Below are 138,803 nucleotides of genomic sequence, written 5' to 3'. Positions count from 1 at the left end.
TAAATCCAAGAGGTTAATAATGACTATAAGATATTAGCCTTACTATTTGCAAAAAGAAATAAAGAAGTCCTGGATGCAATCATTGATGAAACACAGTCTGGCTTTATGAGGAACAGACATATTTCTAACAATATCAGACTAGTGTAAGACATACGTGACTACTCAGACCTAATAACCGAGAATAGCTTAATATTATTTTTAGATTTTTATAAAGCATTTGACACAGTAGAGCACAAGTTCCACTACCTTGAGAAATGTGGCTTTGGGGATTTTTTCTGTTAGGCTCTCTATACGAATGGTTATAGCTAGATTTCAGTTAAAGAGAGGAATTAGGCAAGGTTGTCCTATCTCTCCGTATCTGTTTTTATTAATCACCCAACTTCTTACAAATTCTTTAAATAATAGTCCTGTACAAGGTATTTCCATAGCTGGTAAAGAAATTATTATTGGCTGACGATACTACACTTTTTCTGAAAAGACACTAACCAAATTCCCATACCGATCAATGTGATTACAATCCTTTTCCAAAGCATCTGGTCTATATTTTAACATTAATAAATGTGAACCCATGGCTGTCAAAGATTGTGTGACACCGTCATATTATGGTATTCCAGTAAAAGAAGTATTTACATATTCTTACTAAATTTTAACCCTCTTATTAAAAAACCCAGGAGAAGCTAAATCAATGGCTACAGAGGGACTTATCTTTAAAAAGAAGAGTCCTAATAACCAAGGCTGAAGGTACCTCTAGACTAACATATGGAGCTCTATCTTTATATCTTGATGGTAAAATAAGCAAGGAGATAGACCAGATGCTTTACAACGTTCTATGGAGAAACCGTACCCATTACATTAGGAAAACTGTTGTAATGAACACTGGGCTGAATTTTCTGGACTTTACTACCTTAAATAATAATTTTAAGATCAATTGGATAAAACAATTGTTAAGAAGACCTACTTCTATGTGGAATTTTATTCCTCATCATGTTTTCTCTACTTTGGTGGCCTTAACTTCATGTTGGTTTGCAATTATAATATTGACAAAGTTCCAGTGAAACTTTCTGCTTTTCATCGGCAGGTTTTCTTGTCATGGTCCTTAATTTATAAGCATAATTTTTCTCCACACAGATATTATATATGGAATAATCGGAACATATTGTATACAAATATTTCTTTGTTTTTAGAATATTGGTTCCGAAATAATATCCTATTGGTGAGCCAACTGGTAAATGCTGAGGGTCTTTCACTTATCACCTTACAAGGTCCCTGTAACACCTAAAGATTTTGCAATTGTTTTAGATGTCATTCCCTCAGGTATTGCTTTATTATTCAGGAACGTGTCAAGACCTGACCCTCAGAGCCTACCTTCAATTGACCCTGTTGACTCATCAGTAGGAAAGATGTGTTTCTCTTTTGGTCCATTCAAAATCAGAGCGATACGAACCTTGTTCAATCACCAATTACAATCCCCAATGCTCTGGATAACATGAAAAAAAGCATAACCAGCTCTGCTAGGGCAAGGAAAATGGTCAGAGTGGGGTGTTCTTTCATTATGTGTCTCGAAGTAGCTAGCCAGTTAGCTTGAGTGCTTGACTGTAGTTGTGTGGTCAGAGCTTTCGGAACAACCCTACTTATTGGCCAGAGCATCCTGGGTGCGCTCTGAACACGAAACAATAGAACGAGTAATGTTCAGTGAGCTGTTCTCTCTCTCTTAGATGTCTGGAAGTAGCTGGCAAGTTAGTACAGAATGGTTGGATCAACCGCTAATGCTTAAGAGGGTGTGAACAATGCTGAATGGGTGTAGACAAATAAGGGCTCTCCAATAGTAGTACCAAAACATTGAAAGACGGTTTTCTTGATCAACTATCAAAGCAGAATTACTTTCCAATTGTTTCCTCAAATGCTGTGTGTGATATACCATTTTGTAACTCTGAGTCTCTACTTTTATCCAATGTAAAAAACAGAAATTCAAATGTTGCTTCATAAGACCGAATCTAGGTGGTGAGTCACCTAATTATTATTAATATTAGCTCTCTGTGTAAATCCAACAGCCAGCCATGCTGACCTGTACTGAGCCAATTGCAATTTATCTACGTCCCTTTTTGTGGCACCTGACCACACAACTGAACATTAGTCCAGGTGCAACATAACTAGGTCCTGTAGGACCTGCCTTGTTGATAATGCTTTATAAGGCAGAGCAGCGCTTTCTTATGGATACACGGTACCAGTCAAAAGTTTGGGCACACCTACTCATTCAAGTGTTTTTCTTTATTATTACTATTTTCTACATTGTAGAATAATAGTGAAGACATCAACACTATGAAATAACACACATGCAGTCATGTAGTTACCAAATAAGTGTTAAACAAATATTTGAGATTTGAGATTTGATATATATTTGAGATTCTTCAAAGTAACCACCCTTTGTCTTGATGACAGCTTTGCACACTCTTGGCATTCTCTCAACCAGCTATTTTTATTTAACATTTATTTAACTAGGAAAGTCAGTTAAGAATACATTCTTATTTACAATGACGGCTAACCAAAAGGCAAAAGGCCTCCTGTCTGGATGGGGGCCTAGGATCAAAAATAAATAAAAAATACAATATAAATATAGAACGAAACATACATGACAAAATTAGAGACAACACAACACTAGATAGAGACCTAAGACAGCAAGGCAGCAACACATGACAACACAGCATGGTAGCAACACAACATGGTAGCAGCACAAAACATAGTACAAATATTACTAGGCACAGTCAACAGCACAAAGGTCAAGAAGGTAGATAAAACAATACATCACACAAAGCAGCCACAACTGTCAGTAAGAGTGTCCATGATTGAGTCCTAGAATGAAGAGGCCGAGATAAAACTGTCCAGTTTGAGTGTTTGTTGCAGCTCGTCCAGGCCACTAGCTGCAGCGAACTGAAAAGAGGAGCGACCCAGAGATGTGTGCTTTAGGGACCTTTAACAGAATGTGACTGGCAGAACGGGTGTTGTATGTGGAGGGTGAGGGCTGCAGTAGATATCTCATATAAGGGGAGTGAGGCCTAAGAGGGTTTTATAAATAAGCATCAACCAGTGGGTCTTGTGACAGGTATACAGAGATGACCCGTTTACAGAGTAGTAGAGAGTACAGTGATGTGTCCTATAAGGAGCATTGGTGGCAAATCTGATGGCCGAATGGTAAAGAACGTCTAGCCGCTCGAGAGCACCCTTACCTGCCGATCTATAAATGATGTCTCCGTAATCTAGCATGGGTAGGGTGGTCATCTGAATCAGGGTTAGTTTGGCAGCTGGGGTGAAAGAGGAGCAATTACGATAGAGGAAACCAGGCCTGGATTTAACTTTAGCCTGCAGCTTTGATATGTGCTGAGAGAAGGACAGTGCACCGTCTAGCCATACTCCCAAGTACTTGTATGAGGTGACTACCTCAACCTCTAAACCCTCAGAGGTAGTAATCACACCTGTGGGAAGATGGGCATTCTTCTTACCAAACCACATGACCTTTTTGTTTTGGAGGTGTTCATAACAAGTGTAGAGAAAGCTTGTTGTAGAGCATTTAGCACAGAATCCAGGGAGGGGCCAGCTGAGTACAAGACTGTGTCATCTGCATATAAATGGATGAGAGAGCTTCCTACTCCCTGAGCTATGTTGTTTATGTAAATTGAGTAGAGCGTGGGGCCTATGATATAGCCTTGGGGTACTCCCTGGTGACAGGTAGTGGCTGAGACAGCAGATTTTCCGAATTTATACACTGCACTCATTGAGAGAGGTAGTCAGAGACACCAATACTCCTTAGCCGGACCACAATAATTGAATGGTCTACCGTATCCAAAGCTTTGGCAAGTCAATAATAATAGTAACACAATATTGCTTAGAATCAATGGAAATTGTGACATCATTGAGGACCTTTAAGATTGCAGTAACACATCCATAACCTGAGCGGAAACCAGATTGCATACCCGGGAGAATACTATAGACATCAAGAAAGCCAATCAGTTGATTATTGACAAGTTTTTCCAACACTTTTGATAAACAGGGCAAAATAGAAATAGGCCTATAACAGTTACGATCAGCTTGACCTCCCTCTTTAAATAACAGATGAACTGTGGCTGCCTTCAAAGCAATGGGAACCTCCCTTGAAAGGAGTGACAGATTAAAAATGTTTTAGATAGGCTTGGTGACTATAGGGGAAGCAACCTTAAAGAAGAAAGGGTCAAAACCATCTGACCCAGATGTTTTTGGGGGATCAAGTTTAAGGAGCTCCTTTAGCACCTTGGACTCAGTGCCTGCCTGCAGGGAGAAACTTGCAGGGGGAAAAGAGGGAGAAGCATTGGGGATAGTCGCATTAGTAAGGGGTGGGAGATGAGGAAATGTTGGACAGGAAAGGAGGCATGGCTGAGTCAAATAGGAATCCTGACTTAATGAAGTGGTGATTAACCTCTCTAGCGTCCCACCTGGCCAACATCCAGTGAGATTGCAGAGCACCAAATTCAAATACAGAAATACTCAGTATAATAATTCAGAAAAGATACAACTATTTTACATAGGTTTAAAGATTAACTTCTTGTGAATCCAACCACGGTGTCAGATTTTAAAAATGCTTTACGGTGAAAGCATACTGTACGATTATTTGAGAACAAAGCCCAGCAGACAAATCATTACAAACAGTAACCAGCCAAGTAGAAGAGTTACACAAGTCAGAAATAGAGATCAAATTAATCACTTACATTTGATGGTCTTCATATGGTTGCACTCAGAAGACATTTGTTTATTCAATACATGTTCCTTTTGTTCGATAAAGTCTCTTTATATCCAAAAACCTCTGTTTTGCGCATTTTCTTCAGTAATCACAGGCTCAAACGCAGTCACAACAGGCAGGCAAAAAAATCCAAATAGTATCCGTAAAGTTCGTAGAAACATTTCAAACAATGTTCATAATCAATCCTCAGGTTGTTTTTAGCCTAAATAATCGATAATATTTCAACCGGACAATAACGTCAATATAAAAGGTAAACAAGAAAGGCACTCTCTCGGTCGCGCGCATGAAAAGCTCTGTGACACGGCAGGGTCCACTCATTCCGACTGCTCTTACTCCCTCATTTTTCAGATTACAAGCCTGAAACAATTTCTAAAGACTGTTGACATCTAGTGGAAGGCATAGGAACTGCAATTTGTGTCGTAAGTCAATCGATACTGTAATGGCATTGCATAGAAAACTACAACAACAAAAACAATCCTACTTCCTGAATGGATTTTTCTTAGGTTTTCACCTGCCGATTCAGTTCTGTTATACTCACAGACATTATTTTAACTGTTTTGGAAACATTAGAGTGTTTTGTATCCAAATCTAATTATATGCACATCCTATCTTCTGGGCCTGAGTAGAAGGCAGTTTAATTTGGGCACGCTTTTCATCCAAAATTCCAAATGCTGCCCCCTACCCTAGATAAGTTAAAGAGCTCAGCCATGTGCTTCTTGTCAGTAACAACCACATCATCAACATTAAGGAACATGGGCAGCTGTGAGGAGGAAGGTTTATTCTCCAGGTCTTTAACTGTTTTCCAGAACCTCTTGGGGTTAGACCCACAGAGAGAGAACTGCTTGTGTAAAAGACCAAGTTCATATTATGGCAAGAACAGCTCAAATAAGCAAAGAGAAACAACAATCTATCATTACTACATGATTACATATGTGTTATTTTATAGTTTTGATGTCTTCACTATTATTCTACAATTGAGAAAATAGTACAAATAAAGAAAAAACCTTTTAAACTTTCGACAGGTACTGTACTTCTCCCCATCTTATCAATATATAAATCAATATATATAACCATATATATGACCATGACAGTTTACAATCCAGGATGACTCCAAGCAGGTTAGTCACCTCAACTTGCACAATATCAAATACAGAAATACTCAGAATAATAATTCAGAAAAGATACAACTATTTTACATAGGTTTAAAGATTAACTTCTTGTGAATCCAACCACGGTGTCAAATTTAAAAAGAAAAGAAAACCAGCCCCGTCACGGACCAGGATGTCTTGCTCCCAGGCAGACTAAATAACCTTTTTGCCCGCTTTGAGGACAATACAGCGCCACTGACACGGCCTGCAAACAAAACATGCAGCCGAGGTGAGTAAAACATTTAAACGTGTTAACCCTCGCAAGGCCGCACCCTCAGAGCATGCGCAGACCAGCTGGCTGGTGTGTTTACGGACATATTCAATCAATCCCTAACCCAGTCTGCTGTTCCCACATGCTTCAAGAGGGCCACCATTGTTCCTGTTCCCAAGAAAGCTATGGTAACTGAGCTAAATGACTACCGCCCCGTAGCACTCACTTCCGTCATCATGAAGTGCTTTGAGAGACTAGTCAAGGACCATATCACCTCCACCCTACCTGACACCCTAGACCCACTCCAATTTGCTTACCGCCCAAATAGGTCCACAGACGATGCAATCTCAACCACACTGCACGCTGCCCTAACACATCTGGACAAGAGGAATACCTATGTGAGAATGCTGTTCATCGACTACTGCTCGGCATTTAACACCATAGTACCCTCCAAGCTCGTCATCAAGCTCGAGACCCTGGGTCTCGACCCCGCTCTGTGCAACTGGGTACTGGACTTCCTGACGGGCCACCCCCAGGTGGTGAGGGTAGGCAACAACATCTCCACCCCGCTGATCCTCAACACTGGGGCCCCACAAGGGTGCGTTCTGAGCCCTCTCCTGTACTCCCTGTTCACCCACGACTGCGTGGCCACGCACGCCTCCAACTCAATCATCAAGTTTGCGGACGACACAACAGTGGTAGGCTTGATTACCAACAACGACGAGACGGCCTACAGGGAGGAGGTGAGGGCCCTCGGAGTGTGGTGTCAGGAAAATAACCTCACACTCAACGTCAACAAAACTAAGGAGATGATTGTGGACTTCAGGAAACAGCAGAGGGAACACCCCTATCCACATCGATGGAACAGTAGTGGAGAGGGTAGCAAGTTTTAAGTTCCTCGGCATACACATCACAGACAAACTGAATTGGTCCACCCACACAGGCAGCATCGTGAAGAAGGCGCAGCAGCGCCTCTTCAACCTCAGGAGGCTGAAGAAATTCGGCTTGTCACCAAAAGCACTCACAAACTTCTACAGATGCACAATCGAGAGCATCCTGGCGGGCTGTATCACCGCCTGGTACGGCAACTGCTCCGCCCACAACCGTAAGGCTCTCCAGAGGGTAGTGAGGTCTGCACAACGCATCACCGGGGCAAACTACCTGCCCTCCAGGACACCTACACCACCCGATGTTACAGGAAGGCCATAAAGATCATCAAGGACAACAACCACCCGAGCCACTGCCTGTTCACCCCGCTATCATCCAGAAGGCGAGGTCAGTACAGGTGCATCAAAGCTGGGACCGAGAGACTGAAAAACAGCTTCTATCTCAAGGCAATCAGACTGTTAAACAGCCACCACTAACATTGAGTGGCTGCTGCCAACACACTGACTCAACTCCAGCCACTTTAGTAATGGGAATTGATGGGAAATGATGTAAAATATATCACTAGCCACTTTAAACAATGCTACCTAATATAATGTTTACATACCCTACATTATTCATCTCATATGTATACGTATATACTGTACTCTATATCATCTACTGCATCTTTATGTAATACATGTATCACTAGCCACTTTAACTATGCCACTTTGTTTACATACTCATCTCATATGTATATACTGTACTCGATACCATCTACTGTATCTTGCCTATGCCGCTCTGTACCATCACTCATTCATATCTTTATGTACATATTCTTTATCCCCTTACACTTGTGTGTATAAGACAGTAGTTTTGGAATTGTTAGTTAGATTACTTGTTGGTTATTACTGCATTGTCACAACTAGAACCACAAGCATTTCGCTACACTCGCATTAACATCTACTAACCATGTGTATGTGACAAATATAATTTGATTTGATTTGATTTGATTTCCACGTTATTTATTACAATATTTAGTTGTGGTTTAGGGTGTAGTGAATGACTTGTTCCAAATACAATGTTTTTAGTTTTAGAAATATTTAGGACTAACTTATTCTGTGCCACTCACTCTGAAACTAACCTCAACTCTTTAAGTTTTTCAGTCGCTCTAGTAGCTGACATGTATAGTGTTTAGTCAACTGCATACATATACACACTGGCTTTACTCATTAGTAAAGATTGAAAAAATGTATGGGCCTAGACAGTTGCCCTGGAGAATTCCTGATTCTACCTGGATTATGTTGGAGAGGCTTCCATTCAATAACACCCTCTGAGTTCTGTTAGACAGTTAGATCTTTATCCACAATATAGCAGGGGGTGTGAAGCCATAACATATTAGATTTTCCAGCAGCAGACTATGATCGATAATGTCAAAAGCTGCACTGAAGTGTAACAAAACAGCCCCCACAATCTTTTTATCATCAATTTCTCTCAGCCAATCATCATCTGTAATTTTTGTAAGTGCTTGTTGAATGTCCTTCCCTATAAGCATTCTGAAAGTTTGTTGTCAATTTGTTTACTGTAAAATAGCATTGTATCTGGTCAAACACAATGTTTTGTGTTTTGGGTTGGTAACAGGCTGATTGGTCGGCTATTTGAGCCAGTAAAGGCGGCTTTACTGTTCTTAGGTTGAAGAATAACTTTCACTTCCCTCCAAGCATGGGGGCATACACTTTCAAGTAGCCTTAAATTGTCCCCAGTAAGTATCCTCAGTCATTTTACTTCCAAGTTGTCAGACCCCGGTGGCTTGTCATTGTTGATAGACAACAACAAAGAAATGTCACCTCTCATTACGGAATTCAAAATTGCAATGCTTGTCTTTCATAATTTGGTCAGATATGCCTGGATGTGTAATGTCAGCGTTTGTTGCTGGCATGTCATGCCTAAGTTCGCTAATCTTGCCAATGAATTTTTTTTTTAAGTAGTTGGCAATATCAGTTGTTTTTGTGATGAATGAACCATCTGATTCCAAAAATTGTATTTAAGGTGTTCCAAAGCTTTTTACTCTCTTTGTCATTTATCTTTGTTTCTTATAGTGGAGTTTCTTCTTCTTTTTATATTCAGTTTAGTCACATGATCACTCAATATACAATACTTTTTCCATTCGATTGTGCATCCAGATGTATTTGCCATTATTTTTTACCTCATCCCTCTCAACCATATAATTTTCAATTCCTCATCAATCCACGGGGATTTAACAGTTTTTAGTCATTTTCATAATTGTTGCATGCTTATTAGTAACTGGAATAAGCAATTTCATAAATGTGTCAAGTGCAGTCTCTGTTTGCTACTCAAAAGCAAAGAGAGGATTTCCCAAAAACTCAACCAAAGAAGAAAAACAACGCAACCGTCTTTTGCACTAAGTACACCAAGGGTTCCGATTAAATGAAAGCAACCCTGACAAAGCACTGGCATAGTCTGCAATCAGACAAAAACATTTTTTTTAAATAAATACATTTAAAAATTGCACACCTGTTCAAGGAACCCCCACTGGTGGTCTATAAGAATGGTCGCAGTATTGGAGGTAGCTTGGTGAGATGACATGCCCCCTGAGCCCACTCAGGCACTCTTGACACCTATACCAAATGGGAACTACAAATGTGGCTCATGCGCACAGTGCAACAGCACTATAAAAACATCCTTCTTCAAACACCCACATACAGTTTGAAAAATCCATGTTAGGGGTATCATCTCATGCAAGACCAAGGAAGTAATCTATCTCATCACCTGTTCATGTGGAAAAGCCTACTTAGGACAAATTAAAAGACAATTAAAACAATGCATAGCTGAACACCGCAGCTCCATCAGGTGTAAGAACATTGACTGTCCAGTAGCAACTCACTTTGTTTAAGCTAACCATCCAATCTCCTCCCTCAAATACACAGGCATTGAGCATGTTGCTCTCCCAAGGAGAGGAGGTAACATTGAGATCCTGCTACTACAAAGGGAGGCTTACTGGATATCCTATCTAAAAACATTAAACCTAGTGGTCTGAATATTGACTTTGATCTCAGACCCTTCTTATGAACAATTCTTTATTTTATGAACAAGTCTTATAAATTGATATATTCTCTCTACAGCTTATTAGCGTACATACTCATTATACATTAAGGTTGAACCAAAAGATGACATGTAACAAATATGAAATGAAATATGAAACAATTAAATATGTGAAATTGAATTTAAAAAACATTTATGTTGATGCTAATATGATGTACAATATTCAATTATGTTTCTATATGATAACAATAGCCTAATATATTTAATATGCCATAAACTATAGTTTCACAAATTCACTAATTCATAATTTTTCTCGGTGTGCACAAGCTCATGTTTTTTAAGCTCCTCATTACACACCAACAAACATTCTTTACATCAACAACATAAGAATCACTACAAAACTTATTGTATGACCTCTTATACACTATATTAGACCTAGCCTTTGGAACTTTGATTTTCTTAGATATGGCTACTACTGTATGTTGTGATCACTACATCCAATGGATCTGGATACTGCTTTCAAGCAAATTTCTGCAGCATTAGTAAAGACATGATTAATTAATGTTGATGATTTCATTCCTGTGCTGTTTGTAACTACCCTGATCAGTTGACTGATAACCTGAACCAGGCTGCAGGCACTGGTTACAGTTTGAAGCTTTTTCTTGAGTGGGCAGCTTGATGAAAGCCATTCAATATTTAAATCACCCAGAAAATATACCTCTAACACATGCTATCCAAATACTGACTGTTAGCACTTGGTGGTCTATAGCAGCTTCCCACCAGAATGGGCTTTAGGTTAGGCAGATGAACCTGTAGCCATATTACTTCAACAGTATTGAACATGAGATCCTCTCTAATCTTTACAGGAATGTGTTTCTGAATATTAACAACAACACCTCCACCATTGACATTTCTATATTTTCTGCAAATGTCATAACCTTGTATTGCTACCACTGTATCATAAAATGTATTTTTTATTTTATTTTTTATTTCACCTTTATTTAACCAGGTAGGCAAGTTGAGAACAAGTTCTCATTTACAATTGCGACCTGGCCAAGATAAAGCAAAGCAGTTCGACACATACAACGACACAGAGTTACACATGGAGTAAAACAAACATACAGTCAATAATACAGTATAAACAAGTCTATATACGATGTGAGCAAATGAGGTGAGATAAGGGAGGTAAAGGCAAAAAAAGGCCATGGTGGCAAAGTAAATACAATATAGCAAGTAAAACACTGGAATGGTAGATTTGCAATGGAAGAATGTGCAAAGTAGAAATAAAAATAATGGGGTGCAAAGGAGCAAAATTAATTAATTAATTAAATACAGCAGGGAAAGAGGTAATTGTTTGGGCTAAATTATAATCTAAGTGAGTTTCAGAGATAGTCAGAATATGAATGTCATCTGTTACTAGCAAATTATTTATATCACAAACCTTGTTTCTTAAGCTACATATGTTAACGTGGGCTATTTTGAGCACTTTTCTTCTGGGATGCTTACTTGTTTTTATTGCTTTACTGGGAAGCTTAGCAGAAGTAGATATGCTCATGTAATTTATATTAGTGCAGGGTGAGCTGCACACAGTGGACTTCCTCCTAGAGCACACCAGCTCAGTGCTAACAGTACAAATCTGGTTCATAGGCACATGCTTACTGCATACATTAGATGTAGGATCAGCAGTGGCATTCAGGGCAGTTAGAGGGACATACATTAGGTTACTTAGATTGTGTCTACCAACGACCCTGGTCTAATGTACATTTGCTGAAGCATTATGACAACTGTGTCACAATGGTAGAGATTAGCTGAGCTGGACTTGGGTCATTGATAAGTCATTGTCTCATGTATCTATATCATGCTGAAACAATCCACCCTTAGGATTATTCAGCATGTCAACAACCATTTAGACAGTAACATCTATTACCCCCAATAACTATTTTGCTGTATCCACTATAACCTTCAGCATTTCTGCTTTCCACAACCTGAGCCGCGTTGATAACTTTATTCACTATCGAAGTGTCCTTTGAAACAGCACATTCATGATCGCATAATTTCTGAACAGGTCTCGAAACGATGCCAGGACCAGCAGAAACTCCAGTTCTGTCTTCCAGCCTCTGCATATGATACACCATGACTGATTCTATATATCTGAGCCTCTCTCTGCATTTGGCATCCACCAAATGCTGCACTATGTCTGCCCCAAACTGTTTGCAGCATCACAAGTCCAGTCCTCTTTGGCAAGCCCCCGCGCATCTCAGTGATCTTCAGGTTGGAAAGTTGGTGCTTTAGAATGAAAGATGGAATTCCAAGTTGGATGACCATTCGAAACAAATTTTCCCAGTTTTCCCAGTCGGATCTCTCTAAAAACACTCCACTTCGATACAAAAACTTTTTTTGTAGCATGTTATGAGAACTTACGCAGCAATTTAGGAGAATTAATGTAGCAGGTTAGGATAATTAGGTTAAGGTTAGGAAAAGGGTTAGGGTTACAAAAATGCTGTCCTAACCTGCTACGAAAAGTCCCTTCTGGTCATAGCTGTATCGAAATGGCGTGTTTTAGGGAGTCCCCTCCCAATACACTCTTCTAATCTCCTCTCCTCCCCCTCTAATCAGCAGCACCTTAAAAACAGGAATGCATTAATAACAATAAGTGCAGGGCATAGGCGTTTGCCTGACAACTCTGTTGTTCACTACACATTTCAGTCTGAGACTGCCATCATTGAAGTCGTTTGTGGCGACGTCAAAATGATGAGTGTTGTACAAAACAAAGTAATCAGCGATTGGATCATCTCCAACCAATCAGAGTATCAAAGCCAATGACACATTTTCAAACTGACACTTTACCCAAGTGTTCTGGCTCTGGCCCACCCCATCGGTTTCTGGGACCAATCAGAACGACTGAGAGTTGTGCTCCTCTCTCTGCTCTGCAGATAGACAACCTCATAGGCATCAAAAACAGCCCATCTTGAGTGAGTCATGTTTATAAGATATTAATTTATCTGTTTCACACCATAAGTTCATATCAATGAGGCGAAAAAGCAATAAGTGTGTCGCATGATTTGATAAGGAAGAGCATGACAAACTGTAACCTTGTGTCGACATTTGGTTCGTACCAGATGGTAATGTAACATTTTACATGTTAACACCACACACACACATCATATTCCTCAATGCCTTGACTGACTGTACCAACTGCACAGAGACGGTTTATTATCAATATATTTTCTGAGGTTGGAGATATGGGTGTGTTAGGTTTGAGGTTCAGGTCAACCATGTGCTGTAAAGGGATCCATGGGTGGTAGTCAAGGCTGATTAGTGGAAGAGAGGTGAAATGAGAGGTGAAATTATCCCAATAGTGTCACAATAGTGTGTCTCGTGCAATAACACAATGCTCTGAGGACTGATATGCAGGCAGACAGACAGACAGACAGACCGAGAGAGAGAGACAGACCGAGAGAGAGAGACAGACCGAGAGAGAGAGACAGACCGAGAGAGAGAGACAGACAGAGAGACAGACCAAGAGAGAGAGATGTAACAGTAGTGTACACACAGGAATTGTGTTGACTCACACACACATCCTTCTCCTTTTTCTGTTTCACCCTTTATTTTGCGTTTATTGTTATTCCATCACCACTATTAAAATTTCCCTAAAGGTTAACATATTTCAATTATGCTTTGATAGTGATGAGTAGTCCATTTACTACTGATTACTGTGAAGTTGAGGGAGCAATAAGTACTCAACACATACCATGATTGAGTGAACCGTTTCACTCAGACATACCCCAACAATTAGATTCCTATGGCTAGGGAAATTGCTTGATGCGCACAACTTTTGTGGTGTTTCAACAATATAATTATATTTCTATCGTTGGTTCCAACTTCTATGATAGGAAGGGTAGGCTGGTAGCTGTTTAGGAAGATGGTAATTTTAGCTCTATGGGGATTGACTGACTCTCATGCATGTATCCCCTGACTCTGAGATTTAATTTGATCGATTTGGTCTTTGTTTTTGCTATTCAATCTATTTTGCAGTTGATTTTTATGAATAGATTTTTTCAAAAAAATAAATTGTTTCATTCCAGTCTTCCCACTGGGCACACACTGGTTGAATCAACATTGTGTCCACATCATTTCAATGAAATTACATTGAACCAACATGGAAAGTAGTTGAATTCACGTCTGTGCCTAGTAGGTTTGTCTTTGAGATGTCATTTATGTTTTATGTTTAGATTAAACAATATGGATATGGGCACATAAAGTGAACAAGAAGCAGGAGCAGCAACACCACCATTCATCATCTTCATCATCATCACTACCATAATTTGTATCGTTAACATCCTATCTTTCATCATCATCACCATACCTCAAACATTTCTGCCACAGATAGAGCTCATCGCTTATGATAAACAATAATGTTTTCTCTCTCAATTTGATAAGAATAGCTTCTACCATGTTTTGTCATCTTCAGTCGCATGAGGGATATCACGTGGTTTATTCTACCATCTCACTAGCTGCGAGCCTGGCTATTGATTCCGGTTTAACGGACTGATTATTGGTTATTTCCAACAACATTCCGTGGAAGAAAACTAGCGGTGTGGGGTAAGACTATACATTTGTTTTTATAATTAGTCTATTTATGAGCAGTACATTGCCATCATTATTATCTTAATTCTTATGAATTATAGTAGTCTGATTCCCGACAATTAAATAGGTATGCAATGTAAAATAAAGTAAGCAGGAAATAAGAAATGGCGATATAGATACAGAAATGGCTCATCTCTCATCAATGCGCACGAAAGGCACTCTACAAAAACCGTTACATCTTTCCGAATCAAGCGCGTAATATTGGTTATATATTTTGTTCGCACAGCCCTATTCAAATTCACACTTTCTATCGCTATAAGCAAACCAATTACTATATTTAATTTTCAACCAAGTTATTTGTTCACCTGACACAAGATGTGTTATAGAGAATGAAGCATCTATATCGGGCATTACATATAGTCTACTCTGGAGACAGGGAAGAGGTAGAGGGGGAGTCAGAGAAGTAGAACGTTAGAGAAAGCCAGAGAGAGCATCCTCTGTGTTGGTAGAGAGAGGCAGGGAGCGTCCTGTGTTGTTGCCTGTTCTGTTTATAACTGACCTACTTTAACCCATATGGAGCACTATAGGGAATAGGGTGCCATTTGGGATGCACAGTCGGTCGTTGTCCTTCGTTCAACATCTCAGCTGCTGTTCCTCTATCCATGCCATTGCATGGGGGGAGAGTGGACCAGTGACGTCATTTTAATATCTCTTATTTATCCTTTATACCTGTAGATGATCATTGAAATAAAAACATATATTTTAAAAGAAAGACCTACCCCAAGACAGCAACAACTTGGCATACTCAATGAAAAGGGGGGACTAGAGATGTGAGCAGGCTGTACATCAAGGCTTCATCTCAATAGTCTAAAGTGGCCTCCTCTCTGTGCCTCCATTCCTTCAACTGTGCTGATATAAAATAACTTGACAGGTGGAAGCAAAGGAAGCCACTAGACTATTGAGATTAGGATTGCAAAGGGAGGGTAATATTACTAGAAACTACCAGTAAACTACCAGTTTTTTGGTATCTTTCAAGAATTGTACGCAATCTATCACAAGACATTTAGTGGCCCTTTTTGGTGCTTCAGATTATCACATGCGGCAGTAATTATCTCTGGCCCTCTCTCTGACATTATCACATGTAATATACAAAATATGAAATAATTAAATAAGATGAGAAAAAAAGAGAATGACAAAGCTGTAAAACATGATCCTAAATATAAACCCATCATCTTAGTGAATACCAATGGTGTTTAATATTTGTGTTTCAGCATGAAATATCCTTGATATATTTTTTTACACACTTTTACTTATTTTACTCTGTCAATATGTATTTGTTGTCAATGTTTTGGCATCGAACTGGTGGCAGTTGTGAAAAAAATCCATAGTTAGACGAGTTGCAGAGGTAATTGAAAATAATGTCATTGTTGATTATACCAAAATTGCGATAGATTGCCATACATGTTCTTTAATTAACTTTAGTAAATTACCGTTAGCTTTGCAACCCTAATTCAGATAGAGGAGAGGAAGACACTGTAGACAATTGAGAAGGAGGAGTGGAGAGGAAGTTATTGTAGACTATTGAGATGGAGGATGACGAAGAGGTGAGGAAGCCACTGAAGACGAGTGAGATTAATCCACTGTAGACTATTGAGATGAAGTAAAGGACAAGAGAGAAAGCCACTGTATTGAGATGGAGGAGAGGAAGCCGCTGTATGGAGATTAACCCCATTATGTCTTGTACTGTTGTTTCCAGACAGATAGGCGTCTGGTGATGGAGCAGCGGCTGGTGGCTACGTGCTGGTTGTGTCTCCTGCTCTTTGCCTTGCTGTGTGAGCCTGTCCTGTCCAAGGGCGGCCGCGGGGGGGGCAGGGGTTCATCTCGGGGCTCGTCTCGTAGCAGTGGCCGTTTCCGAATCAGAACCCATTCAACAAAGGCCTGGTTCAAGACCATGCCTGGGCGCTCATCCCCAGTGCGTGTTGCTAGCGCGGCGGCTGCTGGTGCAGCAGTTGCATTAACAGCTGATAGGTTGTACCGCTCAGCCTACCGGTGCAGTCATGTCAACTCGGATTATGATGGGGAGGATTACAACAGGACCGTTTGCTACATGACCAGAGTGTCAGGATCCAATCAGAACCAACCGTCACTCTCATACATCTCTGTCATCATCGTCGCATCTGTATTCCCCAGATATGTTCACGTATTAGAGAATATACTTTAGATGCGTATATTTGTTAGATAATAACATTTATGACTTAATAAGGCAAAATAATCAGCATACATGTATAGGAGCCTTGTGGCTCGTTCTACAGGTCTGTTATTATGCCTTGGGAAGGCAAAGCTTGTTTAGCCTCTAGGTCAGAAGTCAGGATGGCCAGAAAATGGTGGAAACTAAAATGTATAAGTTTAAAGGAGTGTTGACAAGTCAGCATCACATTATTTGTGGGGAAAAAAATCTTTCACTTAAAGTAGCTGTCCAGTGTTCAAGATTTGTATGAAATATTACTGAATAATGAATTACAATATGAGTGAAATTAGTAATAAAGTATGTTAAAAGCAGCTTTTCTTTGTACCCATGCTTGTCCGGTTCACAAACAACAGATTGGTGTGAGTGTGGGCGTATACCTGTTCAATATACAGATTAAGCTGGAAGTTTACAAACACTTAAGTTGGAGTCATTAAAACTAGTTTTTCAAACACTCCACAAATTTCTTCTTAACAAATTATAGGTTTGGCAAATCAGTTAGGACATCTACTTCGTGCATGATACAAGTAATTGTTAAAACAATTGTTTACAGACAGATTATTTCACTTATAATTCACTGTATCACAATTCCAGTAGGTCAGAAGTTTAGATACACTAAGTTGACTGTACCTTTAAACAGCTTGGAAAATTCCAGAAAATGATGTCATGGCTTTAGAAGCTTCTGTTAGGCTAATTGATATAATTTGAGTCAATTGGCGGTGTACCTGTGGATGTATTTCAAGGCCTACTTTCAAACTAAGTGCCTCTTTGCCTGACATCATGGGAAAATCAAAAGAAATCAGCCAAGACCTCAGGAAAAACAATTGTAGACCTCCACAAGTCCGTTTCATCCTTGGGAGCAATTTACAAGCACCTGAAGGTACCACGTTCATCTGTACAAACAATTGTATGCAAGTATAAACACCATGGGACCACGCAGCTGTCATACTGCTCAGGAAGGAGACACGTTCTGTCTCCTAGAGATGAACATACTTTGGTGTGAAAAGTGCAAATCAATCCCAGAACAACCGCAAAGGACCTTGTGAAGATGCTGGAAGAAACAAGTACAAAAGTATCTATATCCACAGTAAAACGAGTCCTATATTGACATAATCTGAAAGGACGCTTAGCAAGGAAGAAGCCACTGCTTGCTCAGTCCTCTTTTTCCTGTAATCCACAATCATCTCCATTGTCTTGATCACGTTGAGAGAGAGAGGTTGGTGTCCTGGCACCACACGACCAGGACTTCCTCCCTAAAAGCTGTCTTGTCGTTGTCGGTAATCAGGCTGTGGTGTCATCTGCAAATTTAATGATGGTGTTAGTCCTGTATTGACACTTTGCCTGTTTGATGGTTCATTGGAGGGCATAGCGGAATTTCTTATATGCGGGTCCCGCTCCTTGAAAGCGGCATCTCTAGCCGTTAACTCTGCTGCCTGTAATCCATGGCTTCTGGTTGGGGTATGTACGTACAGTCACTGTGGGGACAACATCATCGATGCACGTTTTGATGAGGGCCATTGACTGATGTTGTGTACTCCTCAATGCCATCAGAGGAATCCCGGAACATTTTCCAGTCTGTGCTAGCAAAACAGTCCTGTAGCTTAGCATCTGCTTCCTCTGACCACTTCTTTATTGATCTAGTCACTGGGGCTTCCTGCTTTAATTTTAGCGTGTAAACAGGAATTAGGAGTATAGAATTATGGTCAAATTTGCCAAATGGAGGGCGAGGGAGAACTTTGTATGCGTCGCTGGGTGTGGAGTATAGATGCTTCAGAGTTCTTTTTCCTCTGGTTGCACAATCTGGTAGAAATTTGGTAAAACGGATTTAAGTTTCCCTGCATTCAAGTTCCCTGCTACTAGGGTGGGTGAGTGTTTTCTTGTATGATTATGAAAACAGCTACAAAGACTACAGATGAAAACTATCTTGGTAGGTAGTGTGGTCTACAGCTTATCATGAGATACTCTACCTCAGGCGAGCAATAGCTCAAAACTTCCTTAGATATCATGCACCAGCTGATTACAAAAATACAAAAATGTTCTATCCTGCCGGTACATCGTACAACCAGCCAGCTGTATGTTGATATTGTCATCGTTCAGCCACGACTCCGTGAAGCATAAGATGTTACAGTTGGTAGTTTAATCTTCCGCGTAACTCGCCAAATTTATTCTCCAAAGATTGCACGTTTGCTAGCAGAATGGAGGGAAGTCGGGGTTTATTCGATCGCCTATGAATTCTCAGAAGGCAGTCCGACCTTCAGCCCTTATTTCTTCTCCTCCTCTTCACGCAGATGCCGGGGATCGGGGCCTGTTCTAGAGGAAGCAGTATATCCTTTGTGTCGGGCTCGTCAGAGTCATGAAAGAGAGACCTAAAGACAACAACATAGCAAGGCAGTAACACATGACAACACAGGATTGTAGCAACACAACATAAAAACAACATGGTAGCAACACAACAAGGTAGCAGCACAAAACATGGTACAAGCATTATTGGGCACAGACAACAGCATAATGGGCAAGAAGGTAAGAAAGTCCAGTTTGAGTGTTTTGTTGCAGCTTGTTCCAGTCACTAGATGCAGCGAACTGAAAAGAGGAGCGACCCAGGGATGTGTGTGCTTTGGGGACCTTTAACAGAATGTGAATGGCAGAACAGGTGTTGTATGTGGAGGATGAGGGCTGTAGTAAATATCTCTGATAGGGGGGGTGTGAGGCCTGAGAGGGTGTTATAAATAAGCATCAACCATTGGGTCTTGCGACAGGTATACAGAGATGACCCGTTTACAGAGGAGTATAGAGTATAGTGTTACGTTCCCCAGTTTCTGTGTTTTAGTTTGTATTTGAGAGTGTTTTCAGGAGATGGCTTCCTGAATGAAGTGATGTGTCCTATAAGGAGCATTGGTGGCAAATCTGATGGCGGAATGTGGTAAAATACATCTAGCCGCTCGAGAGCACCCTCAAATAGTGATCTAAATTATGTCCCCATACTCTAGCATGGGTAGGATGTTCATCTGAATCAGGGTTAGTTTGGCAGCTGGGGTGAAAGGGGATTGATTTACGATAGAGAAGCTATGTTGTTGATGTAAATTGAGAAGAGCATGGAGCCTAGGATCGAGCCTTGGGGTACTCCCTTGGTGACAGGCAGTGGCTGACACAGCAGATTTTCAGATTTTATACACTGTACTGTTTGAGAGAGGTAGTTGGCAAACCAGCCCAAAGACACCAATACTCCTTAGCCGGCCCACAAGAATGGAATGGTCTACCGTATCAAAATCTTTGGCCAAGTCATTAGAAATAGCAGCACAATATAGCTTAGAATCAACGACAATGGTGACATCATTGAGGACCTTTAAGGTTGCAGTGCCACATCCATAACCTGAGTGGAAACCAGATTGCATACCCGAGAGAATACGATAGACATCAAGAAAGCCAGTCAGTTGATTATTGACAAAACGTTTGATAAACAGGGCAAAATAGAAATAGGCCTATAACAGTTAGGAGCAGCTTGATCTCCCCCATTTAAATAAGGACTAACCGTGGCTGCCTTCCAAGCAATGGGAACCTCCCCAGAAAGGTGAGACAGGTTAAAAAGGTTGGAGATAGGCTTGGCAATGATAGGGGCAGTAACCTTAAAGAAGAAAGGGTCTAAACCATCAGACCCAGATGTTTTTTTGGGGGTCAAGGTTAAGGAGCTCCTTTAGCACCTCGGACTCAGTCCCTGCCTGCAGGGGGAAACTTTGTAAGGCCGGGGAAAAAGAGGAAGAAGCATCGGGGGTGGGAGATGAGGAAATGTTGGACGGGCAAGGAGGCATGGCTATGTCAAATAGGAATCTGGACTTAATGAAGTGGTGATTAAAGAGCTCAGCCATGTGCTTCTTGTCAGTAACAACCACATCATCAACATTAAGAGATATGGGCAGCTGTGAGGGAGATGGTTTATTCTCCAGGTCTTTAACCGTTTTCCAGAACTTCTTGGGGTTAGAGCCACAGAGAGAGAACTGCTCCTTAAAGTAACTAACTTTGCCTTCCGGATAGCCTGAGTGCACTTACAGTATATACTTAATAAAATAAAATAAATCTGCATTGTTGGTTAAGGACTTGTAAATAAGCAGTTCACGGTAAGGTCTACACACCTGTTGTATTCGACGCATGTGATAAATGATTTGATTGACTGGATGTTGGCTGGATGTTCTTTGGGTGGTGGACTATTCTTGATACACACAGAAAATTGTTCAATGTAAAAATAAATATCAATGTTGCTGTTCTTGACACACTCAAACCTGTGCGCCTGACATGTAGTACCATACCCCGTTCAATGGCACTTCAATATTTGTCTTGCCCATTCACCATCTGAATGGCACACACAATCCATGTCTCAATTGTCTCAAGGCTCAAAAATCCTTCTTTAGTCACCTACGTCATGGAAAGAGCAGGTGTTCCTAATATTTTGTACAGTCGTGGCCAAAAGTTTTGAGAATGACACAAATATTAATTTCCATAAAGTTTGCTGCTTCAGTGTATTTAGATATTTTTGTCAGATGTTACTATGGAATACTGAAGTATAATTACAAACATTTCATAAGGGTCAAAGGCTTTAATTGACAATTACATGAAGTTGATGTCAATATTTGCAGTGTTGACACTTCTTTTTCAAGACCTCTGCAATCTGCCATGCTGTCAATTAACTTCTGGGCCACATCCTCACAGATGGCAGCCCATTCTTGCATTATCAATGCTTGGAGTTTGTCAGAATTTGTGGGTTTTTGTTTGTCCACCCGCCTCTTGAGGATTGACCACAAGTTCCCAATGAGATTAAGGTCTGGGGAGTTTCCTGGCCATGGACCCAAAATATTGATGTTTTGTTCCCTGAGCCACTTAGTTATCACTTTTGCCTTATGGCAAGGTGCTCCATCATGCTGGAAACTGCATTGTTCATCACCAAACTGTTCCTGGATGGTTGGGAGAAGTTGCTCTCTGAGGATGTGTTGGTACCATTCTTTATTCATGGCTGTGTTCTTAGGCAAAACTGTGAGTGAGCCCACTCCCCTGGCTGAGAAGCAACCCCACACGTGAATGGTCTCAGGATGCTTGTGGGACAGTGATTTGTCTTTACTTTAGCCAAACCCCTCTGACACACACACACAGGGAGGTTGGAGTAACAATCTCAAATTAGTAGATATGTCAAATTTTCCACAGATTTTCAATTATATTAAATCTGGGCCACTCAAGGACCTTCACATTCTTGTTCTGAAGCCCTTCCTGCCTTGCTTTGGCTGTATGCTTTGGTTCATTGTCCTGTTGGAACATATTTTTTACCCCAGTAAGATCGTTTGCACCCTAAAGCAGGTTCTCATCAAGAATTTGCCTGTATTTGGCTGCATTCATTGTTCCTGTGTTGTTATGTGTTAATAACATTTAGACTACGTTAATCCTCCTACTCCTATGCAGTTAACAGGCAATTTAGCTGACTATTTGAAATGTTTCAAGCAGAGATTCAATATCTACCTAGCAGCCAGTGGTGCAGGGGGAGATGATGACAAATTGAAGCTTCCATTTTTCTGCATGTTATTGGAGAGGATGCATTGGACATTTACAATAACTTTCAGCAAGACGATGCAAACATGACATTGACTGTGCTAATGGCTAAATTTGAGGAGTACTTTGTACCAAGCCAGAACGTCACGTTTGAGAGATACAACTTTTTCTCTCATGATCAGAGACAGGGAGTCAGTTTTGACCAGTATTTGGCTGAGCTGAACACACTGAGCAAAATGTGTGAATTTGAAAATCTGAAAGACTCACTAGTGAAAGACAGGATAGTCTGTGGCATACTTGATAATGGACTCAAGGAGGAGATTGCTGTGTGAGCAAGATTGTGTTGAGACGTTAGTGCATGCAATAAAAAGAGAGGAGCAATACACACAACGCCTTAAAAATCAAAAACAAGCAAAAGAGAGAAATCAAAACACTACATGTCGAAAATGTGGATTTATCCACAAGCCAAAAAAATGCCCTGCATATGGCAAATCATGTAACAACTGTGGGAAAAATAATAATTTCTCAAAAAGCTGCAAAGCTGAGGCTACAAAGAAAAAGGTTCACACAGTCAAGGAGGAGATTGAAGAATTCTTGTTGATTCTGTGGAAATATGCAATGCAGTAAAATCTGAATGGATTGTGCCATTGACTGTGAATGAAACTATAATACCATTCAAGCTTGATAATGGAGCACAGGTAAACCTGTTATCGCTGGATGACTACAAAACACTGAAGGTGAAGAGCAAAATACACCCGGTGAATATTAAGGTTTCTGGTTATACTGGGGAGAACGTACCAGTCAAAGGAAGCTGCATAGTAACTTTACAGCATAAAGATAAACAGTTCAGAGCACAGCTGCTGATTGTGGAAAAGAGTGTACATCCTATTCTAGGAATCAATGCATGTGAAAAGCTCAATTTGTTGAAAAGAGTGTATGTAGTGACATCAGACTGAAAATGACCAAGAATCAATACTGGCTGAGTATGAGGATGTGTTTGAGGGTCTTGGATGTTTACCAGGAGAACACAAAATATGTACTGATGACAAAATTACTCCAGTTGTGCATGCATGCAGAAAAGTTCCATTTGCACTGAGGAAAAAGCTCAAAGAGAAACTCGGACGCATGGAAAAGATGGACGTCATCACAAAAATGGATGAACCTACAGACTGGGTAAGCTCACTGGTTATTGTGGTGAAAAAGGACGGCAATCTCAGGATATGTCTAGACCCGTGAGATCTCAACAAAGCAATCAAAAGAGAGCATTTCAAGGTGCCAACCAGAGAAGAGATAATGTTGCAGTTTGAAGGAGCAAAATTGTTCAGTAAGCTTGATGCTTCATTAAGTTTCTGTCAAATGAAGCTAGATGATGCAAGCTCAAGGCTATGCACATTCAACACAGGCAGGTACAGATTTCTTAATTTGGGATTCTCTCAGCGCCAGAGGTCTATCACAAGACAATCCACATGATCTTCGAGCACATTCCAGGAGTAGAGATTATGATGGATGACATCATCATCTGGAGGTCCACAAAAGAAGAACACGATGCGAGAGTGAGACAAGTGCTGGACCTGACACGGAAATTCAACCTAAAGCTAAACAAGGACAAATGCTAGATTGGTGTGAAAACACTTCCCTTCGTGGGAGATGTACTTTCAGAGGACGGAGTCAAACCAGACCCGAGGAAAACATCAGCCATCAACAACATGGAGCGCCCGAAGAACAAGGACGATGTGAGACGCTTCATGGGCATGATCACCTACCTTGCAAAGTTCATACCTCAACTGTCAGGACAGTCCGCTCCACTCAGATGTCTTCTGGAACAGAAAAATGAATGGGAATGGCCCCATGAACAGGAAAACTGCTTCAAAAACCTAAAGAAGACAATCACAGAAGAGCAAGTGCTCAGGTTCTATGATCCAGAGAAAAGCACAAGGATTTCTGCAGACGCATCACAGTTTGGCCTGGGGGCAGTTCTTCTGCAACAGCATGACGACACGTGGCAACCTGTCGCATATGCGTCCAGTGCCTTGACAGGCGCAGAGACAAGGTATGCACAAATAGAGAAAGAACTACTGGCAAGCACATACGCTTGCGAAAGGTTTCACCAATGCGTCTACGGACGAGACTTCGAAGTAGAAACCGACTGCAAACCATTGGTGTCAATCATGTCTAAGCCACTGAATGATTGTCCAATGAGAATCCAGAGAATGTTGATCAGACTGCAAAAGTATGATGTGAAGATGATCTATACCCTTGGGAAAGTTCATGTTCGCCGCCGAAACTCTTTCTCGAGCAGTCGACACGAAGGAGAGCTTCGATACACAGAAAAACACTGAGATTCAGGCCTACATCAAGATGATTGTAGCATCACTTCCTGTGTCTTCAGAGAGAATGGAGCAGATCAAAAGAGAGACCGCAGCTGACCAAACAATGACAGAGTTGAGAGAAACAACACTGATTGGATGGCCTGCACAGAAAAACAACTGTCCAAGGAAAATACAGGATTACTGGATGTGCAGAGCAGAGCTCACCGTTGTGGATGACATAGTGTTCAAAGGCAACAAGATTGTCATTCCCATGACACTACGCAAAGAAATGCTACAGAAAATACACAAGGGCCACTTGGGTGAGGAAAAATGCAAACGATGAGCACGAGAGGTAATGTACTGGCCAAAAATGAACCAGGAAATCAGCCAGGCCACTGGTTCATGTGAACTGTGTTTGACCTACAGGCCAAAGCAGCAAGCAGAGCAGCTAATGCCTCATCCAGTACCCAATAGACCCTACTACAAAATTGTCAAAGGTCTGATGAAAAAGGCACACATCTGATGATCTACCGCAGCGCACCGCTGCAGAACGGACTTTCACTTGCACAAATGTTGATGGTACGTCGCATGAGAACCAACCTACCCATCCATGAGGACTTGCGAACACCTAGGTGCTCACAAAGTCAAACTCGCAAAGGAAAACAGAAAGACAAACAAAAACAGCGACACGACAAAAGTGCAAGACACTTACCTGAACTGAAACCTGGAGATCATGTACGATTCCGAGACATCACTACAGGAAACTGGATGCAGCAAGGGTGTGTGCAGAGAGAAGTTGCACCGCGATCCTATGAGATCCAAACGGAGCATGGATCACAACTGAGACGAAACAGAGTGGATCTAAGTCTTCAGCCATTCAGTCAAGGGACTGAGGATCATCAGGAGGATACTGCTGAAGCGTCAAATGCCTTTAGAAATGGACAATTCAGTCAGAACACCCTGACTGACAATAAACGCTGTCCAACTGTTTCAGGAAGCACTTCAGCAGAATGACCAAAAAGGACTGTCAGAGCCCCTGAAAGGCTTATTGAGAACTGCTAAAAAAAATACAAAAAAGGGGCACATGGACTGAATGTTTTGTTAATGTGAAAAGAAAGAGTATTGTTGGACAGACTATATTTATTTATTTTTATTTTTCAATAATTTTTGGGCGGGGAAAGAAATATTTTATTGAAAATTGCATGTTATGCAGGTTGAGTAAACAAATGTGAAAATGTGATGTGACGTGTAGTTATATAGACAAGTAATTTTCTTTTAAAAGGAAAGAAGATGTGTTGTTATGTGTTAATGACATTTAGACTAGATTACCCAGCAGGCTATGCGGATGGTTAAAGAATGCCTTGCATGGCTAAACATGGAGTTTTCTAGCTGAAGTATATGTTCCTTAAAAGTAGTTAAACCTACGCCCCAGTTTGTCATTATATAAGGAACAAACATAACAGTTCCCTCTATCCTTACCAGTCTACCTATTCCTGCCACTGAAAAGCATCCCCATAGCATGATTCTGCCACCACCTTGCTTCACGGTAGGGATTGTGTTAGAAGGGTGATGAGTTGTGCTTGGTTGTCTCCAGACATAGCACTGCATTAATGCCAAAGAGTAAAATGTTTGTCTCATAAGACAACAGAATCTTTTGGCTTATGGTCTGAGTCTTTCACGTGCCTTTTAGCAACTCCAGGCATGTTGTCATGTGTCTTTTTCAATCACATTGTGGGACTTTTAATGAATTTATTTGCAAATTATGGTGGAAAATAAGTATTTGGTCACCTACAAACAAGCAAGATGTCTGGCTCTCACAGACCTGTAACTTCTTCTTTAAGAGGCTCCTCTGTCCTCCACTCGTTACCTGTATTAATTGCACCTGTTTGAACTTGTTATCAGTATAAAAGACACCTGTCCTCAACCTCACACAGTCACACTCCAAACTCCACTATGGCCAAGACCAAAGAGCTGTCAAAGGACACCAGAAACAAAATTGTAGACCTGCACCAGGCTGGGAAGACTGAATCTGCAATAGGTAAGCAGCTTGGTTTGAAGAAATCAACTGTGGGAGCAATTATTAGGAAATGGAAGACATTCAAGACCACTGATAATCTCTCTCGATCTGGGGCTCCACGCAAGATCTCACCCCGTGGGGTCAAAATGATCACAAGAACGGTGAGCAAAAATCCCAGAACCACACGGGGGGACCTAGTGAATGACCTGCAGAGAGCTGGGACCAAAGTAACAAAGCCTACCATCAGTAACACACTACGCCGCCAGGGACTCAAATCCTGCAGTGCCAGACGTGTCCACCTGCTTAAGCCAGTACATGTCCAGGCCCGTCTGAAGTTTGCTAGAGAGCATTTGGATGATCCATAGGAAGATTGGGAGAATGTCATATGGTCAGATGAAACCAAAATATAACTTTTTGGTCAAAACTCAACTCGTCGTGCTTGGAGGACAAAGAATGCTGAGTTGCATCCAAAGAACACCATACCTACTGTGAAGCATTGGGGTGGAAACATCATGCTTTGGACCTGGACGACTGATCCGTGTAAAGGAAAAATGAATGGGGCTATGTATCGGGAGATTTTGAGTGAAAACCTCCTTCCATCAGCAAGGGCATTGAAGATGAAACGTGGCTGGGTCTTTCAGCATGACAATGATCCCAAACACACCGCCCGGGCAATGAAGGAGTGGCTTCGTAAGACACATTTCAAGGTCCTGGAGTGGCCTAGCCAGTCTCCAGATCTCAACCCCATAGAACATCTTTGGAGGGAGTTGAAAGTCCGTGTTGCCCAGCAACAGCCCCAAAACATCACTGCTCTAGAGGAGATCTGCATGGAGGAATGGGCCAAAATACCAGCAACAGTGTGTGAAAACGTTGTGAAGACTTACAGAAAACGTTTTACCTCTGTCATTGTCAACAAAGGATATAACAAAGTATTGACAAACTTTTGTTATTGACCAAATACTTATTTTCCACCATAATTTGCAAATAAATTAATAAAAAATCCTACAATGTGATTTTCTTCTCTCTCATTTGTCTGTCATAGTTGAAGTGTACCTATGATGAAAATTACAGGCCTCTCTCATCTTTTTAAGTGGGAGAACTTGCATAATTGGTGGCTGACTAAATACTTTTTAGCCCCACTGTACTAATTTGAGTGTCACAGATTTTTGTTTACAATGTTTACCTCTACCCCTGAGTCCAGGTTGCAATGTAGGACAGCAGGTATGGGTGGATCTTATTGCTTTTCTGCTCTTGAGTAATGTTATTGTGGTGGCAGGTAGCCTAGTGGTTAGAGCATTGGGCCAGTAACTAAAAGGTTGATAGATTGAATCACCGAGCTGAAAAGGTAAAAATCTGTCGTTCTGCCCCTGAACAAGGCAGTTAAACCACGGTTCCTAGGCCGTCATTATAAATAAGAAATTGTTCTTAACTGACTTGCCTAGTTAAATAAAGGTTAAATAAAACAAAATAAATTAAATTGTGTCCAGTGTGCTGGAGCATCTTTCTTATGATGACCACCTTGGAGGTGGGTCTATCCATTAAGTCAAACCAAACTAGAATAACATAAAAAATGAAAACACAATCTGAGGGTTGTACTGGATCCTTTTGCATTGTCGGAACTAGAAGCACAAGCATTTCGCTACACTCGCATTAACATCTGCTAACCATGTGTATGTGACAAATAAAAATGCCCAATTTGGGGTAAGTGGGGACCCTCAATAGCATTTCCCACAAATCGACCTACTGACATAGCACACTCTCTGAGGTGAACAACCTCCAGAATTGATGTAAGGTATATCAAAGCGAGCGCTCTCAGACTTCTCAACCAAAAACGATTGCAATGTTTTCCATTGTAATAGGTAATACATCCTAAACAATCACATTTTTTATGTTCATCAGTTACTGAGACTTCACCTACCACTCTCTCCAATAAGCTTATTCTCACAAGTGCACTTCTGAGGGGAAGACAAAGGTGATTGACAATTCATTTATTCATGATTTGAAATCCAATACCAGGGTCATGGCTAGAACCAATTCAGCATTTCTCAAACGAATGTCAAAAGGTGACTTTGTTATTGATGTTGCAAACCCTTTTCCTAAACTTAACCTAAATTCTCCTAACCTGATGCGTAAGGTTCTACATTTCTACGAAAAGTAACATCTGTCTAAAGCTGTATCCCATCTAGCATTGACCTAATAACAGATGAAACTCAAGAGACATATCAATCAACATGTCAGCTTTATTAAACAAATTGCATTCAGAAAGTATTCAGACCCCTTGACCATTTCCACATTTTGTTATGTTACAGCCTTATTCTAAAATTGATTAAATAGTTTTTCCCCCCTCATCAATACCCCATGACAAAGCAAAAACAGGTTTAGGGGGAGCAGTTTGGCCATTTAAATAAATTGTTCAGCAGTCTTATGGCTTGGGGGTAGAAACTATTAAGGAGCCTTTTGGTCCTAGACTTGGCGCTCAGTTGCGGAAGCAGAGAGAACAGTAGTCTGACCATTTTTGGGGCATTCCTCTGACACCGTCTAGTATATACAGTTGAAGTCGGAAGTTTACATACACCTTAGCCAAATACATTTAAACTCATATTTTCACAATTACTGACATTTAATCCTAGTAAAAATTCCCTGTCTTAGGTCAGTTAGGATCACCACTTTATTTTAAGAATGTGAAATGTCAGAATAATAGTAGAGAGAATTATTTATTTCAGCTTTAATTTCTTTCATCACATTCCCAGTGGGTCAGAAGTTTACATACACTCAATTAGTATTTGATAGCATTGCCATTAAATTGTTTAACATTGGTCAAATGTTTTGGGTAGCCTTCCACACACTTCCCACAATAAGTTGGGTGAATATTGGCCCATTCCTCCTGACAGAGCTGGTGTAACTGAGTCAGGTTTGTAAGGCCTCCTTGCTCGCTCATGTTTTTTTAGTTATGCCCACAAATTTTCTATAGGATTGAGGTTAGGACTTTGTAATGGTCACTCCAATACCTTGACTTTGTTGTCCTTAAGCCATTTTGCCACAACTTTGGAAGTATGCTTGGGGTCATTGTCCATTTAGAAGACCCATTTGCGACATAACTTCCTGACTGATGTCTTGAGATGTTGCTTCAATATATCCACATAATTTAGCCTCCTCATGAAGCCATCTATTTTGTGAAGTGCACCAGTCCCTCCTGCAGCAAAGCACCACCACAACATGATGCAGTTGCAAAGCGTAGTCTGGCTTTTTTATGGCGGGCTTTGAGCAGTGGCTTCTACCTTGCTGATCGGCCTTTCGGGTTGTCGATATAGGTCTAGTTTTCCTGTGAATATAGATACTTTTGTACCAGTTTCCTCCAGCATCTTCACAAGGTCCTTTGCTGTTGTTCTAGCATTGATTTGCACTTTTCGCACCAAAGTACATTCATCTCTACGGGACATGTCTCCTACCTGAGCAGTATGACGCTGCGTGGTCCAATGGTGTTTATACTTGCGTACTATTGTTTGTACAGATGAACGTGGTACCTTCAGCCGTTTGGAAATTGCTTGCAAGGATGAACCGCACTTGGGGAGGTCTACATTTTTTTCTGTGGTCTTTTGATCTTCCCATGATGTCAAGCAAAGAGGCACTGAGTTTGAAGGTAGGCCTTGAAATACATCCACAGGTACACCTCCAATTGACTCAAATGATGTCAATTAGCCTATCAGAAGCTTCTAAAGCCATGACATCATTTTCTAGAATTTTCCAAGCTGTTTAAAAGGCAGTCAACTTAGTGTATGTAAACTTCTGACCCACTGGAATTGTGATACAGTGAATTGATTGAAATAATCTGTCTGTAAACAATTGTTGGAAAAATTACTTGTGTCATGCACAAAGTAGATGTCCTAACCGACTTGCCAAAACTATAGTTTGTTAATTCGAAATTTGTGGCGTGGTTAAAAAATGATTTTTAATGACTCCAACCTATGTAAACTTCTGACTTCAATTATTGGTCCTGGATGGCAGGAAGCTTGGCTCCTGTGATGTACTGGGCTGTATGCACTACCCTCTTGTAGAGTTACGCGCCTTACGGTCGGATGCCGAGCAGTTGCCATACCAGGCGTAAAACTTTGAGGATCTGCGGACCCATGCCAAATCTTTTCAGTCTCCAGAAGGGGAAAAGGCATTGTCGTGCCCTCCAAGACTTTCTTGGTGTGTTTGGACCATGATAGTTTGTTGGTGATGTGGACTCGAAGGACCTTGAAACTCTCAATCCCCTCCACTACAGCCCTGTTGATGTGAATGGGGGAGTGTTTGGCCCTCCTTTGCCTGTAGTCCAAGATCATCTCCTTTGTCTTGCGTTGAGGGAGAGGTTTTTGTCCTGGTACCACACTGCCATGTATCTGACCACCAGGTGATACCACCAGGTCTCATTGATGTTGGTGATCAGGCCTACCACTGTTGTGTCATCAGCAAACTTAAGGTTTTGGTGTTGTGCTTGGCCACGCAGTCGTGGGTGAACAGGAAGTACAGGAGGGGACTAAGCACGCACCCCCGAGGGGCAGATGTGTTGTTGCCTACCCTTACCACCTGGGGGCGGACTGTCAGGAAGTCCAGGATCTAGTTGCAGAAGGAGGTGTTTAGTCCCAGGGTCCTTATCTTAGTGAGGAGCTTTGCGGGCACTATGGTGTTGAACACTGAGCTGTCGTTAATGAACAGCATTCTCACATAGGTGTTCCTTTTGTCCAGGTGGGAAAGGGCAGTGCGATTGAGATTGCATCATCTGTGGATCTGGGGCGGTATGCGATTTGGAGTGGGTCTTGGGTTTCCGGGATGATGGTGTTGATGTGAGCTATGACCAGCCTTTCAAAGCACTTTATGGCTACCGACATGAGTGCTACGGGGCGGTAGTCATTTAGGCAGGTTACCTTCACTTTCTTGGGCACAGGTACTATTTTCGATCGGGTTCAAGTACGGGCCACTCAGAGACTTGTCCCAAAGCCACTCCCGGTTGTTTGTTAGGGTCGTTGTCCTGTTGGAAGGTGAACCTTCGCCCCAGTCTAAGGTCCTGAGCACGTTTTCATCAAGGATCTCTCTGTACTTTACTCCATTGATCTTTACCTCGATCCTGACTGGTCTCCCAGGCCCTGCCATTAAAAAAATCCCCACAGCATGATGCTGCCACCACCATGCTTCACCGTAGGGAAGGTGCCAGGTTTCCTCTAGACGTGACGCTTGGCATTCAGGCCAAAGAGTTCATTCTTGGTTTCATCAGACCAGATAATAATTTCTCATGGTCCTTTAGGTGCCTTTTGGCAATGTCCAAGCGGGCTGTCACGTGCCTTTTACTGAGGAGTAGCTTCCGTCTGACCACTCTACCATAAAGTCCTGATTGGTGGAGTGCTGCAGAAATGGATGTCCTTTCTGGAAGGTTATCCAATCTCCACAGAGGAACTCTAGAGCTGTGTCAGACTGACCATTGGGTTCTTGGTCACCTTCCTGACTAAGGCATTTCTCCCCCGACTGCTTAGTTTGGCGGGCAGACAGCTCTAGGAAGAGTCTTGGTGGTTCCAAACTTCTTCCATTTTAAGAATAAATGGAGGCCACTGTGTTCTTGGGGACCTTCAATGCTGTAGAAATGTTTTAGTACCCTTCCCCAGATCTGTGCCTCGTCACAATCCTGTCTCGGAGCTCTACAGACAATTCCTTTGACCTCACTGCTTGTTTTTTTTCTCTGACATGCACTGTCAAATGTGGGACCTTATAGACAGGTGTGTCTTTCCAAATCATGTCCAATCAATATAATTTACCATAGGTGGACTCCAATCAAGTTGTAGAAACATCAAGGATGATCAATGGAAACAGGATGCACCTGAGCTCAATTTCGAGTCTCATAGCAAAGGGTCTGAATACGTATGTATGTAAATAAGATTTCTGTATTTTACAAACCTGTTTTTGTTTTGTCATTATGGGGTAGTGTGTGTGTAGATTGATCAGGGAAAAAAGTACTTTTATCCATTTTAGAATAAGGCTGTAACGTAACATACTTTCCAAATGCACATCATTGTTAACAACCCCTTGCCATGGGGGACATGGTAGCAGGACACAATGCAAATATACAGACTGAAAGTGTGGAGAGAGCTCGTCCATCAGCATGACTAGTTTTTGTATCTGAATGTGTAATTCTACCTAATTCGTTAGCTAGTCTGCTGAGTTTACATGTAACATGGTTTTTAGCTTGCTATCTGTCAGTCAATCACAGCTGGGTGAATTTCTTCCAAGTCCTGCGATGCTACTAGCTAGCTACTTTCTCACTTTGAATGCGGCCGGCAAACTGCTTCCCGGCCGGCCGGCGGTGGAAGTGATATGTTGACACATGAGAATTATTAGAATATGGCAAATATTAGTACATTGTTGCATCCCTAAAGCATTCTATCCCTAAAGCAAGCCTCTAATAACACTAATCGCAGACCTGACAGCACTGTCAAACTTTTTAGAGTACCAGACGCACGGGGTAAATTGGAGATTCATGTGCTTAGACATTATGGATCACACCTGGTTCAGATCAGTCCTCTGAAAAGCTATTTACAGAACATAAATAACAGATTCATACTGATGAGTACAGAACATATAAAATACATATATGTTTTGTGGAATTAACAGACTGTCTATGTTTAATCCATTACGTGTACCGTGTAGAATGGAGATAAGAAAAACATTGTAGATAATTAGCACATGCCCCCAAGTTTAGTCTCTATAGTAGAGGAACGCATTGTCACCTCTCAAACAGGGCCAACCACTAGGGCCGGTGTTGGATCCTGTGTTTTACATTATAGCCATTACCAAATATATGATTGAATATTATCTGCTGTTGGCTTGTGTGGATGTATGTATGTGTTATGCAACATAGCTGACTTGAAACATTGTTAAAAGTGTCAGGGCCATGGGCCTTTCTCATGATGGAAAAATACAGAGTAGCATGGGGTGTTGCGAGAACAAGCGGTCTTTTGTTAGATAACAGGAGCCAGGTGCGAGATAACGGTATGGAGCATGAGTGCATGGATGTTCTTCACAGCAACAGTTTTAATCTATCAACGGAAGTGCCAAGAGGCGGGGACCCACCTGAGCAAGTTTAAACCACGCCCAGTCTCTACTGTGATAGGCCAACAGACGGGTTGGAACTCTTTCACAGTATAAAGAATACTGTTTACATACATCTTGTCAGTTCCCTGTTCTGCTCTGCGTGGTATTACAGTGAGCCCGTATATACGAAAGTTGCATTTGCCATTTATTACTTAGCTAATAAAAAATACATAGTATAAAATCGGTGACTCAATTGTTATATTTATCCTGATACCAGATTCGAATTTACGCAACCCTAACACCAGCTCACAAGTATTGGCTTTTTAGACACGGTTCCTAATCAACACTAACAGCTAAATCATTTTTTGGGAAAAATAAAGAAATAATTAAAAAAGAAAATTAAACATTGCATCGACACAGACCACAAACTGGCTACACAAAGCTTAAGTAGGCTACTGCAAAGGGAATCTGAACACTGTTCACTAGAAGAGTCCGATGCTTCAGCCTATGTAAAGGTGCCTAATTGTATTTCTTTGCAGCATATACATAATTTCAGATTTTCGAAATTGATCTCAAATCTAGTGCAAAGGCATTTTAGAAGCATTGCCTCTATAGCTAACACCGGACACTCATTCATTCTTCATCGCCCAGTCTTCTAAACTCCCGACTCCATTTAATGCCATGATGTTTACATTTATTTTTGATTATACTTTGGTAATGCTTTTTGTGACGTGGATCATAGTTAGTCTATCAGGTTGCGTGATCCTCAAAATGTTACGTGGAAAATACAACTAATGGGACACAGAATTAAATGTATATCACACTCACACAAATGCGACCAGTTCTTTTTGATATTTGCATTTAATTTCTTTCACTAACAAATGTGAGTGAACTGCTGGCACTTTAGAGCCCACTGAATGTCCATCTTATGTTCGCTAACTTTAGCTTGAAGCAATTAGTGTTTACCTTTCCACAACACAGAGTCGAAAAGGGATTTGTCCATGTGTTTACGTACAGCTGACAGTCGGCAAACCTGGCATCACAACAAACAGGAGGGGCAGACACGGGGTAGCTACGTCGAGTAATGATGCATTAATCTCCATGTCCGTTGACACAAACTCCATACATGTCTGTGTGTTGCAGCTCGAGAATCGTGATGTTAGATTTACTCAGTGGATTTATTTTTTATGAATTTTGTTTTTACAAAAAGGTACACATTTAAAAAAATAATCTGACTGCATTCATTTCTGCGTACTTTTAACTTGGATCTCGTACCTGCATACATGGACAGAGAATTGCGTAGCTGGTACGCAAAATGCATGTATGTTGGCAGGTCTGTAATCGCTTTTACCTTTTCAATCTGGATTGGAATGATTTTAGTAGCTTATTTTAAATTGGTGTAGAGCTAGCTAGGGTATTACCAGTGCTATAACATTTGACACATCACCTTGAGTTAAACAAACATGATTTATTGTATTATTTTTTTAAACACACGCCAGACCAATGCAAGGGTCGCATCCTGTCTGAGACTCATCACCTTTAAAGATTCTCTAAATCCTCCTGCCATGACCTCTGAACCCTTGGACAGAACCCTGGCCGAAACACACCGTCCTAGGAACCCTGGTGGAACAGAACACAGTCCACTAAACATACACAGTCCGTTCCTGAGAAGTGCACTACCGCGTCCCACGACAGCGTTTGTGTAGATCCAGCTATACCCCTCCCATTGTCGTGGGACGTGGCTTCATTTTGCATAGTCTGCAATTTTTGTTATATTTTTTTAACTATGTAAAGGCATTGCAGTTCACCAGTCCCACTTGAAATATATTATTCTATATTCATGTATGCATTCAGGGTCATTGCACATCGACTGTAGGTCTAAGGGAAATACATTAGAATCATGTTGTGCACCATGTAGGAAATAGTGTGCCATTTGAGATTTGAAGTGAATACCGACCTGTAGGAATGTCTCTCTCTGTTGTGCTGTGGTCTCTGTTGGTTTGTGGTGGGCTGGATGGTGACAGAGAGGATTGGGGCAGTATCATGATCTGTGGACAGCTCTACTGTGTTAATTGGATTACTGGCAGGGTCCAGGATACCTGGTTCGAGAGAGTGATTTATCTCCATATATTCCTCTTCCTCTGGTTGGTCAGACAACACCTCACACACACCCTCAGGTTCACTCACACTCATGGACACCTCCATACTTGTGCCTTTCTGCAGCATATTCTTCTTCGCTCTGTAAGAAAGAGGGGAATGTTTTATCCTCTACACACACATACACAGATTTTACCCAGTCCTGAATGCTGAGAGATGACTCATTCTGACACGTTGCCACCACCTGTTGGACACAGTGAGACCAACCCTTGAATTTGTGTTTACATTTTGATATTCTTGATCCTCTTCACCTTGTCGAACATGAAGTCAGAAGGGTACTTATGGATCTTGATCATATGGTCTTTCCTCTGATCTCTGGTTCTGAACTTCGAACCACACCCCTCCACTAGACACTGGTACTTTGGGGGGGAGAGTGAGAAACAGTGTGCATAGACTGGTCCAAGTCCAGGCCACAGTGAGCAACATAGTGAGTGTGTGTGCACGTGCGTTTGTGTGCATGTATGTTAGCTACCATGTCCTGCCTTTCAGCCAGAATGCTGAAGAGCGAGTCATGCCACTCCTGGATGTGGATGTCGAGCAGGCGAGCGGAGGGCAGTGACCTCTGGCAGGAAGAACACACGTGTCTGTGGAGCGTGTTATAGTGATGCTCATAGTCCTCCACAGTACTGAACACCTGGCTACAGCCAGATATATAACACCTGAACTCACACTGCCTGAGAGAGAGAAAAAAAGGAGGGGGGGTGAAATACAGAAAAGTCAACATGAGGGCTATTCTAATGACGTCAACGCCAAATCTGGTAACCTAACTAAAAACTGTCTGAAGTACTATGTCAGTGTTTCTCCAGATATCACAGAACACAGTCTCATGATTCCCTCCACAATTTAACCTTGAACTAATTTAAACTGCTGATCTGTATTCTGGACACCATGGCACAGAAATAAAAAGTAGTTGAAGTCAAAATATTATTTTGGTTCCATGTGAGAAGGCAGAAGCTGAAGATCAGCTCTATCAATTAGGCCTAATGCCATTTAGCAGAAACTAGACACACATGTATGTTTTGTGCCAGGAAATCAAGACTGAGGAAGCCATCATATCTTGAATGTGACTTGTCTTAGCTTCTTGAATTTGTGAATGTGACTGCATGTACCCAGAACACTGTGTTAAAGCTGTTACTTCGACCGTGCCTCTTGACTTTCTTAAAACTTTTTTTAACTGACTCAAGTCTATCACCTGACTAAGTAAACTGATCTGAAAATACTGCTCTTTAACAGTCATCAGCTATTTGTAACATTATGCCACATACATCATTCTTTCCCATGCCCCACTGTATTACCATGTGAATGGGTTATACTGTAAAATCTGTTGTTGATCACCATGGTGATGATAATATTGTTACCTGGCTGTAGGTGAGTCATAAGCTGGGCAGGTAGAGAGGTTCTGGAGGTACAGGTGTCTATGTATGTCCCCATCCTAACACACACACACACACACACACACACACGTCAGTATTTTCAGTTACACTGCTGTAGCTTCTCTGCATGTGACTATAACACTGCTTGTGGTGGTAATGATGGTGTATTAACACACTGTAAAAAAATATTTGTTTTAGTTATTATAAACATACATTTTATTACCCCGAACAGCCCATCTTATATAGCATATAATACAATTACGATGGTCACATAAAACAGATTGTTACCCTTCCCCTAACCTGAACTATTTTAGAGTTTAGCCTGGCTAAAGTTAGCCAGCTAGCCACCTAACTAGAATCTGAACATATCATACGTTTAGCAAATACTTAAAATATTGAACGTTTTGAAAATTCGTAATATAATAGGAATTTGTTACATATACGAAATGACTGATGGGCATCCACAAATGAATACAATACTACGTTAAATGGACAGAATAATATGAAACGCTCTTAAGACCTGGTTGCATTTCCTTATCTGCGGTCATCAAAATGCTAAAGAGAACATTGGTGAATAACACAGAACACATAGTCTACATTCAGTTTTTCAGCAGTTATAGATTTAGCAGCAGCAGCTAGATTACCTCAAACAACTCGTGGTCCTTGTTGAGCAGTATTTGTTGTGGAATGAACGTTAACTTCGCCTCCCCGTCCTGTGATCTGGACGAACTGAAGAAACACCCCGGTCTAAAGCCCACCTGCAATTTAGGAATTGCGTCAATTCGTAAATCAACCAAATCACTCGCTGTCAAAAGCTGTATCAATTCAGGCTGCAGCATTGTAGCTAGTTTGCGAAAGAGGATTTTATGTCACCACCAAGTTCTCGGACATTACGAACTGATAAAGACAAAATTGGGTTGTTTTGAACCTCATGGCAGTGTAATGCCAAGGCACAGTTGCCGCGTTCAAAACAACTGGGAACTCGTAAAATAGGAATTCAAATAAAAAGAAAGAGGCCCAGGTTGGAATTCGGAGTTGGATGACCGTACAAAATTATTTTTCCCAGACTGAGTTGTTTTTCCCGAGCTCCCAGTTGTTTTGAACGCACTGAAGTCGGAGCTTCACGAGTACCTCGTTCCCAGTTGTTTTGAACGCGTCACAACGGCCATGACGTTCAAAACGTGCGACAGTTCAACTGTTACCTACTTAGTCTACAACAAACGTTCGTCGTTATCAGTTAGAAATTGACATAAGATATATTTAAAGGTCCGTGTACTTTTTGGCCAATTATTATTTCATATTAGACATGATACAAAACGATCGTTCTTTGTTTATTTGATTTGAATCTGAATTCAAACAACACAAACAAGTTTTTGTTTAAATTAAAGGAAATATTAAATTACGAGAAACTGAATAATAATAATTCAAATATATTGTTTTTAATTATAAGTTCTGGTTCAACCCATGCACCACACGTTTTGGCAAATTAAAAGCTACAGCAGTGTAACTAACTACACAAATTGTAAATGGGTTCTTCATGATTTTTATCTTACATATTATGTAATCGAATAAACAGGTAAAGATTATTTAGGCCTATTGATTATTTTTTGTTTTTTTGTTTCTCATTCCAATGATGTCATCATTGACAGTCATTGTTGTGGCGAACAGATATTGGAAGAAGGAAAAGATTGCGGAAGCGGACGCTGATGTGGATATTGAGTCTAATACCGGTGTAATCAAAGAGAATTGTAATATTGTCTAAAAGAATGGGAAATGGAGCAAAGTAGCGTACAATGCTGAGAATGTCCCTTCTTACCAAAATTGAAGAATCTTTGAGATATCCAAACTGGTGGAGAGTCCTGGGTAAAGTGAAGGCTATGAGGGTCACGAGAGGCGGGCTTGTTTAGATGTTTTGTACTTCTGAGGATCAGAAGGAACGTGTGTTGCATCTCACCCGATTTGAGAAGTTTGACATGTCGTGTGTGTCTCTTCAGAACAGGGCCCACTCAAGGTGGGTAATATCTGGCATCTCGAGGGAAGTCGATGTTGCAGAGATAATAAATATTCCTGGAATGATTGATGCATATAAGGTGAATATGTGGTGAATGAAGAAAAAGTGAAAAGTATCTGTTCTTTAGTTTTTTGATGTGGAGTCTCTCCCTTCTCAAGTGCAGTTGGGGTATATAAACTGCAGAGTCAGATCATTTATCCCAAAAACAATGCAGTGTGATCACTAAAGCTTTTGGACATGTTTCAAGTGTTTGCAGAAGGGAGAAGCCAAGATGTACAAGTTGTGGAAAGGATCATATGTTTTAAAAGTGATGAAAATGTGACATGTTGCAATTGTGGTGGGAACCATGAAGCCACGTCTTTGGAATACCCGACAAAGGTGAAAGAGAATGAGGTGGCCAAAGTCAGGGCTGTCCAGAGAATTTCATATGCAGCAACTGTTAAAAGGGTTGAGGGTTCGAATGGTGCTCCTGAAGAGTCCATGGTGAATAGGCCTTCACTGCAGGGGATGCCTTTCACCAGCAGGACCCAGATATTTTAAAGGTTAAGAAGGTGGACTTTGTGGCCTTTATAGCGATGGTGATTAATGGCACTGCCAAGGTGGAGAGAAAGTCCCAGAAAATAGATATCATTATGGATGCAGCTCCTGGGACTGAAAGACTTCTCAGTGGAGGAGTTAAAATGGCCATTACCACAAGCCATTACCACCCTCTCAGGCCCTGGCCTAGAGCCTGAGATATGGAGTTTTGAAGTGGGAGTTGGTTTTGTACAATTTTTACTTGAATAGATTACATTAGTTTTCCCTATCACCTATGGATTTTCTTTTTTTCAACCCCTTCCAGTTGGTGGAGGTTTTTGGGTTATAATACACCTTTACATTTTAGTCATTTAGCAGACAGTAGCAACTAGGTCAAAGTACCTTGTTCAAGGGCACATCAGTAGATTTTTCACCTATTCAGCTCTGGACATTGAACCAGTGACCTTTTGCTTACTGGCCCAACACTCAGCTACCTGCTGCCATAAAACCCACAGCATAACTTTTTGTAGTGGGTCATGTGACCAGTCCAAATTTGCCTAGGTCAGTGAGACAGCCACAACCTTAAGCACTTTAACCTGTAGTCTTGTGGATAGGCTCAATAACATGCAACTCATCACCACAAGCTTCAGTGCCTACAAGCTTAGACAACAATCAATAGATTTTACAGGAAAGCATGAATGTCATTCGATATTCAATTATAGAGGTATTATTTACCATGGGCAGGCAAGCCGGGGTCTGGTAAAATTTGTGCCAATTACCAATGATCTACACAGTGGTCATAACCAATGGTGAACAGTTTCTAGTTGTCAATTTCAGGATCTGGATATTTCTGATGAGCCTATCAACTTACATCAATAATTAGGTATGATATAAAAACTTAGCTCTTTCAACAGACCTATGAGATGATGTGTCCTTTGAAACTCTCAGATGTGCAGCTTTAGTGTTTAAGACCTGACCCGTCCGGTCTCTCCTGGACTGCATCACCTTAGGTGACATTCCCGGGGAAAAGTGCCTCACAGTTCAACAGCCAAGTTGGCAATGCTATTAAGCTATGATTTACAACGTTTATTTGTCCAAATATGTAGGCTACTATGCCTTTACAATGCAGGGGCGCAGAGCAGCTCGCCATATAGCTTGATGGGAGGCATCGGATAAATTACTTCCCAGCAATTTCACACATTGTTATTTATGCAGTATCCTAGCCTTGATTGTCAGGGAAATGTTCTGTATAAGTATAGGCTACTTTGACTGGACAATTAGCCTACGATACAAAAAAGCTACTATTGAATAGACCTAAAGTATACCCTATCCATTTAGCGAAATTAATGATTGAAGACAGGATTTATGCAGTATTCCATGGTGTCCATCTCTATACCAGTGGTGTCAGTCAAGCTTGAGGCAGGACTCAAATGCTACTTTGAAATATCACATTTACATAAGTATTCAGACCCTTTACTCAGTACTTTATTGAAGCACCTTTGGTAGCAACTACAGCCTCGAGTCCTCTTTGGTATGACGCTACAAGCTTGGCACACCTGTATTTGGGGAGTTTCTCCCATTCTTCTCTGCAGAGCTCCCCAGTTTTCCTCCAAACATAACGATGGTCATTATGGCCAAACAGTCCTATTTTTGTTTCATCAGACCAGAGGACATTTCTCCAAAAGTACAATCTTTGTCCCCATGTGCAGATGCCAACCATAGTCTGGCTTTTTATAGAGGGTTTGGAGCGGTGGCTTCTTCCATGTTGAGCGGCCTTTCAGGTTATGTCGATGTAGCACTCGTTTTACTGTGGATATAGATACTTTTGTACCTGTTTCCTCCAGCATCTTCACAAGGTCCTTTGCTGTTGTTCTGGGATTGTCTTGCACTTTTCGCACAAAAGTACGTTCATCTCTAGGAGACAGAATGAGTCTCCTTCCTGAGCGGTATGACGGCTGCGTGGTCCCATGGTGTTTATACTTGCGTACTATTGTTTGTACAGATGAACGTGTTACCTTCAGCCGTTTGGAAATTTCTCCCAAGAATGAACCACACTTGTGGAGGTCTACATTTTGTTTCTGTGGTCTTGGCTGATTTCTTTTGATTTCCCCATGATGTCAAGCAAAGAGGCACTGAGTTTGAAGGTAGGCCTTGAAATACATCCACAGTTACACCTCCAATTGACTCAAATGGTGTCAATTAGCCTATCAGAAGCTTCTAAAGCCATGACATAATTTTCTGGAATTTTCAAAGCTGTTTAAAGGCAGTCAACTTAGTGTATGTAAACTTCTGACCACTGGAATTGTGATACAGTGAATTATAAATTAAATAATCTGTCTGTAAACATTTGTTGGAAAAATTACTTGTGTCATGCACAAAGTAGATGTCCTAACCGACTTGCCAAAACTATAGTTTGTTAACAAGAAATTTGTGGCGTGGTTGAAAAACGAGTTTTAATGACTCTCCAACCTAAGTGTATGTACTTCAACTGTAGGTACAGCAGAACCCCTTATTATATGGGACACTTTTAAATGTGCCTTTAGAGGCCATGCAATTCAGTACTTATCTCTAAAACAAAAGCAATTTCGGTTAAAAGAGTCCATATTAACAAAGGAAATGGAAGGACTAACAATACAGATAGATAGCAATAAAACTGTACCATTGAGGCTCAGAATAAGTTGGAAAAAAACCAAAAAGAATTGGAGGAACTTATTCAACAAAGATCAAGTGCTATACATATAAAGTGGACTGGATGGAATATAAAAATCTTCAACATAGAAATGCTACCAAAAATAATTTACTGAACTTGTCATCCATGATTCACCAAACAATATTTTGAACGAGGAAGTACTTTAAGCATATGTTTTCATTTCAGTCTCCTCCATCTCTACTAACCGAAGCTAATTGTGTGGATTCTCAATACCTTTTCTAACCTCTCTGGATTATATTACGTTTTGGAACACACACACACATTTTTCTTTTTACATTACCATGTAGTATACCAATAAAATGGTCTGACGGTGAGGTGGACAGACTCGGTATACATATCCCAAAAAGAAAGAAATGATCTCACTCCAATACATTTTAATATAAAGTAAGCAAAAATAGATACGATCTTGCTACCATGGAAAGAAAAATACCTGTCTATTTGTGGAAAAATCACCCTGATTAACTCTTCCCAGTTTACCGATTTGCTTATGGTCTTGCCTACACCTAGCGACCTGTTTAAAAAATTGTTTTGTTAAATTAAATGAGCAAAACATATTTAATTTTGTTTGGAATGGCAAGCCAGACAAAATTAGAAGGGACTATTTTTCATAATGAATATGAATTTGAGGGCAGAAATGATTAAATATTAAAGCAATAAACCTCTCACTAAAGGCTCAGTCATACAAAAGTTATTCTTAAATCCGACCCGGTTCTCTAATAAATTAGTAAGAATGTATCACCACATGTTCAAGAATGGCATTTTCCCCTTTATTCAGGTTACAACCTCTCACTTTCAGTTATTTGAAAATGAAATAATTACAAAATATCACTATTTTTAAAACAAGCCATAGAAAGTTGGTTGCAATTTCAGTTTAATCCACTGGAAAAGTCAGAACAAATAATAACAAATATTGTGGTTACTCAAATATACTAATTGATAAAAAAATATATACATATCTTTGTAAATTATATCATTAAATAGGACTGGTGGAATTATCATACATGCAGCTAACAAAAATATATGGGATTGAAAATTGTGAAAATTGTGGTAAATAAAAAAGTATACCAGTTCAATTTAAGGACCCCAAAAATTGACAGCTGTGCTATATAGATTACAAAATAGATTACATTACAAAAAAGAGATTTTCGATGTACCTATTCCATGGCACATGGTTTTTGAACTAATACGCAAAATGTATTCAAAAAGCCGGAATCAAAATTCTTGCAATATAATGTTATATAGAATGGGGGATACAACCTTCCCAGCTCTGCCGACTTTGCTGCGAAGAGAAAAGGTAATTAGATCATTTATTTTGGAACTGTATTTGCTTGTTTTTGGTCACAGGTCCAGGAATGGCTGAAGAATTGCAACATTTACCTGGAGTTAACTCTGCAGATAGCACTACTAGGTGATTTGAGAAGTCATAGTCAACAGATCAATAATATAGTAATACTTTTAGCATTTTTTAAAATTTAATTTACAATCTGTAGAAACTATGAGAATAGAAAGGTTCAGAACTTTTGTCACAGCACAGTTGAAAAATATATGGCAAATAGAAATCCAATATGGATGGTGTTAAGAGATAGATAGAATGGAGCTGAAGGGTGGGACTAATAACAAGATAACTAATGTAAAATATACTGTGTCTGTAAAATGTATATAGGTTCAGAACTTTTGTGAAACAGCATAGTTTAAAAATATATGGCAAATATAAATCAAATTGGATGGACATAAGAAATGGGTGAGGTTGAGGGTAGAGGAAGGACAGGACTAAAAACAAAATATAGCTATTGAAAAATATATTGTGTACATAAAATGTATATAGTATGTAGAAGCCTAAATGTTGTTGTTCATTAGTTTACTCCAATTACGCGAGGGGTATATGTAAGTGTATATGTACAGTACCAGTCAAAAGTTTGGACACACCTACTCATCCAAGGGTTTATCTTTATTTTTACTAAATTGTGGAATGAGGGCATCAAAACTATGAAGAAGCCCATATAGAATCATGTAGTAACCAAAAAAGTGTTAAACAAATAAAAATATATGTTATATTTTAGTCTTCAAAGTAGCCACCCTTTGCCTTGACAGCTTTGCAGTCTTGGCATTCTCTCCTGTCAGGTGGATGGATTATCTTGGCAAAGGAGAAATGGTGACTAACAGGGATGTAAACACATTTTGTGCACAAAATTGAGAAAACATTTTTTTGTGCATATGGAACATTTTCGGGATCTTGTTGCGTTTACAGTTTTGTTCAGTGTAATTTCTTCAACGTCATTATGGTGTCAAGGGCTATTATACTATTAATAAGATGCGCCCCCTGCTGGTGAAAGACATTACTGCTTTGCTAGGGACGTGCCATCGTAAACTTCTGTGTTTACAGTGGTTGTGAGCTATCAAGCCAGAGTTCCACTGTGCTTTTTACTGTTGGCATTTATTTTCCTTCAGCTGTCATTATATGAAACCTCCACATCTGGATCGTGGCGGTAGCAACAGGAAGAAGATAGAATAATTATCTTGGTCTTCTCGTGGCAAACTTGTCCAATCAAAGAACAACATGTTCTCAATTTACATCTATTCTACAGCACGCAGTCGAGGCGGTGAGTTTTAATTTCTGTAGAACGCTGTCAAACCTCAAAGAATGGTTCAATCGGGCCCAATTTGACGTTCAATATAAATTAGCCAAGTAGCTAGTTAGCTAACTGTACTGCAGTTACACATGTAATAGCCTAGCTAATTAGCGTAGCTCTGTTAACTTTGCCAGATGTGGGCCCGTCTGCTGCTAATGTTAACAACCGATGTCCTACAAAGCCTGGCAAGCTAAAGCTTTCCCTGTTTTCCGGGCTTGTTTTTGTTCAAGCAACGCGATTGAAATTATTCACGAAAGGTGTTAGCTAGCTAGCAATAGCATGCATTCATTCATTATTTGCTATCCTAATTGTTAGAACTGTTAGCTAACTAGCTATTTAATGCTAACTAGTGGCTAGCGTTAGCATATCTGACGTGTTGATGCTGATGAACTAACGAGTTGAGCTAGCTGCCGTACGTCTATGAATAGATAGCTGATTCTGATACGTCTCTGCAATCTGGTACCAGCCTTCTGCCTTATGGGCTTCCTGTATAGCGAGAAAGGCAAAGGAATTGTTGTGATGTAGACATGTTAGTTATTCAGCTGGTCGACGTTTCCATCTGTGGTGGATTTCTCCACAACCTTGTTAATGTGACTTCACTTATCGATGTTGTCCAAACAAGATTGACAGTAGAAAATAGCTACAGATTGTTACACTAGATATGATTTAAACAAAGATTTTTGGTATCCATTATTTGGAGTTACAGGATGGGCACTGACTTTACGACCAACCTTAACGTGTCAACTTGAATTGAGAACGAAGATAGTCTTATCTTCTAAAATGTCCGTGTCTAGATGCAGATGTTGTGTTTGAATTTAGAAAATGCTCCGTTAAAATCGTCTTTTTTTTGCTCCATGAAGTAATCCAACAATATGTACACCGCAATTTTGTCTATTTCAAATGATCTCACTTTGATCGAGACAGGTGAGCGTCATTATGACTGCAGCACTTTGGGGTGGACCCACCTGTCTCCTCTTCTGTTTCTTTGTGTGGCTTTCTGGCAGACTAGACGATGTGTTGCGTATTTCTGCCTTACGCAGGTTTGCCCATTTGCACCCCCCCCCCTCCCCGCAAAAAAGGGACATGGGAAAACCATCTAACCCAGCACCTAACAATATCTCCAAAACCACCACCCCATCCCACTACTTTGTCCCTAAACGACCCTACACCAGGTCATTGGCCTGGGCGGCTGGAACCCCTTCTCTCAAAACCTCCTGTAGAAGTACTAAAATCTCTCACCCCCAAATAATTATTTGCTGCTGCAACTTTTTTTTACCATATCTATCTTCTGCAATTTCTGCTCCATCAGCGCAGTGCTGTTTATCACCATGACTATAAACGCAAGAAATCCAACCTTACTAACACGCGTCCTTTTTGGATCATCCTCTTCAGGCCTACTCACTCGGGGGCTCCCAGTTCAATCACTCACCCTTGGGCTACCCTCTGGACATTCCTGCACAGCATGCCAATTGCACGCTCCCTCAATGTGAGAAATCTGTGGCGTTGTGTGTCAAACCTTCACATTTTAGACTGGCCCTTTGTCCCCAGCACAAGGTGCACCTGTGTAAAGATCATACTGTTTAAGGTAGCCTAGTGGTTAGAGCGTTGAACTAGTAACCGAAAGGTTGCGAGATCGAATCCCCGAACTGACAAGGTAAAAATCTGTCGTTCTGCCCCTGAACAAGGCAGTTATCCCACTGTTACGAGGCTGTCATTGAAAATAAGAATTTGTTCTTAACTGACTTGCCTAGTTAAATAAAGGCTAAAAAAAACATTTTAAAAATCAGCTTCTTGATATGTAGGGCCCTATGATTTCCGCGATGTGGAAAACTCAGAAGGAATTGCAGAAATTGATAATAAAATTATCAATTGTAAAAAGTGGAATATTTCAGAATTTTCCATATTTTGACTGAAATTGATTTTTTTTTTATATAAAAAAAAAACAGAAGTAGGCCTAATGATTGTAGTAACCTAAATGATTTCAGATTTGTAAAATTACAGACGAGTAGGCCTAGAGAAATAATTCAGTTTTCGATTGAGGTGTTTTGAGGGGGGGTTGGTCGTGCGTTGGAACCCTTACGTCAACCTCACAACTTGGCTGTCACTTTGAGAAACATGTCGAAGAGGCCGTCTGAGAGGGCCAAGTCGTAAAAAAAACCAAAATAATTTGACCCTAATCCCTAAATTCAGAGCAGAGCAATACCGAAAGGACTATTATGAGTCAGGCGATGAGCTGTTTTGCAAATTCTGTCAACATACTATTGATTGGACCCGTAAAAATACGTGTGATGACGACTTAAAGTCTAAAGCCCATGTGAAGAACAAGGAAAAGCACTGTGTTAGCCAGAGCATCCCTCTTAAAAAGACCATTACTAGTGCAAGCGCTTCAGCATATTCAAGAAAATAATTTATTCAGGACTTTGTGGCTGTGTGCACCGAGTCTGACATCCCCTTAGAAAAGCTGAAGCATTGCAAACAGGGAGGAGCGTTGCCCGAAAATGAGAGACGGCCTCCGTCAAACGTATGACTGCCATTCTACAGAAGATCTGTGGGAAGAAGTTTGTGGTGGTTGTTGACAAGACAACAGATGCAAGGGATTGCAGGGTTCTAAACATGAGTCATTGGTGAGTTAACTGAACAGCCTATTAATATACCGTTGCAATAGCCTACATTTACATTCTGCAATGTGAATTGGACGCATGCAAATTGTGATATTCTATCGTGAAATATAGCAATGCGTAATTTTAGCAGCTGTCTTCCTCTCCATCAAGCTAACAATCGCTGTATCTATATTGTGTTTACACTTAACATTTAAATAACACTTTTTTTTGTTCAAATATTATTTTAGGTTAAAACATAATTGAAGTTTTTCCTTATGTTTCATTGCAGGTGTTGAAAACCAGTACTTTCTGGTGGATGCCATTTTCATGGACAGATGCATCTACTCAACGTTTTCCCAAGTAATACTAGCCTCCCTCCACAGCAACAGTCTGAACCTGAATGATGCCTGGGCAGTGGTCACAGGTAATGCCTCCTACTGCCTGAAGGCATGCATGGGGGTTCTGAAAGGAGTGATGCCCAACAGTGTCCATGTAACCTGTCTCTGCCATGTCATCAATCTAGTGGGTGAGACCTGGCAACACTACAAATATTTCACATGTGACATGGATGAGATCTGTCTTCTTCAAGAAGCCTGCCAGAAAGAGATGAGTGAACTTCCTCATTATGAAGGAATTTGTGCTGGCCAAGGATCCCCTTGGAGCAGCATCCTCCAGATGGAATAACTGGTTTGAATCAGTGAAGTACCATGCAGTTCATCTGTACAGAGTTTTTGGTGGCAGAAAAGTCATCATCCCAGGCAGTCACGAACATCCTCAGCCAGCTGGAAACAGATGAGAAGGTTGCTGCATTGTCGCCTATATTCTTGCATTACTTTTTTTCAATTTATAATGAGACGCTTAGTAGGACTCTGTATTGAAGCACTTGTCTTGATAAAAAATAGTGCAATGTTGTGTTGCATCATTACAAATTTACTGTTATATCTTATTAAATTGTTTACTTTTTATTCATTCATTTATTAGACAGTCTTTCTGATGATACAATTAGAGTAAATTGTAAAACACAGAATTCAGAAAAATGAAAATGGAATTTTGAGAAAAAAATAAATGAATTTCATAGGGCCTTAGATATGCCACCCTGTCAGGTGGATGGATTATTTTGGCAAATAAGAAATTCTCACTAACAAAGATGTTAAGAAATTTGGGCACCAAATTTGAGCAAAATTAGATTTTTGTTCTATAAGATCTTTTATTTCTGCTCATGAAACATAGGACCAACACTTTACATGTTGCCTTTAATATTTTTGTTCAGTGTATTTAGCTATTAGCATGTATTAATGTTATTGTCATTTCCGATTAGCCTAAAATAACTTTCCATCGTCACTCGTGGAAAGCAAATGGCGGACTTGCACTTCATGGGGGTGCACAGTTGAGGAAACTAATGCTGCGTACTCCAGTTTGTAAACCGTCTCAAGCACTCAAAATTGGCTAGGATTCTCCTCTTTTCAATACTAGCCATGTAATATGAAAAGTTAAAAATATATATTCTTAGAATATACTTATTGACAAACTAAAGTGCTGTCAAGATCTCCCCTGAACACAGAATTTTTTAACCTTACAGATATATACACATCTGAGTTAGTTACCTCGCCCTCTTAGCCATTTAATCCCTCGTTCATTGAATGAGTGAATTTATTTTATAACGACATGAAAAGTATTTGGTTGTAATTGTAATGCTGCAGGGTGGCCAACCATCCTCCAGGAGATTCCAGGAGCGCTTCTGGGTGTGCGGGCTTTTGCTCTAGCCCTGCTCAAACACACCACATAAAAAATCAGCTGCTCAACAGGACCTTGATAAGCTGACTAGTAATGCTTGAGCTGACTTCTGCTTTCGGATAAGTAAAAAATCAGTCAAATCAAAAATCGAATCACATTTTATTGGTCACATACACGTGATCAAAAGCCTGCACACCCAGTAGCTCTCCAGATGGAGGGTTGATGGACTGCATATGTTTTATACAGTAGCCTATCAGTGCAGTATTTTACTTTGGGGGGGTTAAGTGTTTTAATCAAGGCGATAATGTATAATATATGGGATCAGAGACCGACAGCCTTCCATTTTCTGTACCAATGATAACAATGAAAGACTGAAAAGCATTTAAACATTTTCAACAATCTTGAATCATTTGTGTTATTTGTTTCCCCGATAAGTTGTTCTGATACGACCCATACCAGCTCACTGTCTGTCAACTGATTTAACATTTCCCAAATTGACCTTCTCCTGTAACATACAGTATATATATGTAACACATGTAGCCCTTTTTTCAGATTATTCTGTGAAGTGGTTCCTTGCATTATCCAACACAATTTTCAGTCACATTTTTAAGTGACTTCTGCTTTCGGATAAGTAAAAAATCAGTCAAATCAAAAATCAAATCACATTTTATTGGTCACATAGACGTGATTAGCACATGTTATTGCGGGTGCAGCAAAAATGCTTGTGCTTCTAGCTCCGACAGTGCAGTAATATCTAACAAATTACACAACATATACACACATCCTAAGTAGGAATGAATTAAGACTATATACATACAGTGGGGCAAAAAAGTATTTAGTCAGCCACCAATTGTGGAAGTTCTCCCACTTAAAAAGAGGAGAGGCCTGTAATTTTCATCATAGGTACACTTCAACTATGACAGGCAAAATAAAATAAAGAAAATCACATTGTAGGATTTTTAATGAATGTATTTGCAAATTATGGTGGAAAATAAGTATTTGGTCACCTACAAACAAGCAAGATTTCTGGCTCTCACAGACCTGTAACTTCTTTAAGAGGCTCCTCTGTCCTCCACTCGTTACCTGTATTAATGGCACCTGTTTGAACTTGTTATCAGTATAAAAGACACCTGTCCACAACCTCAAACAGTCACACTCCAAACTCCACTATGGCCAAGACCAAAGAGCTGTCAAAGGACACCAGAAACAAAATTGTAGACCTGCACCAGGTTGGGAAGACTGAATCTGCAATAGGTAAGCAGCTTGGTTTGAAGAAATCAACTGTGGGAACAATTATTAGGTAATGGGAAGACATACAAGACCACTGATAATCTCCCTCGATCTCGGGCTCCACGCAAGATCTCACCCCGTGGGGTCAAAATGATCACAAGAACAGTGAGCAAAAGTCCCAGAACCACACGGGGGGACCTAGTGAATGACCTGCAGAGAGCTGGGACCAAAGTAACAAAGCCTACCATCAGTAACACACTACGCCGCCAGGGACTCAAATCCTGCAGTGCCAGACGTGTCCCCCTGCTTAAGCCAGTACATGTCCAGGCCCGTCTGAAGTTTGCAAGAGAGCATTTGGATGATCCAGAAGAAGATTGGGAGAATGTCAGATGAAACAAAAATATAACTTTTTGGTAAAAACTCAACTCGTCGTGTTTGGAGGACAAAGAATGCTGAGTTGCATCCCAAGAACACCATACCTACTGTGAAGCATAGGGGTGGAAACATCATGCTTTGGGGCTGTTTTTCTGCAAAGGGACCAGGACGACTGATCCGCGTAAAGGAAAGAATGAACGGGCCATGTATCGTGAGATTTTGAGTGAAAACCTCCTTCCATCAGCAAGGGCATTGAAGATGAAACGTTGCTGGGTCTTTCAGCATGACAATGATCCCAAACACACCGCCCGGGCAATGAAGGAGTGGCTTCGTAAGAAGCATTTCAAGGTCCTGGAGTGGCCTAGCCAGTCTCCAGATCTCAACCCCATAGAACATCTTTGGAGGGAGTTGAAAGTCTGTGTTGCCCAGCAACAGCCCCAAAACATCACTGCTCTAGAGGAGATCTGCATGGAGGAATGGGCCAAAATACCTGCAACAGTGTGTGAAAACCTTGTGAAGACAGAAAACGGTTGATCTCTGTCATTGCCAACAAAGGGTATATAACAAAGTATTGAGATAAACTTTTGTTATTGACCAAATACTTATTTTCCACCATAATTTCCAAATAAATTCATAAAAAATCCTACAATGTGATTTTCTGTATTTTTTGTCTCATTTTGTCTGTCATAGTTGAAGTGTACCTATGATGAAAATTACAGGCCTCTCATCTTTTTAAGTAGGAGAACTTGCACAATTGGTGGCTGACTAAATACTTTTTTGCCCCACTGTATGGACGAGCGATGTCAGAGTGGAACGAACTAAGATACAGTAGAATAGTATAGAAAACAGTATATACATATGAGATGAGTAATGCCAGATATGTAAACGTTATTAAAGTTCCATTCCTTAAAGTGGTCAGTGATTTCAAGTTTATGCCTGTAGGCAGCAGCCTCTTAATGTGCTAGTGATGGTTGTTTAGCAGTCTGATGGCCTTGAGATAAACAGCTTCTTTCAGTCTCTTTGTCCCATCTTTGATGCATCTGTACTGACCTCACCTTCTGGATGATAGTGGGGTGAATCGGCAGTGGCTCAGTTGGTTGATGTCCTTGATTATATTTTTCGTCTTCCTGTGATATCGGGTGATGTAGGTGTCCTGGAGGGCGGGTAGTTTGCCTCCGGTAATGCGTTGGGCAGACCGCACCACCCTCTGAAGAGCCTTGCGGTTGCGGGCGGTGCAGTTACCGTACCAGGTGGTGACACAGCCGACAGGATGCTTTCAATTGTGCATCTGTAAAAGTTTGAGGGTTTTAGGTTACAAGCCATATTTCTTTAGCGTCCTGAGGTTGAAGAGGCCCTGTTGCGCCTTCTTCACGACACTGTCTGTGTGGGTGGTCCATTTCAGTTTGTCGGTGATGTGTACGCCAAGGAACTTGAAGCTTTCCACCTTCTCCACTGCGTTCCCGTCGATGTAGATAGCGGGATGCACCCTCTGCTGTTTCCTGAAGTCCACAATCATCTCCTTTGTTTTGTTGATGTTGAGTGAGAGGTTGTTTTCCAGGCACCACACTCCCAGAGCCCTCATCTCTTCCCTCTAGGCTGTCTCATCGTTGGTAATCAAGCCTACTACTGTTGTATCGTCTGCAAACTTGATGATTGAGTTGGAGGCGTGCTTGGCCACACTGTCATGGGTGAACAGGGAGTACAGGAGGGGGCTGAGCAGGCACCCTTGTGGGGCCCCAGAGTTGAGGATCAGCGAAGTGGAGGTGATGTTTCCTACATACCTGGGGGCGGCCCTACTTGTCCAAGTGGCTAAAAAAAGGTAATGTCAAGCCCTGTAGCCTATCGAACTGTTATGCAAGCAACTGCATATGCCTGTCAGATAACAACAGTGTGTGCGGCACAGCTGCTTGTGCAAACGAGAGATAGGCATATCTCTGTTCTATTTACATTTTGTACATCTGCGCGGCACCTTCAGCTTTCAGATGCTTGTAAAATTGCTTTCACTATGTCAAATCATAGGCTTTATTAGTTGAGTGACAAGCAATGTAATTTATTTGTCACTCAACTAATTGTAACTCAACTAATTGTTACCAATTGCGCTGTGGAAAATGTTTTTACCGGGAGTTGTGTAGCCTACCGGAGTGGACATAACTCCCATCCAAATGCTGACTGGGGTACAGTCATTCAGATTTTATTTAGATTGTTCAGGTTAACCATAAGAAATAGTTGAACAGTGTAATTTCATAAAGGACAGCAACACATTTTTTGGAGCTGAGCATGGTTGACGTGGGATAAACTCTCAGGAATATTCCAAATGGTCTAAACCATTCGCTTTTTAGAACTCCAAAGCTGCATTATATTAATTGGCTAAATGCCATGATCATTTCTAAAGATAGATATTGTCATAGAACTAGCTCACATTTCTTTATCTGCAAAAATACGTTAATCCGTTGGTGATGGTGATTTCAGATGAAAAGTGTGGGGACAAAAAGCATACATGTACTTAATGGTGTACATGCGCACAGTCGTGAAGAAGGCTTGACCTCACACACAAAATGCACACACATTTATACTGACTCATCGTACAGTGCATTTGGGAACGTAATTCAGACCCCTTGACTTTTTCCACATTTTCTTACGTTACAGCCTTTCTGTACCAAATATTAAGTTCTGCTTTTCTGATGTATCAAATACTTAATACTTATGCCATGCAATAAAATGCAAATGTCACACACACACACACACACACACACACAGCAGCAGATATACATTTAAAATGGAAAATGTATTTGTTCATGCAGAAAAAAATTGTCCATCAATTTGTTCCCTAATCAAACTGAATTGTTTAAAACTAAAGCGTATTGTTCCTGTATCGGAGCCCTTGTATGGATGCATATCAAATCGTTCATGAAAGGAGATATGCATATCCCTAGTACCTATCCTGTAACGGCCAGTAATGAATACCAGAAATCTTTGGTTAAATCACATTATTGGGTGTAACAATCTGTAGCTAGGTAGAAAAGTGATTTATACGGTTTTTAAGACACTACAGTTGGAGGCTACAAGGAGTAGGCCTACATGTCCATTGTGCAGAGAGAGTGAAAACATCTCAAGCAGAGTACATTTTTGTGCATCTTGCCTGGACGAGAGTGCATGCTTTACACACAAACTGTCTATAGGCCTATAATAGCCCAATAATGGACTAAAGGAGTGCTAATTATGTCCTAGCTATCTGCATCTCCAAACACCTGTGTGTAAACGGAAGACGGACACCACAAACGTGTTGTCAGTCACAGAGCTCATTCTGACAGAGCTCCAGTGTTCCTCTGGAGATGGGAGAAACCTACTGTTCACTGTGTTAACCAGTTTTAACACAGTTGCAGCCAACAATATTTTTTCACTGACAACACGTTTGTGGCGTCCGTCTTCCGTTTACACTCGTTCGGTGACGCAGATAGCTAGGGCGTAATTAGCACAGCTATGACTATCTTCCGTCTGTTTTCTCTAAACAAGCGCTGGTAACATGGAAATATGGCCGTGTGAAAACCCTAACCCTTTTAACGTCCAGAACGAGCGTCGGGTCTCTTAACAAAACTCCTCCGTCCAGAAAATACTACCATCAATAGGCACTAAAGGTAGTTTGTGTGCCTGAATGGGTTAGGCCTAGAGTAGAGATGTCTAAACTAATTAAGCAAACACTGGACTTATCCCATCCTCATATCACAGTCTTGTGTGGTAAACATGCTTTTGATTGAATCTCTCCGTTTCAGGTTGCGCCTTCACTGCCCTTGCAGGAGGACTTTGTGTATCACTGGAAGGCCATCACACATTACTACATAGAGACATAGGGTAATAAACAGCACCTAATAGAAATCCAGTGAGTTTCAAATCACTGTAAACATACATGGAGAATAGATGTTATTAATTATGTATTACCTGTAATGACATTGTGCATCGAAAGCAATGTTTGCTTGTTTATTTCTACCTTGTCAGATGACAAAGACCCAGTGACAGACACCAACATCCCGTCTCATCTGGAGCTGATTGCTGGACATCCTGACGCAGGAGGAGTCAGAGAGAGAGTCTGGAGAGACTGGGCCATGCATGGAGTACCTGCTGCACCACAAGATCCTAGAGACCATCTACACCCAGGGCAAGGCAGATGTAAGGGGAACAATGCCATTTTCACACTCATGCCAACTCATACCACACTGTGCTGTCTTGGATATTTTATTTTCACATTGTCCTTTTCAGCAACTTTAGTGGATGCGTAACCAGGCTAGCACAGTACAGCAAGACTTGGCTCAGTAGTGTCAAAAGAGTAAAATACCTCACTGCGCTCTATTGGGTAGTTAGCCTATACCAAACCATGTACGAAATACCAGATCATGTATGAAAAGTACCACAATGTTTCTTCATCTTAATCTAGTGGTGTTTTGCCGCCAGCAGTGTCCTCCGGGAATGAAGCAACAGGTCCTGAGTTTCTACACCAAGCTGCTAGGATGCATTCGCCAGCCTGTTCTACCCCACATCAATGTCCATAGACCTGTACTGGTGAGATCCCAGAAGTTCTCATGTAACATGTAGATATATTTACCAGGGTTGGGTGATATTATGATAGCATACAGTGGGTCCTCAACTAAAAGTTTTGAGATTATGCTGCGGGATTTAGAGGTAATTTAGTACGGTACCCTGTGTACCTGCTTCATTGCTCCAGACCCTGGAGCAAGCGGGAGTTAGAGCACTAATTATGCTTTTGGGTCCTAAGGTGCTAATATATCACTAACTGACAATGAATGGGCGATATAAACCAAATAGAAACTGATAATTGTGCACGTCTTCAAAGTTGAATTTCAATTAACTGAATGATGAGGATGAAGAAGGTGATTGAATTTAGAACAATAATGTAAGAATTGCTATTCCTCTGTCCTGCATGTTTACACCCTTGTTTCTACTCGTCAATATTACTTACTAAAACTGTTGTTACACTAAGGTTTTTATTCTAGGCGAAACGAAAAAGGTCAATTATATTCCATGATATTCTTAAGATATGTGTTGACTGAATATAATCAAAGGATGTCTGCTAAATAATCAAGTTGATGGCGCAGTCATATAGCCCCGGCACCTACATAAAGCTGAGTGACTCAGCTTTGGATCAAAATAAATAAGTTCCAACATTCTTTCTGATACTCTTTAATAAAGACATTTTTTGGTTATTTTCATAGCCCATTATGGGTTGTTAGCAGGACAATAGACTCTTTCCAACACCTCTCTGTATTTTGATACTTTGTGCAAGGCAATTGATCAGCATTAAAAACTTTGAAATCATCTCCACAATATCACTATGGTTTTAAACAAGCCATAGAAAGTTGCTTGCAATTTCAGTTTAGTCCACCAGAAAAGACAGAACAAATAATATAACAAATATTGTGGTTAAACTCAAATAAATATACTAATTGGTTAAAACAAAACATTGGCTGTACTAGATTTTCCGTTCATCCTGAAGGCCCTAATCTCCTCACTTAAATTAATAGAGATCCTGGTCATGTTGCTACAGTATGCTGTTACAGCATAATCAAAGTGAGGACAAATCGGCGATCTGCTGTATACCGTAATTGCTGGACTATTAAGCGCACCTGAAATATAAACCGCACCCACTGAATTATTAAAAAATATGTATTTTGTACATAAATAAGCCGCACATGTCTATAAGCCGCAGGTGCCTACCGGTACATTGAAACAAATTAACTTTACACAGCCTTTAAACGAAACACGGCTTGTAAAACAAAAATAAATAGGCTTTAACGAAACACGGCTTGTAACAAAAATTAAAACAGTAGCCTACCAAGAATGTCATTGGTCACTAATCTTCCTCCTCCTGTGCACTGAAACCACTGAAGTCATCTCCTTCGGTGTCGGAGTTGAATAGCCTCAGAATTGCTTCATCCGATGTTGGATCGTTTTCATTGTCGCTCTCGTCACTTTCATCCGGAGGCAAATACCCCGCTGAGCTCATGCTACCCCTTCAACACGCAGAAGTCCAGCCTTTCGAAATCCGTTGATGATAGTGGATTTTTTGCTTTAAATGCTTTATTCAAATGTTTAAAGTGCATGTGGGCAACCTCATGCAACCGCAAAATGTCGGATAAACCATATACGGTTCTGTACGGTTCTGTATTTCTTCATCAGCATCTTTATGCTTTCGTTAATGAAAAAATACTCTTTCAAAAAGCAAATGTTTATTTCGTTATGGATCCATAACAAATTATTTGATGGGATTAAATATCACTGAATGACAGATTGGAAAAAGTAGGCTAATGAAGGTAAACAAAGTGTTGCTTACTGGAAATTTCAGTCTCTCGATGTGCAAAACTGATAGAGACATACCCCAAGCGACTTACAGCTGTAATCGCAGCAAAAGGTGTCGCTACAAAGTATTAACTTAAAGGGGCTGAATAATTTTGCACGCCCAATTTTTCAGTTTTTGATTTGTTAAAAAAGTTTGAAATAACCAATAAATGTCGTTCCACTTCATGATTGTGTCCCACTTGTTGTTGATTCTTCACAAAAAAATACAGTTTTATATCTTTATGTTTGAAGCCTGAAATGTGGCAAAAGGTCACAAAGTTCAAGGGAGCCGAATACTTTCGCAAGGCACTGTAGATAGATGTGTGTGTACATACATTCTGTTGAAGTCGGAACTTTAAATACACTTAGGTTGGAGTCATTAAAACTTGTTTTTCAACCACTCCACCAATTTGTTGTTAAACTATAGTTTTGGCAAGTCGGTTAGGACATGTATCTACTTTGCATGACACAAGTACTTTGTTTCCAACAATTGTTTACAGATAGATTATTTCACTTACTGGACTCACTGTATCACAATTGCAGTGGGTCAGAAGTTTACATACACTAAGTTGACTGTGCCTTTAAACAGCTTGGAAAATTCCAGAAAATGTCATTGCTTTAGAAGCTTCTGATAGGCTAATTGACACCATTTGAGTCAATTGGAGGTGTACCTGTGGATGTATTTCAAGGCCTACTTTCAAACTCAGCGCCTCTTTGCTTGACATCATGGGAAAATCTAAAGAAATCAGCCAAGATCTCAGAAAAAAAGTAGACCTATATATATATATATATATATATATACACATATGTATATATATGTGTGTGTGTGTGTGTGTATATATACAGTCATGGCCAAAGGTTTTGAGAATGACACAAATATTAATTTTCACAAAGTCTGCTGCCTCAGTTTGTATGATGGCAATTTGAATATACTCCAGAATGTTATGTAGAGTGATCAGGTGGATTGAAATTAATTGCAAAGTCCCTATTTGCCATGCAAATGAACTGAATCCCCCCCAAAACATTTCTACTGCATTTCAGCCATGCCACAAATGGATCAGCTGACATCATGTCAGTGATTCTCTCGTTAACACAGGTGTGAGTGTTGACGAGGACAAGGCTGGAGATCACTCTGTCATGCTGATTGAGTTTGAATAACAGACAGGAAGCTTCAAAAGGAGGGTGGCGCTTGGAATCATTGTTCTTCCTCTGTCAACCATGGTGACCTGCAAGGAAACATGTGCCTTAATCATTGCTTTGCACAAAAAGGGCTTCACAGGCAAGGATATTGCTGCCAGTAAGATTGCATCAACCATTTATCGGATCATCAAGAACTTCAAGGAGAGTGGTTCAAATGTTGTGAAGAAGGCTTCAGGGCGCCCAAGAAAGTCCAGCAAGCGCCAGGACCGTCTCCTATGTTGATTCAGCTGTGAGATCGGGGCACCACCAGTACAGAGCTTGCTCAGGAATGGCAGCAGGCAGGTGTGAGTGCATCTGCATGCACACTGAGGCAAAGACTTTTGGAGGATGGCCTGGGTGTCAAGAAGGGCAGCAAAGAAGCCACTTCTCTCCAGGAAAAACATCAGGGACAGACTGATATTCTGCAAAAGGTACAGGGATTGGACTGCTGAGGACTGGGGTAAAGTCATTTTCCCTGATGAATCCCCTTTCCGATTGTTTGGGGCATCCGGAAAAAAGCTTGTCCGGAGAAGACAAGGTGAGCGCTTACCATCGCTACTATGTCATGCCAACAGTAAAGCATCCTGAGACCATTTGTGTGTGGGGTTGCTTCTTTGCCAAGGGAGTAGGCTCACTCACAATTTTGCCTAAGAACACAGCCATGAATAAAGAATGGTACCAGCACATCCTCCGAGAGCAACTTCTCCCAACCATCCCAGAACAGTTTGGTGACGAACAATGCCGTTTCCAGCATGATGGAGCACCTTGCCATAAAGGCAAAAGTGATAACTAAGTGGCTCGGGGAACAAAACATCGATATTTTGGGTCCATGGCCAGGATACTCCCCAGACCTGAATCCCATTTGGAACTTGTGGTCAATCCTCAAGAGGCGGGTGGACAAACAAAACCCCACAAATTCTGACAAACTTCAAGCATTGATAATGCAAGAATGGGCTGGCATCAGTCAAGATGTGGCCCAGAAGTTAATTGTCAGCATGCCAGGGCAGATTGCAGAGGTCTTGAAAAAGAAGGGTCAACACTGCGAATATTGACCCTTTGCATCAAGTTCATGTAATTGTCAATAAAAGCCTTTGACCGTTATGAAATGCTTGTAATTATACTTCAGTATTCCATAGTAACATCTGACAAATATCTAAAGACACTAAAGCAGCAAACTTTATGGAAATGAATATTTGTGTCATTCTCAAAACTTTTGCCCACTTATAAAACTTTTTCTATTGAACATGCCATACAAATAAAGGCATTTTAATTAATTATATGAAGAATAGTACCTTCTGACGAAGAGTACCTTTTACCAAAGAGTACCTTCTGTCTACCAAAATGTACTATTGTGTACCATAGTAGCGCTTACCTTCCTCCTTTTTCAATTTGCTCAGCATATGTGGGAACTTCAAGACTGTTGGAAAAGCATTCCAGGTGAAGCTGGTTGAGAGAATTCCAAGTGTGTGCAAAGCTGTCATCAAGGCAAAGGGTGGGTACTTTGAAGTAAATAAAAATGTAGGTGTGTCCAATCTTTTGACTAGTACTGTTAATATGTTTTTAATAAACCAAAAAAATAATTTGGATGTACACTTATATGACCAAAAATATGTGTACAACTGCTGGGTATTAATATGGAGATCGTCCCCCATTTGCTGCTATAACAGCCTCCACTCTTCTGGGAAGGCTTTCCACTAGATGTTGGAACATTGCTGCTGGGACTTGCTTTCCATTCAGCCATAAGAGCAGTAGTAAGGTCGGGTACTGATGTTGGGCAATTGGGCCTGGCTCGCAGTCGGCGTTCCAATTCATCCCAAAGGTGTTCAATGGGGTTGAGGTCAGGGCTCTGGGCAGGCCAGTCAAATGCTGTAGCGTTAAGATTTCCATTCACTGGAACTAAGGGGTCTAGGCCGAACCATGAAAAACAGCCCCAGACATTATTCCTCCTCCACCAAACTGCATTCGGGCAGGTAACGTTGTCCTGGCGTCTGCCAAATTCCGATTCGTCCGTTGGACTGCCAGATGGTGAAGCGTGATTCACCACTCCAGAGAACGCGTTTCCACTGCTCCAGAGTCCAATGGCGGCAAGCTTTACATAACTGCAGCCGACGCTTGGCATTGTGCATGGTGATATAAGGCTTGTATGCAGTTGCTCGGCCATGGAAACCTATTTCATGACAAAGTTTTTGTGCTGACGTTGCTTCCATAGGCAGTTTGGAACTCCGTAGTGAGTGTTGCAAATGAGGACAGAGGATTTTTACGCGCTTCAGCACTCAGCAGTCCCGTTCTGTGAGCTTGTTTACCACTTACCTGCTGAGCCAATGTTGCTCCTAGACGTTTCCACTTCACAATAACAGCAATTACAGTTGACCTGGGCATCTCTAACATGGCAGAAATTTGACAAACTGGCTTTTTTGAAAGGTGGGAGCCTATGACGGTACCACTTGAAAGTCACTGAGCTCTTCAGTAAGACCATTTTACTGCCAATGTTTGTCTATGGAGATTGCATAGCTATGTGCTCGATTTTATACACCTGTCAGCAACTGGTGTGGCTGAAATGGACATATCCACATACTTTTGTGTATATTTAAACAAATGTGCATGTTTAAGACAATTTTTTCTTCTATTAAAATAGAAAGGTCACTGCTATACAGCAGTGACCTTTCTATTTTAATAGAAGAAAAAATTGTCTTAAACATGCACATTTGTTTGTCAACATTTCCAACTTTTCTGGACCTGCTGCTGGGTATAAATGCATGCATATCATTTATAGTAATGAGGAAAGCAGCCTCTTTCCTAGCATAGTCCCAGATCAGTTTGTGCGGTCTGGCTAACTCCTACGGCCATTGTCACGCAAATGACCATAGGAATTGGGAAGATGGGCTAAACAGATCTGGAACCAGGCTCTCTTCCCATCCATAATGATTTCTTAGCTGTCAGCACTGCTCCTCTTCTGAAGACACTGACAGGGAAATAAAACAATGCCTTACTTCACACTGTGGTTCTCAATGACAACATTTAAAAATAGACAATTGTTTCCCTGCTTGGGTTTGTTTGTTACACAGGATGCACTCTCTTTTGTGTTTGATTTGTGAAGGTATACAGGACTTGTAACAGCAATTACAGTTATTATAATTTGTCTGGGCAAGATTCTAGCAGTATTATTATCGCAAAATCTGATGCCAACTTATTTTGTTTCCTTTCCTGTTATGTATCACCTTAGACCTTAAAAAACATCATACCCCATTTCACTCCATGTTAAGCAGCAATGGAGTTAACGATTAAATGCAAAGATTTACTGTATATCTTTGATTAAAAAAATATTTGCTGCATTTAATCGTTAAAACCTCCATGGAGTGAAATGGGGTATGATGTTTTTTAAATTGGTTTGATGACAAGTATGATTTCTTCAGTGATTAGTGCAATGCTATTTAAATGTAAGAAATTGAATGCTCATTCCTCATCATGCCTCTCGATGCCTATGATCAGTGTCGAAGGTGACTATCTCTGATGGGTGGGTTATTTTCTACAGTTTCTCTCATGCACATCACATCTTTTTCTCGCATCTGCCATTTCTGCTTTATGCCTGCTACTTTTCGGTGTGTATTATAAATCATACAGGACATTATGGCTAACATTTTCCGTCCCCAATAAAGAGCGCTTTCATCAAGTTGTTTGGTTGTTATTGCTGAATGAAATTGTGGGATTATGGACAAAATACATTCAAAAGGTTTAATTTGGTTTTTATTACAAAAGTTTTGGACATTTAGACATTTAGATTCAAAAGTACTAAAACAAACCATTTATATTTTGCCATGACTGAGTGGACTGCACATTCCATTTATTCATAATCTCCTTTAAAATGCACTATTCTTATGTTTTTAAGAACTATTGGAGGGACCTGAGTATCTGATATAACAAGTGTCAACTTCTAAAACACACAAGAGACTTTGGACGGGATTCAATCCAAAACCACGCTATAGCACGCTTGACATTTAAATATTTTCTCCAATTGAGCCAACATCTGCGAACACAGTAAGTGCCTGTAAAATACACATGGTCTTCAAACGCGACCGGATTGGTTCCTGGTCTTTGCAACTTCAGGAAAATAAAATATAAGCATTGCATGACCCTGCTCAACAGATCTTGTCAGCCCAGTCCATACACAATAAAAAACTGACTTCATAAAGACTCCACTGACTGGTGAAACAAATTTGTAGTTTGGGAGAAAAACATGACAGTTTCAATATACAGTATAAGGTAAGGGCCAAGGCTCTTGTGATGGTTTGCAGAATAAAGATGTTTAAATTCCCTTCATGTAAACATAAACCCACACTTATGAAAGAGGCATTGTGGTATATAAAAATAAAATGGTGCTTTCACTACACCCAATCCACCATAACTTCTCCAAATAAATACTATGAAATTATGGATATAACCGCTTTCTTTAATGCTTGTTTGGGGTTGACAGTAAATGTATAACTTTATGAAGTACTCTTTAAAACATTTTTCCTCAACACAGTTAAACAAATACAAGCAAATACCAGTATAGTATGTGTACACTCCATGGACAAAAGTATGTTTGATGAGCAGGTGTCCCATCTCATTCCAACATCATGGGCATTAATATGGAGTTGGTCCCCCCTTTGCTGCTATAACAGCCTCCACTCTTCTGGGAAGGCTTTCCACTAGATGTTGGAACATTGATGCAGGGACTTACTTCCATTCAGCCATAAGAGAATTAGTGAGGTCGGGCACAGATGTTGGGTGATTATTCCCACAGTCGGCATTCAAATTCATCCCAAGGTGTTCAATTGGGGTTGAGGTCAGGGCTCTGTTCAAGCCAGTCAAGCTTTTCCACACCGATCTTGACCTTGCTTTGTCCACAAGGGGCATTGTTATGCTGAAACAGGAAAGGGCCTTCCTCGAACTGTTGCCACAATGTTGGAAGCACAGAATCGTCTAGAATGTCATTGGCTATAGCGTTAAGATTTCACTTCACTGGAATTAAGGGGCCTAGCCCGAACCATGAAAAACAGCCCCAGACTATTCCTCCTCCACCAAACTTCACAGTTGGCACTATGCAATCGGGCAGGTAGAGTTCTCTTGGCATCCGCCAAACCCAGATTAGTCTGTCGGACTGCCAGATGTTGAAACGTGATTTATCACTCCGGGGAACGTGTTTCCACTGCTCCAGAGTCCATTGGCGGCGAGCTTTACACCACGCCAGTTGATGCTCAGCATTGCACATGGTGATCCTAGGCTCGTGTGTGGCTGCGTGGCCATGGAAACCCATTTCATGACCCATTCAGCTCCCGACGAACCGATCTTGTGCTGTGGCAGTTTGGAACTCGGTAGTGAGGACAGACGATTTTTATGCGTTACACGCTTCGGCACTCGGAGGTCCCATTCTGTGAGCTTCTGTGACCTACCAATTAGCAACTGAGCCATTGTTGCTCCTAGACTTTTCCACCTCACAATAACAGCACTTACAGTTGACCGGGCAGCTCTAGCAGGGCAGATATTTGATGAATTGACTTGATGGTGCCACGTTGAAAGTTACTGAGCTATTCAATGCGGGCCATTCTACTGCCAATGTTTGTCTATGGAGATCTCATGGCTGTGTGCTCGATTTAATCCGCCTTTCAGCAATGGGTGTGTCGGAAATAGTCGAATCCACTATTTTGAAGGGATGTCCACCTACTTTTGGCTATGTAATGTAAAATGGTCCAGAGGCAATAGAATGACAGATTGATTGATTAACCATGTTACTGTATAAGCAGACCTGGGTCCAAACACTATTTGAAGTCATTTTAAATACTTAAGTTGTGCTTGAGTGAGCTTGCCTGTTGCGATGGAACCAATAGAAAAGTCCCATAAGTGCAAAGCACACCCACCTAGCACTCCAGACAGGCGAACGCAAATGCTTAAAGTATTTGAAAGATACTATGTATAATACCTGAACCCAGGTATGGTTAAAAGGACACTAACAAACCCATCATACAGTAGTGACACCTATAGAACGTGGATAGACCCTTTTTATTTCAGTTTATGAGAATAGCAGAAAACCATTGAAAATGACAGCGTTTTATCTTGGCATTATGTCTTAAACGGCACAGGAGTAGAGGTCGTCACAGGTCCGTTTGGACCCAATATACCAGAGCCCCGCCCCGGGCCCCATTGGGTTCGGGTCTGAAATTCTAACTTGTCCCTCTGGTCCTGTTTAATTGTTATCGGGCCTATGTAACTACAGCTGATAGATCCGACCACTGCTCTGCATAGCCTATAGCAGTGGTTCCCAACCAGGGGTACAAGGACTCCTGGGGGTACGTGGCCTAGCCACAGGGGGTAGTTGAAAAGACTCACGAGACCATATGCTTACTGGTAAAATGCACATGATGGGGTACTTCAGTGGTACTCCGGTCGGGTCTAGGTTGAGTTGTCCTCTGGTCCATTCGGGTTCAGTCTGATTGTTCTCGTATCCGGGTCCCCATGCATTTTTAGTTATCCATTCTGGTCGGTTCTGATTGTCCTCGGGTCCAGGTCCAACTTTTTGGACCTGTGAATACCTCTACACAGGAGCTTGCCAGTGTCCTGCTCACATCTGCCCTGTTTAGAGAACATAACAGTATCTTTCAGTAGCCTACATGGCAATACAGGCACCAGTAGATGCAATCCTTCAGCAAGGCAAGGGATCATTGTGGATCACTCTAGAAAGAATTCATCACTAGGGAAAATGCATTTCTTCACCACTATCATTGTCAGTTTGGCACAAGCTGGTTTGTATTTCAAAATGCAGGATCATTACATTATCCAACTAGCTCATTATTTAAACATTTTTATCATGCCCGTTTCAAGTTTATCCTACTCAATATTCATGTTTATACTTTAAGATTCATAAATTAATGTAAAAATAGTTATTGAAATCAAAATACTACTCATTACAGATCAAGCAGGAAGTCCAGTAAGTGGCTGTTTCAGACTATTTTATTTAGTAAGGTTTAGCCAACTCGTTAATCCTGCTTTAAGAAATACCCTCAGATGTCAAAATGGAAAACGTCAACAAATATCCAGCGTCTTTGCACTGACTTGTAAAGAATAAATTGTCCTGGATGTCAATTCCCATCCGCATATATAAATCAACATAATATGCACGAATATTACATTCATTTACATACATAGTGTGTAAATAATTTATTTATATGCAAATTAGTTGCATATACATATATATATACACACACACACACACAAAACAACTAAATAGAAAACAACTACATGCCGTCGCACAAACAGGCTAAAAATACAATTTGATTCAATTAAAAAAATTATGTACATTTCCAAATGCCTTTAACCTCACAATGTCCCGCATTCCCCACCCATTTATAAATCACACACACACACACACACACACACACACACACACATTCAGACAATTAATGTATCTTTGGCTGACGTGTGAAGCTGCAGCACCTGCATCGTGTTCACATGGCAATTACTTACAGATCTTCCTAAAAAAGATAAACAAAAAGAAAAAACACCCAATAGAAAAGGGGATGTAGTGAATACCTCAATTCCTTCCTCTGCTTTAGTGAATGAATACATATGTTTTTTCAAACATCTACTAACATACAAGGGTTAACAACACACACCCTTCCATGCTTGTGTACAGTGCATTCGGAAATTATTCAGACCCCTTGACTTTTTTCACATTTTGTTACATATTCTAAAATTAATCAAATAACCATTTTCCATCAATCTATAAACAATACCCCATGATGACAAAGCGAAAACAGGTTTTTTGATTTTTTGACTTATTTACCTAAATATGCAGACCCTTTGCTAGGAGACTCGAAATTGAGCTCAGGTGCATCCTGTTAACATTGATCATCCTTGAGATGTTTCTACAACTTGGAGACCACCTGTGGTAAATTCATTTGATTGGACATGATTTGGAAAGGCACACACCTGTCTATATAAGGTCCCACAGTTGACAGTGAATTATCAGAACAAAAACCAAGCCATGAGGTCGAAGAAATTGTCTGTAGAGCTCTGAGACAGGTCACTCTGTGGAGATGGGAGAACCTTGCAGAAGGTCTCTGCAGCACTCCACCAATCAGGCCTTTATGGTGGAATGGCCAGACTGAAGTCACTCCTCAGTAAAAGGAACATGACAGCCCACTTGGAGTTTGCCAAATGGCACCCAAAGGACTCTCAGACCATGAGAAACAAGATTCTCTGGTCTGATGAAACGAAGATTGAACTATTTGAATTGAATGAATGCCAAGTATCACCTCTGGAGGAAACCTGGCACCATCCCTACGGTGAAGCATGGTGGTGGCAGCATCTGTGGGGATGTTTTTCAGCGACAGGGACTGGGAGACTAGTCAGGATCGAGGCAAAGATAAACAGAGAAAAGTACAAAGAGATTGTTGATGAAAACCTGCTCCAGAGTGTTCAGGACATCAGACTGGGGTGAAGATTCACCTTCCAACAGGACAACGACCCAAAGCACACAGCCAAGACAACACAAGAGTGGCTTCGGGACATGTCTCTGAATGTCCTTGAGTGGCCCAGCCAGAGCCCGGACTTGAACCCGATCGAACATCTCTGGAGAGACCTGAAAATAGCTGTGCAGCGACACTCCCCATCCAACCTGACAGAGGTTGGATGAGGAGAATGGGAGGATCTTCAGAGGATCTGTGGGGAAGAATGGGAGATACTCTCCAAATACAGGTGTGCCAAGCTTGTAGTGTCATACCCAGGTAAAGGTTCTGAATACTTACACTACCATATAAAAGTTTGGGGTCACTGAGAAATGTCCTTGTTTTTGAAAGAAAAGCAAATTTGTTGTCCATTAAAATAACATACATTTGATCAGAAATACAGTGTAGAAATTGTTAATGTTGTAAATGACTATTGTAGCTGGAAACGGCTGATTTTGTACGAAATATCTACATAGCTTGTACAAAGGCCCATGATCAGCAAACATCACTCCTGTGTTCCAATGGCATATTGTGTTAGCTAATCCAAGTTTATCATTTTAAAAGGATAATTGATCATTAGAACACCCTTTTGCAATTATGTTAGCACAGCTGAAAACTGTTGTCCTGATTAAATAAGCAATAAAACTGGCCTTCTTTAGACTAGTTGAGTATCTGGACATCAGCATTTGTGGGTTCGATCACAGGCTCAAAATAGCCAGAAACAAAGAACTTTCTTCTGAAACTCGTCAGTCTGTTCTTGTTCTGAGAAATGAAGGCTAAATTTCCAAGAAACTGAAGATCTCGTACAACGCTGTGTACTACTCCCTTCAGAGTACAGTGCCAACTGTCTCTAACCAGAATAGAAAGAGTGGGAGGCCCCAGTGCACAACTGAGCAAGAGGACAAATATATTAGAGTGTCTAGTTTGAGAAACAGACACCTCACAAGTCCTCAACTGGCAGATTTATTAAATAGTACACGCAAAACACCAGTCTCAATGTCAACAATGAAGAGGCGACTTCGGGATGCTGGCCTTCTAGGCAAAGTTGCAAAGAAAAAGCAATCTCTCAGACTGGCCAATAAAAAGAAAAGATTAAGATGGGCAAAATAACACAGACACTGGACAGAGGAAGATTGGAAAAAAGTGTTATAGACAGACAAATATAAGTTTGAGGTGCTTGGATCACAAAGAACATTCGTGAGATGCAGAAAAAATGAAAAGATGCTGGAGGACTGCTTGACGCCATCTGTCAAGAATGGTGGAGGCAATGTGATGGTCTGCTGGTGCTTTGGTGGTGGTAAAGTGGGAGATTTGTACAGCGTAAAAGGGATCTTGAAGAAGGAAGGCTATCACTCCATTTTACAATGCCATACCCTGTGGACCGCGCTTAATTGGAGCCTCCTCCTCCACAAGTGAAATATAGTGAAACACAGCTTAGCCTTTTGTTAATCACCCTGTCATCTCAGATTTTGAAATTATGCTTTACAGCCAAAGCAAGACAAGTGTTTGTGTAAGTTTATCGATAGCCTAGCATAGCATTATGTCCAGCTAGCAGCAGGAAGCTTGGTCACGAAAATCAGAAAAGCAATCAAATTATCTTTGATGATCTTCGAATGTTTTCACTGACGAGACTCCCAGTTAGACAGCAAATGTTCCTTTTGTTCCATAAAGATGATTATTATACCCCAAATTCCTCCGTTTGTTTGTCACGTTATGTTGAGAAATCCACCGGAAATAGCGGTCACGACAACACCGGAAAAAATTCAAATTATATCCATAATATCGACAGAAACATGGCAAACGTTTTTTATAATCAATCCTCAAGGTGTTTTTCAAATATCTATTCGATAATATATCAACCAGGACAATTGGCTTTTCAGTAGGAGCGAGAGGGAAAATGACTACCTCTGTCTTTTACGCAAGAATCACTCTGAGAGCCCTCAGCTGGCCACTTACGCAATGTAGTCGTTTACACTCATTCTTCAACATAAAGGCGTGAAACTATGTCACAATGCTGTAGACACCTTAGGGAATACGTAGAAAAGGGAAACTGGTTGATATCCCTTTCAGTGGCCAATAGGGGAACATAGGAACACAACGGTTTCAAAACATGAGTCACTTCCTGATTGGATTTTTCTTAGGCTTTTCCCCTGCAATATCAGTTCTGTTATACTCACAGACAATATTTTGACAGTTTTGAAAACTTTAGAGTGTTTCCTATCCTAAGCTGTCAATTATATGCATATTCTAGCATCTGGTCCTGAGAAATAGGCGGTTTACTTTGGGAACATTATCTTTCCAAAAATAAAAACAGTGCCCCCTAGTTTCAAGAGGTAGGGAGCAGCTTCACCTTATGGTACGTAAGAAGTGCCCATCAAACCAATACAACTTGTGGGAGGTGCATCAGGAAGCATGAGGTGAAATATCCTCAGATTACCTCAACAAATTGACAATTAGAATGCCAAAGGTCTGCAAGACTGTAATTGCTGCAAAAGGAGGATTCTTTGATGAAAGCAAAGTTTGAAGGACACAATTAAAATCATTATTTATAACCGTGTCAACATCTTGACTATATTTCCTATTCATTTTACAACTCATTTCATGTATGTTTTCATGGAAAACAAGGAAATTACTAAGTGACCCCAAACTTTGGATATTTCAGTTTTTAATTTGTAATAAATGTGTAAACATTTCTAAAACCCTGTTTTTGCTTTGTCATTGTGGGCTATTGTGTGTAGATTGAAGAGAACAAACAACAACAATTGAATCAATTATAGAATAAGGCTGTAATGTAACAAAATTGTGGAACAAGTCAAGGGGTCTGAATACTTTCCGAATGGACTGTTTTACTTACAGTATTCTAATGTAAAGCAACAGAGGTGTAAAATGAAGTGCTAAGGCATCAATAAATAGAGTCTTTGTCTATTTGGCCGGTTTTCATGCGTTTCTCTGTCAGTCGTTCTTAGCGCTCTGTGTGGTGTCCAGGTTGACCATCTGCAGCTCTGTCAGGTTACTGCTGCTGTAGCTCGACTTCTGACTAATCACCATCTGCAACACAACACATCAACGTCAGCATGCGCCACTGAAGACCTCAGTTCCACTTTGCATGCTTTAATTTGTGATTGTTGAGTAGCCTTCTGTCACACAATACAAGGTTAGGGTCAACAAGGTTAGGGTCAATTTAATTTCTATTCCATTCCTGTAAATTCATGAATTAAACCAAATTCAAATGACAATTTTTCCTAATTGAAAAGCATTGATACCACCCGCACACATACACACATCCACTGTTTTTTTCCTGCTGTATTTGTACTGTTGCCAGTTTCTTCGGTCTGTGTTGTCCGTTTTGTCTAACATTGTTGTTGTTTTTCAGTCCCTTTTGCCTCTTGCCAGGCCTTCACTGTAAATACGAATTTGATCTTAATTCACTTAATTGATATTTGTTAAGAGAATATCCTGAATTGACTGGAAATGAAATAGACTCCAACCCTGCTGCCTAAGCACCAAATTATTGACATTAAATGTACTAACTTAAATCATCTCTTTTAGATAAGAAAGCCTTTTCTAAAAGCATCACTTTGCACAAGGTTGGTCATTTGTGTTGTTACAGTGTAACTATGTACTCTAACTAGGGCTCTTGAAACACAATGGCTTATATTCTGTTCCTAAACTTGAGTCAATCTGAAATGTCAATCTTGCATGACTTTCTCAATTATTAGTAACAAAACCAGTCTTCCAAATAACATATGGTTTTGCTTGTGTCACACGTGTTGTCCAAATGTCATAGGACTATATCATCCACATACAGTAACAGTACAGGAGGCAGGACAAACCCTATCCCTCCACAGTGAGAAGACAGTGCTCTGTCCAGATGCATTAGTGCAGGTCAGTGGCATGCTGGTTGCAGATAGAATATGAGAGTTTCACTTGTAAAATGTAGGTCTTGCCGTACTGGGTGTAGCTGCACTGCCGAAACTGGGATCTGCATGGTGCCCGAGGGTGCCGTAAGGAATACCTGAGGGACAGCACCTAGCCAGAGAGAGACGGACACAAACAACATGAAGAACACACCACTCATCTAAACTAACATTTTATCACTGAATATATACAGACACTATGTGCATGGTGTGTAAGGTATACCACCCCACTTTGGGTCATGATCAAACTCACTAGCATGTCATAATCAACGTCCTGACTATATAGCTATATTCATACCAGACCTGGGTTCAAATAGGATGCGTTTTCATCCTTTGAGCACTTGATTGAGCCTGCCTGGAATGGGAGCATTTTGAAAGTTCCAAGCTCAAGCTGCCCAACTAAAAATATTGTCAAGAAAAAAATACTTATTGAACCCAGGTCTAATTCATACGTCAATCAACCTCCCCCTCCCTGGTTCCCCATTAGCTCATGACTGATGTAGTCTCACCTGTGTCCCAGCGTAGCCTACTGTAGTCTAGCGTGGTCTCACCTGTGTCCTGGCATTGTCCATGGGACACCTGCATGGCCGAGGGGCCCTGGGAAAAGGTATTGAGCACAGCCAGGCCACCATCGGCCAGCGTGGGCGTGGACGCATACATCACTGTATGGGGGCTGGTGTACATCATGTGACCCGCCATAGATGTGGGCACTGACGATGTGACGATGGTCGCTGGGGGAAAAGAAAGTGTGTGAGACAAAGAAAGATTAGTGTATAAGAGACATTGCCCACCAGATGGCACCACCAGATGGTCCATTCTGTTCAACTAAGACCCCTCATAACAGTATTGTAGACTACAACCTTCACCCACTCAGCTCACTCAGAGAGATACGTTAGAGTTAAGTTAGACTATGGCTTCAGCTTCTCACACATAACCAGAGTTATACAGCCCTGTGTTAATCAAAGGATAGTTACCAGTGGAGACAGAGGAGGTCTGGGATATCTCAGAGCTGCTGTCGTTGGCATGTGTGGTGGGGTGCACCTGGATGGCCTGCAGCTGCTGGGTCATCCCTCCCCCTGGAGGAGAACAGGCAACACCAAACACCTGCTCACTCACCTGTACACTATTCTATCTTAATGTCAGAACACATAAATTATAATAATACTACAATTTCGACCCATACAGTTTTGGACATGGTTTCATACACCTACGTATAATCAACTAAAGTTCATGCCTGTTATCCATTGTACATCACCTCTGCAGCCAGACAGACAGACTAGTCTCCCTATTTTTTCCCGGAGCACAAATCAGAACATGAGTAACTACATCTGCACAAATGAAAGATAAATGCTAGCCATTTATGGAAATATGTAGTAAGGCCTATACCCAATTCCCCCCTCTTACAATCACTTTTATTTTATAAAGACCTCAAGACATCGGCCTTATCATCCCACAAATCTCAAAAAACACAACTGGGGCAGGGGATGCTCGCTTACCCATTGATATAGGAAGGGGAGAAAAAGGGCTCTGTGTTTCTGTAGCGCACATCTTACACCCTGCACCACACTGACTGGACTGCGCCAGGCTCTAACAGTGTGCAAGACTACTCTCTCGACAGACAGACTAGTCTATCGACAGACAGACTAGTCTCTTTCTTTCTCTCGACAGACGGACTGACCTAGGGAGACTGCAGTGGGGAAGCGGAAGACGGCCTGCTGGCCCTGCTGTGTCAGTTGCGATGAGGTGAGCGTCTGCCCCTGGATGGCCAAGGAGTGCTGGTGCAGCTGGCTAAGAGGAATGGTGGGCGTGCCGGGGGGGAGCGAAGTGCCTGCTGCAGGTTGGAGAGGAGAAAAAGAAGAGTTAAACAGGGGGAGGGTGTTGCATAGCCACACTTGGTCATATGGTCCATTGACAGTTTCTTTAGTTGCGCTATTATGGTTTGAGATTTCAGAGTTTTTAAAGTTTTTTTAAGTAGTTTGTTGTTCCACCTGGCACTGGTCATGTACCAGACAGGTGGTGCAGAGAGAGTGGAGGAAAGGGATAGAGGCGCTCCCAAGCTGCCCTTCAGCCTGCTGTCATAATGGGAGAGAAAAGACAGATGGGAAGAATGATCTGCTACCTCAACTAGCTACAGCTTCAGCCATACTGTCACTACATACAGACGTCACCCAGCAACAACAAGGGTAATACCTTACCATCAGTGACTGCACCACTACATAACATAAGACTTTCTAAGCTTTAAGGTGGTTATTGCCCAGTACTGCATAGTTGTAAGAGACCTGGACCTCCTATACTGATTTTACCTATTTTAATATCAATATTCCAGTGAGAGTAATACAATGAATTCATGGCAATGCAAATATACAGAATCAAAGATTCCTTTATAAAAGGCGACAGCCACCTTATATTACAAAGTTTTCAAAAATCTGAACCAGAATATATACAAATCAAAATGTATTAGTCACATGCGCCGTATACAACAGGTGTAGACCTTACAGTGAAATGATTTCTTACGAGCCCCTAACCGACAGTGTAGTTTAAAAAAATACGGATAATAATAAGAGAAATAAAAAAATAACAATATATACAGGGGGTGCCGGTACAGAGTCAATGTGCGGGGGCACCGGTTAGTTGAGGTAGTATGTACATGTAGGTAGAGTTAATTAATTAAAGTGATTGTGCATAGATGAAAATAGAGAGTGGCAGTGGTGTGGAGAGGGGAGGGGGGGGGGGGCAATGTGAATAGTCTGGGTAGCAATTTGACTAGATGTTCAGGAGTCTTATGGCTTGGGGGTAGAAGCTGTTTAGAAGCCTTGTGGACCTAGACTTGGCGCTCCAGTACCGCTTGCCGTGTGGTAGCAGAGAGAACAGTCTATGACTAGGGTGGCTGGAGTCTTTGACAATATTTAGGGCCTTCCTCTGACACCGTCTGGTATGCGATATAGAGTGCATTTGGAAAGCATTCAGACCCCTTCACTTTTTCCACATTTTGTTACATTACAGCCTTATTTTAAAATTGATTAAATAAAACATTTTCCTCATCAATCAATACACAATACCCTATAATTACAAATTTGTTGTTTTATTTTTTTTATTAAGAAAAAAAAAACTGAAATACCTTATTTATATAAGTACTTGGGACTTTGTTGAAGCACCTTTGGTAGCAATTATGACCTCAAGGTGGTTCGTTGCAGTAGCGTGACTTGCGTCTCCACATCAACTGTTTACCTTATGGAGCATTTCACATCTCCAGGAAGTCCTCTCAGTTTGGCTATGTTTTACATGTATAACAAAACACCAGTATCCAGGAAGGAAACGTCTACATCTATGGGCTCAGCAGCTCCTGCCTTTGATTTCCATTGTAATAGAGGGATAATTGGAAGGTCCAACACAATGGCCATCGTGGAGAGGGCTGCCGAGCTCTGCCTATAATTAGTAATGAATATTCAATGAATATTGGGCAGCTAGTGCTGAGATTATTATTTAGTCCTACTTCATGGAGCCCCGGCTCAGACAGAGTGTTGAGGAACCAGGCGTGCCCCCTCATTACATCACATCGCATCACATCGTGCCAGAAAAGCTACAGTATCCATCTAGAGAGATGGTGTATAAAATGTGCCCCTTGTAGTAACAGGATTTGCTATACAGTGCATTCGGAAAGTGTTCAGACCCCTTGACTTTTTCCACATTTTGTTACGTTACAGCCTTATTCTAAAATGGATTCAATTATTTTTTTCCCCCTCATTAATCTACACACAATACCCCATAATGACAAAGCAAAAAAATAAATATGTCGACAACCAGACCTGGATTCAAATACACGCTTATTTAAGTATTTGTATTCTACATACTTATTTTCTGTGTATTTGATTTTTTTGTTAATAATTTAGCAGAGTTACATACTTCTATTTGAAGTATTTAGAAATATTTCCTATAAATATTATTTGAAACTATTTTCAAATACTTGTTTCCAAATACAATTAAAATACCCCTAGGACCAAAAATACCTGGGTTCAAATGCATGTAAGTACTTTAATGTTTGTATTAAAAAATGTACTTGAGTATTTTCAAATACATTGCAATTTACCAAGTGTATTTCCGAATACATTTCCAAATATTCAACTACTTGTATTTTTTAAGAAAAAATATCCAAATACATACTTTGAAAGATATGCGAAAGTAATTTAGATACTTTAAAAAGTATTTGAACCCAGGTCTGTGAAGAACTAACCCTCGAGTGACACACAAGCATGTGTCACCGAGTTGATCCCGGTGAACACCAACTCCATTGTAGAGAAGGATGTCTATGTATCCCAGTAAACAAACAAACTGCAGTAAATGGTATGCGTTTCTCCTAAGAGATGGGTTGTGTTTATTAAGACACAGACAGACCAGTAGGATTGTCGAGCTTCTACTGTCTGAGAGTACTTAGTACCTCTGAACAGAGTGCCAGACATAATTTGCTAACCTAGTGCCAACTGATTCTACATGTAGAAGTGGGAAAAAAGGAAATCCGTCAGTCGTCCACTGGCGGATGGTGCCTATAACACACCGCGCACAGTCAGCAAGCGAACGAATGGCAAACTAATGGCCCCCTACTGTACAGACAAATATTTGGTCTGGTGAGTTTTCTCCTTTAGCCACCAAGCAGAAGAATACAGGCTCTCATTTTCATTTTCTGTTGCAAAAAATGTCAAAACATGACCCTGGATGCTGACTGGTATGGTATAGTACAGCATAGTATAGTATTTTTTATTAAAGTATAGCATAGCTATAGTTACCTGACATGAAGGTGAAGCCGCTGGGCAGCTGCATGACCTGCCCTCCGGAGGCACCGGTGGTCTTGAGAATGGTGCCGTTGGCATTGACGTTGCTGCTGGCCGAGACGGGCGCCAGGTAGTTGGTAATTGGGAAGGAGGGCCCGCTGCTTACCTGCATGCTGGTAGAGGTGGTGGGGGCCGTGGGCGTGTGGGTACTGGTGGTGCCCGGGAGGCTGGCCACCGTGAACGCAGGCTTTAGCTGGTCCTGGGAAAGGACGGAAAATATTAATTATGAGTGGGGCTGTCAAAATAGCAGTTTCATGTTTCCATCAGAAAGTGCAAAAATGTTGTATTTTTTGGCTCTTATCCACGGGACTTACTAACTCAATTACTGACAGACATATTTTAATGAACAAACCAAGCCAATGACAGCACTATTCACTAGAGCTAGTGGGGTAGAGAGGAAGTTCATAGCCAAGCAATTACTATTGATTTACTCTCAGCAGGTAGCCATTTCCCCCCTTTAATATATTGTATGTATGTATGGTTGGAATTGGCTTTGAACATTGAGATATTAAATGAATGATAGGAAATGAAAGAGACTGGGTTATGTTAGAAGTTAATGGTTCTCAGAAGAAAGAAGAAGGCTTTGGAATGTGTTTGATGGAGAAGAGGAGAGCGATGTGTTAAAACAGGGGAGACAGATGTACATCTGTATATTAGATGAAAGAGGGGTTGAGGTCAGGAGGTGAGGACAGATTCTCCTACGAGTGTAATGAATGTTTGGAATTCTGTTACCCTCTTTATTAGCTTCTGTAGAACCATAAAATGTAAGGATTGGAGAAAAAGGGGAGTGTCTTAAGTAGGATGCATATAAACTGTGAAGTGTGAAAAGTTTTGCTGTCTGTTTTCAGCTATACAGAGCCTTTGGGAAGAATAAACTTGGTTAAAGCTTCTCCAGTGTCCGTGGGTTATTTACTCTGAAAAATAAGAACCTAACAGTCAGTCAGTCAGTCAGTCAGTCAGTCAGTATGTATGTATGTATGTATGTATGTATGTATGTATGTATGTATGTATGTATGTATGTATGTATGTATGTATGTATGTATGTATGTATGTATGTATGTATGTATGTATGTATGTATGTATGTATGCATGCACAGTGGGGAGAACAAGTATTTGATACACTGCCGATTTTGCAGGTTTTCCTATTTACAAAGCATGTAGAGGTCTGTAATTTTAATCATAGGTACACTTCAACTGTGAGAGACGGAATCTAAAACAAAAATCCAGAAAATTACATTGTATAATTTTTAAGTAATTAATTTGCAATCACTCTACAATTATTCTGACATTTCACATTCTTAAAATAAAGTGGTGATCCTAACTAACCTAAGACAGGTAATTTTTACTAGGATTAAATGTCAGGAATTGTGAAAAACTGATATATTTGGCTAAGGTGTATGTAAACTTCCAACTTCAACTGTGTTTGTATGTATATAGATATATATATATATATATATATATATATATATATATATATATGTGTGTATATACACATATATACACATATATGTGTTTATGTATATATAAATGTATTTGGCTAAGGTGTATGTATATATGTATTTATTCTGAAAGTATTCAGACCCCTTGACTATTTTCACATTTTCTTCATTACAGCCTTATTCTAAAATTAAGTAGTTTTTTTCCCACCCTTCATCAATCTACACGCAAAACAGGTTATTAGAAATGTTTACAAATGTATTACAAAAAAGTACTCAGACCCTTTACTCAGTACTTTGTAGAAGCACCTTTGGCAGCGATTTCAGCCTCGAGTCTTCTTGGGTATGACTCTACAAGCTTGGCACACCTCTATTTGGGGAGTTTCTCCCATTCTTCTCTGCAGATCCTCTCAAGCTTTGTCAGGTTGGAAGGGTAGTTTTACTGCACAGCTATGTTCAGGTTTCTCCAGAGATGTTCGATCGGGTTCAAGTCCGGGCTCTGGCTGGACAACTCAAGGACATTCATAGACTTGTTCCGAAGCCACTCTTGCATTGTCTTGACTGTGTGCTTAGGGTCTTTGTCCTGTTGAATGGTGAACCTTCATCCCCAGTCTGAGGTTGTGTGTGTTCTGGAGCAGATCTTTCTGTGCTTTTCTCTGTTCATCTTCCCTTGATCCGGACTAGTCTCCCAGTCCCCACAGCATGATGCTGTCACCACCATGCTTCACCGTATGGATGATGCCAGGTTTCCTCCAGACGTGACGCTTGGCCAAAGAGTTCAATCTTGGTTTCATCAGACCAGAGAATCGTGTTTCTCATGGTCGGAGAGTCCTTTTGATTTCTTTTGGCAAACTAAAGGCCCTTCTGGAAGGTTCTCCCATCTCTACAGAGGAACGAGACGTGGTGTGATCATAACAACATACAGGAACTCAAGTCAAGTGTACAGGAACACTCAAGTGTTCACCTGACTTAGAATTCCTCACAATCAAATGTCGACCGCATTATCTACCAAGGGAATTATTTTTTATTACAATCACAGGCCTATATATTCCCCCCCAAGCAGACACATCGATGGCCCTGAACAAACTTTATTTGACTCTATGTAAACTGGAAACCACATATCCGGAGGCTGCATTCATTGTAGCTGGTGATTTTAACAAGGCTAATCTGAAAACAAGACTCCCTAAATTCTATCAGCATATCGATTGCGCAACCAGGGCTGGTAAAACCCTGGATCATTGTTATTCTAACTTACGCAACGCATATAAGGCCCTCCCCTGCCCTCCTTTTGGAAAAGCTGACCACGACTCCATTTTGTTGCTTCCAGCCTACAGACAGAAACTTAAACAAGAAGCTCCAGCGCTCAGGTCTGTTCAACACTGGTCCGACGAATCTGATTCCACGCTTCAAGACTGCTTATATCACGTGGATTGGAATATGTTCCACATTGCGTCCAACAACAACATTGACGAATACGCTGATTCGGAGAGTGAGTTCTTCAGAAAGTGCATTGACGATGTTATTACCCACAGGAAAGATTAAAACATTCCCAAACCAGAAACCGTGGATTGATGGCAGCATTCGCGCAAAACTGAAAGTGCGAACCACTGCTTTTAACCAGGGCAAAGTTGACTGGAAACATGACCGAATACAAACAGCGTAGCTATTCCCTCCGCAAGGCAATCAAACAAGCTAAGCGTCAGTATAGAGACAAAATAGAGTCGCAATTCAACAGCTCAGACACAAGAGGTATGTATGTGGCAGGGTCTACAGTCAATCACGGATTACAAAAAGAAAACCAGCCCCGTCGCGGACCAGGATGTCTTGCTCCCAAGACAGACTAAATAACTTTTTTGCTCGCTTTGAGGACATTACAGTGCCACTGACACAACCCGCTACCAAAACCTGCGGACTCTCCTTCACCGCAGCCGACGTGAATAAAACATTTAAACGTGTTATTAACCCTCGCAAGGCTGCGTGGCCATGCACGACTCCAACTCAATCATCAAGTTTACGGACGACACTTCAGTGGTAGGCCTGATTACCAACAACGACGAGACGGCCTACAGAGAGGAGGTGAGGGCCCTCGGAGTGTGGTGTCAGGAAAATAACCTCACACTCAACGTCAACAAAACAAAGGAGATGATTGTGGACTTCAGGAAACAGCAGAGGGAGCACCCCCCTATCCACATCGACGGGACAGTAGTGGAGAGGGTAGTAAGTTTTAAGTTCCTCGGTGTACACATCACTGACAAACTGAATTGGTCCACCCACACAGACAGCATTGTGAAGAAGGCGCAGCAGCGCCTCTTCAACCTCAGGAGGATGAAGAAATTTGGCTTGTCACCAAAAGCACTCACAAACTTCTACAGATGCACAATCGAGAGCATCCTGTCGGGCTGTATCACCGCCTGGTATGGCAACTGCTCCGCCCACAACCGTAAGGCTCTCCAGAGGGTAGTGAGGTCTGCACAACGCATCACCGGGGGCAAACTACCTGCCCTCCAGGACACCTACACCACCCGATGTCACAGGAAGGCCATAAAGATAATCAAGGACAACAAGCACCCGAGCCACTGCCTGTTCACCCTGCTATCATCCAGAAGGCGAGGTCAGTACAGGTGCATCAAAGCAGGGACCGAGAGACTGGAAAAACAGCTTCTATCTCAAGGCCATCAGACTGTTAAACAGCCACCACTGACATTGAGTGGCTGCTGCCAATATCACGCCCTGACCCTAGATTGCTTTGTATGTTTCTATTTTTCGTTTGGTCAGGGTGTGATGTGGGTGGGTATTCTATGTTGTATAGGTGTTGTGTTTCTATGTTTAGGCCTGGTATGGTTCCCAATCAGAGGCAGCTGGTTATCGTGGTCTCTGATTGAGAACCATACTTAGGCAGCCTGTTTTCCCACTATGGGTGTGGGTAGTTGTTTTCTGTTTTGTGTGTATCAACTGACAGAACGGTATCGTTCTCGTTATTCCTCGTTGTTATTTTGTTTAGTGTTTAGTTTTGATAAAATGTACAACATGAACACTTACCACGCTGCACCTTGGTCCTCTCCTTCTTCTACCTACGACAACCGTTACAGCCAACATACTGACTCAACTCCAGCCACTTTAGTAATGGAAATTGATGGAAATTTCTGTAAAAATGTATCACTAGCCACTTTATACAATGCCACTTAATATAATATAATGTTTACATACCCTACATTACTCATCTCATATGTATATGTATATACTGTACTCGATACCATCTACTGCATCTTGCCTATGCCATTCTGTACCATCACTCTTTCATATATCTTTATGTACATATTCATTATCCCCTTATACACACAAGTGTAAGGTAGTAGTTGTGGAATTGTTAGGTTAGACTACTCGTTGGTTATTACTGCATTGTCAGAAATAGAAGCACAAGCATTTCACTACACTCGCATTAACATCTGCTAACCATGTGTATGTGACAAATAAGATTTGATTTGAACTAGAGCTCTGTCAGAGTGACCATCGGGTTCTTGGTCACCTCCCCCGATTGCCATGTTTGGCCAGGCGGCCAGCTTTAGGGAGAATCTTGGTGGTTCCAAACTTCTTCCATTTAAGAATGGAGGACACTGTGTTCTTGGGGACTTTCAATGCTTTTTGGTACTCTTCACCAGATCTGTGCCTCAACGCAATCCTGTCTCGGAGCTCTACGGACATTTACTTCAACCTCATGGCATGGTTTTTGAAAAAGTCAAGGGGTCTGAATACTTTCCGAAGTCACTGTATATATGGAAAAATACCCATTTTAAAATATTGAACAGTCGATTGGTCGAAAGAACAGACTACTCTTGGTCGGCCACCATTTTATTTTTAGTCGGAGACAGTCCTAAGATGCATTTACACACCTGAAAATGTCCGTAGCCGAATGTCAGTCAATACAGTTTCATGTACACTCCCCTTGCTTGAACCAATCAAATGCTTGTAAATGCATGGGGGGATTGAACGAGTCCAATACACACATCTCATTAAAGAGAATCGGAACCCAACCACTTACTGCACTTAGGCCTACTGGACATCAATGCCACAGCATACTCCAGTGTAAACACATGTCAGTGGATGGAAAAGTAGTGTCAAACAGGAATAATCATTACAGGACGTTAAAGTTGTCACGAATAAGTTAAGTACTCCGCTTGTATCAGCATAATAGGACTAATGACATGTTTTAACAGAGCCTTATTGTTTTGCCTTGATTGTCTCTCTGTCCTCAAAATCATCATCAACAACAATCCAACAACAAACAAAAAATAACGAATGCAAATTATTTAACAAAGCTGTGTAATAAGTTGGCAAGAAGTGGTAGTATAGTGTACATCATAATAACAAAACATAAGCATGATTATGTGAGGGTACACAATAGGGTCGGGATGATACCTGTATCACGATACTCATTAGTATGCTGGCAAGGAAACAAAACACGAAGATTTAACTCCTTTAGGAAAAGCCCTGATGTTGAAAACAGCCCTAATGTTGGAAACAAACATCATTATGTTTCCATCCAGAGTAACATTTATTTATTTTCCAAATTATAGGACACAATATTTTACATACAGCAGGTTTTTAAAAGGCCCAAAGAGTTATTGTGATGTGTATCGTCACAACCATAGTATACAACAGTAAACATTGTTGTGAGTGGGCTGTAAGGAAAGATAGGCATTAGACAGAGAAAAGCTACATATCAGACACACACACACACACCCACACACACACACCCTGTTGATAGGGCTATTTCAGAAATCCTTAACATCAGTATTATTACAACACACACTGGTTGGATGGACTGTCATTGTGATCTAGATTATTTTAAACTCTGAGGGAGGGTCTCCCGGACACAGATTAAGCCGAGTCCTGGACTGAATAGCAAACTCAATGGAGAATGCACTTGCTTTTTAGTCCAGGACTAGGCTTAAATCGGTGTCCAGGAAACTGCCCCTAAAAGTTTGATTTCATACTGCCACTGCCATTCATACAAGACAGACAACACTACCAAAAGATAGGAAAGGCAGAGCAGACTGCACACTGAATGCAGAATAAATAAATGTCCTATGACATAAAAAAGCTTTTGGATTTGGATGAAGATTTCCACTTCAACAGGTCAGCGGCACAGGACATACAGCTCAACACAGACCAGGCCCTAATCCCCAACACTCGGAAGAGAAACAGACGGCAATATAGAAGTCGATGTGCGGGCACCCTGATGAAACTCGTCTGCTCGTAAAAAAAACCCACCTCTACCCTCTGGTCTATTGGGTCTAGCTAAGGAACCTGGGACTAAACACCTCCTACTGCGACTGGATCCTGGACTTCCTGACGGGCCGCCCCCAGGTGGTAAGGGTAGGCAACAACACGTCTGCCATGCTGATCCTCAACACTAGGGCCCATCAGAGGTGTGTAATTAGTCCCCTCCTGTACTCCCTGTTCACCCACTGCGTGGCCAAACAACTCCAACACCATCATTAAGTTTGCTGACAACACACCGACAACGATGAGAATATAGGGAGGAGGTCAGAGAACTAGCAGTGTGGTGCCAGGAAAACAACCTCTCCCTCAAAAGGAGCTGATCGTGGACTACAGGACAATGCGGGCCGAACAGGCCCCCATTAACATCGACGGGGCTGTAGTGGAGTCGTGAAGGGGGCACAACAAAACCTTTTCCCCCTCAGGAGACTGAAAAGATTTGGCATGGGTCCCTAGAGCCTCAATTGTTTTTTTGTTTTTACAGCTGCACCATCAAGAGCATCCTGACCAGTTGTATCACCACCTGGTATGGCAACTGCTAGGCATCTGACCGTAAGGTGCTACAGAGGGAGTGTGTACGGCCCAGTACATCACTGGGGCCAAGCTTCCTGTCATCCAGGACCTATATAATAGGCGGTGTCAGAGGAAAGCTCATAAAATTGTCAGACTCCAGTCACCCAAGTCATAGACTATTTTCTCTGCTTCCGCACAGCAAGCAGTACGGGAGCTCCAAGTCTAGGACCAAAAGGCTACCTACCCCCAAGCCATAAGACTGCTTAACAATTAATAAAATGGCCACCAAACTATTTACATTGACACCCACCCTCCCCCTCCACTTGTTTTGTACATTGCTGCTACTCGCCGTTTATTATCTATGCATAGTAACTTCACCCCTACCTAAATGTACAAATTACCTCGACTAACCCGTACCTCCGCACACTGACTCGGTACCGGTACCCCCTGTTTATAGCTTTGTTACTGTTATTTTATTGTGTTACTTTTTACTTTCGTTTATTTTGTAAATATTTTCTTAACTCTTCTTGAACTGCACTGTTGGGCTTTTAAGTAAGCATTTCACTGTAAGGTCTACACTTCGGCGCATGTGACAAATAAAGTTTGATTTGATTTAATCCACAACATCACCCCTGCCAAGACCCAGCGCCCACATTACTCTCAGCCACATGGCCTAAAACAGCACCATTTTTTTTTTTTATCTCTGTCGCTTACACACTTTCAACATTTTGATAAAGCATTTGGCCATTCCATTGTGTTAAAAATTGAGTATTGGTTAATTTCCAGTTTTTATGTATACATTATTTCAGGATGATTGATGAGAAAAGTATCGTCCAACCTATCAGTATTTCCCTGCACCCTGATATACCATGTCTTGAAATATGCAGACAGATGGATACCAATTTCATTTACGTTGTAATACTTCTAACAACCAACTTTCAAACTCCACCCATAACTTTTGGACTTTATAGCATTCCCAGAAGGCATGGATTATTGAGTGGTTATTAGTTTTACACTTCAGAAATGACTCTGCCGTTGTGCTGTAGAATGTGAATTTTGTCTCGTGTAATATATTTGATACATTCATTTATACTGGATTAAGCGTACATTTTCATGAACTGTAATTTTGTTGTATGTTCCAATATCCCCTCAATTAGTTATTTTTAAGTCTTGGTTCCAATAGTTTATCATTTTTGTTGTACAATATTGTCTGTTGGATAGGGTCTCTGCAAGGTTTTGTATATCTTACTTCATATGAATATCCTTTTCTAACTCAAATAGGATTCCCTCAAATTTGCTCTGATGTCCAAAAGATTTCAAATAAAAATGTCTTGATATGAAACTTAAGTTGCATCTACTGTATTTAAAAATATCTACATTGGTTAGTCCAAAATTGCTTTTTAATTTTATCATGGAATAAATACAGTTTCTTCAGTTTCCCATGTGGACCAATTTATCTGTGATTTCTGAAAAGCTATCCAAGGATTGTGTTTTTAGGTCATCCTAGTTGTTATCGACAATATACCATTACTACCACTATGTCAGTTTTTTTACTAGGTGTCTTCAGCACTTGCCTCAAATTAATATTAATGATGTACATCAAATTGTTAAATCAGCCTCCGAGACTCCAGCTAGCAAGAATGAAAAGGGGTTCCAGATGTATATAGGAAGCTACATAGACAACTATGAAGGTGAGTACCAAGTCAGTGACAGATATAACGTTAGCTAGCTACAATCATTAGTTAATTTAACTATTAACTGTAGCTCGCTAGTTACTTCATAAAATGATGTAACGTTGACAGAATCTACCTGAGATTGTGCGTATTTTCGTTAGCTTGGTTAAGTTATGCTTGCTAGCTATATTTGCTAGCTAAAAATAATTGTTATTCATGTCTTCTACACAGTATCTAACAAAGATACGCTGACAGGGGAGATCACCGTGAGGGCTGCCTGTCACAGGTCCATGAGGAAGAGTGAAAAGCCGCACAGCATGAGAGCAGGGAAAGGTTATAGATAGCTACTACGGACCTTGTTAAACATCACCTGTGGGACACTGTCATCATGGTCAAAATGTGTTGGAGACAGTGTCAACGTTTAATCTTAGGCTCTATGCATTATACCGCCTCCAACGTTCTAATTTACTTCCGATCGGGTTGATGACTTTCGGAGCGAGATCTGCTATTGTTTTTATCATTAGCTTACTAGCCATTATCGATGCATTTCTGACTGAAATAGTTCGCAATGACTACGTTTAAATTACAGCCCCGCGAAGGAGGTGCTAATGAACATTGTTCAGTGCCTCTGTGTTCAGTTTCTTCCAAATGTAATGGAATTGTGAGCTTCCATCATTTCCCGTTATTACCGAGAATAAATAAACACTTTAGGAGCCATGCCATTCTGAAGAGATTTATGGAAAGATTATTCCATTTAATTCGATCTACTTTCATATTGTTAATTAATGAAATAAAGTTCTTTATATATTTGTTGTCAATTATTAAGCATCCTAAGTATTTTATACTTATTTGTGGTCCACTGTAGATCATGAGTTATTATTTTCCCTATTGATATTATTTCCGTTTTTTCCACATTAATTTGATATCCTGAGATATTAGAGTATTCTGAAAATATTCTTATCAAGGGGGGCATTGCGTTTTCAATATTGGTCAGGTATATCAGGAGATCACCTCAATTAAGTTTAGTTTATATTCATGTTTACCAATACCGGTTACGTTTAGGTCCTGTCTAATTATTTCTGCAAGTGGTTCAATTGCCAGTGCAAACAGGAGGGGTAGAGGAGACATCCCCGACGTGTGCCCCTTTCTAAAGCAATTGCATCAGATAAATTATTTGGTATATTTTTGCTTTAGGAACTGTGTTTAATATTTTTTCATAAAATGCATTATTTCAGCCGGAAAGTAACCTGTTTGGGATAGGGGGCAGCATTTTCACTTTTGCATGTATGGCGTGCCCAGAGTGAACTGCTTCCTACTCGGTCCCAGATGCTAATATATGCATATCATTATTTGTATTGGATAGAAAACACTCTGAAGTTTCTAAAACTATTTGAATGATGTCTGTGAGTATAACAGAACTCATATGGCAGGCGAAAACCTGAGAAAAATCCAACCTGAGAAAAATCCAACCATGAAGTGGGAAATCTGAGGTTTTTAGATTTTCAAAGCTTGGCCTACCGAATACACAGTGTCTATGGGGTCAAGTTGCACTTCCTAAGGCTTCCACTAGATGTCAACAGTCTTTAGAAACTGGTTTCAGGCTTCTGCGATAAAGGAGGGGGGAATGGGAGCTGAATGAGTTAGTGGTCTGGCAGAGTGTCTCAGGCTCGTGAAGCGCGCTCCCGACAGACTTCGCTCTCGTTCCAGTTCTTTTCTACAGACAATGGAATTCTCCCGTTGGAACATTATTGATGTTAAAAACATCCTAAAGATTGATTCCATACATCGTTTGACATGTTTCTATGACCTGTAACGGAAATGTTCAAGTTTTTGTCTGGACGTAGTGCTCACGCACGCCTCATGATGATGGATTACTGGCTGAACACACTAACAACAAGTGGCTATTTCGACATAAATGATGGACTTTATGGAACAAATCAGTAATTTATTGGTGAACTGGGATTCCTGGGAGTGCATTCTGATGAAGATCATCAAAGGTAAGTGAATATTTATAATGTTATTTCTAACTTCTGTTGACTCCAACATGGTGGATATTTCTTTGGCTGGATTGGGCTCTGAGCGCCGTACTCAGATTATGCTTTTTCCGTAAAGTTTTTAAAAAATCTGACACAGCGGTTGCATTAACGAGAAGTCTATCTTTAGTTCTGTGAATAACACTTTTATCAATGTTTATTATGAGTATTTCTGGGATTTGATGTGGCTATCTGCAAAATCACCGGATGTTTTGGAATCAAAACATTACTGCACATAACGAGCCAATGTAAAATGAGATTTTTGGATATAAATATGTACATTATCGAACAAAACATACATTTATTGTGTAACATGATATCCTATGAGTGTCATCTGATGAAGATCATCAAAGCTAAGTGATTAATTTAATCTACATTTCTGCTTTTTGTGACTTCTATCTTTGGCTGGAAAAGTGGCTGTGTTTTTGTGACTTGGCTCTGACCTAACATAATCATATGTTGTGCTTTCGCTGTAAAAGCCTTTCTGAAATTGGTCACAATGGGTAGATAAACCTCTTGTTAACCTTTTGCATGTAGGGGGCAGTATTTTCGTTTTTGGCTAAAAAACATATCCATTTGAAACTGCCTATTTCTCAGCCCCAGAAACAAGTATATGCATAGAATTGTCAGATTAGGATAGAAAACACTCTAAGGTTTCCAAAACTGTAAAAATATTGTCTGCGAGTATAACAGAACTGATATTGCAGGCGAAGACCTGAGGAAAATCCAATCAGGAAGTGCCTCTTATTTTGAAACCTCTCTGTTCCTATGCATGCCTATCCTCCATTTAAAGTGACATCAACCAGATTCCTTTTTCTATGGCTTCCCTAAGGTGTCAACAGTCTTTAGACATAGTTTCAGGCTTTTATTTTGAAAAAGCGTGAAAGATCACATTGCGTAAGTGGATAGGTGGGGGCTCTCTGCGCTACAGAGTAAAGCGGCCATTGTTTCTCCTGGTGTTATTGAAAAACCTACACACCCGGTTGATATCTTATCGAATATATATTTTAAAAACAACATGAGGATTGATTATAAAAAACGTTTGACATGTTTCTGTGGACATTATGGATATTATTTGGAATATACAGTGGGGCAAAAAAGTATTTAGTCAGCCACCAATTGTGCAAGTTCTCCCACTTCAAAAGATGAGAGGCCTGCAATTTTCATCATAGGTACACTTCAACTATGACAGACAAAATGAGAAAAAAAAATCCAGAAAATCACATTGTAGGATTTTTAATGAATTTATTTGCAAATTGTGGTGGAAAATAAGTATTACCTCAATTACCTCGTACCCCTGCACATTGACTGGGTACCGGTACTCCTTGTATACTGTATAGCCTTGTTATTTTTTTGTGTTGATATTTCCTTTTTTTAGTTGCTAATTCTTCTTACTTTTTAACTCTGCATTTTTGGGAAAGGGCATGTACAGTTGAAGTCGGAAGTTTAAAATGTAGTTGGCTAAGGTGTATGTAAACTCAGGTTCTCACAATTCCTAACATTTAATCCTAGTAAAAAGTCCCTGTTTTAGGTCAGTTAGGATCACCACTTTATTTTAAGAATGTAAAATGTCACAATTGTAGAGAGAATGATTAATTTCAGCTTTTATTTCTTTCATCACATTCCTAGTGGGTCAGACGTTTACATACCAAATACTAATTGAGTGTAACATTGCCTTTAAATTATTTAACTTGTGTCAAACGTCTCAGGTAGCCTTCCATGAGCGTCCCACAATAAGTTGGGTGAATTTTGGCACATTCCTTTTCTATAGGATTGAGGTCAGGGCTTTGTGATGGCCACTCCAATATCTCAACTTTTTGTTGTTGTTCTTAAACCATTTTGCCACAACTTTGGAAGTATGTTTGGGGTCATTGTCATTGTCCATTTGGAAGACCCATTTGCGACCAAGCTTTAACTTCCTGACTGATGTCTTGAGATGTTGCTTCAATATATCCACATAATTTTTCATAATTCTATTTTGTGAAGTGGACCAGTCCCCCCTGCAGCAAATCACCCCCACAACATGATGCTGCCACCCCTGTGTTTCACGGTTGGGATGGTGTTCTTCGGCTTGCAAGCCTCCCCCTTTTTCCTCCAAACATAACGATGGTCATTATGGCCAAACAGTTCTACTTTTGTTTCATCAGACCAGAGGACATTTCTCCAAAAAGTACGATCTTTGTTCCCATGTGCAGTTGCAATTCGTAGTCTGGCTTTTTAATGATGGTTCTGGAGCAGTGGCTTCTTCCTCACTGAGCGGCCTCTCATGTTATGTCAATATAGGACTCGTTTTACTGTGGATATAGATACTTTTGTACCTGTTTCCTTCAGCATCTTCACAAGGTCCTTTGCTGTTGTTCTTTGCTGTTGTTCTGGGATTGAAGTACATTCATCTCTAGGAGACAGAACGCGTCTCCTTCCTGAGCGGTATAACGGCTGTGTGGTCCCATGGTGTTTAAACTTGTGTACTATTGTTTGTACAGATGAACGTGGTACTTTCTTGCGTTTGGAAATGGCTCCCAAGCATGAACCAGACTTTTTTTTCCTGAGGTCTTGGCTGATTTCTTTTGATTTTCCCATGAGGTCAAGCAAAGAGGCACCGAGTTTGAAGGTAGGCCTTGAAATACATCCACAGGTACACCTCCAATTGACAGAAATTACGTCAATTAGCCTATCAGAAGCTTCTAAAGCCATGACATTTTCTGGAGTTTTCCAAGCTGTTTAAAGGCACAGTCAACTTAGTGTATGTAAACTTCTGACCCACTGTGATTGTGATACAATGTATTATAACTGAAATAATCTATCTGTGAACAATTGTTGGAAAAATTACTTGTGTCATGCACAAAGTAGATGTCCTAACTGACTTGCCAAAACTATAGTTTGTTAACAAGAAATTTGTGGAGTGTTTGAAAAACAAGTTTAAATGACTCCAACCTAAGTGTTTGTAAACTTCCGACTTCAACTGTAAGTAAGCATCATACTGTAAAGTCATAGACCGTTCTCTCTGCTACCGCACGCGAACCGATACTACAAGTCTGGAACCAGAAGAACCTAGAATAGCTTCTGCCCCCAAGCCATAAGACTGCTAAATAGTTAGTCCGGGTATCTATTTGGTTATCTGCATTGAACCTTTTTGCACTAACTTATCACATACTGCTGCTGCTTACTATCTGTCACTTGATTCCTAGATATATGTACATAACTACCTCAATTATCTTGTACCCCTGCAAATGGATTCGGTACTTGTACCCATTGTATATATCCAAGTTATCATTACTCATTGTGTATCTATTATTACTTTTTTTTAAAATTATTATTATGCGTTTTACTTTTCTATTTATTTCTCTTTTTTATTTCTCTCTGCATTGTTGGGAAGGGCCCATAAGTAAGTAAGCTTCTCACTGTTAGTCCACATCGGTTGTTTACAAAGCATGTGATGAATAACATTTGATTCGTGATCAGTGCCGGCTACTGCAGCAGCAGCAAACCAGAGTAACACCCCTGTTGGTTTTTATATGTGACTGATTGAGTGGGTGAGAGGTACTGGATGCACCATGGACTACAGAAGCTTTACTGATAGGGCCCTCCTCTCACTCACACACACACACACTTGCAACCACCCACACACCATCCAACATAAACCCACAGTCCCATGTCGCAGACAGGAAAATAAGGAAGGCATTTTGGGGCTATCACAAAATAGAGGTAGAGGTTCAATAAATGACATCTACTCTCAAATATTTCCATTGAGAATATAATCTACATACTAAAACGCACAGGATATGAGTAGTGTCCACTACTAGACATTAATCATTTGTAAACATGCTCCTTATCAGAGACTAGACAAATGAGTATTCCTGACTGCCAAACAGACAGAAGGGAGCAGCATAAGCATGGCACAAATGCAAAGCAGAGCAGTGTCCATACTCTCCAAACCTCAAGTCTAATCCACACAGAGAAAGGGAGCTCTACTAGGCCAAGGTCCTTTCCCTCTCTAGTTAAACAGCATAGGGGGAGTGTGTGTTGTGCTGCTTCTCTACTTGAGAGCTTCTCGTCTGCAGCCGGCTTGGTAGCAATTGAGCCTGGGGTCGAGGTTACTAGAGTGCAAAAATTGGTTGATTTATACATAATTTAGTCTTACCAATATGTGCCATCATATCATGTAATCACAGTTGTGTGTCTATCATATGGCCATTGTTTATGTGCATGCATGTCTGTATGTGTGGGATAGGATAACAGTAGATCTAGACAAAAGAACTCTGTGCCTCTGGTGTTTGGGTTCAATCACATCAAATCAACAGAGATATATCGACCCGAGAGGAATAGCCCAAAATGCACTGAATAACTACTATAGTGCTTTTGCCAGGGGCTAAAAGGAGAGAGTGACAGGGTGAGGACCAGTTGTTAGCCGGCAAGACCACAGGGTGGGAGTGAGGGTGTGAGGAGTGTCTGAGGTATTCAGGAGGGAGGGCAATGAGGGCCAGGGTTGGGACAGGGGACAGAGAGAGGACAAGGGTGAGTGTATGAACAGCTGAGGGGGCAGTAGACAGCTGGTGGGAGGGGGGGGAGGGGTAACCCAAGCACCTCGGGAGGGGAGTTAACCCTTTCCACACCAGCTGGGACGACAGGGCAGGAGGCCAGCCGGCGTGAAGAGCCACAGGCCACAGCCTGAATAGATGTCATGTCGCAGCCCTTTGGTCTGCCATGAGTGGTATGAGAAGACTGCGTTCTTGTGACACTCAAACGCATCCTTCTTCAGTAGTAGCAGTAAGTAAGCCTTGTCTGAACCATAGTGCAGGAGTGAATCTCCTGTTTCTGAAGTGTGAGGTAGCTTGATGAAGTACATCCCCTGGACAGGACGCTAGTCTGTCTCAGGGCCTTACCCCCAATGCCAAACAGAGAGACATTGGGTCCCAATTTTAAAGTCCACCAACCTTGCAATCTCCGGGCGGACATTGCTTCAGTACAGACCTGGGATTCAAATACCACAAAGTATTTCAATTACTTTCACATAAGTTTCGATGTAAGTATTTTGAAAAAAAATATTTGAAAGTACAAGTAGATGAATATTGGAAACTATTTGGAAATACATTAGGAAAGTATTGGCATGCATTTGAAAATAGTGAAATGCACAGATACAAATATTTTAAAACGTCATGCATTTGAACCCAGGTCTGTTTGGCAGTGTCGTGTTCAATACCACCTAAAGCAAGTCCGATTCAAGACCAAGACCGGAGAGGGGTGAGACAGAGTCGAGACCAGGAGGGGAACAAGGGGTCCGAGACCGAGTCAAGACAGAGACCAGAAAAATGCGAGTCTAATTCAAGACCATGATTGTAATTTGTCAAATCGCCACCATAAGAGTTAAAAATGTCCAGTATTTCTGTGTTCATATTTCAGAAAAACATATGGATTCTTTAGACATTCAGAATGTTGGAAAAATGCATGCTGAGGGAAAATAGAGCCACTCAACAAATTATTACTACCCCTCTTCAATTTTTGTTGGAAAGGAAAGGGCTAACACTGAAGAAAAAAGATCCAATCGGGATTTTTCTTTAGTGGTCTCTGGGAAGATAAATCTAACTAGCATAAGTCAACAATTGGCTTGGCCATCAGAAGCTAGATAGAAGGTGTGTGCCATTCAACTGTATTAGGGAAACAGTTGGAGTGACAGTGGACTCAACCAATCACATTTTGACTTGTAATTGGTGGGACAGTTTTTACAAAAAATTCATTGGTCTGTGAGCTGTGCGCTCACTGCCAAAACCAGTTGAGAGCTGTGCGCTCTTGATGCCTGCAGATGATGTTCAGCTGAAACTAGGCTGTGTGTTGTTTTGCAACTGTGTAGGCTACTTTGTGCATGATTTCTCTATTATTCTACATAATTGATAAGACGTATACCTCCACCACACTACTTTGATAAGCATCAGTAGGGATTAAGAAGTGCGTATACGCAACGCCCATTAATTTTTTGGGGGTGTTACGGCACCTGCGTATAGCCTCCACCACGCCACTGGCCCTTTGTGTTTTACAAAAAGTGCACTCTCCTACAGGAGTGTATTGGTATTACCGTTGCTGTACTTTCAGCACCACAAACCTGTCACACACTGACAAAAACATGTCTATAATAGACATAAAGACTGCACGTATTAATGTTTCAAGAAAGGAGTGTATATATTTGACCCAGAGACAAGACCGAGACACTCAAAATGTTGTCTCAAGCCCGGACTCGAGTACTACAACATTGCTGTTTGGTCCTAGGGGTATTTTAAACTTATTTGGAAACAAGGAGGCTATTTGAAAATACTTTGAAATACTTAAAATAGAAGTTGTTGATTTGAAAATACTCAATTTACTATAGGGCAGCTGACCATGCTGTAAGACACATAATTTTCAACATTACGTGATCACATTTTCCATAGGCCTTTGTCTGAGCAGGAAACTCCTACAGAAATGGGGGCATTGGACTGAATCGAAGTAAGTCAAATATTGCCACCAGTTACCTGGCACTAATACTCTGTCAGTTCAGCCACGCTATCTCTATGGCCGACTTATCATTGTTCCTCAAACATGTTTGTTTGACCATCTCACTCTGCCTCTACTCTCGCCTCTGAATTCCTCACCACAGGTTGATTGAACCATAACATCTGCATTGGCTTTTGGTTCAGACCGACCTGGAAAAAAATATGTGAAACCAAGTTTCTTTTCAACATACTGATGTTGAACATCAGTTATATAGTTTTGGTTGAAAACACTAAAAAAGTGGGGAAATACACTAATTTGAACAAGATTTCAACCACAGCCTTGCATTAGTCTCTCCCCAAAGCAACGAGCTCTGAGGCTGCAAGCCAGGCTAGCAGTGTATTAAATGTAGCCTACCACAGTGCACTCAAGTTACTCCTTCAGTCCGGTGGTACAGAAGAAAACATCTGTCCTTGACATAAAGATTCCACTTACGGGAGCCAACTCTACGAGAGCAGCATTACATTTTCTTGAAACTCTCCTCCAGTAGTATTCTCTACCTGAAACCTGTCTCTTTCTGTCATTCAATCAAACACTACTCATGTCACACAGCTGCATTTATTTATGAAGGGTAAACTATATTCTTTTGTCATTTTTCCATGGGACCTTGGTGAGAGAAGCTTAGTCACTAATGGAACCTCAGCCCCCACACCCCCTACTCCATTACTTCATCTCCAGCACTGCAACCATCTCTAAGGAAACCAAGACTGACGCAGAGAAACACACCACTTAATATAATGGAGCAGCAACAGGATTTAACAAAGTACGTCCAAATAGATTGTTCGGGGTAAAAAATAAAATAAAAACATCTGTGCTAGCAACTAGTTGGGACAGGAGTTATGGATGGATGGGTCCTCTCTGGGCTAATGTATCTATCTGCCCCCTCCAGTGAGAATGCATGTACTTAAATACCCTCTTATATCTGAGGAACAATATTATACTACTTAAGCCAGGAGAGATATTACCAATAATTTTTACACACACAGACATGGTCAAATTTCTACGTAACACATACACGGCACGCACGCACGCACAGCGCACACACACAATGGCCTGTCCTTGTGCTCGTTCTTCTATTTAACTGAGGTGACAATTCTTTTCAACTATAAGTAATGTTGTGATGATAGATAAAGTGAGGGGAAATGAGAATTGCCCCCCCCATTGGAGGCTTGTGAGATGATTCAGTATTCATGGGAGGTTAAACAAATCTCAAATGAAGGTGACAACTGGCAGCCCACCACTACTTCAGACCCTTTTCTGCTTTGAGTGTCCATCGTAGCTAGCTACAACTTCACTGGTAGCTGTCTGTCCCCCTAATAATCTCCCATTTGCTGGCTCCGAAACTCACGCACTGGCACCCTGCCAGCAACATGGAATTCACGGCTCCTTTTGGGGGACTTCTAAAAAAGGCAAGGCAGCCCAAGTGGAGGAGGTGCAGCCAATGGCAGCTGGCCTGTCCACTTGCTCGCTGTAAAATAAAAGGGGGGTAACATAATGTCACAGCCCTCCCTCTCTTGCACAGCGACACATTGCGCTCACCTTCCCCCCCATCCACCCACTTCCACTAAATGTGTCACAGACTCCCTATTTAGGAGTAACCTTGTGATAAGGCTGCATATCTGAGTAAATTAACTTTCCATTATCTCAATGACACTCAATTGTCACAGAATGCCCCCTGCCCTGCTGCAGCCCTCCACAGCCAAAGCTCACCTTGTGTCCAGAGAGACACAGTGGTACAGTGGTGGGAGAGCAGAAGTAGAAAAACTTCATTTACCTACAGCAGTTTTCCATCAACTGGAATAATATAACAGACCTGATTCATTACTATGGGGAATGAGGACTAATAGAGAAAATTAAGCCTTGAATGATTTGAATAATGAGAACATTATAATTCAATATTATTCATCCCTGAGTGGCAATTATTGTACAACGGAACTAATTGATCACCAATATCTAGAAAAACAAACATTTTAAATCTTAGTTGGCCTTCTCTGGCCTAGTGGTGTCTTTGTGTGGGAGCTCTGGTGAGAAGAATGCAACAATGTTACAACAGTGGTGGTGAGGAAACACAATCTGCACTAACAACTGCTGGGAACAAATAAAACCACCCCATTTACAACTACGGCAATACTAGCAGCCAGGCAGAGAGAGCAGGAGGGAGGGAGTGCAAGAGAGGGGGCATGGTGTCACTAGGATGCTACCCTTACACACAGATCTAGGATCAGTTTACCCTCCCCAAATTATAACCATAACTGTTATGGAGAAAAAAAACACATGCCTTAGATCAGTGTCTTGAGTAACTTGAGTAACCCCACTAACAGACGGAACAGGGAAATACACAAAAAACTAAAGGAGATAGAAGTGACAGATGTAGAGAAAACCTATTGAAAGTAATCATATGATGTACAGTAGTACACACATCATTAGGCTACAACAGGTTTCCAAATGTCACATGATGTTCGCAGCAAGGCTCGACTGCATCTTGTCACGTGGGTGCTGCTGACCTAACTCTTCTGTTTCACCCTGCACCCGTCCCTCCCTTCATCTCCCCCTCTCCCTCCACCAACCAGACCAAAAGGTGAAATGTTTAGACTAGTTTCTACAGTATGTATGACATAGTGTTCTCAAGACCAACGGTATCTAGAGACTTCAGGGAAGCACAAAGCAGCAGCCTTGAAAACTAAAGCAAAGGGATCCAGAGTTCATCATGGCTACAGTAACCATCTGCCAGCATCTAACAATACAAGTGTTGATCACCCACATGTATTAAACTTGGATTGCCTTTACAATGAAACCATACTCAAGAGTCTCTCTCTCTCTCTCTCACACACACATTGATCTTCCACACAATAACTGAACTGAGGCCCCATCACCAACCATCCAGTCTCAATGACAAATGACATCCAAGGGGACATATCACTGATAACAGCCAAATGTTTCCATTCCATCGGTCTTCTTAAATTTTATATCCCCATCTACACCCCCCATCCCCCCACTCAAATGTACATACAACCCACCACCACATCACTGTTGCAGGACTCCAAAGACAGCTGCAGCTTATAAGGAATGTGAGGAGCCTCAGCCAAGAGAACAGGCAGGGAAACCATACCATATATGGCCTTGGAGGCAGAATCAAAAAATTTTTTTAACCAATGAGTGAATTAGTGACTTAACAACCCAAAGGTTGATCACCATCCTCAAGGTAGACAGCAAGTAACTGGCTTGTGAAAACATGAAATGAGCACATAGTGTATGGACCTCTTCAAAGGAGGTCCTCTTCAAAGGAGTGTACTTAAATCAAGTCAACAGCGGAGGAAATCCCGGTGGCTAGCACGTGACTATGTAAGCAACGGGATCCAGAGTGTTCCATTGGATAATGAAGCACATCTGACTATAAAGAACGTCCAAATGGCTTTAAAACATTGTAATCTCTTTCCACTGCACATCACAAAGCCTACTACCTTTTTAGAACAGTATCAGGTATATCACTGCACAATTAGAATAGCAATATTGAGTTTCTCATGAAAAACCCTTCTTCCACTAATACAGTGAGTAACTACAGTGAAGTGCTCATGCTGAATCAGCATGCAAAAAAACAAAAACTTTTATTCTAAAAGGTCAAAAAATATGTATTGTATTATAGACATTATAGGATGACATGAATAATCATACTGTAAAAAAAAAAAAACATCCATACATACATATACAACCGGCTGTACGCTTCTCATAATACAACCCCGACCTGCCTTGACCTACAGGTTTATAGTCAGGGGTTTGAGAGCTTTTCTGTGCCAAGTTCAGCGAGGTAGATTGAAGATGACTTCTAATCCATTCTGTTGAGTGGTTTCGTGTTCCACTACTTTGGTCTGTCTTTACACCCCTGCTTCCTGTCACAAAAGACGTAACCAGGCTGTTTGAGCCAATAAAAAAATATTTAGCAGATAATCAAACAAAACCACGAGCAACAAGCCAAAAGAGGTTGCCTTGAGTTTGACACAAAGGTTTAAAACCGGTGACAAACCACAGCTCATACTATACATACCAGTAAGCTCATTCTATACATACCAGTAAGAGTTTCTATAACTGAATGTGAATCTGATGAACTAGTCTAGTTCTCCTCTGCTGTGCTTGGCTATAAAATTCTGGGGGGATTTGACTGAGAATCTATTATAGTAACTCTCTGGTGCAATATCATTTTTAAATAAGTGGCTATGTTGACTGCAATTACTGAATTCCTTTAGCATTGAAATACAGACAACAGTTAACAAACAAAAAAATAGCACTGCCATTCTTTGTAAACACTTGGGAACCGGACAGCATGTACAGTACAGGTAAAGTGATGAGCAGAACATGCAGATGTGTTCTGTTTCTGTTCCAAAGCCAGTTTGTTCTGGGTCATTTTCATTAGGGCACTCTGTAGCAAAAAGTTTTGCAACGGAAAATGAAAATGAGCATTTTTTATTTGTCAAGTTCATGTACTCCCTCCTTGTTTCAGTCCATTTTTTTGTATGTTCGGTGCCTAATGAATACGACCCTGGTCCTTATGGTGAAGAGCAGCAGCAGAACTCACCTTGGTCTCCCCAAGGCTCTCCGACTCAGACACCTGGTAGGTAAGGTCCGTCTCCTCGAAGCCTGTGGCGCTCATACGCTGGTCAGTGGAGGGGTCGTTGCGGGGCGGGGAGTCCGGAGAGTTGAGGCACGTCTGGATGAGGGCCTTGCCTGTCTCGCTGGTGATCATGGGCTGGAGCTTCCGGGTGGCGAACGTGTAGACGTGGCCCGTCTCGCTGGCCACCAGTAGCAGGACCTGGGTTCCTGTCAACGTTGAGAGCTCATAAGCCTGTCATGGCAGGGAGGGAGAGAATCAGCATCAACATCCAATATCAGTTTCAACATCCATATCAGCTTCAGTTTTAGCATGAGCATCAACATCAGTCTGCATCATGTGCCAAAATAAACAAAGTAAGCTGACATCCCACCACGTTCTTAATAACTGAAACAAATTATTTAAAAAAACTTTCCTTACCAACACAGACAAGACTTAATTGTAATAGGAAAAAACATAGTTCTTGGTGGTGTTACCCACAGATAACTGGTTGAAATTGCAGCCAACTAGCCAAGAAACACACTGCAAGTCTAAAAATACCTCTCTGGTGAATTCTGGACATATAGCACAAATGTAGCTAAAATATCATGAGATAAAAGGTCCAAGAATAGAGTGTGATATTGTGAGAATAATTGCGTTCCTTATGATGGGTGTCTTGGTTGTAAGGGAGAGAAAGGAAAGGGGGAGTGGTAATAACCATGTACAGTGCCTTCGGAAAGTATTCACACCACTTGACATTTTCCACTTTGCTACGTTACAGCCTTATTCTAAAACAGATTTATTTTCAAATACATTTCAGCAATCTATACACAATATCCCATTTACTTAAGTATTCAGACCCTTTGCTATGAGACTCTAAATTGAGCTCAGGTGCATCCTGTTTCCATTGATCATCCTTGAGATGTTTATATGGCTTGATTGGGGTCCACCTGTGGTAAATTCAATTGATTGGACATGATTTGGGAAAAAAAACTAGCCATGAGGTCAAAGAAATTGTCCATAGAGCTCAGAGACAGGATTGTGTCGAGGCACAGATCTGGGGAAGGGTACCAAAAAATACAGTGGCCTCCATAATTCTTAAATGGAAATAGTTTGGAACCAGCAAGACTCTTCCTAGAGCTGGCCTCACGGCCAAACTGAGCAATTAGGATGAGAAGGGCCTTGGTCTGGGAGATGACCAATAACCCGATGGTCACTCTGACAGAGCTCCAAAGTTCCTCTGTGGAGATGGGAGAACCTTCCAGAAGGACAACCATCTCTGCAGCAGTCTACCAATCCAGCCTTTATGGTAGAGTGGCCAGACGGAAGCCAATCCTCAGTAAAAGGCGCATGACAACCCACTTGGAGTTTGCCAAAGGGCACCTAAAGGACTCAGACCATGAGAAACAAGATTCTCTGGTCTGATGAAACCAAGATTGAACTCTTTGGCCTGAATACCAAGTGTCACCTCTGGAGGAAACCTGGCACCATCCCTACGGTGAAGCATGGTGGTGGCAGCATCAAGCTGTGGGGATGTTTTTCAGCGGCAGGGACTGGGAGACTAATCAGGATCGAGGCAAAGATGAATGGAGCAAAGTACAGAGAGATTGTTGATGAAAACCTGCTCTGAGTGTTCAGGACATCATACTGGGTTGAAGTTTCACCTTCCAACAGGACAACAACCCTAAGCACACAGCCAAGACAATGCAGGAGTGGCTTCGGGACACGTCTCTGAATGTCCTTGAGTGGCCCAGCCAGAGCCCCTACTTGAACATCTCTGGAGAGACCTGAAAATAGACCTGATAATGCTCCCCATCCAACCTGACAGAGCTTGAAAGAGAAGAATGGGAGAAACTCCCCAAATACAGGTGTGCCAAGCTTGTTGCGTCCCAAGAAGACTATGCTGCAATCGCTGCCAAAAGCTGCTTCAAAGAATGACTGAGTAAAGGGTCTGAATACTTATGTAAACCTGATATTTCAGTTTTTTATTTTTTATAATTTAGCAAACCTGTTTTTGCTTTGTAATTATGAGGTATTGTGTATAGATTGATGAGGAAAATGTTTAGGCTGTAACGTAACAAAATGTGGAAAAAGCCAAGGGGTCTGAATATTTTTTCAAAGGCAACTGTAGATGTTAAATAGAGCACATGAGCAATGACTCCTCTCACAAGCTGTGAAACACTAGAACATGAGCTGTCCCGCCTTGTCATACATTACGCCAGACATCTCACACACACACACACACACACACACACCAGTGGTATAAGTAACTAACCTTGCACGAGCGAGCCGGAACAGCTCATAGGAGCAGGGGCCTATCTCCTGTTTCTGTGGCGTGAGGCATCTTAATGTGCAAGTACACTCCCTGGACAGGACACTAGTCTATCACAGGCCCTTTCCCCCAATCTGTCTCCTTAATATGGAGTGCCAATCAGGGACGCATCAGGCCCCATTTTTGGTCTTTGGTATGACTCGGTCAGAGATCGAACTCCCAACCATCCAAACTCAGGGTGGACACTCTAACCACAAAGCCAGTTGTGTAGTGTTCCACAAATACAGCACAGGTCTTGCATCAGATATGCAACCCACACCATGAGCTATTCTCACACAGACTTATTGTTGCACTTGGAGCGAACCTTGTGCACTCCCTAAGAGAGCCTTTTGATTTACTTGAGTGATCAGTGTAGGATGCTTCTGGTGGCACGTTTTTCAGAGAGAAAGGGAGAAAAGGAGAGAGATGTAGAGTAGGCAGACTACCATTACCATCACCTTAATGAATACAATTTCTGTTGGCTGATGAATGATTTCATTGCTAGCCACAGGGTATCATTCTGGCAGAAATGCAGAGTAGGAAGGAGGACTAGAGGATGGCTGTCATTCACACAACCAACAATCGCTTCTTTACCTTTATCAAATAGCCTATGCTAAATCATAGGATCTATACTGTTACTGGACTTTCAGACATCACAAGGTTTGGAAGTGTGGCAACGTGTTACTTTGTTCATTGTTAACCTGTCATCTCATTTTCAGATATGATGTACTGCATTCATTTAATGTAGCAATTGGACAATGCTGAAGCTACTCAGATTATTAGATAATCATCATTTGGCAGGAGAGAAATGCAACTCCACATGAAATAAAAGGTAGAAGGGCCTCCCGAGTGGCGCAGCGGTCTAAGGCACTGCATCGCGTCACTACAGACCCGGTTCTATTCTGGGCTGTATCACAACTGGATGTGTTCGGGACTCCCATAAGGCACAATTGGCCCAGCATAATCCGGGGGAGGGTTTGGTTGGGGGTGGGTCTTTACTTGGCTCATCGCGCTCTAGCGACTCCTTCTGGCGGGCCGGGCGCCTGCAGGCTGACTTTGGTCACCAGGTGAACAGTTTTTCCTCAGACACATTGGTGTGGCTGGCTTCCGGGTTAAGCAGGCGGGTGTTAAGAAGTTTGGTTTGGTGGGTCATGTTTCAGAGGATGCATGACTCGACCTTCGCCTCCGGATCCCATTGGGGAGTTGCAGGGATGAGACCAGATCAAAATTGGAGGGAAAAAGGGGAAAATAAATAGAGGGTCAATGAGCAATATGAGTATGAGCAACTTCCAACACTCTTTCTGTGGGTCTGTCATACTTGCTAGGCCAGCGGTGCAGGCTTCACTTCTAGAGCTGATGTGTCTAATGAACGAATCAAAGACAGCCAGCTTCTGGAAATATATGCATGCTCTGAAAAGCAGCGAAGATGAGACCTGTGGTTGGCTGGACTCACTTCACCATTTAATTATTCAGCTTCAGTGGGCCCTGCGGAAATATTCTTAGAAATGGAGTGCATAGAGTATGCAGCGCTCAGTAATACTTCCAATTGATTTTATCCATAATTCAATGAGAGGATGTCTTGCTGTACCAAGAACTGTGTGATCAGCTTGTCTCAGCCATACCAGGGCTATATGTTGTGTGTGTCAGGGTGGCTTGGCCAATACCCAAGTGCACGGCTTGATAACTACATAGTGTTGAAAATGGGAGTTTGTTCATTCCTATTTGTACCCTCTGTCATTCTAGCTTGTTTGCTTTATAGTCCAGGGCCTGAGCAAAAAAAAACATTACGTGGTGGACTAAAGCATGAAATTTAGTACAAACATTCTTCAGGCGATATGAAAACATCCCAGAAGTGCCCATTTCAAACTTCACCAGGAAACGTGTTATTGCAAAAATACCAAATGGTTGCCATAATAGCTGGTATTTGACCCGAAGAAAATGTATGCAAGTATGATGCAACAGATAAAATCATGACATTTAGTGACATATCAAATCGAGGTTTGTCACGTACACAGACTAGCAGATGTTAAAGCAGGTGCAGCGAAATGCGAGTGTTCCTAGCTCCAGCAGTGCAGTAAGTGTCTAACAGTACAATACAAAAAAAGCAGTACAAATACTAACACACAAATAATCCCCCCCCCCCCAAAAAAAAGAGTCAAAAACAAGAAATTAACAAGTATCAGAATGAGCAATATCAGAACAAGCAATGTCAGAGTCTGGAATACGTGGTGTGTATGGACAATATACAAGTAAGAAAAGGTATCTATGGCAGTGGTTATATAGGATGAGCTATGTTGAGAATGCAGTATGTACATATAAACTGTAATCAATTACCTTTATTTCTCAGAGTAAATAAAACAAAACAATATTTCACAAATGTTACTCTTATCTGTTTCCAACTACAGAAACAATTTCAGAACAACAATAATTAATAAGTGATCAGTGTTCAATGACTATATATACATAGGGCAGTAGACAAAAATACATGGTAGAGTACCGGGCAGTAGCCGGCTAGTGACAGTGTCTAACGTGCAGGGCAGGGAACCGGGTGGAGGCCGGCTAGTGATGACTCTTCAACAGTCTGATGGGCCCAGCTTTGATGCACCTGTACGGTCTCAGTCTGGTAGCAGGGTGTGACAAGCCGGGACTCGGGTGGCTGAGGTCCTTGATTATCTTTTTGGCCTTCCTGTATCACCAGGTGCTGTAGATGTCCTTAGGGTAGGCAGTGTGCCCCCGGTGATGTGTTGGGCTGACCTAACCACCCTCTGGAGAGCCCTGCAGCCCGACAGAATGTTATCGATGGTACATCTGTAGACGTTTTGGAGGGTCCTAGGAGCCCAGATGAATTTCTTCATCCTCTTGAGGTTGAAGAGGCGCTGTTGCGACTTCACCACGGTGCTGATGTGGAGGGAGCATTTCAGGTCCTCAGTGAGAAACTTTAAGCTTTTGACTCTCCCCGTTGGGCATGCTCACTGCAGCCTCCTCAGTTCCTTCGTTTTATTGACATTGAGGTTACACCTCCTCCCTGTAGGCTGTCTCGTTGTTGTTGGTAATCGGGCCTACCACTGTTGTGTTGTCAGCAAACTTAATGATGGTGTTGGAATCTTGTGCGGCCACGCAGCATTGGTGAACAGTGAGTACAGAAGGGGACTAAGCACATACCCCTTAGCGGCCTCCATTTTGAGGATAAGCATGGTGGAGCAGTTTTGTTGCCAACCTTCACCACCTGGGGTCGAGGTTCAGACCCAGGGCTCTGAGCTTAGTGATGAGCTTGGAGGGCACTATGGTGTTGAAGGCTGAGTTGTAGTCGATTAACAAAATTCTCACATATGTATTACTCTTGTCAAGGTGGGATAGGGCAGCGTGTAGTGCAATGGCGATTGTGATATGAAAACATCCTAGAAGCGGTGTTCATTGTAAACTTTAGGCAGGAAGCGGAATTCAGAATGGCTGCCAATGTAGATGTAATGAATCCAGTCATGTTTAAAATAGCTTAGTAAGTGTTATTTTCAGAAAAATAACATGAAATTAAGTGATAAAACATCAAATGTATTCCTTAGAGAGGCAATCAACAGTTGAAAAATTATAAAAAATGGGTGGGCTATTTACCGATAGACTATGTACAGCTGCAGCGATCGGTTAGCTGCTCAGATAGCAGATGTTTGAAGTTGGTGAGGGAGATAAGTCTCCAACTTCAGCGATTTTTGCAATTTGTTCCAGTCACAGGCAGCAGAGAACTGGAACAAAAGGCGGCCAAATGAGGTGTTGGCTTTAGGGATGATCAGTGAGATACACCTGCTGGAGCGCGTGCTACGGATGGGTGTTGCCATCGTGACCAGTGAACTGAGATAAGGCGGAGCTTTACCTAGCAAGGACTTGTAGATGACCTGGAGCCAGTGTCTGGCGACGAATATGTAGCGAGGGCCAGCCGACTAGAGCATACAAGTCGCAGTGGTGGGTGGTATAAGGTGCTTTAGTGACAAAACGGATGGCACTGTGATAAACTGCATCCAGTTTGCTGAGTAGAGTGTTGGAAGCAATTTTGTAGATGACATCGCCGAAGTCGAGGATCGGTAGGATAGTCAGTTTTACTAGGGTAAGTTTGGCGGCGTGAGTGAAGGAGGCTTTGTTGCGGAATAGAAAGCCGACTCTTGATTTGATTTTCGATTGGAGATGTTTGATATGAGTCTCGAAGGAGCGTTTACAGTCTAGCCAGACACCTAGGTACTTATAGATGTCCACATATTCAAGGTCGGAACCATCCAGGGTGGTGATGCTGGTCAGGCGTGCGGGTGCAGGCAGCGAACGGTTGAAAAGCATGCATTTGGTTTTACTAGCGTTTAAGAGCAGTTGGAGGCCACGGAAGGAGTGTTGTATGGCATTGAAGCTCTTTCGGAGGTTAGATAGCAGTGTCCAAGGACGGGCCGGAAGTATATAGAATGGTGTAATCTGGTAAGAGGTGGATCAGGGAATCGCCCGCAGCAAGAGCAACATCATTGATATATACAGAGAAAAGAGTCGGCCCGAGGTTGAACCCTGTGGCACTCCCATAGAGACTGCCAGAGGACCGGACAGCATGCCCTCCGATTTGACACACTGAACTCTGTCTGCAAAGTAATTGGTGAACCAGGCAAGGCAGTCATCCGAAAAACCGAGGCTACTGAGTCTGCTGATAAGAATATGGTGATTGACAGAGTCAAAAGCCTTGGCAAGGTCGATGAAGACGGCTGCACAGTACTGTCTTTTATCGATGGCGGTTATGATATCATTGAGTACCTTGAGCGTGGCTGAGGTGCACCCGTGTCCGGCTCGGAAACCAAACTGCACAGCGGAGAAGGTACGGTGGGATTCGAGATGGTCAGTGACCTGTTTGTTGACTTGGCTTTCGAAGACCTTAGATAGGCAGGGCAGGATGGATATAGGTCTGTAACAGTTTGGGTCCAGGGTGTCTCCCCCTTTGAAGAGGGGGATGACTGCGGCAGCTTTCCAATCCTTGGGGATCTCAGACGATATGAAAGAGAGGTTGAACAGGCTGGTAATAGGGGTTGCGACAATGGCGGCGGATAGTTTCAGAAATAGTGGGTCCAGATTGTCAAGCCCAGCTGATTTGTACGGGTCCAGGTTTTGCAGCTCTTTCAGAACATCTGCTATCTGGATTTGGGTAAAGGAGAACCTGGAGAGGCTTTGGGCGAGTAGCTGCGGGGGGGGCGGAGCTGTTGGCCGAGGTTGGAGTAGCCAGGCGGAAGGCATGGCCAGCTGTTGAGAAATGCTTGTTGAAGTTTTCGATAATCATGGATTTATCGGTGGTGACCGTGTTACCTAGCCTCAGTGCAGTGGGCAGCTGGGAGGAGGTGCTCTTGTTCTCCATGGACTTCAGTGTCCCAGAACTTTTTGGAGTTGGAGCTACAGGATGCAAACTTCTGCCTGAAGAAGCTGGCCTTAGCTTTCCTGACTGACTGCGTGTATTGGTTCCTGACTTCCCTGAACAGTTGCATATCGCGGGGACTATTCGATGCTATTGCAGTCCGCCACAGGATATTTTTGTGCTGGTCGAGGGCAGTCAGGTCTGGAGTGAACCAAGGGCTATATCTGTTCTTAGTTCTGCATTTTTGAACGGAGCATGCTTATCTAAAATGGTGAGGAAGTTACTTTTACGACACGATGAGGTCAATATCCTTCCAGGATACCCGGGCTAGGTCGATTAGAAAGTCCTGCTCACAGAAGTGTTTTAGGGAGTGCTTGACAGTGATGAGGGTTGGTCGTTTGACTGCGGCTCCGTAGCGGATACAGGCAATGAGGCAGTGATCGCTGAGATCCTGGTTGAAGACAGCGGAGGTGTATTTGGAGGGCCAGTTGGTCAGGATGACGTCTATGAGGGTGCCCTTGTTTACAGATTTAGGGTTGTACCTGGTGGGTTCCTTGATGATTTGTTTGAGATTGAGGGCATCTAGCTTAGATTGTAGGACTGCGGGGTGTTAAACATATCCCAGTTTAGGTCACCTAACAGAACAAACTCTGAAGCTAGATGGGGGCGATCAATTCACAAATGGTGTCCAGGGCACAGCTGGGAGCTGAGGGGGGTCGGTAGCAGGCGGCAACAGTGAGAGACTTATTTCTGGAGAGAGTAATTTTCAAAATTAGTAGTTCGAACTGTTTGGGTATGGACCTGGAAAGTATGACATTACTTTGCAGGCTAACTCCTCCCCCTTTGGCAGTTCTATCTTGATGGAAAATGTTATAGTTGGGTATGGAAATCTCAGAATTTTTGGTGGCCTTCCTGAGCCAGGATTCAGACACGGCAAGGACATCAGGGTTAGCAGAGTGTGCTAAAGCAGTGAGTAAAACAAACTTAGGGAGGAGGCTTCTGATGTTGACATGCATGAAACCAGCGTTGGGGACAGAGAATAAAAGGAGCAGATTTCTGGGCATGGTAGAATATATTCAGGGCATAATGCGCAGACAGGGGTATGGTAGGGTGCGGGTACAGCGGAGGTAAGCCCAGGCACTGGGTGATGATGAGAGAGGTTGTATCACTGGACATGCTGGTTGTAATGGGTGAGGTCACCGCATGTGTGGGAGGTGGGACAAAGGAGGTATCAGGGGTATGAAGAGTGGAACTAGGGTCTCCATTGTAAACTAAAACAATGATAACTAGCCTGAACAACAGTATACAAGGCATATTGACATTTGAGAGAGACATAGAGCGAGGCATACAGTAATCACAGGTGTTGAATTGGGAGAGCTAGCTAAAACAGTAGCTAAAACAGTAGGTGAGACAACAACAGCTAATCAGCTAGCACAACAACAGCAGGTAAAATGGCGTTGACTAGGCAGGGAGGGTCGGATTAACTACACACAGAGCCTGAGTGCGGCTGGGGCCGACAGATAAAACATAAACAAGCAGAATGGAGTACCGTGATTAATGGACAGTCCAGCATGCATCAGCTATGTAGCCAAGTGATCAGTGTCCAGGGGGCAGCGGTGGATGGGGCAGGGAGGCTGGACTGGCGAGTATTATCCAGGTTAAAAAACTGGCTGGCTGTGCAGAAGGTAAAAGGTAAAAGCCGCTAGCAGTGGCTAACAATGACTAAATAGCTTGTAGCTAGTTAGCTTCTGGAGGTTCTTGAGTGTGTTCTAAAAATTAAAAATAATAGCGATTCTGTATCACATTGGGTGAGGCAGGTTACCGGAAGGTATAAACAAATTAAAAATCGAAAAGAGATTGAAAGTAAATATGGGTCCAGTGAGTGTTTGGGACGCGGCGATTCAGACGGTTAGCAGGCCTGTGCTAACAAGCTAACAGTTAGTAGGCCGGGGCTAAACAAGGTAGCAGTTAGCGGACCGGGGCTAAACAAGGTAGCAGTTAGCGGACCGGGGCTAAACAAGCTAGCAGTTAGCAGGCCGAATTAGCAGGCAAGGAGATAGCAAGGGCTAGAAAGTTAGCCTTTGGGGGGGGCGTCGCGATGGGGTGAGTCTGTTTATGCCTCTTCATGCGGTGACATCGATAGACCGGTCGTGGGTCCGGATATTGTAGCCCAGGAGTATGCTTCGGTGGTAGCACAGGAGCTCTGGCCGGGCTAGCTTCAAGCTAAGTGGGTGGAAACGCTAGCCAGGAGTAATCATCCGGGGTTGCGGTTAGCTAGTTAGCTAGTTGTGAAGATCCAGCTGAAAATGTTCTGTTTGCGGTGGGAATCCGGTGGGAATCCGGGGATAAAAAAAAATAATAGGTCCGTTATGCTCTGGTTAGAGTCGCGTTGTTCGAACTGGCGAGAGCTTTCCGAGCTAAAGTTTAGCTGATGACCGGTTAGCTGAAGGTTAGCTGAAGACCGCTAGCAATGGTTTGCTGCCTGATAGCTGGTAGTTAGCTGGCTAGCTTCAGTTGAGGGGATCCGGATCCGAAGTGAATATAAATACTTTAGAAAAAATAGCTACATTGGGTGAGGCGGGTTGCAGTAGAGTATTTAGAAGTTGAGGTTTAGCAAAATGTTATAAAAGATATGCGAAGAAAAATATGTTTTAAAAAAACGATATATACGATATATACAAGGAACACGACACGACAAGACGTCCGACTGCTACGCCATCTTGGATGTTAGTAACAGTGACTAAGGTTCATTCACCTTATTAGCAGAGCCGTGGAGCCGTGGTCGGGTCTATCAGCTGTAGTTACATAGACCCGAGACCAAAGTTAGAATTTCAGAGCCAAAGCCAATCGAGCCCAGGTCGAGTCTTGGGTATATCAGTTCCACCCAGACCCATAATGACATCTAGTACCCTGGCCTGAACCTTAGTCACTGTTACTAGCCATCTACCACCCTGTACTCTACCCTGCACCTTAAAGACTTGCTGCCCTATGTACACTGGTCACGTTAATAAATGTTTACATACCGTTTTACCCACTTGATATGTTTTTCCACTTCTCAATTGACGAGTGTTGGTGATCGTGTGCCCACTGGCGCCACCTTTGTTTTTAGCTGACAGGAGTGGAACCCGGTGTGGTCGTCTGCTGCAATAGCCCATCTGTGACAAAGGTCGACTGGTTGTGCGTTCCGAGATGCAATTCAGCACACCACTGTTGTACTGAGCCATTATTTGTCCGTTTGTGGCCCGCCCGTTAGATTGCCATTCTCCTTCGACCTCTAATATCAACAAGCTGTTTTCACCCACAGGACTAACGCGGACTGGCAAATGTTTACTCCTGTCCTGCCTTGATTCTATTACTATTGATGATATCTGGAAATGTACATTTACACCCTGGCCCATCTACTGTTGCTAGCCCCAATTCTGACTTGTGCTTTGATATCTGCTTCACTGAATTCTGCTCTCGTAAAAGCCTGGGTTTTCTGCACGTTAAGCACTAGAAGCTTATTACCTAAAATGGATCAATTGAAAGTGTGGATTCACAGCTCCAATCCAGATGTGTTGGTCATTACGGAGACGTGGTTAAGAAAGAGTGCTTTGAATACCACCAAGTCTGTCCCCCAAAAAATGTATTTGCTGGTTTTAACAATTCAACTTTCAAATATCTCTTTGTTGACTGTTGCTTGGGTGCTATCGTCCTCCATCAGCACCAGCCTGAATTTGTCCTGCTTCGTGACCTAAACTGTGACACACTTAAACCACCTGACCAAGTCCTAAAGCAATGGGACTTCCTGAATCTTTATCAGATTATTACCAATCCCACAAAGTGTGACTTCAAACACCCAGGCAAGGCTACTCTCCTTGATGTTATCCTCACAAATAATCCTGATAGGTATCAGTCTGGTGTTTTCTGTAATGGCCATAGTGATCACTGTTTTACAGCCTGTATTCGTAATGGCTGCTCAGTGAAAAAAAAAACGGTCCTGATTTGTCATAGGACGTTTGCTAAAAAACTTTAATGAGCAAGCCTTCGTTCATGAACTGGCCTCTGTAAAATGGTATGAATCAGCTTGATACCCTCTGTCGAAGACACTTGGCCCTTCTTTTTTGATATTTCCAGTGGTATTGTTAACGCCCCCATAAAGAAAATGTTAAAAAATAGGTTCAGCCCCTGATTCGACCGTGATGTTGCATAGTTACTCCACCTCAAGAATTGCATTTGGCGAAAGGCTCGGCACACGCATACTCAGACTGACTGGCTATCCTTCAGGCAAATGAGAAATAAGTGCACTCAGGCTATCCGGAAGGCCAAAGTTAGTTACTTTAAGGGGCAGTTCTCCCTCTGTGCATCTAACCCCAAGAAGTTCTGGAAAACGGTTAAAGACCTGGAGAATAAACCCTCCTCTTCACAGCAGCCCATGTCCCTTAATGTTGATGATGTGGTTGTTACTGACAAGAAGCATATGGCTGAGCTCTGTTATAGGCCTATTTCTATTTCGCCCTGTTTATCAAAAGTGTTGGAAAAACTTGTCAATAATCAACTGACTGGCTTTCTTAATGTCTATAGTATTCTCTGGGGTATGCAATCTGGTTTCCTCTCAGGTTATGTATGTGTCACTGCAACCGTAAGGGTCCTCAATGATGTCACCATTGCCCTTGATTCTAAGCAATATTGTGCTGCCAGTATTATGGACTTCGTCAAAGTGCCACCAAAAGAAGCTCGTCAAAGGTAAGGCATGAATTATATTTTTATTTCTGCGTTTTGTGTCGCGCCTGCAGATAATAGCATTGTTTGCTTTCGCCGAAAAGCCTTTTTGAAATCTGACATGTTGGCTGGATTCACAACAAGAGTAGCTTTAATTTGCTATCTTGCATGTGTGATTTAATGAAAGTTTTATTTTTATAGTAATTTATTTGAATTTGGCACTCTGCATTTTCCCTGACTTTTGTCCCAGAGAGATTAAGGAGAAGTCTATCTTTAATTCTGTGAATAACACTTGTATCTTTTATCAATGTTTATTATGACTATTTCTGCAAAATCACCGGATGTTTTGGAATCAAAACATTACTGCACGTAACGAGCCAATGTAAACTGAGATTTTGGATATACATATGCACATTATCGAACAAAACATACAGTGCCTTGCGAAAGTATTCGGCCCCCTTGAACTTTGCGACCTTTTGCCACATTTCAGGCTTCAAACATGAAGATATAAAACTGTATTTTTTTGTGAAGAATCAACAACAAGTGGGACACAATCATGAAGTGGAACGACATTTATTGGCTATTTCAAACTTTTTTAACAAATCAAAAACTGAAAAATTGGGCGTGCAAAATTATTCAGCCCCCTTAAGTTAATACTTTGTAGCGCCACCTTTTGCTGCGATTACAGCTGTAAGTCGCTTGGGGTATGTCTCTATCAGTTTTGCACATCGAGAGACTGACATTTTTTCCCATTCCTCCTTGCAAAACAGCTCGAGCTCAGTGAGGTTGGATGGAGAGCATTTGTGAACAGCAGTTTTCAGTTCTTTCCACAGATTCTCGATTGGATTCAGGTCTGGACTTTGACTTGGCCATTCTAACACCTGGATATGTTTATTTTTGAACCATTCCATTGTAGATTTTGCTTTATGTTTTGGATCATTGTCTTGTTGGAAGACAAATCTCCGTCCCAGTCTCAGGTCTTTTGCAGACTCCATCAGGTTTTCTTCCAGAATGGTCCTGTATTTGGCTCCATCCATCTTCCCATCAATTTTAACCATCTTCCCTGTCCCTGCTGAAGAAAAGCAGGCCCAAACCATGATGCTGCCACCACCATGTTTGACAGTGGGGATGGTGTGTTCAGGGTGATGAGCTGTGTTGCGTTTACGCCAAACATAACGTTTTGCATTGTTGCCAAAAAGTTCAATTTTGGTTTCATCTGACCAGAGCACCTTCTTCCACATGTTTGGTGTGTCTCCCAGGTGGCTTGTGGCAAACTTTAAACAACACTTTTTATGGATATCTTTAAGAAATGGCTTTCTTCTTGCCACTCTTCCATAAAGGCCAGATTTGTGCAATATACGACTGATTGTTGTCCTATGGACAGAGTCTCCCACCTCAGCTGTAGATCTCTGCAGTTCATCCAGAGTGATCATGGGCCTCTTGGCTGCATCTTTGATCAGTCTTCTCCTTGTATGAGCTGAAAGTTTAGAGGGACGGCCAGGTCTTGGTAGATTTGCAGTGGTCTGATACTCCTTCCATTTCAATATTATCGCTTGCACAGTGCTCCTTGGGATGTTTAAAGCTTGGGAAATCTTTTTGTATCCAAATCCGGCTTTAAACTTCTTCACAACAGTATCTCGGACCTGCCTGGTGTGTTCCTTGTTCTTCATGAGTCTCTCTGCGCTTTTAACTGACCTCTGAGACTATCACAGTGCAGGTGCATTTATACGGAGACTTGATTACACACAGGTGGATTGTATTTATCATCATTAGTCATTTAGGTCAACATTGGATCATTCAGAGATCCTCACTGAACTTCTGGAGAGAGTTTGCTGCACTGAAAGTAAAGGGGCTGAATAATTTTGCACGCCCAATTTTTCAGTTTTTGATTTGTTAAAAAAGTTTGAAATATCCAATAAATGTCGTTCCACTTCATGATTGTGTCCCACTTGTTGTTGATTCTTCACAAAAAAATACAGTTTTATATCTTTATGTTTGAAGCCTGAAATGTGGCAAAAGGTCGCAAAGTTCAAGGGGGCCGAATACTTTCGCAAGGCACTGTATGTAATCAAACAAGCATTAAACAAATCAAAATACATTTTATATTTGAGAGTCTTCAAAGTAGCCACCCTTTGCATTGATGACAGCTTTACACACTCTTGGCATTCTCTCAACCAGCTTCATGAGGAATCGTTTTCAACAGTCTTGAAGGAGTTATCCCATATGCTGAGCACTTGTTGGCTGCTTTTCCATCACTCTGTGGTCAAACTCATCCCAAACCATCTCAATTGAGTTGAGGTCGGGTGATTGTGGAGGCCAGGTCATCTGATGCAGCACTCCATCACTCTCCTTCTTGGTCAAATAGCCCGGAGGTGTGTTTTGGGTCGTCGTCCAGTTGAAAAACAAATTATAGTCCCACAAAGTGCAAACCAGATGGGATGGCATATGGCTGCAGAATGCTGTGGTAGCCATGCTGTTTAAGTGTGCCTTGAAATCTAAATAAATCACAGACAGTATCACCAGCAAAGCACCCCCACACCATCACATCTCCTCCATGCTTCACGGTGGGAACCACACAAATATGGAGCTCATCCATTCACCTATTCCGCGTCTCACAAAAACACAGCTGTTGAAACCAAAAATCTCACATTTGGACTCAGACCAAAAGAACATATTTCCACCGGTCTAATGTCCATTGCTCGTGTTTCTTGGCCCAAAAGGTGCAGTTAACACGAATGAACTTATCCTCTGCAGCAGAAGTAACTCCGAGTCTTCCTTTCCTGTGGATGTCCTCATGAGAGACAGTTCATAGCGCTTGATGGTTTTTGCGACTGCACTTGAAGAAATGTTCAAAGTTCTTGAAATGTTCCGGATTGACTGACCTTCATGTCTTAAAGAAATGATGGACTGTCGTTTCTCTTTGCTTATTTGAAGCTGACCACGACTCCATTTTGTTGATCCCTGCCTACAGACAGAAACTAAAACAAGAAGCTCCCACGCTGAGGTCTGTCCAACGCTGGTCCGACCAAGCTGACTCCACACTCCAAGACTGCTTCCATCACGTGGACTGGGAGATGTTTCGTATTGCGTCAGACAACAACATTGACGAATACGCTGATACGGTGTGCGAGTTCATTAGAACGTGCGTTGAAGATGTCGTTCCCATAGCAACGATTAAAACATTCCCTAACCAGAAACCGTGGATTGATGGCAGCATTCGTGTGAAACTGAAGGCACGAACCACTGCTTTTAATCAGGGCAAGGTGTCTGGTAACATGACTGAATACAAACAGTGCAGCTATTCCCTCCGCAAGGCTATCAAACAAGCTAAGCGCCAGTACAGAGACAAAGTAGAATCTCAATTCAACGGCTCAGACAAAGAGGCATGTGGCAGGGTCTACAGTCAATCACGGACTACAGGAAGAAACCCAGCCCAGTCACGGACCAGGATGTCTTGCTCCCAGGCAGACTAAATAACTTTTTTGCCCGCTTTGAGGACAATACAGTGCCACTGACACGGCCTGCAACGGAAACATGCGGTCTCTCCTTCACTGCAGCCGAAGTGAGTAAGACATTTAAACGTGTTAACCCTCGCAAGGCTGCAGGCCCAGACGGCATCCCCAGCCGCGCCCTCAGAGCATGCGCAGACCAGCTGGCCGGTGTGTTTACGGACATATTCAATCAATCCCTATACCAGTCTGCTGTTCCCACATGCTTCAAGAGGGCCACCATTGTTCCTGTTCCCAAGAAAGCTAAGGTAAGCTAAGCTAAGAAAGCTAAGGTAACTGAGCTAAACGACTACTCACATCCGTCATCATGAAGTGCTTTGAGAGACTAGTCAAGGACCATCTCACCTCCACCCTACCTGACACCCTTGACCCACTCCAATTTGCTTACCGCCCAAATAGGTCCACAGACGATGCAATCTCAACCACACTGCACACTGCCCTATCCCATCTGGACAAGAGGAATACCTATGTGAGAATGCTGTTCATCGGCTACAGCTCGGCATTCAACACCATAGTACCCTCCAAGCTCGTCATCAAGCTCGAGACCCTGGGTCTCGACCCCGCCCTGTGCAACTGGGTACTGGACTTCCTGACGGGCCGCCCCCAGGTGGTGAGGGGAGGCAACAACATCTCCTCCCCGCTGATCCTCAACACTGGGGCCCCACAAGGGTGCGTTCTGAGCCCTCTCCTGTACTCCCTGTTCACCCACAACTGCGTGGCCATGCACGCCTCCAACTCAATCATCAAGTTTGCGGACGACACAACAATGGTAGGCTTGATTACCAACAACGACGAGACGGCCTACAGGGAGGAGCTGAGGGCCCTCGGAGTGTGGTGTCAGGAAAATAACCTCACACTCAACGTCAACAAAACTAAGGAGATGATTGTGGACTTCAGGAAACAGCAGAGGGAACACCCCCGTATCCACATCGATGGAACAGTAGTGGAGAGGGTAGCAAGTTAAGTTCCTCGGCATACACATCACAGACAAACTGAATTGGTCCACTCACACAGACAGCATCGTGAGGAAGGCGCAGCAGCGCCTCTTCAACCTCAGGAGGCTGAAGAAATTCGGCTTGTCACCAAAAGCACTCACAAACTTCTACAGATGCACAATCGAGAGCATCCTGGCGGGCTGTATCACCGCCTGGTATGGCAACTGCACCGCCCTCAACCGTAAGGCTCTCCAGAGGGTAGTGAGGTCTGCACAACGCATCACCGGGGGCAAACTACCTGCCCTCCAGGACACCTACACCACCCGATGCTACAGGAAGGCCATAAAGATCATCAAGGACATCAACCACCCGAGCCACTGCCTGTTCACCCCGCTGTCATCCAGAAGGCGAGGTCAGTACAGGTGCATCAAAGCTGGGACCGAGAGACTGAAAAACAGCTTCTATCTCAAGGCCATCAGACTGTTAAACAGCCACCACTAACATTGAGTGGCTACTGCCAACACACTGTCAATGACACTGACTCTACTCCAGCCACTTTAATCATGGGAACTGATGGGAAATGATGTAAATATATCACTAGCCACTTTAAACAATGCTACCTTATATAATGTTACTTACCCTACATTGTTCATCTCATATGCATACGTTGATACTGTACTCTATATCATCGACTGCATCCTTATGTAATACATGTATCACTAGCCACTTTAACTATGCCACTTGGTTTACATACTTATCTCATATGTATATACTGTACTCGATATCATCTACTGTATCTTGCCTATGCTGCTCTGTACCATCACTCATTCATATATCCTTATGTACATATTCTTTATCCCCTTACACTGTGTATAAGACAGTAGTTTTTTTGGAATTGTTAGTTAGATTACTTGCTCGTTATTACTGCATTGTCGGAACTAGAAGCACAAGCATTTCGCTACACTCGCATTAACATCTGCTAACCATGTGTATGTGACAAATAAAATTTGATTTGATTTGATTTGATTTGATTTGAAAAGTGTTCTTGCCATAATATGGAATTGGTATTTTACCAAATAGGGCTCTCTTCTGTATACCACCCTACCTTGTCACAACATAACTGATTGGCTCAAACGCATTAAGGAAAGAAATTCCACAAATGAACTTTTCACAAGGCACACCTGTTAATTGAAATGCAATTCCAGGTGACTACCTCATGTAACTGGTTGAGAGAATACCAAGAGTGTGCAAAGCTGTCATCAAGGCAAAGGGTGGCTACTTTGAAGGATCTCAAATATATTTGTTTAACACTTTTTTGGTTACTAAATTATTCCTTATGTGTTATTTCATAGTTGTCTTCACTATTATTCTACAATGTAGAAAACAGTAAAAAGAAAAGAAAACCCTGGAATTAGTAGGTGTGTCCAAACTATTGACTGGTACCGTATATGTGATTTGTTTAAATTACCTACTGTCACACATCACTACTTCACAGGAAAGGTGAACGTAAACAATTATTAAAATCTAAATGGATTTTTGGGCAGAAATGCCCTCTGGAACATGTGAACGTTCATGTGCCTTTATAGCAAACTTGTATTCCATCCTGTAAATAGAAATATAATTGTTAAAATTACGAGCCTAGTTGGTTTAGCCACGGAAAAAGTAAGGAACCTTCCCACTAGCCATGATTGGCTGAGACAATGGATGGGATGGACATTCCGGGAGTGTTTCCCAGAGACGGTGATATGACCTGTGTATTTTTACCTGGAGATTTTCCTTATTGTAGGCTACTACTTTCACCACTCTTAGTCTTGCAATCTTTGTTTACTAAACTAAATCACTCTGTTCAAATGGTCTCACCTGAATCCTAAAAGAGATGGGTGGGTCTAAGGCTTTAAAGGGTGTGAACGATGCTGAATGGGTATAGACAAAGAAGAGTTCCAAAACATTCAAGGGCCATTTTCTCAAAAGTGGGGTTACAAGTTTATCAACTTTCAAAGCAGAATTACTGTCCCAGTGTTCTTCCGCTGCAGTGTATGACATACAATTTCCTAGCTCGGAGTCTCTACTTTTAGCCAATGTAAAATATACAATTTAAATTTTTGCTGCACAAGACTGAATCGAGGCAGTCAGTCACATATGATATAGGCTATTGGACATTACGCACGACAGAAAATTATAAAAGCCCATAGATGTAGCTAGCTACAGTATTTATGATCTTTGGTAAATAAATTAAACTAGGTCCAGTAGGCTAATCGTTTTGAGTGTGTACCGTCTTACTGTACTGTATTATATGGACTGGATTTACACACATTGTTCAAACCATGATAAAGCAGAAGAGAACATGTTATTCTCCTGCAGCACATAAGGCCTACAAAGTTACAAATATAGGCAAGCAAATTTGATATATAATAGGGCCTATTTGTATAATTAGTAGGCTGTCTCATATATAGCCTTCATAATATTTCCCCTAATGTTAGCCTACCTCCCCTTTTGCTCTCGATTGTTGCTTCATTCCTTTCAACAGTTAAATTAAATAAGTTTCATTGTCCTCATCTTAATCATTCTAATGACATCCTTGAATAATATAGGACTAGAATTAGATGCAGAAGGCTTTCACTTCTCTTCACGAAGATTGAAAGGTTATGGGTTAACTGCTATAGCCTACCGCCATCACGCGTTCGCTCTTCTTTCAAACTACCGGTGAGTTCTATTGGCTGCTGTATTTAACATTCAGCAAAATAGAACTTGCCTCACTCCTCAAATATTGGTATAAGAAATGCTAAAACAAAAATAAATGTTCAGCAAGCTATTCTAGTCTAGCTTTTCTTGCATGGGACTCCAAGAGCTTCTCCAAGGTGCTTGCGTATTGCGCAAGAGACAGAAGCTATAACTTAAAAGCATATTATGTATAACCCATCATTAATTAGCTAAATATAAATGACTAATACTGCATTGAATATGTTACCGGAAAGAGGTAGTCTAGGATATCTAAATAAGGCAACATATCTACAAAAGGATGCACTATTTTAGATGCGATTTGAATGGAGTTGGAGAGAAAGACTGCGAGAGCACTCGTGCGTACACTGATTTAAAGCAACGACATTCGATAGTGATAGGCTGTTAACTTCTTGGATATAGGGGGCGCTCTTTTAATTTTTGGATAAAAAAAACGTTCCCGTTTTAAACAAGATATTTTGTCACGAAAAGATGCTCGACTATGTATATAATTGACAGCTTTGGAAAGAAAATACTCTGACTTTTCCAAAACTGCAAAGATATTGTCTGTGAGTGCCACAGAACTGATGCTACAGGCGAAACCAAGATGACATTTCAAACAGGAAGTGCCCCCAGATTTTGAAGGTGTTGTGTTCCAATGTCTCCTTTATATGGCTGTGAATGGGCCAGGAATGAGCTTACACTTTCTGTCGTTTCCCCAAGGTGTCTGCAGCATTGTGACGTAATTGTAGGCATATCATTGGAAGATTGACCATTTTACACTACATCTACCAGGTGCTCGCTTGGTGTCCTCCGACGCAATTATTGCATAATCTCCAACTGCGTGTATTTTTCCATTTGCTTCCGAGGAGAAACCCAACTGCCACGAATGATTTATCATCGAACAGATATGTGAAAAACACCTTGAGGATTGATTCTAAACAACGTTTGCCATGTTTCTGTCGATATTATGGAGTTAATTTGGAAAAAAGTTTGCGTTGTAATGACTGAATTTTCGGGGTTTTTTCTTAGCCAAACGCTCCGTGTTCTTCATCACGATATCTCCTACACAAATAATCTTTTTGGAAAAAATGAACATTTGCTATCTAACTGAGAGTCTCTTCATTGAAAACATCCGAAGTTCTTCAAAGGTAAATGATTTTATTTGAATTGCTTTTCTTGTTTTTGTGAAAATGTTGCCTGCTGAATGCTAGGCTTAATGCTATGCTAGCTATCAATACTCTTACACAAATGCTTGTGTAGCTATGGTTGAAAAGCATATTTTGAAAATCTGAGATGACAGTGTTGTTAACAAAAGGCTAAGCTTGTGAGTGAATATATTTCTTTCATTTCATTTGCGATTTTCATGAATAGTTAACGTTGTGTTATGGTAATGAGCGTAAGGCTATGATTACGCTCCCGGATACGGGATTGCTCGACACAAGAAGTTAAAACTTAAACTGCAATTAACAACGTATATATTTTTTTAAAACAAGGTGACCCCCGAAAGCCAGATGAAGATGGGTCAATTAGACGAACATTCTGTCTTTACTGTAGCATAGGCTAAGCTGCAGCAAATTTAGGCCTGCGACAAGATTTTTTTACCATGAGATGATAGGTCTACATGGATTGTGAAGTATGCTCCATACTGAGATAGGTCTGTTCCCACCCTGACCACACCGCTCATGTGTGGTCAGCATACGTGTTATTCAAACACTGCACCCACACTGCTCGTGAGCGTCTGCGTGGCCAAGTGCTAAAATAAACCTTGGTTCTATTTGTGACCCTGCAAGTCCTGCTTTTCAAATCTCCTCATTGTTTTTTAGAAGCATATAGCCACGTGGGTGATTGAAAGATCAACTGACTGGAGTGTGGACGTCAGTTCTAGTAATGCACCGTGAAGTTGGTTGCCAACCGCCATATAAAGTCCAAAGAAGATAAAGAAGCCTGTAGGAAGGAGGAGAGATGACAAGGAACGTATTCGTTTTATCTGTGGATTAATTGTCAGAGTAGAGGACCTTGTGCATGTCAGGTAAAATAACAATCCAATGTTTATATCCCAGGACAAATTACCTAGCCACAGCAAGCTAGCTAGCTAAATTGCCATAAATGTTTAACGCTCTCGACCTGTCCACAAATTATTATAATTGGTTCAGATTTTGTTTTGATATTTCAACCTGTGTGTTCTGAACAAAATCAACTTGCGCACGTCCGGTTTGGTCAGCATGTGAGTATTGATTCATCATGCAGAGGCCGTAGAAAAACCAGATTTAGACATCACATATAATTGAACAATTCCATTTCACGCCATTCTGTTCATAAACACTGAACAAAAACATAAATGCAAAAGATTTGACTGATTTATAAGGAAATTAGTCAGCTGAAATAAATTCATTTAGGCCCTCATCTATGGATTTCACATGACTGGGAATACCGATATGCATCAGTTGGTCACAAATCAATTTTTTTTTAAGTAGTGGCGTGGATCAGAAATCCAGTCAGTATCTTGTGACCACCATTTGCCTCATGCAGCGGAACATCTCCTTCATATAGAGTTAATCAGACTGTTGATTGTGGCCTGTGGAATGTTGTCCCAATCCTCTTCATTGTTGCTGGATATTGGCGGGAACTGGACACGCTGTCGTACACTTCGTTCCAGAGCATCCCAAACATGCTAAAATGGGTGACATGTCTGGTGAGTTTGCAGGCCATGGAAGAACTGGGACAATTTCAGCTACCAGGAATTATGTACAGATCCTTGCGACATAGCGTTGTTATGCTGAAACATGAAGCACGACAATGGGCCTCAGGATCTCGCCATGGTATCTCTGTGCATTCAAATTGCCACTGACAAAATGCAATTGTATTCGTTGTCCGTAGGTGACCATACCATAACCATTTGAGGCAGCATGCCAACTGCATGCTGCCTCAAAACTTGAGAGATATGTGGCATCGTGTTTAGAGTGGCCTTTTATTGTCCGCAGCACAAGGTTCACCTGTGTAATGATCATTCTGTTTAATCAGAATCAGCTTCATCATATGCCACACCTGTCAGGTGGATGCATTTTCAAATGTGCACAAAATGAAAGAAATAAAACTTTTGGAAATTTCTAGGAAATGTTATTTCAGCTCATGAAACATTAGGACCAACACTTTACATGTTGCGCTTATATTTTCGTTTGCTGTAGATTAAGATCACGCAGTAATTTCAGATTGAGTACAGTTAGACAGCAGGTCAGAATTTGCTAAGATAACATATGGAGGCCAAGGGAGGGCAATAAATTCCCATTAGCATTAGATAGGCATTTTTACCAAGTCCCACATTTAGGTCTAGACATTCAAATTGCTTTGAGACAGAGGTGGTGATGGATACAGAAACATTTCAAATGGCTCTTTATGTAATTTGCGACACCCCTTCCTCTGCCAACTCTATCAGATCTAAAAACATTAAAACCAGCCAGTCAGATACGCAAGAGTCCAGCATACTGCTTTAGCTAAGTTTCAGTTATAACAAGAATGTCCGTGTTGGTTTGAGATGTCAGACTAACAATAAAAAAATTAAAAATTGAAATCAAAACTTCTCGCATTTACATGAATCAGTCAAAGGTTGCAGCTAGGGCTGCTGTGGTGACCGTATTACCGTCACACCGGCGGTCAGGAGTCATGAAGGCAGTCAAATTCAACGTGACCGTTTAGTCAGTTACAACTAGAGTGGCCAAATAACTTATTAAAATGAAGCACATTAATCCACTTTACAAGGGGTGTAGAGCCTAACTGGGATACATAAGCAGCACATGAGTTTCAAGTTTGGGAAATATAATTTGCATGCATAATCACATTTATGGTCGCTTTTGAGAATGTTGTTTTCTGCTAATGAAACATTCGTGCTTATAGCCTGCTGCCGTGTGCGCATTTGCTGCGCTTATAATGTGAAGAAATAGCCTAATAGTTTAAAAACAGCTTAAGCTAAACGTTCTGATCGGCTGCGTCAGCCTCATTGCGTAAAAAAGTGTTTTGATGTTAGTGCTTGTACTCATTTGGGATCTATCGCATCTCACAACTGTCCCAGACTGTTTGGGAATATTTATTTCTCACACAGAACAGCACAACTTTTGTACTATGGTGGATAGTAGATTGACATAGGCTAGTGTCTCCTGACCCCTCCTGTCTCAGCCTCCAGTATTTATGCTGCAGTAGTTTATGTGTCGGGGGCTGGGGTCAGTTTGTTATATCTGGAGTACTTCTCCTGTCCTATTCGTGTCCTGTGTGAATCTAAGTGTGCGTTCTCTAATTCTCTCCTTCTCTCTTTCTTTCTCTCTCTCGGAGGACCTGAGCCCTAGGACCTGAGCTCCAGGACTACCTGACATGATGACTCCTTGCTGTCCCCAGTCCACCTGGCCATGCTGCTGTTCCAGTTTCAACTGACCTGAGCCCTAGGACCATGCCCCAGGACTACCTGACATGATGACTCCTTGCTGTCCCCAGTCCACCTGGCCATGCTGCTGCTCCAGTTTCAACTTCCACCTGACTGTGCTGCTGCTCCAGTTCAACTGTTCTGCCTTATTATTATTCGACCATGCTGGTCATTTATGAACATTTGAACATCTTGGCCATGTTCTGTTATTATCTCCACCCGGCACAGCCAGAAGAGGACTGGCCACCCCACATAGCCTGGTTCCTCACCTTCCTAGGTTTTGGCCTTTCTAGGGAGTTTTTCCTAGCCACCGTGCTTCTACACCTGCATTGCTTGCTGTTTGGGGTTTTAGGCTGGGTTTCTGAGCACTTTGAGATATCAGCTGATGTGCTATATAAATAAATTTGATTTGATTTGATTTGATTTAGTGCTTTGGTTGTTCGTTAGGCCTACTCATCTTGTTGGCTGACAAAACGTAAAATGTGGACAGTTCTTCCAATATCTTCAATATGCACCTTGGAATTGGATAAGGATGTGCGTAGTTGCGTCCCCGATGTGTCGGTCTTCACTTGTAGCCTGTGAGAAAGACCCGATCACTTGATGGAGAGCCGTGTGAGTGAGATGAGCTTTGGAGCAGGCTGAACTCAGGGAGCAGGGCTGCAAAAGGCATGGATTTTTTAGGGTGCATTATGGCCACACAAAGGGGATGCCCCCAGGATATTTGAGGCATTATCAAGTGCTTCTCAAATTGTGAATGAGAGACTGACGAAGTGTGTACAGCCTGCGCATTAAAACAAAGCAGAGCTCATGCCTTTCAAGCTACTTTTAAAAAATACTCATTTGTTGCATCATGCAACCTTACAATAGATGAAAAATCAAAACATACAGCCCAACGTTTGTAGAACAACTAAAGTTACAGTAATAACTCTAAATTAAGCATATTAGGAGTACCTATTTCTTTGTTACCCACTCAAATCGTTTGGAGAAAATATCCTTTTGATTTTATTCAGCTTTGTTCAATTTAATTCTTCATATTATAAAACAATGCCACGGAATTCTAAGCAAATCTTGTCTACTAAATGAACTTATGTAGCACACAGCAATATGGCATAGCCAGATCAGGACAACTAAGGGCACGCTATTCTGTTCTTCTGAAATAGACTACATTTTCTCCATATCATGGTGTTTCTTTAGATCTGTCTAAACTAAATCAGGGATTTATTGTGAAGGTGTAGACTACATTCCATGGATTTAGACGTTTAAAAATGTAGACACTCCAAAAAGTCTGCATCAGTGGCTTGTAGGCTGTGAGTGGAAGCCAGGAGATACTAAATGTGTTTATATTAATTAAAAATGGTCAATTACCGTGAGACCGACAGTGATTTGCTTGACAATCACCAGACAAAATTGTGACCGCCACAGCCCTAATTGCAGGATTTCAGATCAAATGGAGATTCTAATACAAACATGCCATGTTCAACAGATAACACCCCCCCCCCCCTAATAGAAAATGCCATTGTTGGCTTGAATTGTTGCAGACCTTCAATATGATGATAATACTAAGAATTTATAGTTGGGATTACCAAAGTGGGACTTAGGGTGTTGATAAGTCAACGTCTCAGCGCAACCTTAAAATGCAAGGACAGGGTCCAGGCACCAAGATGATTTGGATGGACCCCATCCTCTCTATAGAACATCTTCCATTTCCAAAAGGTGTCAAAGTTATCCACAAAAGTAACTCCAACAGAATTGCAGTATTGCAGAATTGCAGTAGCCAGTCATATAGTGCCAGCAACCTACTGAATCTTTCGCTGCCATGCTCAGTGATGGCACTGGGCCTGAAATAATTTGATTTTAATTAATTTATTTGAGTCTTTCAGAGTTCCAATCAGTTCTATAAAATCCAGATTCAGACATTCCGAGCTAGCCATCCTAATGTCATTAGATCGCACATGGATTACGACAGCGACAGCCTCCATATTCTGGCATAAAAAGGTAGGAAGAGATGGCAGAGGGGATCCGGCAGTTTTTTCACCTCGTGCCGGCCGCAAAACCCATTGTGGCTGACAGAGGAACCAGTGCATCAGACACCCTCAAGGTCCAGTGATCTGACTCCAGGGTAGAATCCGGGTCAGAATCTCCCTGGGAAGGAGTCAGGATAGGGGCCGATGGCGCTGGAACCTCCAAAGCCAAGAGGACGAAGCTGTTTGACAACTGGATTTGGGTCAGGCTCCCAACACCAAAGGCGGCACAATCGCCACAGGCTGCTTCCCTCCATTTGGCAGTATCACCCACTAAATCCATCAGAAGCGACAGTCCTGCTTCATTTTCCAGGGAAGTGGGAGATTTCTTCGGCGAGGGGTCCCTGGAAGGCATTGGCCATGTAGTCAATGAGTGTTGACATGGCGGTGATACTCTCAGCACATCGTCCAGACTGTGGAATAGAGGAGAAGGTAGCGAGGGTGCTTTCCCCAGTCGATTTTGCAAGCTCTTAAATCTATTTGTTAATAGTAGCAACTTCTTCTCTATAGTCCTCTGTGGGTAAACAATTGTTGCATTGGAACTCCAGTTGGTGCACATTGTCCTGGAAGAGCGCGTAGTGAATACAGCTCCTGCAGCGCACAAAATGCTAAATTTACATCTGAACAGGGAAGCCTCCATGAGAAGAGACATTGCAACACGGATTATGTTGCTGAGATAACGATTTACAGGTAGAGTAAAAAAAGACAGGTCATCGGTAAATACACCAAAAACGTTTAAAAAATGTAATGAAACAAATAGACTAGCCTGTTAACCATAACTTTCTGCAACAATTTGTGCACTCACTCTCCTTCCAGTGTGCCTAGAAATCAACAAATGTTACCAACCCTTAGTAAACTTCTGGGGGGAAAAAACCTGTTTGACCAGATACAATGCTACTTCACAGTAAACACATTGACAAACAGAATTTCAGTATTCTTATAGGGAAGGACACTCAACAAGCACAGCACTTACACAAATGACTGATGATTGGCTGAGAGAAATTGATGATAAATGATTGTGTGGGCTGTCTTGTTCGACTTCAATTCAGCTTTTGACATTATCAAGCATAGTCTGCTGCTGGAAAATCATGTGTTATGGCTTTATACCCCCTATAAATGCTATAATGTGGATAAAGAGTTACTTGTCTAACAGAACACAGACAGTGTTCTTTAATGGAAGCCTCTCAAATATAATCCAGTTAGAATCAGGAACTCCCCAGGGTAGCCATTTAGGCCCCTTGCATTTTTCAATTATTACTAAACATGCCACTGACTGAGTAAAGCCAGAGTGTCTATGTATGCAGATGACTCAACACTATACACGTCAGCTACTACAGCAAATGAAATGACAGCAACACTCAACAAAGAGTTGCAGTTAGTTTCAGAGTGGTTAGCAAGGAATAAGTTAGCCCTAAATATTTTTAAAACCAAAAGCATTGTAATTGGAACAAAAACACTCACTAAACCCTAAACCTCAACTAAAACTTGAAATAATGTGGAAATTGAGCAAGTTGACTAAACTGCTTGGAGTAACCCTAAATTGAAAACTGTAAATGTATTAATGCAGCTAAGATGGAGAGAAGTATGTCTATAATAAAGCCATGTTCTGCCTTAACAACACTATCAACAAGGCAGGTCTTCCTGGCCCCAGTTTTGTCGCACCTTGACTACTGTTCAGTTGTGTGGTCATGTGCCACAAAAAAGGAAAATTGCAATTGGCTCAGAACAGAGCAGCACGGCTGGCCCTTGGACGTACACAGAGAGCTAATATTAATAGTATGCATGTCCATCTCTCCTGGCTGAAAGTGGAGGAGAGATGGACTTCATCACTACTTTTATTTATGAGAGGTATTGACATGTTGAATAAACACCTTATGGAACAGCGGGGAATGTGAAGCAACACAAACATTGGCACAGACACATGCATACACACACGATAACATACACACACACATGGATTTAGTACTGTAGATATGTGGTAGTGGTGGAGTAGGGGCCTGAGGGCACACAGTGTGCTGTGAAATCTGTGAATGTATTGTAATGTTTTTAAAATTGCCTTAATTTTGCTGGACCCCAGGAAGTGTAACTGCTGCTTTGGTTCACACCCTTAAGCTAATGGGGATCCATAATAAATAGAAATAGCTACTTTAAAAGGTTGAATGAGAAACATTCAAACATACTGAGCACAAACTGCTCTTTGAAAATGTGTTACTGTAACTATACCTACCGGACACAGAGATGGTGACGTTGTGGTTAGAAATAGGAATGTCAGTTGCTCTAGTCTATTTAAAACACAAATCCAGACATGAATGTTGTGACTTCCAGTCACTCAGTGCCAGGACAGAGATGGCATGTCCCACTTGGTTCTTTACACATTATGTCTGCAAGTCTTAATACATCAGATTATGGCAAATTCTGTTGGATTTTGGGTTGAATTGGGTCCTCCACGGGTTAAATAATGTATAAGTCAAAGTGACACAAGGGAAGGATATTGTACAGGAAAGTTGAAATCTACCTCATGATGACATTCTTGGTCAGTGTAGCCTATAGGTCAGGGCTCCCCAACTGGCAGCGTCGGCACCCCCCAAAAATATATAATTTTAATTGTTGGACATAAGACTAAAAACAAGCGCCAAGTGATTATAATTGTTGAAATCTATTCCAAAGTATTTTCATGCATAATAGAGAGATGTGAATGTATACACATGGAAGCAAAGTTTGAAATGATTCAATTATATCCGTTTGGGCTTCTTGCGGTCAATTTGCAGCCTACAAATTATTTGTATTTATGTTCCAGCCCCCTAACCATCCGCTCTTGAATATTTTATTACATTTTTTAAATGTTTTTTTAATCTAGTTTCTTTTTTGAGGGTTTTTTGAGGGTTTTGAAGTTTTTTAAAATACATTTGAATATTTGTAGCTACTTTTAAATGAAATACCTGCAGTCAACTTCTGCAATACGTTAGGAAATAAAGCAGATCACGTTCTTTATTTCAAGTCACATTATGACGCTTAGAGATAGTCCCTAGTCACGTTTGTTTACATGCACACAACGACGAGAGACCGGAGCCTTGTGAGTAACTCACTCACTGTTGTGCACCACACACTGATCTAGTTACAGTATGGAATTCACAGCAAAATATTTGCCAGCTAGATGTCGTATTAGGCAGGGCAAACCAGTTTGGGTGATTTCAGGTAAATCAAAATAAAATCACAACATGTTTTTGAGCTCATTCAGCAGTTTTTACCTGATTAAGTACAATATCATTGTAAATTAAATGTTGAAAGTTCATGTTTAACTTAAGAATATACATTGATGCGGTCGCTGCTTCCTGTTGACAACAACCTACACGTGCAATAATAGTAATCATATTGCTTGGGGGTGTTAAAACTAAACACAGCTCAAAAACCAACGGAATCTGGCAGAGGTGGAAAAAGTGCCCAATTACCCAAAGATACCTTCATAGAAAATGACTCAAGCAAAAGTGAAAGTCACCCAGAAAAATACTACTTAAACTATCAAAAGTATATGTAATTGCAAAAATATACATAAGTATCAAAAAGCATTAATCATTTCAAATTGCTTATAATAATGCTAAATCAGACAGCACAATCTTATTATTTTTTATTTATATACGGATAGCCAAGGGAACACTACAACACGCAGACATAATTTAAAGTACTTCAAAGTATTTTTGTACATCACTGGTTAGGGGACAATTTGTATAAGACAGCAAGCTACATTTAGAAGTGTTGCATTTTGAATCAAGTGGGTCACCAATGTGGTAAGTGTAACAACACTTTTGTTAAATCACTTCCATCGATATTACGCAGAAATCAATAGTACAGTGGGCAAACATTTGGGGTGCAGCGCTGTTTAAACTAAAATTATTCAAAGGCCACACTGAAACTTGGAATAACCTATACATGGTTGGTTAGCTGAAAATTTGTAGAAGGCTTCCATCTATATTTTGGAATGGCGGACGTTGATTTCTGGAGGCTGCCATCATGGAAAAGGGAAGACAAATGTGTTGTTAGTCAACTTCAATGAATCCCGAACCGCCGCAGGATATTAACATTGACAACAGTTGGCTGCTATTTAAGTGATAGTTTGACGGTCAACTCCGTATTGATGTGTGGCCAACGACTTTTATAGAGAGACCTCCCCCAGAATTATCCAGTACCATTTGAGATAAAAAAAAATTTATAGCTGCGTTCTAAGTTCCAGCACGTTTGATCAACTCAACACTACAAAACCAAATACATTAAGCAATTGATTGTGTCACTATGTTGACTAAAACTCTTATACTAACATCACGAATCTGAGGTAAAAGGGTTAACCACTCCCCCAATTCGATGTGATCAAAACGTTCGCTTCTGTGCACATACAGCCCCATCAGGGAAAGAAGCGTAATATATAGGGGCTTCCAGAAAGTATTCATACCTCTTGACTAGGGTTGCACATTTTGGAGAATAGTCAGAGGTGGAAACTTTCCATGGGAATTAACAGAAACATATGCAAATTAATATTAATACCATTTAAAATGTAAATGTTTTTTGCATTGGATATATTTACAATATCATATGAAGACAGAAACATAAACCTTTTACCTTAGTGGACATAATTGCAAATGATTTAATCCTTCCAATAGAAATAAAACAATTTAATTGCGAATTTAACTTTAGTTAAATGCATGTACTCATCACATGGGATGATTTCACTGAACAACAAAAGGGAATATTGAATGATCCATCGCATCTCACAATAACATTTTCAACATACATCTGTAAAATGATAGTCTAGAATCTAAAGCTTTGGTTGTCTTCCTCTCAGGCTTACATGTCTTCTCCCTGGACCTCCTTAATTGTTCACCTCTTGAACATCAGACTGAGGCCTCACCTTCACTGTCACTTTCCAACCTTGTTGTGGATGGCTCGAATTTGCCCGGATAGCCACCAATTTTTCAACCCTTGTATTGGTCAGCCTGTTGCGTGCTTTGGTGTGTGTGTTCCCAAACAAGGACCAGTTGCGCTCTGAGGCGGCTGATGTTGGTGGGATTTGGAGGATGATGGAGGCAACAGGGGAAAGAGCCTCAGATCCACAAAGTCCCTTCTACCAGGTGGCTGATGAGATATGTTGGCATGACTGCCATATTGCATCTCCATCCCAAAGCCTTTGCTTGGATGTGTACTCCAGACTGTCAAGAACCTTGACCTTGGCATCCAGGCCAAGGTGGCAAGACACAGTATTGATGACACCATAGGCCTTGTTGATCTCTGCACCAGACAGGATTCTCTCGCCAGCATACTTGGGGTCCAACATGTACCCTGCAGCATGTATGGGCTTCAGGCAGAAGTCTTCACGCTTCTTGATGAATTTCAGAGCTGCAGATTCCTCTTCTTGGAGCAACAGTGAAGTGGGCAGGGAAGTACAGATTTCTTCTCTTACATCTGCAAGCAGAGTCTGAACATCAGACGGGGTGGCATTGTCTCCCTCAATCCGCGCAATGGCTACTGCTATAGGTTTCAGGATTTTCAGGCTGCTTACCACTCTCTCCCAAAATACATAATCTAGGAGGATCCTCTTGATGGGGCCGTCCATAATGGCCATTTATTGGAGACTCCTTCCCCTCCAGGAGACTGTCAAACATATTGACAACACCACCTCAACGGGTGTTGCTGGGCAGCTTCAATGTGGTGCTCTTATTCTTCTCACTTTGCTTGGTGAGGTAGATTGCTGCTATAACTTGATAACCCTGCTAAATGCTCTACAGTTGTGCATTTGGTTTGCTAACTTAGTAATTAGTTATCTAGCTAGCTAAGTGGTTAGCTTCTTGCAATCAAGCTCTTCTTGGTAACAGCAGAGAATCCCCCCAACTGGATCAAGAGACTTTTGGTCTAATATTTGTTTTGTGTGTGCAGCAAACTGTCAGTAGCATTTATAAGTCACTTTATGAGCTGGGATGTCTGCCCTGCAAACAGTTTGTCAGAGAGTGCTATGGGATTTTATATGTACTTATTGTGCCCCTTGTGTTCAGTGCCGGTATGACAGAATATCCCAGGATGGCACATGGTTGACATGACAATCTGGATACCGCCCAAGCCTAGTATACACACAGCTTGAAACTAAAGTCTGCAAAATCGTTTAAAATCAGTAGAGGCTGCTGAGGGGAGGACGGCTCATAATAATGTCTGGAACGGAGCGAATAGAATGGAAACCATGTCTTTGATACCATTCCACTCCAGCCATTACCACAAGCTATTCTCCCCAATTAAGGTGCCACCAACTAGAGGTCGACCGATTATGATTTTTCAATGCCGATACCGATTAATCAGACGATTTTTAAAAATGTATTTGTAATAATGACCATTTCAACAATACTGAATGAACACTTATTTTAACTTAATATAATACATCAATAAAATAAATTTAGCCTCAAGTAAATAATGAAACATGTTCAATTTGGTTTAAATAATGCAAAAACAAAATGTTGGAGAAGAAAGTAAAAGTGCAATATGTGCCATGTAAGAAAGCTAACATTTCAGTTCCTTGCTCAGAACATGAGAACATATGTTTATTTATTTTACCTTTATTTAACTAGGCAAGTCAGTTAAGAACAAATTCTTATTTTCAATGACGGCCTAGGAACAGTGGGTTAACTGCCTTGTTCAGGGGCAGAACGACAGATTTTTACCTTGTCAGCTCGGGGATATAACTTGCAACCTTTCTTTTCTTAACTGACTTGCCTAGTTAAATAAAAAGGTATATATAAAAAAAAAAATACGTTTAATTTTTTATTTATTTTTATTATAATTAAAATCAGCGCCCAAAAATACCTGTTTGTTATGAAAACTTGAAATCGGCCCTAATTAAATCGGCCATTCAGATTTATCGGTTGACCTCTTCCACCAACCTCCTGTGGTGAAAATGTTCCTTACAAGCCAGAATGTTTAATAATATTGCATTTTAACTTACTCTACCGGTTGAAGGTGTGGTTTGTCCTTCAGCTGCTTGAAATTAGATAAAATATCCACAGGAAAGTATTGTTTACTAGACTTTTTAGAGAGCCTGTAGATATGGTTCAGTTCAACAAGGTAAAATTAGTTTCATATTGGATAAATCGGTTCTCTCGATGGAACCAAGCATGCCATGACAATGAATATTTTATATTCTGAATCAGGGGAGGATGAAGAATAATTAACTTTTTTTACAACATTGAAATCCAAATTAAACATTTAAAATTCACATCAATTGTCACGTGTGATGAGATTGCAACAGCTGGAAATTTCACTGTGATTACTCACCTTCTTCATTATGCCTGTCTTCCTCTTGCTAAAAGTTGTGTATCGTCTCAACTTGTTGTCGATAAATTCCATTTTTATCTTTACACGCCCACGTGTCTTCTTCCCCGGTTTTGCGCCAGCAACACCTCCGGGGACTAAACCATAAGCCCCCGGTGGTACCCCAGTCCCCTGCCCTGTCACCGTAGCCTCCATCTCCAGTCTCTCCCGCTTTACACCTCTTCTGTTGTCTCTGATTGATCCCATCATGTCGTCATCATCCCCCGAGTCCGAATCAGCGTCTGACCCACTGCACCCCATGGGCGCACACTTTTTGTCTGGGTCGTACCGGCTCCCTCCGTGAACCCCAACTCCCGTATTCAGAATTCCGATGCCTCCCTGGCCTGCGGTCTGTAGAGTCGTCAGTCCCGTCCCGCTCACTGTTCTTGCCCCACCTCTTGGACCCACTTCTGGACCGTTGCCCCCCAACATCCCAACCGCACCGGTGCTGTCGCTGACCCCAGTTGTCGTCTGCACTGCTCTGACCAACACGGGGCGAATTCCACTCCCAATAACAACAGAACCGTGACCTGTGTTACCACTGACAGACGCTGATCCGTTTCCAGATGGTGCTGATCCAGCCTGGCTTGGTAACATTCTATTTAGAGGACCTGGTCTCTGAAATCGCCAGCCGACTGCTGGAGCGCGTGTGTTAGTAAAATTACGGCACAGCTCATGCAACCCAACCACCCAAAAGGTAAACAAGCAGCGAAAATGAGGACATTGCGAAATTGGCGTCTGTTTGAAACCACCAGCGTAAACTTCCAAAAGTGATGCTGCCCCTAGGACTCTTCAGCCCGGTCCAGCTTGGCTCAACCTCCTCTATTTCCAAAACTCCGAGCAATTTCTCTAAAAGGAAAAAGCTTAGAGCGCATTAGTTATTACTCCGCCATGTCATGTAGTTCACACCTTAAACGCTTTAAGTGTCATCGGTATCCGCCTTCAATGCACAAACGCTGCAAATATTTAATCGAATATCACGCAGTATTTTAGCCGTGCATTTGCACACAAACCTGATGCCTTTTGAAATAATGTATCAGATAGTGGACTAATATTACAACCCAAGAACTACTTTCCTCCTTATAAAGAGATACAATGTTTCCTTTTATGGAGTTGTCTCTCCTTATTTGGCGAGTCAAAGCGTCGTCTACGGATTGGCCGATGAGGATCTCAGTAGAGCTACCATTGGTCAATATAGCATGTTTATTAGAATAAATACCAAAATGGTTGCGCTGTACACGACGTCAATGTGGTCATGCGTTGAGATATTGAAATATCAAAACATGCATGCCCTCAAAGCAGCATAGTATTTAATTTGATTCAAGACAGTAAATTAAAGGGTATAATAAACGTGTTATAGACGATAATAAAAGTGTTGTGCCTAAGAACAGGATAGTGGGTTTTAGAATTTACTACATTTATCATAGCTAAATAAATGGTGGTACTATCTAAAATATCACATTTAGAAAATAATTCAAAAGCAGATTGAATCGGAACATTACATGTTCCAAATTTTGATAAATACTTTATCTGATGGTAATAGCCTAAATAATTTAGCTATAATTTTGTTAGAATGAGCAACATTGGATGTTGTTAAATACTTAGTAATAAAATGTTATAACTTTACATATTAGAGGTAATTAACACTCCTCCTTACACAAATCACCTTCAATCAAGGGCCATGGACAACAAGCCCAGTAGATCATTGTAGAATAAATCAGGCCAATCAAGGGTCAATGTCATCATTAATGATACGCAGTAGGCCTACATATCACAGGCAACACAATATTGGGAGCACAGTAGGATCACAGTATTACACCTAAATATCCTCAATACCTATGCAAATACTCAATGGAAAAAGTATTCGTAAGTATGAGTCCAACTAGCTCTCCCATATCAGTACCCCCCAGTTTTGTTTTCTATATTTTTTTAGGATAAAGTTTGGACACACCTACTCATTCAAGGGTTTTTCTTTATTTTTACTATTTTCCACATTGTAGAATAATAGGGTGGACTTCAAAACTATGAAATAACATATATGGAATCATGTAGTAACCAAAAAAAGTGTTAAACCTCCCGTTGTCCTCCTATTATGCCTACCACACAGTGTCCCCCTGGGTCACCCTGTCCCGTCTTGGCTAAAGGCCCAGTGGGCACAAGTGTGACAGTATGCGTGTGAACAGCCTTTGCAGATGTATTTCTTACACCTGCAGCACATGGTGTGTGTCTTGGCATCCTTCTTGGGTGGGCAGAGCTGACACCTCTTTCTCTTACTCGCCCCCAGGGCGGCTGGGGCGTCGGCCGGGCCAGTGGCTTGCTCCCGGGCTTGCGGTCGAGCCTCGGCGGTGGCACTCTGTAGGACTTTGACAAGTGCGGACGCGGCTTGGGTGCGGGGGAGACGCTGCATTCTTTGGATCAAGGCCTAAAGAGTGCCTTTCCGAGCTGCTCCAGGAACACCCTCCTCTTGTTCCGCTTCCCAGGCATCCAGTCGGGCTTGATCTCTCGCCATATGACAAAGGCGTTGTAGGAGGACACGTCGAGGATGTTGTGGAAGATGACCAGGGGCCAGCGGGCGGTCATCCGTCTGCAGCTGTAGGTCCCGACCACCTTGTCTAGGTTGTCCACGCCGCCCTTGTTGCAGTTGTAGTCTAGGATGAGGGCCGGCTTCCGGTCGCGGCGATCGCTAACGTCGGGCTCCGTGTGCAGCGTGCTCAGAAGTAGCACGTTCTTATTTATCTTTGCCAGGTAGGACACTAGAGTGGCGGTGGGCGTGAAGGCGAACTTGGAGGACGAGACCTGTCTGCCCTTTGACTGGAGCAACGCGGGAGGGAGCTCGGGCTTGTTCTTTCGCACCGTGCCGACCATGGTGAGGTTCCTCTCGAGGAGACGCTGCCCGAGTTCATAGGAGGTGAAGAAATTGTCACACGTGACGTTGTGACCGCCCGGCAGTCCCTCGGTCAGATCGAGGACGACGCGCGCGCCCTGGTTCTTCTCGGGGCCTCCGCCGGCCGCCTTGCCGGTGTAGACTTGCATCTTCCAAGCGTAGCTGGACTTGGCGTCGCAGGCCACCCACGACTTGATGCTGTATTTGGCCAGCTTGCTGGGAATGTACTGTCGGAAAGGACAGCATCCTTTCGGTGGGGAGAGGGGAGAGGAGATTAGCAGCGTCATCGTTACTGGCTCACCATCGGGGCGCACTACGTTTATGTTACACGCAGCCGCCGCCGCCGCTACTGTCGATGCTACTACTGCCGATTGCTATTACTGCCGATTGCTACTACTGGCCATGCTACTACTGCTACCTCTCTATGCTACACGTACATACACAGATACATAGACGGTACCTCTGAACGGGACCAGTTGTTCGTCCACCGTCACGTCGGGCCCCGGGTTGTAGAGGGCCGGCAGCCGCTCCTCCCACAGGTCCCATACCTCTCTTATGGCCACCAGTCTGTCGGTGGCGAGTCTCGCGGGTCTCGACTGGCGGTCGTCGAATCGCAGCAGCCTCGAGTACTTGTGAAACACCTTGAGCGGCATGGTGGCATGGAACACAGTCCTGCCGCTCTCGGCGTCCCACAGGCTGGCCGCAGCCTCGCCTCGGGACCTGTAGACGCCGGCTAGGATTAGCAGCCCTACGTAGGCGCGCAGGTCGGTGTCCATGGGTCACCAGCTGTCGCCGTATTTTCTCACCCCCTGCAGATTTGTCATGTCCACAATTATCCTTTCTATCGCCGGTGTGACAAACTGCCGGAAGGTGGACGCGATGTTGAGCGCTCGCGACACGGCGTAGGCCGTGGGGCCCGGCATCACGACGGGGCCAGGGCGGCGGATGGCGCGGGGCCGGTCCGGGCCGCAATAGGCCACGGAGGACCATTTGATTTTGCTGTTTTTTGACAGCAACGTCTCCCTTTGGGCTCGGGCGGCTGCCGCCGCGTCCTCTCTGTCTCGATCTGGCTCTCTGTCTCGCTCTGGCTCTCTGGCTCTGTCTCAATCTGGCTCTCTGTCTCGCTCTTACTCTCTGTCTGGCTCTCTGTCTCGCTCTCGGGCAGCGGCCGTGTCTCCCTCTCGCTCTTGCGCCCTCTCGCTCTTCATCCAAAGAGGAGCACGACCGCGAGTCCGAGTCCGAGTCGTCCGCATCACGCTCGGGGTTGTATTCCTCACCGTCTTCATCTTCCGAAACGTCCTCCTCTTCGGATTCACAGTAGTCTTCTTCGTCTTCTTGGTCGACACTGGAGGATATCTGTTCCAGGACCTGAGCCGCGCTGAAACAAGAACTGCGAGGCGTCGTAGGCGGAGGGCTCACACTCGGCGGGGTCATATTCCTCCTCGTCGTCCTCCTCGTCGTCGTCCTCATCATTGTCCTCATCTTCTTCTCCTTCTCCTTCTTCTTCTTCTTCCTGACAATATTAGTAGCCTCTCTACGGCCGGCTTACAGTGGCCACGTGAATGGGACGAGGCACGCGAATGGACGAGGAGCGTGGTCGGCCCTGTCTGCTCCTTCGGGCCCTTCGGCCCATCAAGGTACGCTTGGCTGGCCTCCCCGTGTGATTGCACCGAGTTCTTGGGGACAAGTGGTGACAGGGTCATTCTGACCCGGCCCAGACAGAGGGGAACAACTCGTAACACAGGGCCAGGGTCACTCTGACCCAGCCCAGACAGTGGTAGGAGGGTTACAACATACACCTTGCTAACGCTGCCAGGGTCACTCTGACCCCAGCCCCCGGGACAGAGGGGAACAACTCATAACACAGGGCCTACACAGGGCCCGGGTCACTATGACCCGGCCCAGGCAGGGGTAGGAGGATTACAACATACACCTTGCTAAGGCTGCCAGGGTCACTCTGACCCACACAGACAAGGGGAATCAACTCGTAACCCTGCTCGGGGTCACTCTGATCCGCCGAGACAAGGGGAGGGTTATGTAACAATAACCATACCCAAAAAGCACAATATCCACAACCAAGGGAAGGTAGTGTAGGAGGGGGGCGTTTTTAGAATCAATACCCAAACTCACACGGGGCCCAAGGGCCCGTACGGGGGGACAGCCTGCCGCTTCGCACACAGGGCCCTTGCCCGGAATGTGGCGCATGTCAATTCTGGGGCAGGACCTTCGACTAGTATCCAACAGGTGGTAGTGTGGGTGACTATGACCCGGCCCAGACAGGGGTAGGAGGGTTACAACATACACCTTGCTAACGCTGCCAGGGTCACTCTGATCCACACAGACAAGGGGGATCAACTCGTAACGCTGCCCGGGGTCACTCCGACGTCACTATGACCCGGCCCAGACAGGGGTAGGAGGGTTACAACATACACCTTGCTAACGCTGCCAGGGTCACTCTGACCCACACAGACAAGGGGGATCAACTCGTAACGCTGCCCGGGGTCACTCTGACCCGCCGAGACAACGGGAAGGTTAAACAAATCAAAATATATTTTAGATTCTTCAAAGTCGCCACCCTTTGCCTTGATGGCAGTTTGCACACTCTTGGTATTCTCTCAACCAGCTTACATGTGGTAGTCACATGAATGCATTTCAATTAACAGGTGGAAATGCATTTCTGAAAGTTAATTTGTGGAATTTCTTTCCTTGTAAATGCGTTTGAGCCAATCAGTTGTATTGTGACAAGGTAGGGGTGGTATACAGACGATACAGCTTTGCACACTCTTGGCATTCTCTCAACCAGCTTCATGAGGAATGCTTTTACAACAGTCTTGAAGGAGTTCCCACAATGCTGTGCACTTGTTGGCTGCTTTTCCTTCACTCTGCAGTCTAACTCATCGCAAACCATCTCAATTAGGTTGAGGTCATGTGATTGTGGTGGCCAGGTCATCTGATGCAGCACTCCATCACTCTCCTTCTTGGTCAAATAGCCCTTACACAGCCTGGAGGTGTGTTGGGTCATTGTCCTGTTGAAAAAAAAATGATAGTCCCATTAAGTGCAAACCAGATAGAATGGCATATCGCTGCAGAACGCTTTGTTAGCCATGCTGGTTAAGTGTGCCTTGAATTCTAAATAAATCACAGACAGTGTCACAAGCAAAGCACCCCCACACCATCACACCTCCTCCATGCTTCACGGTGGGAACCACACATGTGGAGATCATCCGATCACCTACTCTGCGTCTCACAAAGACACAGCGGTTGGAACCAAAAATCTCAAATTTGGACTCGTCAGACCAAGGACGGATTTCCAGCAGTCTAATGTCCATTGCTCGTGTTTCTTGGCCCAAGTAAGTCTCTTATTATTGGTGTCCTTTAGTAGTGTTTTTTTTTCCAGCAATTCGACCATGAAGGCCTGATTCACGCGGTCTCCTCTGAACAGTTGATGTTGAGATGTGTCTGTTACTTGAACTATGTGAAGCATTTATTTGGGCTGCAATGTAAGGTGCAGTTAACTCTAATGAACGTTTCCCCTGCAGCAGAGGTAACTCTGGGCCTTCCTTTCCTGTTGCGGTCCTCATGAGAGCCAGTTTCATCATAGCGCTTGATGGGTTTTGCGACTCCATTTGAAGAAACTAGAAGTTCTTGAAATGTTCCGGATTGACTGACCTTTATGTCATAAAGTAATGAGGGACTATCATTTCTCTTTGTTTATTTGAGCTGTTCTTGCCATAATATGGACTTGGTCTTTTACCAAATAGGGCTATCTTCTGTATACCACCCCTACCTTGTCACAATACAACTGATTGGCTCAAACGCAATAAGGAAATAAATTCCACAAATGAATGTTTACCAAGGCACACCTGTTAATTGAAATGCATTCCAGGTGACAACCTCATAAAGCTGGTTGACAGAATACCAAGAGTGTTCATAGCTGTCATCAAGGCAAAGGGTGGCTACTTTGAAGAATCTCAAATATAAGATATATTTTGATTTGTTTAACACTCCTTTGGTTACAACATGATTCCATATATGTTATTTCAAAGTTTTGATGTCTTCACTATTATTCTACAATGTAGAAAATAGCAAAAATAAAGAAAAACCCTTGAATGAGTAGGTGTGTCCAAACTTTTGACTGGTACTGTACATTAACAGCCTGGACCTTACACTGCTTAGGCTCTCATTACCTGTTTTTTCAAGCTCTGTCCTTCTAGGAAGAGGTAGCAACATCATGGGGCTGTGAAGTTCTGTGAAAAGTTCTGTGTCAGACCAAGATCCTGTTGCCTCCAGACTCGGTCCTGTGTGACCGTCCATTCATGTAAACACACATCAGAGACAACACAGCTCTTATAGACCAACAGAGTACAGGCCTACAATGACACGTCCCTAAAGCCTCAGAGGGGCATTTGTCAAACAATCTTTCTTTAACTTCTACAAAGTTCCTTACACTGCTGGCTCTTCAGTATCTCCAATCTCTCCAGTCTACATGGCCCTGTACACATACATTCATGTTGGTAAACTCATGGACAACACATTTGACACAATGGTTGTGGCACAACTGATATTTTTGTGACACAGTGGAGGGTTAGTCTGCACAAAATGTCTACACAGCCATTGTGTGGCATGTCCACAACACTAGTGTACTTATTTTTGTCCAGAAAAACACTCCATTG

The 138,803-nt window shown here is 41.9% G+C and overlaps 2 protein-coding genes, 2 long non-coding RNA genes and 1 pseudogene across 10 annotated transcripts; 2 read left to right on the top strand and 3 right to left on the bottom strand.

Annotated features, from left to right (window-relative positions):
- Positions 1–35,256: 35,256 nt before the first annotated feature.
- On the bottom strand, positions 35,257–38,493 carry znf511 (zinc finger protein 511). Of its 2 annotated transcripts, XM_042322309.1 has the most exons (7): positions 37,978–38,493; positions 37,319–37,392; positions 36,433–36,634; positions 36,186–36,319; positions 35,903–36,042; positions 35,761–35,813; positions 35,257–35,423 (listed from the first exon to the last, which is right to left on the bottom strand). In XM_042322309.1, exons 1-7 carry the CDS (start codon positions 38,170–38,172, stop codon positions 35,415–35,417), a joined length of 807 nt encoding a protein of 268 aa, XP_042178243.1. In that variant the 5' UTR covers positions 38,173–38,493; the 3' UTR covers positions 35,257–35,414. The 2 variants fall into 2 exon arrangements, with proteins under 2 accessions (XP_042178243.1, XP_042178240.1); XM_042322306.1 differs by having other exon boundaries at positions 35,761–36,042; positions 37,978–38,491.
- A 6,285-nt stretch (positions 38,494–44,778) lies between these two features.
- LOC112252311 lies at positions 44,779–56,855 on the top strand. Of its 2 annotated transcripts, none has more exons than XR_002953829.2 (4): positions 44,779–45,170; positions 54,910–54,988; positions 55,133–55,303; positions 55,569–56,855. It is a non-coding gene; the product is annotated as an uncharacterized LOC112252311 (long non-coding RNA). The 2 variants fall into 2 exon arrangements; XR_002953828.2 differs by having other exon boundaries at positions 44,798–45,170; positions 55,589–56,853.
- LOC112252307 lies at positions 46,881–49,940 on the top strand. Its single transcript, XR_002953827.2, has 2 exons — positions 46,881–47,824; positions 48,090–49,940. It is a non-coding gene; the product is annotated as an uncharacterized LOC112252307 (long non-coding RNA).
- Positions 56,856–69,866: 13,011 nt separating the features above from the next.
- Positions 69,867–132,311, bottom strand: LOC112252276 (serum response factor). Of its 5 annotated transcripts, none has more exons than XM_042322273.1 (8): positions 131,211–132,311; positions 97,953–98,186; positions 75,848–76,091; positions 72,745–72,897; positions 72,041–72,142; positions 71,576–71,797; positions 71,102–71,178; positions 69,867–70,197 (listed from the first exon to the last, which is right to left on the bottom strand). In XM_042322273.1, the coding sequence occupies exons 1-8, from the start codon at positions 131,841–131,843 to the stop codon at positions 70,102–70,104; spliced, it is 1,761 nt and encodes a 586-aa protein (XP_042178207.1). In that variant the 5' UTR covers positions 131,844–132,311; the 3' UTR covers positions 69,867–70,101. The 5 variants fall into 5 exon arrangements, with proteins under 5 accessions (XP_042178207.1, XP_042178221.1, XP_042178205.1 ...); XM_042322287.1 differs by having other exon boundaries at positions 71,077–71,178; positions 97,920–98,186; positions 131,211–132,310; XM_042322271.1 differs by having other exon boundaries at positions 97,920–98,186; positions 131,211–132,310.
- Positions 132,312–133,365: 1,054 nt separating this feature from the next.
- LOC121847406 lies at positions 133,366–135,053 on the bottom strand (annotated as a pseudogene).
- Between the last annotated feature and the right edge of the window lie 3,750 nt (positions 135,054–138,803).

The sequence above is a fragment of the Oncorhynchus tshawytscha genome, linkage group LG01 (genome assembly GCF_018296145.1).
Source record: "Oncorhynchus tshawytscha isolate Ot180627B linkage group LG01, Otsh_v2.0, whole genome shotgun sequence".
NCBI lineage: Eukaryota > Metazoa > Chordata > Actinopteri > Salmoniformes > Salmonidae > Oncorhynchus > Oncorhynchus tshawytscha.
This window is presented reverse-complemented; position numbering and strand designations above follow the sequence as displayed.

Coding starts and splice junctions, on each gene's coding strand:
- znf511 (XM_042322306.1), bottom strand. CDS start 38,172: ATGCTGCAGCCTGAATTGATACAGCTTTTGACAGCGAGTGATTTGGTT. Junction 36,635..37,318: donor TATGACTCACCTACAGCCAG/GTAACAATATTA, acceptor TCTCTCTCTCAG/GCAGTGTGAGTTCAGGTGTT. Junction 36,320..36,432: donor TGGCTGAAAGGCAGGACATG/GTAGCTAACATA, acceptor TCCCCCCCAAAG/TACCAGTGTCTAGTGGAGGG.
- LOC112252276 (XM_042322271.1), bottom strand. CDS start 131,843: ATGTTACCAAGCCAGGCTGGATCAGCACCATCTGGAAACGGATCAGCG. Junction 98,187..131,210: donor AGACAGGCATAATGAAGAAG/GTGAGTAATCAC, acceptor CTGCCATGACAG/GCTTATGAGCTCTCAACGTT. Junction 72,143..72,744: donor CCCCACTGCAGTCTCCCTAG/GTCAGTCCGTCT, acceptor GTTCTCCTCCAG/GGGGAGGGATGACCCAGCAG.